Below are 124,260 nucleotides of genomic sequence, written 5' to 3'. Positions count from 1 at the left end.
ATTAAAAGAATGATCCAGTGGTGTAATAAAGAAGGTTTTGGTTCTCCTTAGTATGCTATCGGTCTTGGGAAGAGGTGCTAAAAGGCACTGAGAGGCATCCTTAATGAGGAAGATTCACACCAGGATGTTATGATGCTTGCAAGGTCCAAAGTACTTAGAATTAAAACATGGTTTTTGCTCCATATATACATGGAATATGTATATGTATATGTATATATATATATATATATTCCAATTCAGTTGTTTTATGTTTGGAAGCTTTTTCTGCTTTTAGTGTTTTTTCTTTCTTTCTTCCTTTCTTTTTTTCCTGTTAGTAAATTCCTGAAAGGAAGTAGTATAATTTTAAAAATAATCACTGGAACCAGTAGAGAAATGTGTTCCTCTTTGACGCCCCGAGAGGTGCTTGGTAAATTCTCTAAGTACCATTATGATGAAGGGTTTCTTTGTTACTATTATTGTCCAGGTTTATTTTCATCTTTTTAGCATGTCAAATATTATTTTTTATTTTTTTAACCTGAAGATGCCAGTTGTTATAAAAATAGACTGATCTTGAAGCTTCATTGACATCGCTCTTTTGTCTGGAAGTTGCTTCTCATTTTATGCTTGGATTTCCTATACAATATCTACAATAAGGATTCTTTGGGGGTGAAATAATAATAAACCTATCTCAAACTGACTGGCTAAAGATTACAAAAGGTTTTTTCTTTCTTAGATTTCATATAGTGGTGAACTCCTGGGGTGCAACCTGCCTGAGGGGTACCTATACAAAAGGCTTCTCTTGAAAAAGGTCTTTGGGAAGTCCCTCATGGTCAAATGGTAAAGAATCTGCCTGCCAATGCAGGGAACACGAGTTTGACCCCTGGTCTGGGAGGATTCCACATGCCCCAGAGAAACTAAGCCCAGGCACCACAACTACGAGCCTTTCCTTTAGAGCCTGGGAGCCGCAGCTACTGAAACCCCTGAGTTCTAGAGCCCTTGCCGGAAATCAAGAGAAGCCACCATACTGAGAAGCCTGTGCAACGCAACTAGAGAGTAGCCCCTGCTCACCTCAACTAGAGAAAGGCCAAGAGCAGCAATGAAGACACAACACAGTTCAGTTCAGTTCAGTTCAGTAGCACAGTCCTGTCTGATGCTTTGTGACCCCATGGACTGCAGTATGCCGGGCCTCCCTGTCCATCACCAACTCCTGGAGTTTACTCAAACTCATGTCCATTGAATCGGTGATGCCATCCAACCATCTCATCCTCTGTCGTCGCCTTCTCCTCCCGCCTTCAATCTTTCCCTGCATTAGGGTCTTTTCCAATGAGTCAGTTCTTTGCATCAGGTGGCCAAAGTATTGGAGTATCAGCTTCAGCAACAGTCCTTCCAATGAATATTCAGGACTGATCTCTTTTAGGATGGACTGGTTGGATCTCCTTGCAGTCCAAGTGACTCTCAGGAATCTTCTCCAACACCACAGTTCAAAAACATCAATTCTTCGGCACTCAGCTTTCTTTATAGTCCAACTCTCACATCCATACATGACTTCTGGAAAAACCATGGCTTTGACTAGACGGACCTTTGTTGGCAAAGTAATGTCTCTGCTTTTTAATATGCTGTCTAGGTTGGTCATAACTTTTCTTCCAAGGAGTCTTTTAATTTCATGGCTGCAGTCACCATCTGCAGTGATTTTGGATCCCCCTCCCAAAAAAGTCTGTCACTGTTTCCACTGTTTCCCCATCAGTTTGCAATGAAGTGATGGGACCGGATGCCATTATCTTAGTTTTCTGAATGTTGAGTTTTAAGCCAACTTTTTCACTCTCCTCTTTCACTTTCATCAAGAGGCTCTTTAGTTTGTTATCACTTTCTTCCATAAGGGTGGTGTCATCTGCATATCTGAGGTTATTGATATTTCTCCCGGCAATCTTGATTCCAGCTGGTGCTTCATCCAGCCCAGTGTTTCTCTTGATGTACTCTACATATAAGTTAAATAAGCAGGATACGACAATATACAGCTTTGACGTACTCCTTTCCCAATTTGGAACCAGTCTGTTGTTTCACATCCAGTTCTAACTGTTGCTTCCTGACCTGCATACAGATTTCTCAGGAGGCAGGTCAGGTGGTCTGGTATTCCCTCTCTTTAAGAATTTTCCACAGTTTGTTGTGATCCACACATTCAACAGCTTTGGCATAGTCAATAAGGCAGAAATAGATATTTTTTCTGAAACTCTCTTGCTTTATTGATGATCCAACAGATGTTGGCAATTTGATCTCTGGTTCCTCTGCCTTTTCTAAATCCAGCTTGAACATCTGCAAGTTCACAGTTCATGTACCGTTGAAGCCTCACTTGGAGAATTCTGAGCATTACTTTGCTAACATGTGAGATGAGTGCAATCGTGTGGTAGTTTTAACTTTCTTTGTCATTGCCTTTCTTTGGGATTGGAATGAAAACTTATCTTTTCTAGTCCTGTGGCCACTGCTGAGTTTTCCAAATTTGCTGGCATATTGAGTACAGCATTTTCACAGCATCATCTTTTAGGATTTGAAATAGCTCAACTGGAATTCTATCACCTCCACTAGCTTTGTTCAGGGTGATGCTTCCTAAGGCTCACTTGACTTCACATTCCAGGATGTCTGGCTCTAGGTGAGTGATCACACCATCGTGATTATCTGGGTCATGAAGATCTTTTTTGTATAGTTCTTCTGTGTGTTCTTGCCACCTCTTCTTAGTATCTTCTGCTTCTGTTAGGTCCACACCATTTCTGTGCTTTATTTTGCCCATCTTTGCATGAAATGTTCCCTTGGTATCTCTAACTTTCTTGAAGAGATCTCTAGTCTTTCCCATTCTATTGTTTTCCTCTAGTTCTTTGCACTGATCACTGAGGAAGGCTTTCTTATCTCTCCTTGCTGTTCTTTGCAACTCTGCATTTAAATGGGTATATCTTTCCTTTTCTCCTTTGCTTTTTGCTTCTCTTCTTTTCTCAGCTATTTGTAAGGCCTCCTCTGACAACCATTTTGCTTTTTTGCATTTCTTTTTCTTGGGGATGGTCTTGATCCCTGTCTCCTGCACAATGTCATGAACCTCCATCCATAGTTCTTCAGGCACTCTGTCTATCAGATCTAATTCCTTGAATCTTTTTCTCACTTCCACTGTATAATCGTAAGGGAATTGATTTAGGTCATTCCTGAATGGTCTAGTGGTTTTCCCTACTTTCTTCCATTTAAGAAGAAAGTAGTTTGCATAGGAACCTGGAATGTTAGGTCCATGCTGCTGCTGCTAAGTTACTTCAGTCGTGTCCGACTCTGCAACCTGACAGATGGCAGCCCACCAGGTTCCCATGTCCCTGGGATTCTCCAGGCAAGAACACTGGAGTGGTTTGCCATTTCCTTCTCCAGTGCAGGAAAGTGAAAAGTGAAAGTCGAGTCGCTCAGTCGTGTCCGAGTTTTTGCGACCCCATGGACTGCAGCCTACCAGGCTCCTCCGTCCATGGGATTTTCTAGGCAAGAGTACTGGAGTGGGGTGCCATCGCCTTCTTCAGTTAGGTCCATGAATCAAGGCAACTTGGAAGTGGTCAAACAGGAGATAGCAAGAGTGAACATCAACATTTTAGGAATCAGAGAACTAAAATGGACTGGAATGGGTGAATTTAACTCAGATGACCATTATATCTATTACTGTGGGCAAGAATCCCTTAGAAGAAATGGAATAGCCATCATAGTCAACAAAAGAGTCTGAAATTCAGTACTCAAAAATGACAGAATGATCTCTGTTCGTTTCCAAGGCAAACCATTCAATATCATGGTAATCCAAGTCTATGCCCCGACAAGTAATGTTGAAGAAGCTGAAGTTGAACGGTTCTATGAAGATCTACAAGACCTTCTAGAACTAACACCCAAAAAAGATGTCCTTTTCATTATAGGGGACTGGAATGCAAAAGTAGGAAGTCAAGAAACACCTGGAGTAACAGGCAACTTTGGCCTTGGAGTACAGAATGAAGCAGGCAAAGGCTAATAGAATTTTGCCAAGAGAACACACTGGTCATAGCAAACACCCTCTTCCAACAACACAAGAGAAGACTCTACACGTGGACATCACCAGGTGATCAATACTGAAATCAGATCCAACACAGCCAAAAATAATAAATAAATGAAACAAAAATTTTTTTTAAAAAAGAAAATGTCTTTGGATTTCACTCTCCCTATTCCTTTCTCTCTCCGCTCCCTCTATTTCTTTCTCTCCCTCTCTCTTAACCTCTCTCTCGCTCTCTGAATCTTTAATCTCACTTTCTCTTTGTCTCAATCTCTCTTTCCTCATCTCCACTTGGCTTTTCTCTGTGTCGCTTTTATTTCCAGACCACAGTTAATAGGTTGTGGCTGGGAGGCCCCCAGGGTAACCCCACATCCATTTTCTGTCTACTACCACAAGCTGTTCCCCATAAAGAGTATGAATCTTCCTTATGATTCCTTTTCAGAATCTGATGAGGGGCCTGATGTGCCTGATTAGGAGTATGTGCTCACTTCATGGCCTTTTATGAGACACTTCACTGTGCAAACTTGGACCACAGGACCACCCTTGGAGCAAGAGTGTGGAGCACCTTATCTGAATCACACATATTGAGAGGGAGAAGGAGTGGTTCTCCAAAGACAGGCAGGGATGCTACCAGAAGAGGCAAGATGAGGGGCGGGCATTCACCCTCTATATATGTCCTCCAGGATAGCTGTCCAATGTCTTCCTGGTTTCTGTCTTGATAAACTCACCATCTTCTGCAGAACATTTGTGTTAGTTTTTGGATAGCAATAAATCGATGCCTTCAAACTGTGGGGCTGGAGAAGATTCTGGAGAGTCCTTTGGACAGCAAGGAGATCAAACCAGTCAATCCTAAAGGAAATCAACCCTGCTACTTATTGGAAGGACTGATGCTGAAGCTGAAGCTCCAATACTTTGGCCACCTGATGCGAAAAGCTGACTCTCTGGAAAAGACCCTGATGCTGGGAAAGATTGAAAGCAAGAGGAGAAGAGGGTGACAGAGGATGAGATGGTTGGATGGCATCACTGATGCAATGGACATGAACTTGGGCAAACTCTGGGAGATGGTGAGGAACAGGGAAGCCTGGTGTGCTGCAGTTATGGAGCTGCAGAGTCAGACATGACTTGACGACTGAACAACAAGCAATAAATCTCAGAAAATTCTTCCTGTCATGCAAGAAAATTTTTTCTTAATTTCCAGCCCTGGTCCTAGATTTAACCTTTGGTGCCACACAAAAGAAACCCAGCACTTTTTTCATGAGATAAAGTCCTTTTACATAGAAATAACAGGTCCCAGAAGTCTTCTTTCTGAAGCTAAACTTTCTATGCTATCTCATCCTCTTCTCACATTTTAAGTTAGAGTTATCCTGGATATCTTTCTCTCCCTATCCTCATATTTAAACAATCTCATGTTTCTACTTTCTGACTGTTTCTTAATACATGCCTCTTCTCCATTTCTGTTACCAGAAGGGTCTCACCACTTCTGCCATGAGGGTCATCTTTCTAAAACATAACTTTGATTCCTGGGTCAGGAAGATCCCCTGGAGAAGGAAATGGCAGCCCAACCCACTCCACTATTTTTGCCTGGGAGATCCCACAGACAAAGGAGCCTGGTGGGCTGCAGTCCATGTGGTCCCAAAAGAGTCACAGCTTAGCAACTGAACAACACAGAGATTCAGAACAGCACTCCTAACACAGGAGTCACCTCTTTATACTTTATTTTGTGACTCCATAAACCTCAAAAACACAGATCTGCTATTCAATATAACCCTGTACGTTTTGTGATACTGTATGTCAACACATTGGCATCTTCACTAGAATGTCAATTTCTAAAAGAAGCATTAGTGTCTCAACCAGCTCTGTGTATACATGTATGGACCATAGCAGGTGTCCAGTCACATTTCCTGGTGTATTGAAGAAGGGAGCAGACCTGTTTTATTGGCCCCACCCCATTCTGTCTGCTCTCCTTTGCCCCCAAAGTGAGATTACTAGGACTGAATCCAGTATTCCCTGCTGTGTTCTGATGAGTATAGCACATAGTACAATGACTACCTCCCTCTTTCTGAGTTCTTTGCTTTTACTAAAACAACTTGAGATCAAATTAAGTGTTTACGTCAGATTCTTATGCACTTATCTTATATTGAAATGATCCTAGGTAAGGCTACTCACTCTAGTATTATGGCCTGGAGAATCCCATGGACAGAGGAGCCTGGCAGGCTACAGTCCATGAGGTCACAAAGAGGTGGACAGGACTGAGAGATTAACACTTTAACATTTTTGGCAACGTGAAAAAGGAGCAAGAGAAGATTTTGGAAAGAGAAAACCATACAATCAGAGATGAGGAGGAATTGGATGAAGAAGACAGTGCACACTTCCTGGTGCCCTGGAGAGAAGCTTGGTTCACAGACAGGCCATTCCCTGGCTCATCAGTGCCCCTGGGAAATCTGAATCCCCTTGCATGTGTAGGTTCTAAGGGAGCACACTTCCATTACTCTTTAGAGGGTTCAACATTTCCAGGAACTTTCTCTTTTTGTCTGTCAGCTTCAGCCAGCAGTTATCGACTATATGAGCCAGACACTTTGCTAGCTATGTCACTTCCATTACTTCACTGGCCTTTCATAACAATCCTTTGAGCTATGTCTTGGGTTAGAGACAGTTAGGTATCCTCCAATTTCCACTCCCTATTTTTCATACACTGGTAAAAACTCCCATCCTGTTCAGAACAACACTAAATTTTCCAGTCTTCCCTGCAGACAGATGTGGCCACATGTCTAAGTTCTGGTCAATGGGATTTAGGCCGGAGTGTTGTCTGGAGGCTTCTAAAAATCTTCCCTTAGTAGTCATCTGGTGTAGATGTTTTGGTTCCTTTTCATTATGCATTTATTTCCATTGGCTAGAATGTGGTTATAAAGGCTGGTGTTGGAGCAGTCTTTTTAGACTATGAGGCAATCTTGGCACTGGAAGCAAAACAAGATAGAATGAATCTAGGCTTGGAAATGTCTGTGGAGCAGAGCTGCCATTAGTTCTTGACTGTCTACCTCTGGATCTTTTATAAGTTAGAGATACAAACTTCTGTCGTGTTTTGACAGCTCTTATTTTGTGTCTCCATCACTTTCAGCTGAACTTGTCATCTCCATTTTACCGAGGAGAAAAGTGAAGCTCAGAGAAATCAAAGTATCTGTCAACAATGTCTGTAATAGTAAATGTATGAGACATAGGCATTATGATTTTAAGACTAAGGCTCTCGTCATTATTGCAGGATGTTTCACTTGCTGTGATTTTTTTTCCTCTTCTAATTAAATTATGATTGCCTGGGGCTGGCCCTCAACACAGTTTGACCCAGAAGTCCTTTAATGCTGATCTGATTTAACTCTAATTTTCAGAAAATGGCTCTTGGGTTTCTTTACTTCAGAAATCAAGGCACTGAAAGATTAATAGGGCATAGGATAAAGAACGTTCATTAGGCACCATGACAGTAAATTTCACTATCTTCATTATGTAGTACAATCTATTGTTTATCCAATCATCTCTTAATTAATTAGCAATTAAGGTTACTAAGGATGTGAAGATGCCCATTAATAAAGCTTGGCAAATTACTCTCATGGTCTGAGGAAAGATGAATTTCAGTCATCTCTTTTATTTTCAGTCAAAATCAGCTACCTTTCCAATTATAATGTGCTGTTTATTTTTTCCAGTAATACTCAATCTGGCAAATAACCTGGACAAAGAGCTTGACTCATGTCCTTGTCCTAGATTATGTCATAAACTTCCCTTTTGACCTTAAGTCATATACTAATCTGAATTTCTGGTTAAGATGATACACAAAATACTGGGTAGTCAAATGAGACAAGTTATTTTACCTTGCCTTAGGAAAAAATTATTTTTGCATAGAATAATAAGGACTGAAGATTTTATTCTCTCCAATGTCCTTGTTTTGGAGAGACACAAACTAAAATAAACAAAAAACACAAAGAAAGAAAACCGGAGTGTCAAATATTTGGACTGAACGGCCACCCAAATTGGCCTCTATTTTAGTTAAACTGCATAGACATAACTCTGTTTTCCATTTTATTTGAATAAGTTCTAAAATGCTGTCACCACAGGCTAATGGAAGCAATGTACCATAGCAAATGAGATGGAAGCTTGTTCCATGAGATCTCAGCAGGGGTCCCTGTGCAAAGTGTATTGATCAAAGAACAGACCTCTCCTCTAAACTATCTTTGGTCAGCACTGAGGATCCTAATCCAGTTAGATGATGCTAGACATGATCCAGTTCCAGTCTAGACAAGTTAGAGTCTTTGCCATTCTTGTCCTCATCTTCCTGTCCCAAGAGCAAGCCTTTCTCAATCTCTTGGCTTATGTGACTTTCACTGAGTGGAAATACTTCTACCCTTGCCCAATCTGAATCTGACTCTTACTCTGAGGATGTCTCAGATGAAATAAATGAAAAGCAGGTGGCTGTGTAATTCTAAACTTTTGCTCACTTTCTTTTGGCTCTGGGCATGATCTGAGTGCATCTGCTGATACTTGACAGGGAGTCTTTGGCTAAAGAGGAACTGCAATGCCATCAAGACAGGAAGTGAGATAAATATCAGCTGTTATTTGCTCTGTAAAATTTAGAGGTTGGGGATATATTAATATTTGGGGGTACTGCCACCCTCTGTCTCTTGTTAGACTGTTTGAGATTCTCAGGTTGATCTCATAATATTTGTGATGCCTAAAAACAGGATGTACACACCCATCGTGCTTAGTCTCTCAGTCATGTCCATCTCTCTGAGACCCTATGAACTGTAACCAGCAAGACTCCTCTGTCCACGAGGATTCCTCAGCAAGAATACTGGAGCGAGTTGCCATGCACTCTTGCAGGGAATGTTCCCAACCCAGGGATCGAACTCAGGTCTTCCACATTGCAGGTGAATTCTTTACTGACTGAGTCAACAGGGAAGCCCACACACCCATTAGAATACTGAAATTCAAAACCCTGACAATACCAAAGGCTGGTGAGGATGTAGAACAATATGAACTCTCATTCATCACTGTTGGGAGTGCAAGATGGTACAGCCACACTGAGAGACAGTTGGGCAGTTTCTTATATCGCTCAACATACTCTTACAATGCAGTCTAGAGATTTCGTTCCTTGGTATTTACACAAAGAAATTGAAAATAGCTGCACACCGATGTTTATAGCAGCTTTATTCATTATTGCTGAGGCTTGGAAGCAACTAAGATGTTCTTTTACAGCTAAATGGAAAAATAGACTGTGGTGCCCCTAACCAATCGAATATTATTCAGTATTCTCAAGAAATGAGCTAATCAGGGCACAAAATGACATGGGGGTGGACTTTAAATGCGTATGGCTAAGTGAAAGAAGCCAATCTGAAAAGGCTACATACAGAGTGATTCTATCAAAAAAATCAGTTGCCAGGAGTTGGGGGAAGGCAAGGATGAATAAGTGTAGCACAGAGGAATTTCAGGGCCCTGATATTAATCTGTATGCTACTCTAACAATGGATACTTGTCATTATATTAATACATTTTCCAAAATTACTGAAAGTACAATACTAAGAGAGAACCTTAATGTAAACTATGGGCTTTGGGTGAGAATGACAGGTCAGTGTTCATTATCATTGTTCAACATTCATTATCAAGGTTCATAGATTGTAACAATGTACCACTCTGGCGTGGGAAGTTGATAGTGGGGGAAGCTGTGGGTGGGATATATGGGAGCCCTCTGTACTTTTTACTCTTATTTTGTTATGAACCTAAAACTACTAGAAAACTATCTTTTTTTTTTTTAAGAGAAGAAATTAACATTTCAGTATCCACAATGTTTCAGGTTTTGTGGTGGGCACTGTGCATACACTACTTCACTGATCCTTTCATCAGCCTCGAGTAGCAGGTTAAAGAACTCAGGCTCAGAAAATATAAGCAACTTGTTCAAGGTCACAGAAAAATAAGCAAAGGAAAAGAAATATGTCAGGTTCTGAAGATCATGTTTGCCTTCATTCAGTCGTCGTGTGTGTGTGCTCAGTTGTGTCCGACTCTTTGCAACCCCACAGACTACAGCCCGCCAGACTCTTCTGTCCATGGGATTTTTTTAGGCAAGAATACTGGAATGGGTTGTCATTTCCTCCTCCAGGGGATCTTCTCGACCCAGGGTTGGTATCTGTGTCTCCTGCATTTGCAGGTGAATTTTTTATTGCTGAGCCATTGGGGGAGCTCATTCAATCATCATAGCTCTTCAAATCTAGGAAGCTTGAAAAAAGTATCCATAAGCTTGCACTCTGCTCCCCACCAGTGGGAGTCTGTTACTGTAGATGACAAGTTGGACTCATTGTCCACCATGACTCACAAACAGCGGCCGGAAATAGGTACCTGAGAAATCTTATAAAAATCAGTCTGGCTTTTTGCCTTCCTCATTACTGCACCCGGGATAATTATAGCAGCTCTTTGTCCATGGAAACTGACATCAAAGGTCCCGACAAAGAGTATCTCTGGTGGGAACTATGATTATCCTCGTTTTATAAGTGGAGAAACTGAGGAATGGATTTGCCAAGTGGATTGCCCAAGGTCAGCTGGTGAGTCAGGGAACTGAGTCTACATCTATTGGACTCCCAGGCTACATGCAAGCCCTAATCCTGCTCTTGGCCCAGACACCTGCCATGTTTATTAGACTAATACTACCATTCCCTGGGTAAAAATTAAGGGATTAAATATAGTCAAAGACAGCATCTCTATCACTGTGAGTTCCAGAGGAAAGAAAGCTCTGTCTCTCTGGGAAATAGGTCACCAGAACTACTGTTTTGCTTAAGCTTCTGGAGTAGGGATGGTGGGAATAAAATCACAGCAATTTAAGAAATCCTCAACCACAAACATCAGTGACCATTTTTATCCCCCAGAGAGGGTCAGCTTTCTGGACATTTAGGAGCCCAAGACCACCTTGTTTTTGACTAATACTTTGTTTTTGATCACACTGAGCTGCACACCACTCTGTAGAGAAGAAGAGGCATAAACTTCAACGTGTTGGAAGATTGAGCTGGTTTCGTAGTCTTGATTCCCTCTGGAGTTGTGTTTAAGAGGGGACAGTGTCACTTACCTTGGGTGGAATTTATTTATCTGAACATTAATGAAGCATGTATATGTTGAGTGGTTTTATGTGTTAATGCAGAATTCTAGAATTCTGGTCTCAAGACAGGTTATATGACAGAAGCTTGTCTTTAAGACTGCCAGGAAAATAAGTCTCGCTGTGCAGAGAAACTGGGCTTCCTAGGTGGCACTAGTGGTAAAGAACCCACCTGCCAATGCAGGAGACATAGAGACATGGATTTTATTCCTGGGTTGGGAAGATCCCCTGGAGGAAGAAATGGCAACCCCTTCCCATACTCTTGCTGGAAAATCCCATTGACAGAGGAGTCTGGTGGGCTACAGTCCATAGGATCACAAAGAGTCGGACATGACTGAAGTGACTTAGCACTTATGTGCAGAGAAACTAGCCTCCTCTAGTCCTGGGCCAAGGGATGAGAACAAGGCTGTCATACTTAACCCGAGGTCTGGAGACTTAAATGTCCCCTTGAGAGGAAACTGGACAAGGGTAGTCTGAATCTACTTAGATATGAGAATCTAGGGGGCAATTGACCCTTGTTCCTACCTACTAGTTAGATGTCTTTTCACTCTTTCTGCCCGCAAAATTCTACTCATCCTTCAAATGTCATTTCCTCCTTGAAGTCTTCGCTTTAAGGCAGAGTTAAATACTCTTTTTCCCATCCACTCTTGGGACTTTGTTCTTACCACGATGTGGTACCTGTCACAGTCCTGCTCTGCTTGTTTATGACATCTCTGTCTCCATCACAACACCCCATTTGGACCAGAGTGTGTATGTGTGTGTGTGCTCAGTCACTCAGCTGTGTCCGACTCTTTGCCACCCAAGGACGGTAGCTTGCCATGCTCCTCTGTCTATGGAATTTTCCAGGCAAGAATATTGGAAAAGGTTGCCATTTCCTACCAGGGGATCTTCTTGACCAGAGTGTACAGAATCAGTAAATCTGTGTGGTACTGACTTAGGTGAACAAGAACCACATGGGAGATCCCTGGTGCTGTCCTAGGTCCTCACTCAACTTTGGCTCTACTCTGATCTCTGTCCATCTTCTATTCGGATTTTCTTGTCACCTGTATCACTGGGGTCTGTACAAGTAACCGCGATGCTGCGGTTTATCTGTGCAGAATCCTGAGCTATCACAGTGGCACTGTGGTGTCCCATGGCCTCAACAAGTGAAATATGGTTTCAGGACATGAAGAGAGAGCATCACTCGACAGGAACTGTCACCTTGGTGTGAGGGATGTGGCCAGCACTTAACCCAATACCCTGACTTCACTGTCTCCTCCTTCTGATCTCTTGCCACCTGGTAGCCAGCAGGATGGAGAGAGTCCACTGATGAAGCCCCCACAGGTCAGCCTTCTGGCTGAGAACAGGTAGAGAAGGAGGTTGAATGGAGGTGAAAGGGCACAGAGAAGATACCTAGCACATCACCTAACCACAGGTAGTCTCACCTATGATCCCTCTCCAGAGTCTACACTCTGGAGAATAAGGGCAAGAATTCACATAGACCTAGTTTACGCAAGCATCCTCAGACATGTTACTTGAGAGTTACTGTCTCAGAGCCTCAGTTTCCTCCTCCATCAAGTGTCTCATAGGGTAAGTGTGAGAATATATGAGAATATATGCATAAAATGCCCAGGACAGTGGCTGGCACACAATGGGTATTCACAATTCATCGATTATTCCACATATGGCTTATTCCCCTCTTTCCTTTTTTTCATTATAAATCATTCTGCAATGAGTATTTCTGTGTAGATTTTTTCCTTCTCTGTTTTGGACTTTACTGTACTGTATAGTGGATTTTATTCTAAAGAGAAACCTGTACAGTTGGACTTACTAGGAATGCATACAAACATCTATAACACTGCATCCTCCCTCCATTTCTCCATTCCCCATTTTATAAGATAAGGATATGACCTCATTGGAATTAAACATGTTAGTAAGTCCAGGGACTTCCCTGGTGGTCCAGTGTTTAAGACTTCTTCTAGTGCATGCAGGTTCTATTCTTGATGAGGGAGCCAAGATCCTACCTGCCTTGGGGCTGAAAAGCCAAACATAAAACAGCAATATTGTAGAAAATTCAATGAAGACTTTAAAAAGTGTCCACCTCAAAAAAAAAATTATTTAAAAGATAACATGTTGGTCAGTCTGAGTGGGAATGTGTTTTTTTTTTTTTTTTGTAAATTAGTTAATTTATTTTAATTGGAGGCTAATTACTTTACAATATTGTAGTGGTTTTTGCCACACATTCACATGAATCAGCCATGGGTGTACATGTGTCCCCCATCCTGAACCCCCCTCCAACTCCCCCCGCCCCGTTCCATCCCTAAGGGTGGTCCCAGTGCCCTGACCCTGAGCGCCCTGACCCTGAGCGCCCTGTCTCATACTTTGAACCTGGACTGGCAATCTATTTCACACATGGTAATATACATGTTTCAATGCTATTCTCTCAAATCATCCCACCCTCGCCTTCTCCCACAGAGTCCAAAAATCTGTTCTTTACATCTGTGTCTCTTTTGCTGTCTCGCATATAGTGGTCTTGCTTTGGAAGGGAGTAGGTCAGAGCAATCTTATTCCTTGCTCCTTAGATATCATCAGCTGTTTTTTTTTTTCTTTCCAAAGACGAAGGGAATGCACCCCAAAATTTTGAGATCCTAGAATTTCAGTGTACATGATTGTCCGTTTTAATTGGTCTAAACTTTTTTGCTATCTGTTCAGTTTTTCATATGAGAAACCATTTGACACACACACAAAACTCCATAGACTATAAAGAAAGCTGAGCACTGAAGAATTGATGCTTTTGAACTGTGGTGTTGGAGAAGACTCTTGAGAGTCCCTTGGACTGCAAGAAGATCCAACCAGTCCATCCTAAAGGAAATCAGTCCTGAATATTCACTGGAAGGACTGATGCTGAAGCTGAAACTCCAATACTTTGGCCACCTGATGTGAAGAGCCCACTCATTGGAAAAGACCCTAATGCTGGGAAAGATTGAAGGCAGGAGAAGAAGGGGGTGACAGAGGATGAGATGGTTGGATGGCATCACCGACTCAATGGACGTGAGTTTGAGTAAACTCCAGAAGTTGGTGATGTACAGGGAAGCCTGGTGTGCTGCAGTCCATGGGGCTGCAAAGAGTCAGATAAAACTGAGTGACTAAACTGAACTGAACTGAAACTCCATAGATCAGTGGGGCAGGCTTTATGTGTGATTATATTAATACACAGGGGCAGTTCAGTTCAATGGTTCACCCAAAGTATCACAGTTGCTGAATTACAATGTTTAGCCTAGCACTCACTTCTATTTCCCCTGCTCTGTGCTAGGGCCAGCATTAAAATGGTCAGAAATTATTCACCTATGCCTAATAAATATAGAATTAAGTGAGTTTACCCAGCACTGAAAAATCTGGCCTCTACCTAACTTCAGGGAGCACATAAATCATCTGTAAACTGGCTATTCTTCCCTCCAGGGGCCCATTGTATATGGAAAGTACATTTCATTAGGTTCTCTAAAGCCCTATTTATTTCATGGCTTTCTACCAATCTTAATATCTCCTGGCTAATGGCATTGGTGCTGTGGTGATAGACATCACAAAATGCAGAGTGATAGAAAGAGGTAGATAAGGATACCAGTTTATAGGGGGTAAGTTACACATTAGACCTGCCTTTTCTCTACTTATTGGAAGTTCATTTCTTCTCTTGATTCATCTCTTAAATGTTTTTTCCCATTTTAAGGCCAGTGTGTTTGGATGGTTTGGAGCAGAATGGATTTTGATAACAGGCTTATTTCTCTAAAATAGCATTTTCCCTTTAGAACCATGTGCTTTAAAGGGTCATTATCAACATCTAAATTGAAATTTCCAGTCAAGTGAAGAATGAAACTCTCTCAGTCGTGTCTGACTCTTTGTGACCCCATGGACAATACAGTCCATGGAATTCTCTAGGCCAGAATACTGGAGTGGGTAGCCTTTCCCTTCTCCAGGGGATCTTCCCAACCCAGGCATCGAACCTAGGTCTCCCGTGTTGCAGGCAGATTCTTTATCAATTGAGCTATCAGGGAAGCTCTGGCGACAACCTAGAGCCAAGGTGGTTACAGCTTATGTAGAACTTGGTAAAGGAGACATTGGGAAATTTACTCTTAAATAATGAACTTCAATATGCTTATCTGTTTTTTTCTCTCTCTTTCTCTCTTGCTTCCCTGTCAGTCACTCCTCCCTTACACCCTTCCATCCTCTGCTCCAATTTTATTTGACTATTAAAAAAGTTTATTTTTTAACTTTTTTATTAGATACTTGTTGGTTATCTATTTTAAACATTATTAGTCCACACTGCAGGTAAATGCAACAGCCTCAATTTTTTTTTGATTATTTAACTAGTTAATTAATTAATACACATTTTTGAATTAATAAAGAATATTTGTGTATCAACCCTCAAGCTTAAGGAACATATTGTGATTTCTTTAGCGAGCAGCTGCCACTTGCCTCTCCTTCCACTTGTGTTAATCATTCCGTTGAGTTTCTTGATAGCATGGCCGCCTACATAAAATTCCCAAAGGTTTAATGCTTAGCTTTTTCTGTTTGAGGATTTTAGTGAACAGAATTATACTTTATACATTCTTCCGGAACTTATTTCTCTCTCTTGTCATTCTATCCACAATCATGCACATGTAGTTTATTCCTTGTCACTGCTATGTAGATTGCAGAGTATGGGTTAGACCACCATATACTGTGCTGGGGGTGGACAGTTGGGTGAGTTTCCATTTTTTGCTATGATGACAATACTGTGAAGGACACACTTGAATGTGTGCCTTGGTGCATAGGTGTGAGTTCTGTCCAGTGGGGATTCCTAATATTTTTTACTTCATGAAAATGGTAATACTGTTAGTAGAGCACAGGGGATAAACTAGAGAAAACTGATACTACATTCATGAATTTTATGTATGTTATAGAAATATGATAGGAAAAAATAAAATCAAAAGAAGTACTTTCAAAATTTTAATGAGGAACATGAGCCTGTTTCCTCATGATAAAAATGAGATATGATAAAAATAAATACCATTTCTTTTTATCAGGCTTTACATCTGAAATGGTTATATATCTTTTCTTAAGAAGTTTTCTAAGGGTAGTCTCTTCAAATTCTTGATGGGCACTCTATATAAGAAACTGCACACGTAGATGATATAAAATTAACACTACATTGTTCAGCTCTAAAGTTTTACAGCAATGATAAGATCTAGTAATTCTCTTATTAGTTCAATTGCTTGTCATGATGCAAATAAAATTTAAATCTCTTAGCAGTTTTTTATCAAGTACTTCAAAACAGCAGTGAAGTCTAGTTTTAATGTATGTGGAGGTTGAGGATGAATGCACCAGCTAGGGTTCACGTGCAGCTCTTCTGGGCTGGCTTGGGTGCTACCTAGAAGGCACAGTGAATGGAAATAGACCTGAATATGATGGCTACAAGGAATGGTTGGAGATATGGAACCCCCATTGGAAGCTGTGCACAGTAGGACTTCACCCCAGCCAGCCTTCCTTACTCCAGTCTCTGACAGCCAGTGGTCAAGTGTTGGCCATGTGTTGTTGGATGGTGGCCTTGAGGCACAGACCCTGTGTCCTTGGTGGCATCTTCGTCCTTTCTAAGCACTTCCTAATGGAGGAGCGATCACAGTATTGCTCATCTTCTCTTGTGTTGCATCTAGAGGAACCTTTCAGAAGGAAACTGAAGCATGATGCTGGTGGGGGCTGGGTTGGAGTGGGAAACTTTATGGCTACCCAGGCCTCACCCAGGTGATCCCTTGGTCACCCCAGAATCTCAGGGTATCAGAATCTTACAGTGCAGCCACTGGGAAACTCTTTTCAACCACAAGCAACTGGTAATAGAGTTACTAAAGAGGGAAGAATGTGCATGCTCGACTCTATTGTTCAGTGCCTAAAACAATTCCCCAATGGCCATACCAAAATGCTCTTCCACCAGTAATGGGATAGAAGTTCCATTGTTCCATAATTTTACCAACACTTGATCTTGTCCACTTTTTAATTTTTTGCTTCTTTGTTATGTGTGAAATGGTAACTTGTGAGTTTTATTTGCACTTCCTTGATGAAAATTTCCCTCAACCTAAGAGATTAGGCATCTTATGTTTTTGGACTATTTTTTGGTTCTCTTCTGTGCAATACGTTTTTGAAATTTTTTGTTTGGCCATTCATCTTTAAAAGTTTTTTGATTTGTAGGAAATGTTTATATTCAGCAGATACAAAGCCTTTATTGGTTTGTTTCAAAAATCTTCACCTAGATTAAAGCTTTTCCCTTCTTTTTTAAAATATTATTTTTTATTAGCTTTTCTCTTCTTTATTGAGTCTTTTGATGAAAAAGTTATAAAATTCTAGATAATGAAATTAATCAATATTTTCTTTTAAGGTTTGTGATTTTTGTGTTTTGTTAAAAAATACTTCTTTACCCCCAAACTGAGTATCAGTTCAGTTCAGTTCAGTCTCTCAGTCATGTCTGACTCTTTGTGACCCCATGAACTGCATCACACCAGGCCTCCCTGTCCATTACCAACTCCCGGAGTCCACCCAAACCCATGTCCATTGAGTTGGTGATGTCATCCAACCATCTCATCCTCTGTCGTCCCCCTCTCCTCCTGCCCTCGATCTTTCCCAGCATCAGGGTCTTTTCAAATGAGTCAGCTCTCCGCATGAGGTGGCCAAAGTATTGGCGTTTCAGCTTCAACATCAGTCCTTCCAATGAATAATCAGGACTGATTTCCTTTAGGATGGACTGGCTGGATCTCCTTGCAGTCCAAGAGTCTTCTCCAACACCACAGTTCAAAAGCATCAATTCTTCTGTGCTCAGCTTTCTTTATAGTCCAACTCTCACATCCACACATGACCACTGGAAAAACCATTGCCTTGACTAGACGGACCTTTGTTGACAAAGTAATGTCTCTGCTTTTCAATATGCTGTCTAGGTGGGTCATAACTTTCCTTCCAAGGAGTAAGCGTCTTTTAATTTCATGGCTGCAATCACCATCTGCAGTGATTTTGGAGCCCAGAAAAATAAAGTCAGCCACTGTTTCCACTGTTTCCCCATCTATTTGCCATGAAGTGGTGGGAACGGATGCCATGATCTTAGTTTTCTGAATATTGAGCTTTAAGCCAACTTTTTCACTCTCTTCTTTCACTTTCATCAAGAGGCTCTTTAGTTCTTCTTCCCTTATATATATTCCTTCATATTGCTTCTAAAAGCTTTATAGTTTGATTCTTTATATTTAAATCTTCATTTTGCCAGAACTGAATTTTGGCAATGGATCAAATATTATATTAGAGTTTATGAATAGCCATCATCATGATAGAATTAAATAGTTTATCATTTCCCCAGTCATCTGCAATGACTATTCTGTGATAATGAAGTTTCTGTTTTTGTGTGTGTGTGTCTGTTCATAGGCTATTTTCTTCCTCTTTATTAGTTTTCTTTCTTTTTTATTTTTATTTTTTGTTGTTGTTAGTTTCTGCACTAACATGTTTGCTTAATTTCTATACTTTTATAACAGGTCTTGATATCCAGCACTCGAAGTCCCATAACTTTGTACTATACCTTCATCACGTCTATTCTTGGTCTTTTGGGTTTTCATACAAAATTTAGAATCAGTTAATCAAGTAAAAGAAAAAAAATGCTGTTAGGATTTTTAGTGAAATAATATTAAAACAATAGATCAAGTTTGGAGAGAATTAACATCTGTAAGATGTTGAGCCTTACTCAGAATATTTTATGGTTCACATTTATTTAGACTTTCTTTAATGTCTTTCCATTAAGTTTTATAATACCAGTAAATGGCATACACATTTTTGTTAATTATTGTGTACATTACATTTTATAATGCTACTGTAAATATCACATTAGAATTATATTTTCTCTCTCATTTTTACTGGAAAAAATTGATTCGCTCTTTCTGTTTGTCTTTCATACTCTCTTTGTTTATAATTCTGATTGAATTCTTAGCCTTTCCACAATTAGGAATGGTTTAATTTTAGTATATCACGTGTGAATAACAAATCTGTGTCCTATTTTTTTCGAGGATAAAGAATAAGATGCCTTTTCTTTGGTAAGCAACTGCAGTAAGTCCCTTCCAAATTATTATGGTTAAGCCATAACATCTCCCTCCATGGGACTGTACTGGAGATAGGACTTTTAAGGAGGTAATTAAGGTTAAACGTGTCTTTCCAGATGTTGTAGTGGTAAAGAATCAGCCTGCAATGCAGGAGGTGTGGGTTCCATCTCTGGGTTGGGAAGATGCCCTGGAGGAGAAAAGGGCAACCACTCCAGTATATCTTGCCTGGAAAATTCGATGGTTGGAGGAGCCTGGTGAGCTAGTCCTCTAGCCCCTTGCAGTCCATCTAGTTGCAAAGAGTCAGACATGACTGAGCGCGCGCACACACACACACACACACACACACACACACACACACACACATACACATAAGGTTAAACTAGGTCAGAAGGATGAGATCCAAATTCCAATAGGATTGGCGGCCTTATAAGAAGAGGAAGATCAACCTCTCTGCCTCTGTCTCTGAATGCATGTACCAAGAAAAGACCATGTGAGCACACAGCGAGAAGATAGCCATCTTCCAGCCAGCAAGAGTGTTCTCACCATAATCTGACCATGCTAGCACCCAGATCTTAGACTTCCAGCCTCCAGAATTGTAAGAAGTAAATTTCTACTGTTTAAGCCACTTAGACGATGGCAGCGATTCCCACCTTTTTGGCACCAAGCACTGGTTTGGTGGAAGACAATTTTTCCACGGACCGGTGTTGGGAAGTGTGGGGATGGTTTGGGGGCAACAGGAGCGATGGGGAGCAGCAGATGAAGCCTGGCTTGCTCTCCCGCACCGCTCACCTCCTGCTTTGTGCCGGTTCCTTACAGGTGGCCGAGTGGCATGGGGGCTGGGAACCCCTGGTCTACAGTATTTTATTATGGCACCCAGAGTCCACTAAGACACTGATATATTTAGATTTATTTTTATAATTTGATTATGCACTTGCAAATTGTCTTTTTATGTTTCATTTTTTTCAATCTTAAGTTTATTATGATTGTTAAAATTATTTTTTTATCTTTCCATTTTTTCTTCTACTCATTAGGCATGTATGCTCTATGACGGTAATTTTAGGAGTCAACTAGCTTTTTCAACACAAATGTTATGTTAACAAAGTCAAAATTTTGTATCTGTACTATACCTTAGAACAACATAAAAATATGTAACACTTTAATTCTGATTATTTCTCATCTAACTCCTTGCCATAGCTGCCTTGTTGTCTTAATTCTATCTCACCAACCTCTACTCTGCTTTTCTGCTCTTCCTCCTCCTCCCCTTTCTTTTTCTTCTTTTCATTCTCTCCTTCTTGTTCCTCCTCCTCTTGGTTTGCTATTACACAAATAGTAGTATGCTGAACATTCCTACAGAGACATCCTTTGTCTATGGCTCTAATGTTTCTGTACTATAGATTTCTAGGAGTAGAATTATTGGGTAAAAAAGTAGAGACACTTTCAGGGGTTTTAACTGTACTGATAAATGGCCTTTCAGAAAGCTTAACACTGTTCATTCTGACTAACTGTGAATGAATTGTCTCATTTCACCAGACCCAGACCATCATTGAATGCTATTGGTTTAAAAATCATTTCTACTTTATAGTGAATAAGGCTTTCAGTCTGTATTTGTGTTTATAGAACTGTGGGTTTATTGAACATTGTTTTGCTCATATAGTTTGGAGGATTTCAGATTCCTCTTCTCTGAGTTGTTCTTTCAATCCTTTGGCAATTTTACTTCTGCAATCTTACCAGTATATATAAACTTCCTGTACATTCAGACTTGTTTTCTGTAGGCTTATATTTTTAACATCTACTTGTATGGTGTAGTAAATTGCTTAACTAAGCAATTTGCTTATCTAACCATTCAACAAAATTTCCTGAGCACCTCCTAGGCCAAACAGGGATTCTGTGGAAAAATCTTGAATAGTAATAGGATAGCTACCTCCTCAAACATCTTTTAGTACAACAAGATTTTCACAGTATAGGGTTTTTATTTTTTTAAGTATATCCTATCAGACTAAACTGGAACCTGGGAATTCATCTTGAATGCAAAGTTTTCAAGTGGGAACCTGATTCTAATAATAAATACAATGTGTTGGGTACATTCTAAATACCATGCTGCTCACTTAAAATATGTTACTTAGTTTAACTTTATAATGTTACAGAAACATAAGAATTATCCTTATTTTATAGATGAGGAAAACAAAACTTAGAAAAGCTTAGCAAGTGGGCTGAGGTCACACAGGAAGTGGGGCTTGAGATCTAGGCTTGGACCCATGTCTGTCCACTCCGAAAACCCACACTTTCCTATGAGAAGAGGCTGCCTCTGAAAGGCAATGAGTCCTTCCTGGACTTCTGTACATGTCAAACCACAGCCTGGTTCTGTTCCCTCTTTCATGACACTTGGAAGTTTCAGGAACAAAAATAGGAAACTGCCCTCCTTGGTTAAGTGGTCCCATTAGCAGAGGGGCTCATCAGGAAGAGTTTTGGCACTGTCTCCCGGGACAACCTTCTCACATAGCCATTCCTTCTATATGAATCACTTCCTAATCCCTTTTTTTCTTAGGGTGAAGAAGATATCATGGAGGTTTGAGGAAGTGAGAAAACAACGCAAGCCCTGATCCACTTTGTAAACCCATATCGGAAAATTATCTTTCTCTTTCCATCCTCTCCTGAATAACTTGATTATCTCTTCTTCTCCTTGACATTGGCTGCACATATTGTGTTTGGAGAGGATCCAGGCTCAGGGAATGTGAGACATGGCACAGATGTAGGCACGGTTTCTCTCATAGGCAGGTGTCCCAGGGCCAGAGGTCACACTAGGGGGATTATTCCAGGGTCTTTCATGTGCTATTATTCTTGTCTCTGGTCCAGTTGCTTTTTTCCAGTGGCTGCAAAGACTATAGCTATGAGTGGTGATGTCGTCTTGCCTGGAATGAAGAGGCCACTTGAAGCCCATCCATGGGCCATTGTTACACTGCAGTTTCTCATTCCTCCATGGAAGGAAGGGCTGGAAACTCACCTAACAGCCTGATCAATTAAGGCGTTCAAGCTCCAACTCTGACCAAGTTATTCCTGGAGGCTAAATCCTTCAATGGCTCCCCACTTGCTACAGATCAAGTCCAAGTTTCTTAACACAGCATGTTAAAACCTTTTGACTTCCCTGGTGGCTCAGATGGTAAAGAATCTGCCTGCAATGTAGGAGACCTGGGTTCGATCCCTAGGTTGGGAAGACCTCCTGGAGAAGGGAATGGCAGCCCACTCCAGTATTCTTGCCTGGTGAATTCCATGGACAGAGGAGCCTGGTGGGCTACAGTCCATGTGGTCACAAAGAGTTGGACACAACTGAGTGACACATACACACACACACACACACACACACAACCTTTAACACCCAATCTCATTTTTCTACCTCATTTCTGTTTGCATGTCGGCTCCTAGGTGCCACTCAACTTTCTGGACCAGTGAGGGAGCCAGACAAGAACACACATTTTCTCAATGGAATGTGATGTGTACTGTAGCAATGAGACATATAAAGTGCTGTGGTTGCAAAGTGAAGGGAGTGGCTTCCTAATGGCTGAAAGGACAAGTTGCAGAAATTGTCACAGATGAACAGTGATTGAATGCCGAGTATGGAAGATGGATAGGAGTTTGTCAGGTGGAGAAAGTGGGAAGGGCATACCAAATAGTGGAAACTGGAATTGGGAGCAAGCCCAGGTAAGTGGTAAGTGATGTGTTGAGAGGTTCCTATTGGTGGTAAACAGGGAAGGAGGATTTGGGTACAGAAAGACTGCTCAGCTGGACAGGGACCAGGACACAGGTAGCCTGTACGTCATGCTAGGGGTGTGGACTTTATCCCTTAGGATCAAGGCAAACTGGATTTCATTTCACTTCCCATTTCCATTGGTAGCCTCACCCACACAGAAATCTTGCCCAACTGGTCCTTATGATTGCTTTAGTTCATCTTAAGGGAATGCTTGGCTCAAATGGACCATAACAGGTCTTTCTTCCACCATGACATGGCATTTCTCTGTTCCACCGACCTCCTGGGAGAGCCTGCTGCTGGCTCAGGCTGTGTATGTATATGTCACACACTCAGACATCTTCTGTTGTTCAGGAGTTTAATGTCTTAGTTGCTTGTGAGTCAAGATGACAAATGGAAGGGAGTCAGGGAACATGACAGCAGGTAGGAGCCAGAATTCCTCCAAGCCATCCACAAAGGGCTGCTCTATTCTTGGTCAACTATTCTGTGCCTAATTCATTATCTGAACCTGACAAAACTGACAGCCATCATAGTTTCACTTCCTTTACCTGTCTGGATGGTTGTGTTTTAACTTCAAAGCTGCCTTCAACCTGAGAACTGGATGGAGCAATCCTCGGGGAGGGATTGCAGCCTGCGGCTTCATTTCCCTTGCCCCTGGCTGGGGCATCTTTGAGCCAATAGAAATTTCACTGTCTTTGTGTGGAAAGGTTTCTCCTGATTGCTGTTTACTTTGGAGCACATTGTGAGTTCTTCATGGCTACCTCGGTGTAAGTCTTTCAAAGGACACCCTTTTTAAAAATTTTTTAATAACAATGTGGCAAAGTTGAAAGAGTCCGGGATTAGAAATCAGGAAAAGAAAAAAAGATGAAGGAAAAAGATAAATCTAACCCTCGTTTCAGGCCTACTGTTCTCCTGACAAGCCGTGTATCACAGAGCAGGTCTCAACCCCTTACTGGTTCTCAGTGAAAGTGAGTTAGTCTTGATAATACTGAATTCATGGGATTTTGATGAATATGAAAGGATATTACATAGTGATAGTGACTTCTAAATTGCAAAGCATTTTTCAAGTTTTATCACCATTCACTCTTATTTGAATTTTTATGGAAATCACAAAAATCATAATGGCTTTTATTTTTCTTCTCCAGAAAGTGTATCTCAACCACACTACTCCTCATGGTATATTCTTTCTTTAGGCTGATGAAAAGATAAACCTCTACCCTTTTGGAATAGGAATAATGTTTCTTTTGTTTTTTCTATATTTGTATATTTCATGCCTAAAATGAGACCCCAGGAGGTATCCAGTATGTCTTTATTTTCCTTTCTGCTTGGCACAACGCTGAGCATGAAGTAGATATTCATATTATGGAGTTACACTGAATTTCCATTTATGCCCTTATTTGAACTAATAAAGAACATATATTGAGTTTGCCAAAAATTTTGCTCGGGATTTTCCTGAGAAAAAATTTTTTTGAGAAAATTCATTAATTGGGGTCATGTTTATTCTACTATTATCAACTCACATAATACATTTGTTTAAACTTAGGGTTCAGTAGTTTATGTTGGTCATTAATGCGTCTCAGTGAGATATGGTTGTTTACAGCACTTTGCAAGAATATGTGGGCTTTTCCCATTCTAAGGAAACCACAGGATGATAATCAAGCAAAAAGAAGTTTGTCTAGAGCCATGGATCAATGGCATGGACTGGTAGTTCCCAGCCTTAGCCATGGACTCTTCCACATCCTCCAGCCTCCCTTGCCAGGGAGGGCAGCCCAGTGACAAGTTCTGGCCAAAAGATCTATGCCCCAGAAATGTTCTACACCATGTCCAGACCTGGCTTAAAAACCTCTTGGAGAAGCTTTCTTACTTTCTTTTATTAATCATTGCTTGATTGAAAAGTATTCAGTAGAAGATGCCTAGACGTACTTGTTTCTGTAAGAAACCAGAGAGTAAATATTTTAGGCTTTGCTGGCTATATAGTGTCTGTAGCAATTACTCAATACTACCACTGTAGTGTGAAATCAGCCATGAATGCTATGTAAACAAATGAATTTGATTGTGTTCCAATAAAACTTTATTTATAAAACAGGCAGCAGAGGGGTTGGTTCCATAGACTACAGTTCGCTGACCTCTGACTTGGAGGATGATGGCGTCACAGGATGAAGGGGCTTGGAATCCCCAAGTTACAGCATCTAAGTCTTCTGGCCAGACACCTGATTGGACTGTGAGGTGAATGAGAAATAACCGTGACATTGTTAAGCTGCTGAGATATTTGAAATGTTTGTAAAAGCAACTGATATTGATTATCCTAACTAATGCCAGATCCTTCTAGGATTCTGGATTCTGTGTTCCTTTTTTTAATGTCCTAATTTAATCAATCACCAATCCTGACAATTTTGTCTTCATAATATTTTCCGTATCTTCTTCTATATCCCTACCATCAGTGGTCAAGTGCAGATCCTTGTCACTTATCATCAGCACGACTGCAGCAGGCTCTGGACTGCTCTATTGTTTTGATAGCAGAGAGAGAAAGGGCAGGAGAGAGGTTTCAAACACAGAAGGTAAGACCAGTCCTCTCTCCGAGTCTCTGCTCAATGATGCTATCCTTTGAAACATCCTCTGCTTGAGGCATGATGTCAGATGGGTTAAAACACAGCTTTGGGTCAGAAGCAGCTTGATTTAAATAGTGACGCTGCCACATCCAGCTGTAACTTGATGCTGCATCTGCTTCTTTATTTGTTCATTGAGAATAATGGATTTTTCCTGACCCAGCTGCTGGGGGATGAAACGTGATTGGAAAACCATTGGATGGGGGTGGGGCTGTCCTCTTGTGTTGTTCTTTGTGATTGTGACATTCAGCACTTCTTTCTCAGGTGGCATTCGGTACATAAAGGCCAAGGATGCTTCTCAACATTCTCCTACAAGGAACAGTCTCTTGTAACAGGAAATTATCTAGCCCCAGATGTCAGTAGGGCACAGGCTGAGAAACTCTGTTCTAAGGGGATCTGTGTGAGGTTATGAAAATTCACCACCCAAAGGGTACTATTTGCCAGTCATGAACTGTGAACTATTTCTGACTTTGAGGACCTTTAAAAAGGGTGTGAAGGCTCTGTTTTTTTCACAGGCATTCCCACTTCTTTGTTATAATTCATCTTGTTGCAACTGGAAACCCTGAAGGCATTTGAATTTGTTACTCCTGGTGGACTTTCAATCCCCCAGTAGAAGGCTAACTTACTCAAGGGCAGAGACTTTTTTTTTTTTTTTTTCCAAATTAGTATTAGTTTAACTGAAGCAACTGTGATTCCTTAAGAGGTCACTTTCTGCTCAAGCTTGTCAAGGTGTTGGCTCAGAGTTCACGTCCTTCCCAGCGTTCTCAGTGGAACTCATTCTTCTCTGACATTCTCTGGGTTTAATTTTTTTTTCTCTCTAAAGCTTTGTAATTAATACCACACAGCAAAAGTGCACGCAATTTTTTTTAAACAGAAATGAAAATTAAATGCCTTGAAAATTATTTCTGGGATTCAGATGACAACTAAAAGAAACTACTTACTACAGGACCAAAGTCTCTAGACCAAATCCAGGTAATGAGAAGAAAGAGTTTAAAACTTAGTCAGAAACGTCAGAACAATATGCTTTCTTTGCCTGGGAGAGAGGTTCAAGAGGGAGGGGATATATGTATATATATATATATATAGCTGATTCACTCTGTTGTATAGAAGGAACTAACATAATATTGTAAAGCAACTATACCACAATTAAAAAAATATGTCTCAGATGGGAGGCTCTTTATTATGTAATACAAATTTATAACTCTCTTCTGAATCCAACCACAGTGGCACTCACCAGTGAAATGAGCATTTTTGCATTCTCTGATTATGCTCCAATCCCTCAACTCAGAATATTTCTTTCCAGATAAATGAAAGGGTTTAACTTCTGGATACCTCAACTCTGTCCAGTTACACACAGGAGAACTCAGAGTTACAAACCCTTGATGTAAGAGTATCCTCAGTAAGGATGGTGCTGAGCTGCACTGGGGATCATGGAGAGAGAAACACAGTTTTTAAGGTATCTATTTTCATTCTGTTGCGTCTTAGGCCTTTGCTGATTCTAACGGTCCATGGGTGTCATTCTTTTGAGTTCTTAGGATCTCTGTGTATCTATATCAATTGCCTGATGCTTGGTTGACTTATGTGGGGATGATTAGGAGGACAAAATGTTCCCCTAGACAACATCTGGTCCTTCTAACACTGAAATCTAAAATTTCCCCAAAGATCTGGAATTGACTTGTTCTTCTAAGTCTTCACCCCATGAGCTGGCTTCAATAGCAATCTTCACCCCATCACGGACCTCCTGGAACTTAATCATGATTCCAATCAGCCAGCATCTTGACTAAGAAGCCCAAGAGAGGCAGAGAATACAGGAAAAAGCCCTATTCAGTTCAGTTCAGTGCAGTTGCTCAGGCGTGTTCAACTCTTTGCGACTCCATGGACTGTAGCACGCCAGGCTTCCCTGTCCATCACCAACTCCCAGAGCTTGTTCAAACACATGTCCATCGAGTCGGTGATGCCATTCAACCATCTTATTCTCTGTCATCCCCTTCTCCTCCTGCCTTCAATCTTTCCCAGCGTCAGGATCTTTTCCAATGAGTCAGTTCTTTGTATCGAGTGGCCAAAGTATTGGAGCTTCAGCTTCAGCATCAGTCCTTCCAATGAATATTTAGGACTGATTTCCTTTAGGATTGACTGATTTGATCTCCTTGCAGCCCAAGGGACTCTCAAGAGTCTTCTTCAACACCACAATTCAAAAAAGCCCTATTAGGTTGGCATTACTATTTTATTTTTCAAATTAGAAAATTGAAGCTTAAAGAAGTGTTTTTACCCCAGGTCTTAAGTTCAGCAAGCAAAGTTGCTATACCTAGAGCCTCCATCTGTCCAACTCCAATCCCAACTTTCAGTCCACTGCCCTCAATGTCCTGAAAGGGACAATCTGAAAGCTCAAGGCCATGGAAACAAGTCAGGGATAAGTCAGGGATGCTTCAGATATTACAGGTTGGCTACCAGGTTCGGGTGAACAGCTTTTGTGTAGGTGGGATTATGTTTTAACTGCCCTGAGTCATATCTTTCAAGAAGAAGAGTTAAAAGACTGAACAAGGCCCCAGTCAAGGCAGAAGGAACAAGAGGACGAAGAATAGGAAATGCATCAGAAGAAAAAGGAAATGTGTCAAAGTAAACTCTTACAGGTAAGAAAAATAGACAAGTCAATGGATTCATTTTGGGAGTTTGGGTTAATGTAAGCTAGTTTCAAACAAGTGTCGGGCACATGAAATTTTGTCTCCCAGCCTGCTGGTAATTGGAGGCTTACTATTGTATATACACCTAGTTGTGTTTGCTGCGTTAAAAATTACTATCAAAACGAAAGTGAAAGTGTTAGTTGCTTAGTCGTGTCTGATTCTTTGTGACCCAATGGACTGTAGCCCGCCAGCCTCCTCTGTCCATGGGATTCTCCAGGCAGGAATACTGGAGTGGGTCGCCGTTCTTCTTTAGGGGATCTTCCGGACCCACGGACTGAACTAGAATCTCTTGCATCTCCTGCACTGCAGGCAGATTCTTTGCCTTCTGAGCCACTGGGGAAGCCCCAAAATTGCTATGGATAATCTTATTTCTAACCAATGTTTAGTTCCTTTACAACTTGACCATTCCCAGCCTTACTGAAAAACTGAAAAAAGATCCCAGGAAACAAAATCGATTGTCACCACTTCTATGATCTTGGGAAAGTTACTTCTCACCTCTGTTCTTCTCTTGTTTCCCGGCTTTTACAAATAAATTGGATAATTATACTTTTTTTACTGTACAAATCTAGACACTTTTGTCAGTGAAATATGGAAGTCTTAATGATTATTCCAGGACACTTGGTCTCCCTTTGATAAACAATTCTTGTGAACATGCTTATCTAGTATCTAGGCACTATCTGATTAGAAGCAGCACAATTAGAATTAAGGGAACAGTTCTTAGGGGCAGATATATGGAGTACTGGGAAAAGTGATAGTGGACAGACTAGCAGTGTGAACATGACAGAAACACTAAAATAACAGACATAAGCACACAGCTGATAGGAGCCTTTAAGAAAACATAGCTGTACACTCTATTTAAATAGAGCAAAAAATTAATGTTTTTAACAATGCATCACTAAGATAAGGTAATATGGTGACTATCTCCTTAAAGCAGCAAGGAAGTGCTTTGTACAATTGAGAAGGATTTTAAAATGTTTATGAATACAATTAACTTTACACCTTAGAGATTTGAGAAAAGAACAAAATTCAAGCCAGGGAAGTTACTTACTCCAAGGATATAACCAGCTTTCACTGTGACGCAGGGAACTTAATTAATGCCTGTTGACTAATGTTAATACAGTTATATGACCAGGACTATAATTTATAATTTAGTCTTTCCAGTTGCCAGTTTTAGCCAGGTTTGTTTTGTCTTCCACCCTGATGAGTTAGTCTTTTAGCATTGTAAACTAGCTTTGGCCAACAAAGACAGACACTTTAGGAGACTAAGCTAGATCTGAGATGGATGGGGCTTAGAGCAAAAGGTAGACTTGTGGTGTTTGCCTAAGTAGAATTGTCCTTTTAGCACCTGATTCTCTTCTTAATAGTTTTGGTATAATTTTGGTACCCCCATCAGCATTCTGGGACACGCTGTAAGGTTCAAAGTTTGTAACATTCAAAGGTTGAGGTTGTCACCCTTTCTGTTATGTCTACTCAAACCTTATTTGACTGGAAGGGATCAAATCCCATTCTGTGAAGTATAGCCTTTTGTTCATACCTCCAAGATAACACTCATCACTTCTCATTTTTAGTCTGTTGGTTTTCCCTGTTTGAACCCAAGTTCCTCAAAGAAGGGTACAGATTGGGTGCATTTTTGTACCCTGAGCATCAGCCAGGTTGACATATGGTTGTGTGTGAATCCTTCCTTCGGTTGACCAGGTTTGAATTCTCAACCTCTTATCTTCGACTCCTCCAATATCTGAAACAGCCAGATCCTATGAATTCTCCTTGAAGCCCAAGGAATTCTATGAATTCTACCTCTGCACTGCCCTGTGAATCCATCAGCTTATTTCTGTCTCTACTGGTCTCACGGCTCTCAGACTTGCTTCCTGTGTCCATCCTGCTCTCTGTTTTCGGTGGCAGAACAAAGAGCATCATCTATTCTGCAGTGCAGTCAACATGCTTAGAATATGATCACAGTGATGATAGCATTGATCACCTGTCTAGAGGTTCTTATGGACCAGGAACTGTTCAGGGCACCCAAACTGTACTTACTTATCTCATCAGCATCATCTCTATAAGGCAGGTATTTCTATTTCTTCTATTTCCTCCATTTAGAAGTGACAATTAACACAGGGTATTTCAGAGATTTGTCCAGAATCATAAGTCAGTGGTGAGACTGGGATTCAGAATCACTTCTTTGAGAAGTTTTTCTTCACTCTTTGATGATTTGGGATGAGGGGGCATTAGTAATCACTAGCACTTAGGAATAGATTAAAGAACAGTAATTATGAAATGCTGGCATTCATTTAAGCTTGAGTTTTGTCCATTCATTCACTCAGAAATGCATTAAAGGAATACTGATTGACATTGCCAAGCAATGTAGTAGCTTCTGGGGGATATACTTTAAATGAAGGTGTTAAAGCTTTTGATCTCTTATAAGTTTTGTTTTCTTATGCAGGGGAGAAGACAATATATAAATATATAAGACAATAGATTTAAAAACTAGTAATATATATTATATGTGGCTTCTTTGGTGGCTCAGTGGTAAAGAATCTGCCTGCAGGGCAAGAGACTCAAGTTTGATCCCTAGTACAGGAAGATCCCCTGGAGGAGGAAATGGCAACTCACTCCAGTATTTTTGCCTGGGGAATTCCATGGACAGAGAAGCCTGGTGGGCTACAGTCCATGGAGTCACAAAGAGTCGGACACTTCTGTGTGACTGAGCATAAGAATCAGCACAAGCAATAAATATTAGAGAATTAAACTAGATGATGTGTTTGTGGCAGAAAGTAGAAAGCTTAGTAAGAGTCAAATAAGAGAAGACAGCCCCAAGAGCTGGGACATAGTGTGGGGAAGATATTAGGCATAAGGAGCGAGCAGTGCAAAGTCTTTGAGGTAGGAACAAAATGAGTATTTTTGCAAACAACAGAGCTGAAGCACAGCAAAGGAAGTAAATGGCTCAAGAGGATGTCAGGAGGCTGGACAAGTCATGTGGTCCTTGGTAGACAGTTTGGATTTTGTTCTCAGAGTGATGGAAAGCCATTGAGCTATTTTAACATAGAAGAGAGACATGATTATCTCATTCCTGTTTCTGCAAGTGCAGTCTGGCTGCTGGTGGACGATGGACTATAGGGGGCGAGGGTGGAAGCCGAAGTGCAGGAGAAAGGTAGAGAACACTGGTGCCTTAGACCCAAATGTTAAGAATGGATATGGAGAAGAGTAGGACTATGCCATTGAGGCGTGAGGGCCAGCATTTACTGAAAAGAAATCAAAGAAGATTCATAGCTTTTCATCAGGGCAAAAGGGGACGGTCCAGAGAAAGCATGTTCCTTTTCTGTACATTGTCCTTTCTGTGGATGCTAACCCAGTCGTGAGAATGGCTGTTTTCTGTTACAGAGATTCAGATTGTAAAGTGCTGGCACTAACTGATGTTAATAGGGGGCCAGAGACAGACCCATAAACCAGAGCAGGACACGTGGAAGATATGGGAGCAGCAGGGTCCAGACCTTCACCTTGAAGGTGAGCATTATTCTGTGCACTGATGAGTCCTACAACATTCCACCAAGTCACTATGAAATCATCACCCTGAGTGGATCTATATGTCTCCATCTTCTCATTCATCCACACTCAGGCCCATCTTCTTATCCTCTTTGGCCTCATGGGAAATGTGTTAAAGATTTCAGAAATGTGCCTATGTATATAATATTGTAACACATTGAAGAAGCTGGCAATGGAGACACAAAGTGACTGCGCAAAGAGCTTCTGGGTCTGTTCTTTCCATGAGACTCTGGTTACTCACAATACATGATCATGGCTGTGGAATTCGCTGGGCGTGCCCCTGCAGCTCTTGTGATATTCCTGACAGACAACACCCTCCCTCCCGGCACAGGCCACTGGAATGATCTGTCCTGAAGAAGCACATGAGGCTCTCAGCAAGTGTGTCAGGCAGCTCTGGGGTGGGGGGGGACATGGTTGGAGAAGGCAAGCACGTGTTCATAGCGTGTCTGGAAAGTGGGCCCCATGGCTAAGCATCTACTCTAATGGCAGGAAGTGGGGCAGCTCACAGCTAAGATCCATCTCTGCTACTTCTGTGCTCTATGTCTGTTTTGAACTTTGATTCTTTGGTGGTTTGATGAAGACTCTGAAACATTCAAATGAAGACTCACAACCTGGCAGGGGAGACAGGCATGGAAAGCAATCATGCATCATGACCTTACGGACATTTCGAGAATTATGGGTCTGGGAGCAGAAAATGACTGGGTTTACCTGGTAATATCACACAGAGAAGATTTTGTTGGAAAGAAAAGATCCTGTGAAACAAAAGGAGGAGCTCTGGAAGGAGTACTGTGGAGGTTATCGTAGTCCTGCTGGGTCCACTCCTCCTATTGTCCCATGAGTCTAGAACATATGCTTGCAGGATTGTGCTGGGAGCAGCAGAGCTGATGTTGACATCATTTCTTACTCCTCTTTATCGAGGAGAGCTCACTCTACAGGCAGGGCCCTGGGGCTGGGGAAGGGGAAATGCACAGTGGGGAGAGAGCTGCCTGCAAGTTTCTGATTTTGTGCTCCTGCCCTCAAACGTAGCTGCCTCTCGCTGCCTATGTTCTCTTGCCAGATGTCATCTTGGGAGTTTCCTGCAGGCTTGGAGAGGATTTCCTTTTGGATGATGTTCCAGTGGGTCAGACATGTTGCTTCCTTATCTACTGCTGTTGTTGAAGAGAAGTCAGCTGGGCCCTTGGGTTTCCAAGACACATCTGAGCAGAAAGAGAAGACCTAGAAGAGCTTGCCTGTCCTAATAATAAGATCTCTCTGTCTCTCTCTCTCACTCACATTTACCAAGATTAGACAGTCCTACACTGAGACCAGGACCTTAGTATTTGGTCAAAGACATTGGAAATGAGGAGGTTCAGGATGGCTGTAATCAGAAATTGTACTTCCTAGTCACTTGTTTATCAGGATTATGTCTGTCCTCTCCGCAAATGCACACTTTACATTACACACACATGCACAAACACACACACACAGGCATATTATACTACATCTGGGATTGGTCCAGGGTTGTTCTTGGGAAGTGAATCAATATGAAAATTAACACGCAAATTGAACTATGCAAACAGATATGAAAATAAGGCGGTAAGAAATTATGTAGCCTAGCATGCCCCTCCTCCCTTTCTTTGCAGAGGTGTAATATTACGCAAAGTAGCATGAGCAAAGTCCTTTGCTTCTGATAAGACTCCAAATAAGAATCTCATTTTTGAGTCTTTCCTTATAACATCACTGCCCTGATCTCTCCTCTAGGAGCAGGACAATGAGAGAAAGCCTTCAATAGCTATGCGAGCATGTGGGCCAAGTCGCTCCAGTCATGTCCAACTCTTTGTGACCCTATAGACTTAGCCTGCCAGGCTCCTCTGTCAGTGGAATTCTCCAGGCAAGAATACTGGAGTGGGTTGCCCTTTCCTCCTCCAGGGGATCCTCTATTCCCAGGAATCAAGCCCAAGTCTCTTATGTTTCCTGCATTTACCACTAGCGCCAGAGCACTCATTCATTGTCAGGTCCTATTCTAGGCACTTGACAATTCTCGTCTAATTGAACACTCACCACAACATTATGAGAACTATGTAACTATCTCTCTTTTACAGAGGAGGAAACAAAAACTCAGAGAAGTTAATGGTCATTTCCAAGGTTACTTGGCGGTTAGGAGGTAAATATGGAATTTGTACTTGATTTGACTTTAGGCTAAACTGATACAATCAATATTCCGTTTCCCTTTCCAGTTTGGGGTTTTGCTTCCATGGTATGTGGGCTCTTCTCCTGTCCTCCATTCGATATTTCCAAGACCTCTGTTAGCTTTAGAGGTTCCAGCTGTCCTTAATATCCGGTAGGAAAGAGAAAAATTTGCCAGGGAAGATGAAGGGAACTTCAGTTCCTCAGAAGCTCTAACAAATGTCTCATTGATTCTGATTGACTCATGCTCTTATTCGATAAAGCCTATAATTAAAAATCAGAAAGGGTGATGGTCCCATTTGGAAATCATGATCTTGTTAAAATGAGGAAGGGACAGAATGCCTGCTGTGTAAGCAACCACACGTGTCTGGTACAGAGTTTTTGAAAGATGCCAACAGTGGGGATACATTTTGGGAAATAAAAAACAGCGGCTGATGGAGTATTTAGCTTTCTATAGTAATACCATATTTAAACTGAAGTGAACAAGTTAACCTCTTTTTACTAATGTTTTTCTAGTTACAAAGTGTTTTTTATAACACTTACTTTGAGTCTCACTACGTTGATATAGGTTTTATTATCCCCACTTTGAATGATAAGGAAAAGGCTTTAAGAGGTAAAGTCAGGAAGCAAGGCGGTAGAAACTCAAACTGCGATTTTGACCCCTTCTTATCTGTCTTTTCCCTAACATACTTGACTCCCAAGTTTAAATACTACAGTTGCTTCTGACACGTCCATGACCATGGTGGCTGGCTGATCGTAAAACGATCTGGTTTAAAAGCAGTCCACTCTTCTCCTCTTCCTGAGAATGTTTAAGACATATTGGGAGTCAGTGACCTGTGCTGGTAAAAAAACAGACTCTAGATTCAAAAAACCCTGGGTCCTGGCTCCAAAGCATGTTGGCTGTATGACGTGAGACATATGATTTTGATCACCCTGAACTGGGGTTCCTCATCTTGTGAAGTGGAAATAATTGTACCTGCCCCACATAATTTTTGGAATGAATAAGAAGAATATAAGTACTTAGCAAAGTGTCTGGCACAATACAGACATTTAGTGAAATGTGGAAATTGAGGGTGTCTAACTGTCTCAGTCTGCTCATGGCTGAAAAGGTTCCTGGGAACTTTCAGTGTTAAAAGATGGAAAGTCTTAGACATACTGGAACTAGTCGTTCACTTGTATCAGCAACTGTAATTCTGAGAATGAGGTGGCTGGGGAAAAGAAATGCTCCAATTTTTTGCTTAAATGGTTTGGTTTAAAGTAAAAAAAAAAGTATAAGCCTGGACACTCTGAGGTTAGCCGTCTAAATGTTGACTGCTGGGTTTGAGGAGACTGGCTCCCCAAGCTTGAATTTGACACCTTAGATGAACATAGCTCCATTGGCAGGAATTTGCATAATTGGAGGGTTCTTTGCACACTTTTGTGTGAAAGTTTCCTGACCTGGGAGCAGACCTCTGGATGGTAGTCAGGCTGCTGACCTTGAAAAGTCCTTTCCCCTCTCTAGGTCCCTATTTCCTTTTCGGAAACAAGGGGGTGAAAGTGGGTAGTAATAACAAAGTCCATTTCTCTAATTCTTTACAGTTCACAGATACCTGTTTCACAACTCACAAAATCTTTGATCCAATTCGGTGGGGAAGGTAGCATGTTACCATGAGCATTTGCTGTCCCCAACTTACAGATGTGGAAAATGAGCCTTCGAGGATACAGAGCATCTTGCCCAAAGCCACATAGCTAGGAAATGATCATGATGGAACTCAAGTCTAGAAATCCTGACTCCAGAGCCCTTCTCTTTTTCATGATACCTCTTTGCCTACCTGAACACAAAGTTCCCTTCCTGCTTCACAACCTCATGACATTGAAACTCAAATGCTGTCCTTTTAGTCAAAGGAATGAAGAACCACAAAGTCAATGTCTTGAGCTTAAGTTCCTTGGGTGAATATCTTCTTTTGAACACTCTCTGTCTCCTGTCTGTTCTTTACAGGCACAGAAGAAAATTGACAACATTTCCTTTCCCTACCAGGAGACAAAAATCTTCTCTAGCCTCTGGGGAATAAGAAAGCAAGATGGTTTTATGGTCAGTGGCTGCTTTGAGCAGACGTTAGCAGAATGGAAACAGATTGTCTCAGTACAAGTTATAACTTCAGCAAAGTTTTAATTTAGCAGAAATCTAATTACTCATGTGTGCATGGTACACTTTCTCTTTCTTCAACAGCACGTGCATTTCTCTGTGTGTGTGTGTGTACTCTGTAAAAGATAGTTAATTTGTTCTAAAAATATCTCCATCAACAACAGCAGTGACACACTTGTTCAAGGTTCTCAGAAGTCAGCAGGAAGCCTTGCCCATGAATTCTCAGCTGCAAAGTAAACCTTTATTTCAGTACAACATGTTTTACAGCGCCATAAAAAAGAGTCAATAGCTCTATCTAGTATCAACGGAACCGAGAAAATACTGATCCTATATTGTTTGAAGGGCAAGAGAATATGAATACTTACCCTTAACGTACTTGAAAATCTTAGAGGTACAACTTCTGCTTTTGCTCAAGAAAATTGAGGTGGCTATATTGAAGCATATAATGTCTGATTACTTCCTCCAGTAATGCCTGATTACTACCCTGAAAACCAAGTCTAAATTTTTTTTTGTTGACGAGTTTTAAAGCACCTTGTTTCTCCAATTCTTCTCAGCCACCAAATCTTTGAGGTTCATTAATTAAACAAGTACATATTTGTCCCAAAATGTATTCCAAACTCTAGTGATTTTGTGTGGGCAAGGAAAGGAAAGGAGGCTCAGACAGTAATTAAAACTACAAAGAGGTATCACCTCACACAGGTCAGAATGGCCATCATCAAAAAATCTACAAACAATAAATGCTGGAGAGAGTGTGGAAAAAAGGGAACCCTCTTGAACTGTTCATGGGAATGTAAATGGATACAACCACTGTGGAGAACAGCATGGAGAGTCCTTAAAAAATTAGAACTAAAACTACCATATCACCCAGAACTATCACTACTACGCATATATCCTGAGAAAACTATAACTGAAAAAGACATGGGTACCCCAATATTCATTGAAGCACTATTAACAATAGCTAGGACATGGAAGCAACCTAGATGTCCATCAACAGAGGAACGGATAAAGAAGTTGTGTTATATATCAGTTCAGTTCAGTTCTGTCACTCAGTTGTGTCTGACTCTTTGCAACCCCATGAACCGTAGCACTCCAGGCCTCCCTGCCCATCACCAACTCCTGGAGTCCACCCAAACCCATGTCCATTGAGTCGGTGATGTCATCCAACCATCTCATCCTCTGTCGTACCCTTTTCCTCCTGCCGTCAATCTTTCCCAGCATCATACACAATGGAATATTACTCAGTCATAAAAAGGAATGCATTTGAGTCTGTTCTAATGAGGTAGATGAACGTAAGGCCTATTATACAGAGTAAAGTAAGTCAGAGAAAAACGAATATTGTATATTAGCACATATATATGGAATCTAGAAAGATGGTACCGATGAATCTATTTGCAGGGCAGCAGTGGAGGTGCAGACGTAGAGAACAGACTTGTGGACACAGTGGGGAAAGGAGAGGGTGGGACAAATTGAGAGTAATGTTGAAACATATACATTACCATATGCAAAATAGGTAGCCAGTGGGAATTTGCTGTATGATGCAGGGAGCTCAAACCTAGTAATCTGTGACAACCTAGAGGTGTGGAATGTAGTGGAAGGTGGGAGGGAGGTTCAAGAGGGAAGGGACATATGTATACCTGTGGCTGATTCATGTTGATGTATGGCAGAAACCAACACAGTATTATAAAGCAATTATCCTCCAATTAAAATTAAATAAATTTTAAAAAAAAGAAAGGCTCTCTTTTTATTCTGTACTTCTGTGCTTGTCAGAAAAGGCAAGGTGGCTATTTGGTACTTAATTCTGTACTTGGTTGTGTTTGTGCATAAATTTGTTTATGACAGCTATACTATTTATTTTATTATGTTAGTTAATTATTAATGTAAACTAATGGAATATGAGTACAAAAAGAGAGTTGATGTGTCTGTGAAACTTAGGCTGAATGTTCTGCAAAGTCTTGACAAAGACTTGCTGATAATTGAATCAGGTACAGTTAAGGAAACTATAAATAGTTAATTTAAAAATCCATACAAATCTATAAATAAATCTATAAGAAATCTGTACTCAAATTTCTTCCCCAATATTTTAAGTTACCACTCCACTTCAGGGAAAGATTAGGACTAGTAGACAAAGCCAAATGGGTGTATTTTACAGAAACATGATTGAGTCTTCAATCACTAGACCCATAAAGGGAAAACTTGGCCCCTAAGTTAAATGATGGGTCACCAGTTGAACATTTATATATTTTCAACTATAATAAAACATATATTGATACAAGATATTTATATATTTTAACAAAATTTTTAATTAACCAACTGACTTCCGGATCCATTCATATTAAATAAAAGAGTCATATTGTGTGGGTGAACTGCAATAAATAAGAGCAAGTTAGTTGTGGAATTCTTTTTAGCTTGCAGAACCTCTTCTAGATGTGGTGGATTTTCTCTGACTGCAGTTAACTTAAGGATCAGTGTGTTGTTCTTGATGGCATGAAGCAGAAATTTAAAGAGCTATAGAAATTGTTGGTTTGTAAGCAATAAATGTCCACAGATGTTTATTCTTTTTTATTCTTATTATCTGAAAAGTGTATTGTTTCTCCCTAATGAGTTCACTGAAATGAGAAATATAGATTGTCTGAGCTGATGTATATGTGTTCAGTTCTCAGTCGTGTCTGACTCTTTGCGACCCCAGGGACTATGGCCTGCCAGGCTCCTCTGTCCTTGGGATTCCCCAAGCAAGAATACTGGAGTGAGTTGCCATATCCTCCTTTAGGGGATATTGCTGACCTAGGAATCGAACCCACGGCTCCTGCATCTCCTGTATTGCAAGGTGAGTTCTTTACCATTGAGCCATCTGATGTGGAAATTCACAAAAATCACACTGCTTTTATATTTTTAGGAGCTTCCTGCCATTGACTTGGTTCTGGACTGGAGCCATCTTGTCCAACATTTGTTTTGTGTCTCTTTCACTCTGCAGATGACCCATTATGGATTCCTCTATGCTACTCTCTCACCTTCCCGATTAATTATTGTGCTGACACTCTCACTCTCTCTCTTTTGCCACCAATGAGACATCCTTCGCTAACACATATCTCTTTGAAGATAGGTCTGGATTTCCTGCTGTTGAAATAGGAGCACATTACCAAGACTATTTCCTACGTGTATAATGTTTGTTTGGTTTACAAGGGTTTGCACACATTATCTCATTTGAGTCACATAACAAACTTCTTTACTTCCCTTTTATAGTCGAGAAAACTGAAATTCAAAGGCTGGAAGTAATTTGTTTGAAATTCCTTAATTAGCCATCAGTAGACCTGGTGTTTGGATTAAGAACTTCTGATTTCAAATGCAAAGTTCCTCCCGAAATACCAACACACAAAATATTTCAAGTTTATTTGTTCCTTTTGGATCACTCACATCACACAAGTCTTTTATTACCTTTTATTAGTTCATTTAACAAAGAGTTTATTGAGCATTAATTGTGTGCTAGACAATTGCTTAAAAATAGATGGACATTATTAAAAAGCAGAAGCTGCCTTCTGGGAATATTTGGAGGCTGGGGTGTGACCACAAAAAATACTCACACACTTGAGTTTCACCCTTGAAACTCCCCATATGTGCTTTTCACATGCATCCTGCATAGCATGTGAGGCTCAAAGAAGAATAAATATCCATTTTAGCGTGCTGGCTGCCATTGGTTAATTGCACAATTATCAGTAAGCAATATGATGGTGTGAACATGTGTTCCTGATAATTGCCATCGTTTCCCGTGGAGTGAGTGTGTATTTATTTACCACATTATTATTGCAAAAAAAATGTGTGTGATTTTGCTGGTAACTATGTAATTAACTTGTACCTCGCTGTGTTATTTTAGGTTCAACTGCATCTGGTAACTTCTGAAGAGCTATGAGGAACAATGCAGAGCAAGCCTTGTGACTCTGTTGGGGAAAATGCTTGTACCTTGAGCATACTCGTAGTTGATTATTTTTGAGCCAACTGTTGGTATCCATTTCAATTTATTGCACGTTTGTGCCAGAGAATACATGCTTATTTCTCTGCTGATTCTGTTCAAGTGCTTTCCACTGACCATATTACTCTCCTCATTCATATAGCTGCTGATTTGTTCAACATAAAGCAACAACCACGCATGCTACATTGTTTCAGTCGTGTCTGACTCTGTGTAACCCAATGGACTATAGCCTTCCAGGCTCCTCTGTCCATGGGGATTCTCCAAGCAAGAATACTGGAGTGGGTTGCCATGCCCTCCTCCAGGGGATCGTCTTGATCCAGGGATCGAACCCGCATCTCTTACGTCTCCAACATTTGGCAGGCAGGTTCTTTACCACTAGTGCCACCATACTTCACAAAGGATGAAGGTTACAATGGAGTTTCATAGATGTATAACACAGTCATTCTGGAAGGGAATCCTCTGCAGGTCTCATTTTGTTTATTTATTATTTATTTATTAGTGATTTTTGTTTTCTTTACTTGCTTGCTTTGTTTTTGTTTTATTTAGAATGGCAGTCTCTTGCAGTTGGAAAGTATGCTTCCATTTTTGAAAGAGCTTCTGCTTTACATGTCTGGTTGACTGAATCATTTTTTTTATTCTTTTAGTTTATATTTTTAATCTCATGTTGCTATCCTATAAAACATTGGAAAATAGAGGAGAAAGACTTCATCATTCTCTTTCACTAACTCAGTATCTGTTGGCATTTGGCTTATCTCCTTTCAGTCCTTCTCTTTGAATATGTAATATAAAAATTATTAACCACAGATGGCAGAAAATCTTGGTAGAAAGAAGGTGAAGTAAAAATATTCTAAGGTGAAGGACAACTAAGGAAATTTGTTATCAGCAAAAGAAATTCTCTAAAGGAATTACCCTAAAAGGAAAGTAAAAGATAAAAAAGGAATTTTGGAAGATTAGAAAAGGAAGGAAAGATAACAAAAGAGTAAAAACGTGTCTAAATATGACAGACTTTCCTTTTTCTCTTGAGATTACTAAATTATGTTTGGTGGTTGAAACAAAAATTATAGCACTGTCTGATGTGGTTATCAAGGATGGCAAAGCAGGAAATATGTAAAACTATTATTTTATCGATAAGAGAGGGCAGACAGAAGTAAAGATGGCGGTGTGTGACTATGAAGGGGAAAAAGAAGAGACGTCATTGTGATTCAATAGTTCTGCAGCTTTACTGCAGTGATGTTTATCTGGATTGACACGTAGCATGGCACACTCATCGTGGGCACACCATACACATGCATTGCACTGAGGTTCTTTCCTGGTTTTGATGTTGTTTGATATAATTATGTAAGGTATATCCATGTGAGAAATCTCAGAGAAGGGTACAGGAACCTTTTCAGACCTTAATATATAAAATGAGTCCTTATAGATTATGAATATGTAATTATTTCAAAATTTTAAAAAAAGGTTTTTTAAAATGAAATGTATAGTGAATGAATAAACACATTTTGGCACATTCATGTAATGAATTGCTACTTAGCAACGACTTGGATGAATCTCAAATACGTGATGCTAAGTGAAAGGAAGCATACATAAAAGTTTATGTGCCCTATGGTTCTGTTCATATAATGATCTGGGAAAAGCAAAGTTATAGGGAAAGAATCTTATCAGTGGATCCCAGGAGTTGGGATTGGCTACTCTAGGGATGTTTTAAGATAATGAATATGTTCTATATCTGAACAGTGGTGGTGATTACACAACTGTACACATTTTTCAAAACGTATAAAACAGTATGTAAATTCTATCTCCATAAACTCAGTTTAATAAAAACAAAAAGGAAACATCCTACTCTACTTAACCATACCCAAAATAATTGAATGTTTATATTGCTTTTCATTTTTTACTATGCAAAACACCGTGGTCACAGATACCTGCGATCAAATCACTTTTGTTTCTCCAGGGACTTGTATCATGTTTGTAGACTGTATTCCCAGAAGTTATATTGCAAGAGTGGAGAGAGGAGTCAAGGGATAAATGTTATGAACATTTTTACAGTCTTTGAGAAATAATTGCAAAATGACTTCCCAGAAGTGTGCTTCCTTTTAACCAGTTTATAATGCCACTCGGAGGATATGAAAGTTCTCCTGCTCTTAAGGGTAACAGGAGTTTGACTGTTCAGTTCCATTTAGTTCAGATATCTCTTTCTGATAAATCAAGGGCTGGTATTTACTTGAGTAATACAATTAGTAATACAATATGTAATTAGGGCATATAGGATTAGCTGGGCAGAACAGAACCCACGCTGTTTGCATTTCATGAAATATGCTTTAAGCATTCATGCACATGTATGACAAGCTATAAATACTATTCATTTATAACTAGTGTGTGTGCTTTCAGTGATTATCACCAATTTTCTTCACCAGGACACTGGTGACATTCATAGACAGGAGAGTTAGGGAGGCTGTCTCTACCCTGATTCTGGTGTAGCCCCTCCCTGTTATTAAATTTTTTTTTTTTGATGTGGACCATTTTTAAAGTATTGAATATGTTACAAAATTGCTTCTTTTTTATGTTTTGCTTTTTGGCTGCCAGGCATGTGGTATCTTAGCTCCCCAACCAGGGATCAAACCTGCAAACCCCTGAATTGGAAGGCAAAGTCTCAACCACTGGACTGACAAAGACGTCCCAGCTGCCTCCTATTAACCTTTATTCTTTGTTCTCTCGCTCTCTCTGTTAGTCTCACATCGTCTTCCTGTCCCATTCAATTGCATACAGTTTCTCTCCACGTTTTAATGATGCTTTAATTTTAGTTTGGGTTTGAGGTACTACGTTAATTCTCACTCTGTCATAAATTTGATGCAATCTGTCACAAACTGCTGAAAATACACATTTTAGGATCTAATATCTTCATCTACTCTTTTTCTATAGTTGCGGTGATAACCTTTCTTATTTACTGTTGTTGAGTATGTGCAACACTTTACCCCAGGGAGATGTGGTTTTCCCTAATACTTTTATTTCAGAATATGTCTGCTGCAGTAGTTGCATTTTGAAGTGCCAGTCTCTGCACTGCAGTCATGGGTCATGTTTTATAGTCTCTCCTGGCTTTTGGCTGAATGCATTACCCTAAAAGATAATCCTGTACTTAGTGAGAAATATTCTTTTCCTTTTTTAATTCTTCCTCTGCTCTAATATATGATACATTTTCACTTACTTTACCCCCGTTTAATTTTCAGATCACTCACAGAAAGAGATGTTACGACTCCTGTTTTGCATGTATATGATATGATGACAAAGCCCTCCTACACAGATGCTATGGCCGGAAGTTATCCCCTAGACAAGTTCTCCTGATAGTCACCCAAGTGGTTTCTACCTGTGCTCATGGGAGATTTCTACTGCTGTTCTGTTCTGGTCTTGCCTTTTTCCCATGCTGGATTTGAACCCATGTCTCTTGATTTTCCTTCCTTCTTTCACTGGAACACTTGGGAAGTATCAGCTTTTGGGGTCCTTCAGTGCAGGAGTCCCCAGTATCTGGGCTGTGGACCGGTACCTCCTGTCAGATCAGCGGCAGCATTAGATTAGAAATAAAGTGCACCATAAATGTAAAGTATTTGAATAATCTGACACCACCTCACTGCCCCTTACCTAGTCCCTGGAAAAAGTGTCTTCCACGAAGCCAATCCCTGGTGCCAAAAACATTAGGGACTGATGCTTTAGTGAACAAAACAGATTTCTGCTCTAATGGTATTTACCTTCCACTGCAGAAAGATAGAGACGGACTCTAACTCATGAACATTTAAAATTAGTAAATGATATTGTGTGTGAGAGGTGAGGACTGTGGGAAAAGTGAAAATAGATGCACATAAGAGGCCATCAGGTGTCCTCAGGCTTGTGGTGCCTGCAGTTTAAACGGGCTGGAAAGGATAAGCCTCATGGAGAAAGTGATGTGAGAGTGAAGTCTTGATGTCTATGCAGACAGCATGCTGCGCATGGGGTCCACTGGTGGAGAGGACTTCGAGTGGAATGTGGGTTGTTTATGGCTGAGTGATGAGGGGCAGAGTGGAAGGAGCCGCAAAGAGGTAACAGAGAAGCCAAATCACAAGGGGCTCGGGAGGCAACTGGGAAATGTAAACCCAGCGCCGTTTCTCTAAGTCAGAGTCAGCAAGCCAATTTTCACCAGCAGCTTTGTTCAATATACTTTATAAGAAAACCATCATTACACTAGTCAGTGTGGATGCTGCTGGCCAAGTCCTGCTGCACAATGTGCTACAGACATTCAATCTCGTTTCTAGCAAGACTTGGCATAATTTGGAAACTGTTCAATCAACCCAGTAAATATGAATTAAACATTTATAGTTGTATTAAATATTCGAAAGATAGGAACCAAAACAGTCTATCAAGTAATTGTACATATTTGTGCATTTACAAAATGCATATTCATGAGAGATATGTAAATATATATTTAGTCATTTCCTCTTCCATGTGAAGAGCCATGGCTCAACTACAGATGGTAACTTTCTTGCATATTATTACGAGAATGGCATCGTAAAACATTTTGAAATTGCTGTTAGGAAAAGATCCTTGTCTCTTTGGTCATTTCATGAGTTCAGTACTCTTAGAACAAGGGAGAAGAAAGTTCTAGAACATGCCTGTCCTTGAAGCTGGTGTCTGAAAAGGAAGTATCATTCTGCAAATAAGTACTTTCCTGCACTGTCTGGTTTCCCATGGAAGTCACTCTCATGTTATTTTCCACCAAGAGACGGAAGAGTGAGGGGCATTTGTGTGCAAGGCACACCTGAGGTCAAGTGCCGTTTGGATAGTCCAGCTGTACCTCCACTGTTTTTCTCCCACTCGTAAAAGGATATGAGAATGCTGGGGAGTGAGAATCATGATATTTGGGGGTTAATATTGAATTCATTCTAATTTATGGAAAAACATGTCCAATTTCAGCATGGCATCTATTCATAGTAACACGACTGGCACCCCTCACTACTGCTCGTGGCAACTCTCGTGGATCCTTCTGCCACATCTGAGGACTTTCTGGGCGAGAAGTTTGCTGAGAATAAACATATTCTAATTTTGTTTTTGTGTGAGATGTGATGTGAAAATCTTTCTAGAAAATCAGAATGTTCAAAAGGGATCTCTACTTCTTGAGGTCCTAACATGCTTATTGCATTCATGCTCAGTCGTGTCCAACTCTTTGCGGCCCCACGGACTCCTCTGTCCCTGAGACTGTCCTGGGAAGTATACTGGAGTGAGTTGCCATTCTCTTCTCCAGTGGATTTTCCCAACTCAGGGATTGAACCCACATCTCCCGTGTCTCCTGCATTGCAGGTGGATTCTTTCATCACTGAGCTACTGGGAAAATCCTGATATGCTTATCTGGCACCTGCCAATTCATTCCCTCAGCAAAGATTCTGTGAGACCCCGTGTTTGCCAGGCTGGGCACTTTCAGAAACTAAGTCTTTTCCTGTACCCTCTACTCTTCCTCAAGTATTCTGAGGAGGTGGAAGATAAAATAAAGATAAGTAGAATGAGAGAGAAAAAGAGAAACAGGGAAATTGAGAGCTATAGCTGGATCTCCACCTCTGAACTCTGACCAGCTGAATGCACTGTTCTTCATTCTGGAGAGAAACAGGAAGAAATGACACACTCCTATACAGACACTGATTATCCCTAGTGGGACTTGAGCCTAGTTAGCAGTACAGATACTTGGGTAATTCTTGAGAACTCAGGATGACTCTACATGCAGACATTGTCTCTTGGATTCTCTCTTTTGAAGACAAAGATTTTGATTCTGTAAGTGATTAGTAACAAACAACCCCTTGATTGGGTGGACCATGGGGTGATGCAAGTTGAGTTGGCCTTTATGGATCTTCCCATCTCACTCAGGGTAAAAGCCAGAGTCCTCACAATGACTTACAAGGTCTTTTGTGATCTGTCACTCAGACCTATGACTATGACTTCATGTCTCACTAGTCCTCCTCATTTGTACCCCCTCCACTGGCCTTCTTGCTTCTCTGTGAACCACCCCAGGCCCCTTACACCTGCTGTTTCTTCTGCCCAGTGCACTCTGCCTGTTATCTGTGGGGCTACTTCTCTTCCTCCCTTCACATCTTTATTAAAAATGCCCTTGTCAGTGAGTTTTCCCCATGGCTATCCTATTCAAGACTTCAACTGCCTTCCCAGTGTTTCAGTTCTCATTTCGAGCTAAGCACTCACTGTTTTCTAACACACCGGAGTTATTTATCTTGCTTGGTGTCTGGCTCCCCACCGCAATGTACATTTCACAAGGGCAGGGATTTTTGCCTGATTTTTTCATTGCTACGTCACCAACCTCCTGAACAGTGCAGCCACATGGAAGGATTCCATACTTACAGAGTGAATCCATGATTGCATGCTTAAAAGCACAGAGACTTCACAGAGAAGTATTGCATGGACAAGGGATCACGTATTGAGAGAGACAGACACAGAGAGAGGAGATGCTGATGATTTTCTGTAAGCTTTACCGTTCCCACTTCTAATCTCTAATGAACCTGGGTTTTATTTCCTGTCCATGGTGTATCCCTGTAAAATCCTCCTTTTCTTAAGTGATCTTAAGTGGATTTGTCTTTAATACTCCCAGAAAATTTCTAAGCGAAATGCATAGAGTCAAACTAAGAAGCTCTAATTGTTTTCTCAGCATGCAAGTTGCCTTGAAGGATGGGGTTCCCATGCAGTGAACAGTTCTGAGAGTTCCCTGCTTCCTCTCCCGGATAACTAGGTCACAGACAACTGGTGTTTCCCCATGTGGCCAAAAGGAGCGTGCACAGAAATCCCCGCCTCCTCTCCCCTTGCTTTTCAAGCACTGCTGAATGCCTCCTAATGATTTCATCTGCTTGGAGGTCTGCTGGCTTTCGCTTCTCCTAGAAGGTGGTGGCGCCGGTGGCTGATGCATGCTCTGACTACCGGCTGGAAACATGCTTTGATGAATGAATGCATCCCAGCCAGCCATTTACTTTAAATTTTACTCTTGATTCTTCCTCTAGCAAACAATTAAGGAGCAGTGGTGGCTTCCTGCAGGGGAGACCCATGCCTTCTGTCCTCTGTGGAAACAGTTTGGCATTTTTCCAAATGATGAATGGCGTGGCCCAGGAGTGCCAGTTTTCCTCAGCATTCAAGCATCCGAATAAGTAAACATAGAACTGCATCCCATAGAGCACAATGAATTCAAATCATGAAGGGTAAAACCCATCGAGGTTGCCGGCAAGTCCTGTGGCTCAACTTGGGGGCTGGGAAATGCATCCTTGAACTTAGCAATGCAGTGAGCCAGAGGGCAGGGAGAGGCCACAAGAATAACTGGGCCCAGGGACCAGGCATCACTGCTTCCTCCTCTCGGGGTGAGTCGCCCAGTCCAACCTCAAAAGCTCCTGAGTAAGAGGAAAATGTCTCTTTAACAGCATTAAGGGACAATTTATTATGTGGATCATTCCAGGGCAGCACAATGTCAGTGCAGGCCCATTGCATTTACATTATTTCCAGACAACAGCAGCAGCAGAAAGGGACACTGATTTATTTCAGAGCAAGCACAGGTGAATTTAATGTCTGTTGGGACCGAGCCAGGGAAGACTTAACCCACTCTGGGCTTGAGAGTGTTTGGGGAGGATCTGCAGGCTTTCAGAGCAATTCTACCTGCTTCTTTGGTTAAATTTAGCCTCCCTGAGCTTACGCTTTTTAGTCAAAAATGCTCTTGACTAAGGGGAGGGGGTCTGATAAGAAAGAAATGTACTTCAAGGGGTTGCTGTCAGAATTTGAAAACAGAGGCTTTTACCAGGATGTTTTCTGGCTTAGATGGGCCATGTTTCTTTTCTAAATACCCTAGGTGACCAGTAAACTCATAGCCTAAAAGGTATGATATTTAAATAAGAGATGTTTGGAGTGTGGATCAAAGAGAAAGGGGAGGGGACAGAAAAATTTATGTTTAGAAATAGAAAATCTGGTTTCATGCTCTGGTCCAGCTGATTTCTTTCTCACTGACCTGGGCAAATAATTTAGCTGCCTGTAAGACTCAATTATTCCTTTGTCAGTAGCTTTAGGATTCTACCTTGCAGGGTGGTTGTGAGGGTCCAGTGCATTAGAGCATGCTTTGGGAATTTTCTAAATCCTTGTTTGGGGTTGTCATCAGTTTGGATACTATATATATGTGTGCTTGCACGCTAAGTTGCTTCAGTCGTGTCCGACTCTTTGCGACCCCATGGACTGTATGTAGCCTACCAGGCTCCTCTGTCCATGGGATTCTCCAGGCAAGAATACTGGAGTGGGTTGCTGTGTCCTCCACCAGGGATCTTCCCCAGCCAGGGGTCAAACCTATGTCTCTTAGGTCTCCTGCATTGGCAGACAGGTTCTTTACCACTAGCGCCACCTGGGAAGCCCCACGTGTACATGTATCCTCTCTTATTTTGGATTTCCTTCCCATTTAGGTCACCACAGAGCATTTAGAGTTTCCTGTGCTATACAGTAGGTTCTCACTGCTTATCTATTTTATACATAGTACCAATAGTGTATATATGTCAATCCTAATCTCACAATTCATCCTTCTCCACCAACATGCATCTTAATTATCTTTGCTCTCTGGTCCTTATTAGTAGGCGTCTGAAAGTCCCATACATAGTAAATGCTCCACACTGGTAGAAGTGACAGAATTCACTCACTATCAAACACAACCTGTGTTACTCTGGGCAGTGGTATGCTGGAGCTTTTCTCTTTGATCCACACTCCAAACATCTCTTATTTAAATATCACACCTTTCAGGCTCTGAGTTTACTGATCACCTAGGGTATTTAGAAAAGAAACATGGCCCATCTAAGCCAGAAAACATCCTGGTAAAAGCCTCTGTTTTCAAATTCTGACAGCAACCCCTTGAAGTACATTTCTTTCTTAATCAATAAACATTTTAACATATACAATCTGACAGTTTTACAAAGCATTATCCAAAGCACTGCCATTTCACTCTCCAAATATCCTGATAAAACAGGCACTATTATTTCCACCTCGCCGAATAAGACACTGAGGCTCTTAGAGACTTAGTGACCTGCTCAGTGATGTACAGACAACTACCAAAACTTGAATTTGAACCCAGAACCCTTGAATGTGTTCTATTAATACTACCTTGCAAAATATCAAATAGATATCCTTGGTTTCCATTTCTCCTTCCTTTCTTTTCTTCTCTCCCTCCCTCCCTCGTTTCCTACAAACTCTTTTTTTTTAATTAGTTTATTTTCTATTTTTTAACTTTACAACATTTTATTTGTTTTGCCATACATTGACATGAATCCACCATGGGTGTACATGTGTTCCCCTTCCAGAACCTCCCTCCCACCTCCCTCCCCATCCCATCGCTCTGGGTCATCCCAGTGCACCAGCCCCGAGCACCCTGTCTCATGCATTGAACCTGGACTGGCGATTCGTTTCACATATGATAATTTACATGCTTTAGTGCCATTCTCCCATATCATCCTGCCCTTGTCCTCTCCCATAGAGTCCAGCAACAGAAACTGCTCTCTTCATCTTTCACCCGCTTCAGTGCCCAGCACGGCACCTAGCGCCACACTGATGAGAGTTTGTAGGGGGCATTATGGTATTACACACTCTTACCAGTGTGGTGCTAAGTGCCGTGCTGGGCACTGAAGCAGGTGAAAGATGAAGAGAGCAGTTTCTGTTGCTGCTTGCCTCAACCGAAGAAGAGAGGTGATCTCTGTTAAGCTCTAACCCTAACTGAGTATAGCCTGAAAGGGTTAATTGACAAGCTCCTAACTGCCTGGAAGATGAGAGGGAAAGAAACCCCTGCCCAGGGCATTGCTGCTTCCTGGACAAAACAAAGTCCTGTAAAAAAAAAATCCACTGGAATCTCAGGTCACCCCTCTCACAGTTTCCAGGCTTTCAAAGTCTCTGCCTTCACATTTCCCTGCTCTCTTTGGGTGATGAACGAAAGGTGGGTGTGACACATCCAAAAGGAATCTGCAAATCGCTGATCCTTTAAAACCTACTTTTGTAAATACCAATAAAACAAGTCTCGACACTCGTTCCTCAGTTCAGGGAATTTATTCAACCAGGAGCCCCCGAGGAGGGAAGCTACTCCCTAAGAACTCTCCTCTTTCCAAAGATCTCACCTGAAACTTGCCTCCCCCCTCACCCCCTTTTTCCTGCCTGGTTGTGATTCTGAGTCAATTAGTCTGTAATCCCTTCTGGTTTCTTTCCTTTGTCTGCCTTCGTTTTGTCTAAACAGCAGAATTGGTTATGTTTGCCAGACGAATGATTCCCCCCAAAGTGTCAAAGTCTGGAAGAAATACCTCCTAGGCACTCAGTAAATACTTGTTCTGTAAATGAATGAGTGAATGAACCATGGCCAGGTTCAAACACTGACTCTACCATTTATCACTTGCTTTGAGAAAAGTATTTAACCCATTTGTGCCTCAGTTGCTTGTCTTTCCAAATTGTGTGGGAGATTACAGAAATGAGCATATTTATGTTCTCTATAAAGTACCCGTGATTCATTCTGGAACTCAAAACTTGTTGCCATGACGCTTAGCACGATCATTGCCAGAGACCTGTATATGACCTGGGCAAGATGTTTCTGAAGGGTGAAGAGGGTCAGGGGGATGGTTTCTGTTAGCTGTGAATGGTATAGGGTTTGAATGAGCAGAGGAAAGGGTTCAGGGGAAGACATTTAAGCCTGTAATCCTAGAGTAAGAGAGTTAGGTCTAGAATCTTCTGAAGGTAAGAAAAATAGGGTGAAAGGTGGCAACTTAGGCAAAGCTGTAGAAAGAGGTGAGAGAATATAAGAAAAGTAGGTCCAATGGGTGCCTACAATTGTTAGTGATTATGGATTAGGTGGTTGTTATGTGCTACTGATAAAGAAATATGGCACAGAATGCCCTCAAGAAGGGAAGCTAGTGCCCAATGCCATGTGGATTGATAAGGTGGCAGCAGAGGGCTTTTGATGTGCTGTGGAAGCACAGAGGAACAGTTGTGGCCTTGTCCCTCAAGATCCAGAGAAGCCTCCTAGTGAAGGTATCAGCCCTTCAAGGATTCCTTCATTCTCTCTTGCTTCCTCACATGTCACTCACTCATTCAACACGTAAACTTGAACACCTGTTTACTTGCTAGACAAAGAGTTGCTCCCTGAAGACACAGGCAGGACAACACAGACGTAGTCATGGATCTTCGAGTTCAGTAGATCTCCTGGTATTGATGCAGAGGATGTCATTCCAGGCAGAGGGAATGGAAAGGATAAATGCCTGGAGAGGTTAAAAGTAAGCATGAGTTTGCCACCGGTAGCCCCCTAGGAATGGCAGGGATGGCCCACTGGCCAAGGGTCCCTGGGGACCGAGGCTGTACAATGTGCCATGAAAGGGAAGTGGATGGAAGATGGTAGATGGGATATTTACAATTTAGAATGAGGTGTCTGGTGGCAAATGGGTTGAAGGGGAGTGAGACAGCCCTCTTCGAGAAATGACGATGGAGGGGAGCGTGGAGAGCTTCTGCAAGGAAGCAAGGAGCACTGCAGAGTTGGATGGAGAGAGGAAGGATGTTTCTGGATGCAGAGTTCTCTCCATAGGAAGGGACTGAGAGAAAGCACCAGCGATTTTCTGCAGACTGCAGAGGGCTAATTGTCCCTGAGCGGAGGAGGAGGGGCCTGGGGATGGGGAGGAGTCAAACTCTTACTTCCCAGTATTTGGGGTCAACACTGTGAGTGTCAGGACTGATGGTCCGTTTCTTTGAGACACCAACCCTAATACTTCCCTTCCATGGCCTCACCCTGGCCTTCTGGAATGAGGAGTGGGTTTATCAGTATCAGTTCCATTCCTTTGCAGTGGAATAACTTCAGGATGTCTGAGGATGAGTCAACCAGTCTATCCAGGGCTGACTTTGACACTGAAAATAACTTTGGGTGGAAAAAGGTGCGGGCAAACAGTCCGTCATTCCAATTTCCATGCATAAAACAAACATATCTCTATTTATCACCATCTTTGTGAAATCTCTTCTATCCAGTTCAGGTCTTCCTGTGTCAGGGAAGCAGCATGAGTAAAAGACAAGGCAAAGAATTCTGCAAAGTCTTTGCCCTTAACTTTAATTTCTCTCTCATTCAGATTCTCTTCTGGTGCCCCCAGGCTCCATTCTGAACACAGAGAAATTACCCAAAGATTTCTTTCTATCAGGCTCTTCCTCTTTCCCATAGTGCATTTTACATATCTTCCCTTTGCAATGCCATCGTCATTCTTTTTTTTTTTCCTTGGAGGGGGGGCAGTACTGCACGCTGCTCATGCCACTGCCCAGCCTATGTGCTTGAAATGAAGAATTTGTTTTGGACGAAACTGCTTGTGGTGTCCTGCAGTGGCTCGTAAGTTCCAGTTGGCAGAAACAGCTGGGATAGCTCTCCAAGACTCTAGAAGTTCTGATTCAGTAGTTTCAGGGTTGTGCCTCTAGAATAAAAAAAAATTATCTCTCTATTTCTATCTATCCATCTATCTATCTTATTCATTCATCCATCTAACAATCCATCCTTCCATCCATCCATCCATCCAGAAGTCTGGACAATGCCGTTGAGAAAGGAGCCCTGAAGTTTGGAGGCTTGAGTTGGAATCATGGAAGCTCTGCCACTGATTAGTAACAAGGATAGTAGTTTTTTTTCAGTCACCGGGGACCTGTCTGTAAAATAACAATAATCTACCTCCTGGGGCTATCCAGAGACACAATTAAATATTATTTATAAACATGAGAGATATATAGTCAGTTCTCAATAAATATCAGTTGAATATGAATATACATGATGGTAGAAAATGCAGGGAGAGTGAGGTTTGGGGGCCAGTTTATAACTAGGAAGAAAAAAAAAGGATTTGGATGTAGATAGAATGTGATGATTCATTTGTTGTGTTTTCAATTGCTCTGGCTATGGCAACATAGAAAGAAGCCCTAGCCAGAAAGAGGATTTATTTCCCAGGGGCATGAGGAAATCCTTTTTTTCGGGAGCTGTCAGTCCAACCCAGAAGGTAATAGGATTAACAACCAGAGAAATCATGAGCAGAGAAATCCATAAAATCACCTCGTGAGAAAGTTCTTTGCTTGGGGAGCAGGAAGGAGATTGCTCCCGTAGGTGTTGCCAAAGGGCACGTCTATGAGGTGGGGTGGGGGACGGATGGATGGTGGACTGGGCTGCCTCGCAGAGAAATATTTAGTCAGACACCTGGGTCCAGAAAAGAGACCTCCCATGTCTATGTCTTAATAGCAAGCTGCAAGCCTAGCTGTAAGCATGTCCTTTGCAAGAAACAAATTGTCACAAGATTATGGCAAAATTGACGTGAATCTATCAGTGAAAAGCATTTATTTGTGATTATAACGTGCAAATATGAAAGGATCCCAGAACTTATTAACCTAGGCTGTGTATCCCCTCTTTTACTCCCCTTACCCCTGTGGCAATTTTGGGCATGACTCTGGCCTCAATGGATAGAAATCATTTGAGTTTGTCTTCTCCAGGATACAAGGTTTTGTTTCTGTTTCTCCAGTGCTTAGCACATAAGAGATACTGAGGGCATTCAACCAAAGTAGCCTTGATGGAATTGAACTGTGACTACGGATCAGACATTTTAAATTGGGCTTATGTCCTGTGATACAATTTGGTGTGCTAAGAGTTATTCATCCCAAAGTCTCAACTCTTCCTGAGAAATTGTGAAAAAACAGGCCAGAGACCTAATTGTTGAATTATAAGGAAATATATAGCAGTCTTAAAATGAATCTCGATACAAAGTAGGATGACAATTTTGCATGACTTTTGAGATAAAACACAAAGTTCTCCTCCTTCCCCTGTGACTGTCCTGGGTTGTTGGATATGCAGTGTTTCTAGGATTATGTTGGCAATCATGTGGCCAGCTACATGAGGGCAAGGGCTGTGTTTTTCTTCCTGATGGATCCCTAGCATCTAGCCCAGTGCCTGGCACATAGGAAACACTCAGGAACAAGTCACTGAATAAATGAAAGAGCATTTTCTGAATTGTTTTTCACATGCTTCTCTTCTCTCTCTAAGTAGAGTGTTGGCTTCTGTAGGGTGTCCTAGTTCTCTTTGGGTCCCTGGTGCCTGGCGGATAACACGTTCTTGCACGTGTTCATCCTGTGCTTCATTGTCCATCTCCTGTGCCTAGAACAGTGCTCTGCACATGTGAGACACTGTGTGCATTTTCATAAACCATGCCAGCCTTCAGGTCATGGAGAGCTATGATGAAATCATGCAACTTACCACTTTGAGCAACTTCCTACTTAATCTTCCTTCAACCTCACATTCCCTGTCTGCTGAATGAAAAAACAATTTTTATTTCACAGGATGGATGGTAAGTATCAATGATACTTTATATGTAAGGTACTTGGCACCTAGCAAGTCTTTGACAAACACGAGTCATGCTGCTTCTGTCTCATTTCTAGACAGCTGTTTATGAGCATTAGGCTGTGATTTGAAAGGGCTGAGCTTTGGTGCTAGTGAAGGTTTGTCTGCTTCTGCAGAATGAGGTTCTTATTTTGCCTAGTTCTGAGAAAATCCCTTACTGTCTTCAAGGTTTAGTTTTTGTAAATTTCAATAAAATGGGTACGATACTTGCAACCATTCTCTGCTGGTGTTCTGGGAAGAAGAATGAGATAATGTCTGGAAGGAGCCTTGAGCTCCAGAGATGAAAGGTGCTGTATAAATTCACAACCTAGAAGCTCTATGCTATTATTCTTCAGTGGCTCGTTGGATTCTTTCAGAGCAAGAGGTTGTCTGACCCGCAGACATAGTTGTCAGCTCTGTCTCCTTCCTAAAGGTCCTTTGAAATAATGTGAAGGCACCTTTGAGTGGCGTTGCTTTCCTTTCTCATGCTTCCTGCCCCTCCTCTGCCTCATTTGATTGCTCTGAGGTTGAAGTAATTGCTTTTGGGGATGGAGGAAGAGTGAAACAATCCCAGGGATAAATTCCTAATGATCAGTAGATCTGGGTTCAAGCTTTGACTCTGACTCTCACGGTTGTTTTATTTGCGAAGTTGTGTCCAACTCTTTGTGACCCCATGGACTGTAGCCCTTCAAGCTCCTCTGTCAATGGGATTTCCCAGGCAAGAATACTGGAGTGAGTTGCCATTTTCTTCTCCAGGGGATCTTCCTGACCCAGGGATTGAACCACTGTCTCCTGAATTAGCTGGTGGATTCTTTACCCCTGAGCCCCTAGGGAAGCCCTCTGACTCTCATTAGCATTGGGCAAATCAATGACAGTCTCTGGGCCTGGTCTGAAAACAGTCAGGTTGAACTAGATAATCCCCAAGTTCCTAATTAGCTTTAAAAATGTGAACAAGATGCCTGTCAGAAGAGCATATTAGGTGTTGAAGAAGAACTAGCAATAATGGTAGGTCATGAATAGGAGAGAAACTCTTCACTAGGAAGAAAGTGGTCGGTGAAGACTGGAGGGATGGAGTGAGAAAGGCCACAAGCAATAAACAATCAGGCTCTTGAAATTCAGGCAGAGGAATTCAAAGCTGTGTCACAGGTAGGTCTTTCATCTTCTGGGAAGTAATATGGTGACTCAAAAGGAATAGCACCGTGGCTTTGGATACAGACTGACCTGAGTTTAGATCATGGTTTTTACCACTAATTAGCTATGTCTTTGGGAAAGTTATTCCATCTTCAGAATTTCAATTTTTATCTTTGGTAAAGTAATAATGTGATAAAAATACCCATCTTATGGAGTTGTTCTGAGAATTAGGTGAAGTAGCACATGTGAGTATAGAGGATCTTCCTTATTAGTGGATTTCGTTTTAGTGAAGTTGCCTACTTGCTTAAATTGACTTGTAACCTCCAAGTCAATACTGGCTGTGCTTCCATGGACATTTGTGGACAGGTACAGAGCAGTAAGAATTTGAGTCACCTAACTGAGTTTGAACAAGAAGATTCTGTGCCTTCTTGTTTTAACTCTCCCATGATGAACAAATGTCCCTTTGGCAGTCTATTTAGTGCCATGGTTTTTGCGTTTTTATGCTTGTTGGTGAGCTGGCTGTTTAACATGTCACAGGGCTGAAATGTTGTCATGGGTTCCTATGTGCAAGAAGGCTGTAAGGTGCCTTATGAAGAAAGTACATGTTAGATAAACTTCATTCAGGTGTGAGTTACCCTGTAGTTGTCTGTGACTTATTGTTAATGACTCAACAACATATGTTTAATAAGGTGGCTATAAATAGAAACAAACATAAAGTAAGCTTATATATTACTTTGTTGATATAAATGTTTTGACCAGAAGCTTGAAGAATTTAAGCTAAGAGCAATGAGCTGGTATTTGCTAATTCAGTGTTTATGGCAACTTGATAGAACACAGCTATGGTGAGTAATAAGGATCGACTGTATCTGAATATAATTGCTTTATCAGTCAGACTTTGACAGGTTATGCTGCTATAATTAAGAACTCCAAAATTTCAATGGCTTACCATCTAAAAGTTTTATTTCTTATTCATGCTATATATCAACTGCAGGTCAGCTATAGCTTTGCCTCAGATGTCTTCTCACTATGAGGTCAAGACTGATTTCAGTCTCTATCTAGAACATGCTGGTTTCATGTTAGAGATAGTCATTAACCAGGCAATTATTTTATGGCTTCAGCTCAGACATGCACACAAAATTATGCTCATTCACATTCTATTGGCTGAAGTAAGACATGTGACCAATCCATTATTAATGTGACAAGGAGGTATATTTCTTCCAGGGAGGCAACTCAAGCACATGTCAATGGGCAGAGATGAATAATCTTCTTATATATACAAAGGAAAAGGAGAGTAAATACTTGGGGAAAAAATGCAAATGCAGTTTACTGCAGTTTCACGTTTTTTTTGATCTCTCTTAGCTTCTCCTCATTGCCTTATGATTAGGCCAAGGAGATGGTGAATATTTTTCTATATACAGAATATTTGTGTCTATATTTCAGGGGGAGAAAGTTTTTATACATTGAGCTAATGGATAAAACCATTCGGTAAAGCTTGTGTGTATGCACATGTGTGTTTCTTTGAGTGTGTGTTTGGGGAATATATCAACACAATTAGTAAAAGGCATTTTATCAAGCAAATAGACTTAAATAAACTATTTGAAGTGATCCATCAAGACTTTAGTTCCAATACCCTAGTTTTATAAATGAGGACATTAAAGCCTAGGAAACTGAAGGGAGTGTACAAAGCACATATGTATTTGGTTGTGTTTGGTGCCAGGGGCCAAGACAAGAAACTGGATCTCAGTGGACAAGCCCGTACAATGATCTTCCATTGTAGTCAAAACATTGTAGTCACTGCTGGGGTGATAGAGAGATGACTGTCCAGATTCTTTGACTGAAAGTGTGATGTTGTCATTTAGTGAGTGAGAAGAGGATTTGAAGATGCAGTTGGAGGGGAATGGAGATGACTCATGATACAGCAAAAAAAATAAAAAATAAAATATTGGCTGTAAATTCAGAAGAATCTCCTAAGATATTGCTGTGTGATCTTAGGCAAATCAAATATTCTCCTAGAAGCCCAGTTTCCCCACCTATAAAATGGTGCTAATGTGCCTTATTGGGTAGCCATTGGAGATTAGAGATAATGCAAGGAGTGTATCAGGTGCACCACTTATGAGGCATAGTGGCAGCCATTGCTTTGTGTATATTTGTGATTTTAGATCTTGTTTTCTAGGTGATTGGACTGCTGCTATGAAACCAACTACTTAGATCACGACCTCTGTGCTTATCCTACTACTGCATGGACAATGAGCAGAATTCTACTCCCATTTTCTCTTCTAGCAAAAGATGAGCTGGTGAGCAGAAGATGGGCTGGCAATTGATATATCAGCCCTCCTCCAAAGCAGCAAAGACAAACTGGGTGCATCTTCCATGGAATGACTTTCCTCCCTGCCTGCCATAGGGCAGATCCTCAGCAAGCTGAGGGTTATAAGCCACTTGAACTAAACTTTCAGATTGTTCAAAGACAGTCTGGCTTTAAAATCTTTATTGAGGTTTTCTTTTCCCACTCACTCTTTCATTATCTTTCTCTCTCTCTTTTTTAAGTTTGATATGAAAGGTTGCATAGGTGGCTTACGACTCCTACTTCTTGTGCTTGCAAAATAGGGATACAAGCATGTAGGCAGTATTTACAGCCAGGGAATATTCCTGGCTGAATGGAGATACTGGCTACTTCATAGGACGAGAGTAAGGTTTCCTCTTTTGCTGTTGATGAAGTTATTAAATCTCTGTAGTGTTTTTTCCCCCATGCAATGCACAATAGGATATTTTACTATGTTAGCAGTCAAAGTGATTCTCACTTCAAAATAAAGTGAGTGGGTGAGCCAGTGATTGAGATCCAAGTGAATGTAAACATATCCCCTTTGGATCATAGATTGACCATGAACATGTTTCTGTTCATTATTATCAGACTGTGAAAATAGTTAACAGAATCATTTTAGTGGGCTTAAAAAGCATATTAGATATTTTTCTGGACTTGTGAGAAGCTAAAGTCACCCTTGGAGGCTCTATCTATGAACAAGGGCCATTTCCCAATGACATCACGAGAATGTGCCGGCCGAGGCTCCATCAATGCTGTTGAGTGCAAAGACCACGGCTCGTATCCCGGGCTCAGGATGCCAGAAATCTCACTTCTGCTGCTCCTAAAAGCCAGTCACTCAATTCTTGTCAAAAAATGATTTTCACCCAGTATCTGCTTTCTCATCTCTTTGTTCTCCCTGAAGCCCTTAAGGGTATGTGAGTGAGAGGCTGAAGTTGGATGTTGCAAGGGAAGATGGGGAGTATGTGGAAAATTCTCAAGCATGGGAAACTCCAGATGTTTACTAGAGATTTTTAATGCTGGATAACATTAAAAAAAAAAAAAACCCAAAACTGAGACAGTAGAAATGCTGCCTTCAGTTCAGTTCCATTCAGTTCAGTCGCTCAGTTGTGTCCGACTTTTTGCGACCCCGTGGACTGCAGCATGCCAGGCCTCCCTGTCTATCACCAACTCCCAGAGTTTACTTAAACTCATGTCCATTGAGTTGGTGATGCCATCCAGCCATCTCATCCTCTGCTGTCCCCTTCTCCTCCGGCCTTCAATCTTTCCCAGCATCACGGTCTTTTCAAATGAGTCAGCTTTTCACATCAGATGGCCAAAGTATTCGAGTTTCAGCTTCAACATCAGTCCTTCCAATGAATATTCAGAACTGATTTCCTTCAGGATGGACTGGTTGTATCTCATTGCAGTCCAAGGGACTCTCAAGAGTCTTCTCCAACACCACAGTTCAAAAGAATTAATTCTTCAGCACTCAGCCTTCTTTATAGTCCAACTCTCACATCCATACATGACTATTGGAAAAACCATAGTCTTGACTAGACAGACCTTTGTTGGCAAAGTAATGTCTCTGCTTTTTAATATGCTGTCTAAGTTGGTCATAACTTTCCTTCCAAGGAGTAAGCGTCTTTTAATTTGATGGCTGCACATCTTTTTGACAACCCACTCCAGTATTCTTGCCTGGAGAATCCCAGGGACAGCGGAGCCTGGTGGGCTGCCATCTATGGGGTCACACAGAGTCGGACACGACTGAAGTGACTTAGCAGCAGTAGTAGCACATCTTTTAATTTCTTGAAATGCTGCCTGGGTCTACTAATAGACCTAGACTGTAGATCAGGACTTCTTAGCCTCATCACTCTTGAGACTGGGACTAGATAATTCTTTGTTGTGAAGAGCTGTCCTGTGGGCTGTAGACTGTTAACCTCTTCTCTGGTCTCTACCTAACAGTAATGACCTCTGTTGTGATCCCCCAAAATCTCTGGATACTACTAAATGTCCCCTGGAGGGCAAAAATCAACCACTGGTTGAGAACCACAGCTGTAGGACCTAAGATGTTTGATGTATTATGGGTACTCAGTTCAGGTCAGTTCAGTCTCTGTCATGTCTGACTCTTTGCGACCCCATGGACTGCAGCACACCAGGCTTCCTCTGTCCATCACCAACTCCTGGAGCTTACTCAAACTCATGTCCATTGAGTCGGTGATGCATGGGTATACACACTTTATTTATTTATGGCTGCCCTGGGTCTTCATTGCCCCGGGTGTGTCTAGTTGTGGCTAGTGGGGGCTACTCTCTAGTTGTGTGAGGGCTTCTCATGGCAGTGGCTTCTCTTCTTGTGGACCATGGGCTCTAGGTGCTTGGGCTTCAGTAGTTGTGGTGCACGAGCTTAGTTGCTCCACAGCGTGTGGAATCTTCCCAGACCAGGGATCAGACCCATGTTGCCTATATTGGCAGGTGATTCTTAACTGCTGGATCACCAGGGAAGTCGGTGTGTACACTTTTTATGCTAAAAGTGTTGGGGGGGCAGTTGATTAACCAGAGATGAGGGGCTGTTCTACTAAGCCTTCCTCTTGAATACAAACATCACAAGTGTAAAGATTTGTCTCTCTTGTTCACAGCTGAGTCCCCAGTGCCTGGGGCAAAGTAATGCTCAATAAATACTTGTTGAACGAACAAAAATGAAAAGAAATTCAAGAATTTTTTTTTTTATTTTAATAAATTTATTTATTTTAGTTGGGGGCTAATTACAATATTGTAATAGTTTTTGCCATACATTGACATGAATCAGCCATGGGTTTACATGTGTTCCCCTTCCTGGACCCCCCACCAGGATTTAAAAGGACAGTCTCAACTAGGATATTCTGTCCTCTCATTAAACTAGGATTTTACTTTTGAAAGTATAGCTGCTCTACCCTGAAGGGTACCAGAGGAGAGTAGAAGCAGTCAGATGAAAGAAGCCCAGGTGTCAGAACATCCTGGATGTTTTACACCCAGGACCCCCAAATGTAACAAGGGGTATGCCCTCACTCTTCCTGTTTCCCCATAAAATATGCGCAATATGTATCCTGACATATCCTTTAGCTCAAGTTTGGCAACCTTGGTCAAGGAGAATGTTTGGCTGTCCTAGTATAGTCAAAAGCCCTAGGTTGCCTTTTAAGGTTTATTTTCAAGTTGAATTGAAATTTCCTGCGGACCAGTAGGTCTCTTTACTAGTTGATTACATATTTATCATAATAAATATGTCTGAGCAAGACAGACAAAATCCTCATCATCTTGAAACCTATGTGGTAGACAGAGATAGTATGTAAGTAAATGCATAAATAGGGTGATTTCAGGTATCCATGGAAAAGGGGTCTGGAATAAATTTACGAGGAATGGATGATGATGAGTGCGTGTCAAGGAGGAAAGGCTGGGAGAGATGGCCTCTCTGAGGAGACTTCCAGAGAATACTGTGCATTGTGTGTGTGCTCAGTTGCTCAGTCTTGTCTGACTCTATGCAACCCCATGGACTGTAGGCTTCTCAGTCCATGAGGATTCACCAAGCAAGAATACTGGAAGGGGTTGTCATTTCCTCCCCCAGAGAATCTTCCTGACCCAGGGATCGAACTCGTGTCTCTTGTGTCTCCTGTATTCGCAGATGGATTCTTTACCACGAGCACCACCTGGGAAGCCCCTTCCAGAGAGCGGTGACCTCAGAAGTGCAGCCCTCGGCTTTTGCCTCTTTCTCCTTGCCTGAATCATTGAGCCTAGGAAGAGGATGTATGTCTTGAGGGTGAAGAGGACAGAGAAGAAGCAGCTGACATGCTCCCATGGTACCCTCAGACTGGGCATCTCTAGGGGTGCACATGTCTTTCTACTAAGAGTCTTCTGGAACTTGCCACAGCTGGTATCACTTTGAACCCCAGTGTTTCTTACCATTTGAGTCCTAGGTCGTTTGGAGAATCTGAAGTTAGGGAGCCTCTCTCCAGAAAGATGCATATTAGGTTTAAAATTTACATGCAGTTTTAGATGTCTGTGAACCTGCTGATGCCCATCTGCAGGGGGATGCATTTGCCACAAAGTTAAGATATACTGGGGTAAAAATAACAGCAATATTGTCATTTATTGGGCTTCCCAGGTGGCTCAATGGTAAAGAATCCACCTGCACCCTGAGGGATGGGATGGGGAGGGAGGAGAGAGGGGGGTTCAGGATGGGGGACACGTGTACACCCGTGGTTGATTCATGTCAACGTGTGGCGAAAGCCACTACAATATTTTTAAGTAATTAGCTTCCAATTAAATAAATAAATTAAAAAAAAAAAAAGAATCCAGCTGCAATGCAGGTTCAACCCCTGGGTCTGGAAGATCCCCTGGAGGAGGAAATGGCAACCCACTGCAGTACTCCTGCCTGGAAAATCTCATGGACAGAGGAGTCTGGTGGGCTATAGTTCATGGGGCCGCAAAGAGTCAGACATGACTTAGCGACAAACAGCAGCACAATAGCAGTCATTTGTTGGAACAGAGAATGTGCCAGGTAAGGTGTTAACTTACTTAAGTACTTTACATATACAACCCCAATCAAATCCCGCAGTGTATCTATGACGTTATACTATAGTCAGTCCCATTGTACAGATAAGAAAATAGAGGCACAGAGCAGGTAAAAAATTTTCTCGAAGTCACAAAGAGGTTAAGTGTCTGCCTGATTTATCCTCTTTAGTTAGCTTTGTAATCTACCAGAAAATGATTTTCTTGAGTCTTAATGCACTATTTCAGGAAACTTCAGCGGTGAATCCCCAGGGTGAAGATGATGTCTTTTACCATTGCATTTGTGTCAGTACCTGTGCTGGTTGTTGGCATGCCAAGTGCTCAGGGTATTCATGGCCCTGATTGACAGGCGATCCTGTGTGCAATGCCACATTCATCATCCCACACATTACCCATAATGTGTTACCCATAATCAGGTTCAGCAGTGGATGAGTTTGATAACATCATTGTTCTGTTGATAGCAAATTATTTTAGTGCTGTAGGTTGCAGATTATGTTTGTGGTCACATGTAATGATTTCAAAGTTAGACAGGAACTATTTCACAGTGGTTGAGATACTCAAGAGTAGGGAAGCACAAACTTCTTCTATAAAAGACCAAATAGTACATGTCTTAGGTTTTGAGGGCTAAGAAGCAACACTGAGAACTTTTTATAAAGACTTACTTGGCTATTTAATATACATTCATTTAAAGATAGTTTAAACTCATAAAGTACACAAAATCGGGGAGGCTGGATTTGACTCATAGACCAATTTGTAGTTGCCTGACTCTGCTCTAGAGCTGGGTTGAAAAGTGAAAGTGAAAGTGTTAGTCACTCAGACATGTTCTACTCTTTGTGACACCATAGACTGTAGACTGCCATGCTCCTTTGCCATAGAATTCTCCAGGCAAGAATACTGGTGTGGGTAGCCATTCTCTTCTCCAGGGGATCTTCCCAACACAGAGACTGAATTCAGGTCTCCTGCATTGTAGGCAAATTCTTTACCATCTGAGGCAAAGTTCTCATTTATAATTTGCATTCAAGAATAAACAAAAATTCCACATTTTTCTCCAGGGTACTCTTGATCTTTTTTTTTAATTTTAATTTTAATTGGAGGCTAATTACTTTACAATATTGTGCTGATTTCTGTGTACATGTGTTCCCCATCCTGACCCTCCTTCCCCTATCCCTCCCCATCCCATCCCTCAGGGTCATCCTAGTGTACCACCCCGGAGCACCCTGTCTCATGCATCAAACCTGGACTGGCAATCTATTTCACATATGATAATATACGTTTCAACTCTTGATCTTTTATTCTCTGTTTTCTGTGAGTATAGGGGGATTTGGTTCTCTTTATTGCCGTAAGCTACAGACTAAATACAAGTAGGAAGGAAGAAAACAGCCTTTCTGAAGGTGCATAACAAGGTTTTACAACTTGACAATTTATTCTGAGCCTAGAACTTTCTCCCTAATTTGTAAAACCACATGAATTTCAGGAGAGACTAATCTGTTTTTGAGTCATTGGCACTTAATGGGTGTAAATGTTGTGTGGTGAGAGTTCAATAAGCTTTACAATCTTTTAAATATTCTTTGCTTAAAAGAGGAGATGTGTTGAAACTGATTGGTGAGTTATGGAGGAGGAAAAGAGAGAGGGGAAGCCAGAAGGAAGAGGATGTGGGTTTTTGCCACCCTAAAATTCAGCTGAAATCTGCAGAAAACTCAAGTAGGGAAATTGAGGTAGTGGGGTGATTTTTTGAAAGAAACAAACAACTCTGGGATCCTTCAAAATTTAAATGTCTCAAGCAGACAGGTGGGTTGAATGCTGGCTGGTGGGCCAAGAGCTTTAAAAAAATCATGTTTTAGTGCTTCTTCATTCTCTCCATCTCTCTTTCACAGCTCCCTTTCCTTCGTCATTCATTGATTCATTTACTGAACACATACTTATTGAGAGGGTATTAAGTGTCAGGATCTGTTTTAGGAGGTGGGATTCAGCTGTGGACATATCACAGAAGGTCCCTCTTCTCATAGCATTTTTATTTTGATGGGGGAGACAGATATACCAATAAATATTTACAACTTTTGATGTTGTTGTTCAATCACTAAGCCACGTCTGACTCTTTGCAACCTTGTGAACTGCAGCACACCAGGTTTCCCTGTCCTTCACTATCTCCCAGAGTTTGCTCAAGTTCATGTCCATTGAGTCAGTGATGTTATCTATATCTAAAATACAATTTTACAGCTAGTTAAAAGTGGATGAATATAATAAAATAGAGTAATGGGCTAAGAATTGGGTTGGCCAGGGAAAAGAATTCTGGAAATTGGTCATCTGAGCTAAAAGGCTGAACAATGGAGCTTGGATTGGAGGATCTGGGTGTAAAGAGAATTCCCAGCTGAGGGAACAGCAGGATCAAATGCTCTGAACTGATGTCTTAGTTATCTATTGTCATGAACACATTATTCCATAACTCTATGGCTAAAGCAATAAACATTTATTATCTCACAGTTTCTATAGGCCTGGAATCTGGGCCTGGCTTATCTGTATCCTCTGGCTCAGGGCCCCTTACCAAGCTACAATTAAGGTATTGGCCAAGGCTGTAGTCATCGTATGGTTGCACTGGGAACTGATCTGCTTCCAAGCTCACTTGCAAGGTTGTTGGCACAACCCAATTTCTCCTGGGCTGTTGGACTGACAGCCTGAGTTCCTTGTTGGCTCTTGGCTGTATGCCACTCTTCATCCACAGCCTTAAGGACTCTCCTTTGGGCAGCTCACAACATGGTAGCTTGCTTCTAATGAGTCAGTAGTTGAGGAGAGAGAGAGCACACAAGATGGAAGTTACAGTCTTTTGTAACCTAATCTTGGTTGTAGCATTCTATCCAGACTACACACAAAGGGAGAGGATTACACAAGGGCATGAATACAAGGGTTGGGGCACATCTTAGAAGTCTGACTACCACAGGGAGGAGGAAGCCTGACATACTGATGGGATGGATAAGAGGCCAGACAGGCTCCAGCTTGGTGAGTGAGGGGACCAGCTATGCGAGAACTGGTCAAAGAGGGAGGCAGAGGTCAGTTCAGGTAGGGCTTGAGAGGACTAGCTAAGGCATAGTGGGAAGTCATTGGTGGGAAGTAAGTGTATCTGGTTCAAACTGTAAATAAATCATTCAAGCTGTCACATACTACTGGGTAGGAAAACAGCTAGAAGTCAGAGTGGAGAAACCAGTCAGAGATTTATGTAGCTGTTCACTGAGAGATGGTGATGACTTGTCCTGGCAAGAGCTGGACAGAAAGGCACATGTTTCAATGGTAAGGTCAGCAAACTTTGCTGGTGGTTTAGATGTGAGTGATGAGGGAAAGAAGAATCAGTGTGACTCCTGGGTGTTGGTCATTATTATAGTTGCCTTCCATTTGCTGAGGGACTCAAAGCATGAGTTGGGAGGAGTCTTAGAAATTATTTCATTTAATTCTCCCATCTTACAGATGAGAAAGTTGCAACCTTTCTAGTCCTCAGCTTTCTCTTTTGTAACGTGGGGAGGCTGGGCTAGATTTTCTTTGAGCACTAAGAGATGTCTTCTGAACAAAACCAAAGCCTGAGTCTGCACTGACTTCCAGCTCTTGCCTTTGTTCACATCCCATCTCTTAGCTTTGATGGAGAAGCTGGGAGGAGAGTGGGTGGGAGTGGAGAGAGCAGTGCACGTGTAGACTGTAGTGTCGGGTGCTTAGTGCATACCTGATTGGTCGAAGGGACTTTGGGTGGCCAATGGGCTTCGGTTTTCATTTGCTTTTTTTATGAATGTAGTATATTTTACTTATTTTTGGTATTCTTGGTATTCTTTTCATTAAAAAAAATTGAAATATAGTTTACAATGTTGTCACTACTTTATTTCGTCAGTTCAGTTCAGTCCACTCAGTTGTGTCCAACTCTTTGCGACCCCATGGACTGCAGTACGCCAGGCTTTCCTGTCCATCACCAACTCCTGGAGCTTGCTCAAACTCATGTCTGAGTCGGTGATGTCATCCAACCATCTCATCCTCTGTCGTCCCCTTCTCCTCCTGCCTTCGACTTTATTTCTTACATGCATTTTATTTTTAAACTTTCTTATTGAGTGAAAGATTTTTTAAATTCTATAGTACTCTGCAATTTGCAAAAGCATCATACATGGTTTCATATAATCCCATAGTAACCTTTTTAAAAATTCTCTTCCCCTTTCTTTCCCTGCCCTCTTTTCTCTGACTATACTCCGATAATTTTTTTTTAATGAAAAATGTACAAATAAACTGACAGTAAACTATTGAATTTAATAAGAAAGAAGCAGGCTCACAGATACAGAGAACAAACCAATGGTTTCCAGTAGGCCAGTGGGCTTTGAAAACCACTGTAGTACCAAGATTCTGTGGTTCACTGGTTGAAAATAGCCTAGCCATATATTTTCTGAGAATTCTTAGATGTAGGGCAAAGGTTGGCAGAAATATTTAACCAGTTGGGGCAGAATCAAGACTGTTAATAATAGTATCTAAGTGCTAAGGAACACACGTTCTGTGCCAGGTACCATGCCTAGAGAAAATGTCCATTCATTTCTCAATTCATCCTTAATTGCTAGAGCTGCTCTTCCCTTCTCAGTGAAAGGCAACCATTTCTTTCTAGCGATTCAGATCAGAAAACAGTGAAGTTCCATTCTTGGCTCTTTCTTTCATAAGTTGCATACAATCATGAGCAAATCTGTTGGCTATTTCAAAATAAATATGGATTCCCACTATTTTCTCCCCATAGCCATCATCATCACCTTGGTCCAAGCCACCAGCCTCTCTTATTAGATAACCATAGTAGCCTCCTCCTTGACTGCCCTGTTTCTACTCCTGGCATCTCCAGTCTAGTTTCAGCATCCTGGCCAGCTAAAGTCAGATTGTAGCACTTCTCTGTCGAAAGCCCCCAGTGGCTCCCAATCTAAGTCCGTGTAACCATCCTGTAAAGCATGACATAATATATACCCACCCTCTGGACCTCCAGGCTTCACCTGTGGCTCAGCTGGTAAAGAATCTGCCTGCAATGCAAAAGACTTGGGTTCGATCCCTGGGTTGGGAAGTTCCCCTGGAGAAGGGAAAGGCTACCCACTCTAGTATTCTGGCCTGGAGAATTCCATGGACCATATAGTCCTTGGGGTCATAAAGAGTCAGACATGACCGAGCAACTTTCACTTCACTTCACGTCTGGACCTCCAGTTTCATCTCTGATTTTCTCTCCTACTTTTTTCTCTCTCACTCATCCCAATGCAGCCACATGGACTCCTTGTTCCCGGATTACACTCTTCCATCCTCATGCCTCAGGTCCTCTGCCCCTGTTGTCCCCTCTGCCTGGAGAGCTCTTCTTCCAGTTATCTATAAGGTTTGTGACGTTGTCCTTTGGAGATCTTCACTAAATGCCATTTTCTCGGGGATGTACATTCCATGGTGATCTTGCTGGAACTGAACTCCTTAGCCCAAAACTCCCTACACTCTTTCCCTATTTTATTCTCCTTAGCTCTTATTACCTTCATGTATATTTTATGCAACCCCCCAACTAGTACATAATCCCTCAAGAATAGGTATCTTTGTTTCATAACTGTGTCCCCAGGGCTTGGGACATAGTACACACTGCATTAATATTTATAGAATGAATAAACTTCCCTATGAGGGTGGTACGTTTTTCTTCCAAATATCAAATATAAAAATTGAGATGCAGAGAAAATATGCTTCTTTTCCAAGGTCACAAGGTTGGGAAATGGCAAAGTCAGGACTTGAAACAAAGTTTGCTTGACCCAGAGCAGCCCTAGGGCTGTGGATTCTGGGCCATCTGACAAGGTACATGGAATGTCAGCCTCTATTTCTTTATTAATAAGGAGAGGATGGCTATTTACCCCACAAGTTTAATGTGAGAATCAAGTGAGAAGGTAAGTGTGGAAGTGTTTGTAGGGTATCTAACAGTTTTCTCATATGCAACATATTAACATTTCTATTATGAATACTGTATAGATTATATGGGTACCTTGAACTTGGTACATTCCCAATCAGAAAGCAGTCCTGCATTGTAGAGAGAGAAGGATAGGGTGGAAAAAAATAAAATCTTGCTCTTGTCAGTTTCAGACTTGGTAACTTGGACTGGTACTCAGTATGTTTCCCCGACTCTGAAATGAGTCTGTCTATCCTTTCCTGGACTGCAAGGAGATCAAACCAGTCAATCCTAGAGGAAATCAACCTTTAATATTCATTGAAGCACTGATGCTGAAGCTTCAATACTTTGGCCACCTGATGTGAAGAGCCGACTCATTGGAAAAGATCCTTATGCTGGGAAAGATTGAAGGCAAAAGGAGAAGGGGGTGACAGAGGATGAGAAGATAAGATAACATCACTGACACAATGAACGTGATTTTGAGGAAACTCTGGGAAATAGTGAAGGATAGGGGAGCCCGGCATGCTGCAGTCCACGGGGTCTCAAAGAGTCTGACACAGCTTAGAGACTGAACAACACCCTTCCCTGGAGGACAATTGTAAAGCCATTTGGGACAATGCATGAGAGGTGTGCACAAGGTTTTTTGTCTCTGTTGTTACAATCTACAATGCCCTGTTCCCAGGCACATTCAGAAGTGATTTCATGTTTTTCCTCAGTCTTCATTGGAAAGCTTATGTGTTTTACAGAACAACAAGGCTGGTGGCCCTGGGGCAGTGTGCTCTGTGCCTGTGTCCATCCTGGGGCCCAGTCTGAAAGACCAAGGTGATATTATTTCTTGTCTCTTCCTTCTGAGGGGGTTTTCTCATTTGTAATCGTTTCTCCATCAGTCTTTCTAGGGACACACTCTATTTTTTTCTAGAATATAAGCCCATCTTGGCATATCTCCCTCCCCATCTTAAAGAATCTTTGAAATTTTTATTTTTCTGCCATTCTCTACCTACTCTCTTAGTGAGAAAATTCCCCTGATTCCAGCTGCATAAATAGAGGTTGTTTTTTTTTTTTTAAAGCCTCCCTAAAGAATACAATAAAAAATTTGCAGCAATAATAAAAATCAAGGCCTGGCAAATTCTCGAGTGTCAAGCAGAGTTGTTTCTCCTGAAAATGGAAATGATATTTTCCTGAACACGGGGAGAAATGAGGAACTCATGGTAATGAGTGAAGCGGAAAGTCAGTAATGGGATTTGGGTCATTGACATTCAGGCTGGGCCCTGGGAATAAGGACACTGGTGCAAAGCAGGCTGCCCTGGGCCACCCGCGTGACTGCTTCTTAAGATGCATGAGGTCCCCCTGAAGGTTGAGGGGACACTTGAGATTACTTCTGAGTGTGCCTGCAGATCAGGCAGGCAGATACAGCTTAGGAGACAAATCCTTTCCGTGGGGCCCAGAGCCTAGAATTATGCTCAGATTAACCGGGAAAAGAATAGACAGCTGGCTCCTGACTGACTTGTTAGGGAGCATCTTTGCTGTCTTTGAAGAGTTATGAATGGAGATCAGAAGTGAGACAGGTGAAAGGTGCTGCTCCGAGTGCAGTCCTCGCCTGTGGGTTTACATGCTCTTATTGTTTCATTTAACCAGTTTCTAAAGTCTCAGACAATAGTGTTTATTGTGGTGAGGAATTTTCATCTTGGCCTCATAAAATAAATTTCTGATTCTACCTCCTCCTCTTCTTCTTCCTCCTTCTCCTTATCTTTTTATTCTATAAACAACTATAAAATGTTAGATTGACAGAGACACCAAAATCTATCATGTGCAATCTTTCACTTTGCACAGGAGAAACAAATCAAGAGGGAGGCAAAGTGACTTGGCTCTCCTAAATTTTGTCTGACCCTGGCTCTGATGATAGATTCAGCAAGGAGGGAATTTTATCCTGATGGAAAGAACTGCGAAGCCCCAGAGGGTGAGTACATGTTACTCCTTAGAGAGAACAGAGTGGAGATCTATTGTCAAGGTACAGAGGATACTTGAGGATGTAGGCCGACTCAAGATTTTATCTGGACTGAGGTCAAAGGAGTGAGAGCCTAGACAAAGGAAAGCAAGCAACTCATATTTCTCATCCCAAATGCAATAAATGTCCCATCGTTTCAACTGCCACCACCCTGAACTTTGTCACCATCATTTTGCTGTTTTCTTGGACCACTGAAAGTATCCTGTCTAACTTATCACCTTGATTCTCCTCTGAAATCCTAAATTTATTTTTTACACAATGACCGAAGTAGTCCATTGCAAATTAGCAGATCTTCAGGTGAGATTTGATGGAGATTCTGGCATTCTTCCTATGATTCTTTGACATTTGCCTTTCCATATGTGACAGCTTCATTCTTATGCTGGCTTTCCTCACCATAATAAAATGGTTGCAGCAGTTTCAGACTTTTCATTTGTTTTCCACATCCCCTGGAAGAATCTTTTTCTTTATCCATGAATCAAAATGCATGGGCTTCACTCTGGCCATGTGCATACTCTGGAGCTAACCATGGTGGCCAGGGGTAGACCATCTGTTGACTGACTTAGGTCTGTAGTCACTGAGGCTAGAGATATGCAACTATACTAATTTGCTTTAATCAAGTTGGAACAGGACATAATCCTGGAACTGGAAGTGAAGTAAAAAGCTCAATCTTTTGGCTGTAACCCAGAGGCGGATGGGTACAAAAGATGCTGGGTAATAGTGCAGTCACTCAGATAATTAGATCTTGGCCTGTTTATAACTTTCTGGGATTTGGTTTCTTCTAGGTCAGGTTAAAAGGCCAGATGAGCTCTGTTTTTATGTTGGTTGTCTTGACATGAGATTTCTAGCAGAGCTAGGACTAGAAAGAGGCAAGTGAGGCTACCAGGATGCCAAATTTAAGGAAGCACTCACTCACTGGGTCATGCAAGCACAGTGGCAGCACCTAAAAGTGAGAGCTTCCTTAAATCTGGTGCCCTAAGTATCACGTTTGCCTGGCGTTAATTCCTGCCCTGTTTCTTAAGAAATTAATTAATCAGAAAAGGAGAATTTTATCCTTCTCTTTGAATTCAAAGAAGAGTTTCCTCTTATCTAAAATAGCAATAACTTTTAGATTCAAAAATGCATACAGCTTGTGTAAAAAAAACGGCATTGGTGTTTGCACCAGGCCAATCCATCGCCCCAATGCTTGTTGTGATGAGTTGGATGATATTACGGCACAATACAAAAACATATTACCCATTACAAATGGAGTTGCATTATAAACTATAAATAATTGATAGGCAATGATATAGAATAATAACTTTCCCCCAGAGCCATTTGTCTGAGGTCTTAACAATTTCAGTCTATTGAGTCATAGACTAACCCTGGAGCGACAGGTATAATGATACTGTTAGAGCACATGGGGAGAAATAGGATTGGTGGGGACTCAGGAGCTAGGTGGGGAAGAAGTTGGTTGGTCAGGTAGGCTAGATTTAGCAAATGAAAATAAAAGACACACGAATATTGTGTAGAATATATTTAGACTAAAAAAACTATTCACTGTTTTTCTGAAATTCATATCTAACTGGTTCCCCTGTATTTTTGGTGGCAACATTAGTATATTATTTTCCTGTTGCTGTGAGAAAGTAAGTAGCTTAAAACAACACAAATTTATTATTTTTAAAGTTCTAGTAGTCCGATATCCAAAATCAGTTTCACTGAGCTAAGAGTAAAGTGTCTGCAGGATTGTGTTCCTTCTGGAGGATCTAATAAAGAATCTGTTTCTTTGCCTTTGGCAGCTTCCAGAGGCCACTTGTATCCCTTGACTCCTGGCCAACTAAATGGGAATGACTGGAGGGGGCGTCTAACAGTCATCCTAGACTAGGTTATGCTGTGTAACAAACATCTCTTAGATCTTAGAAGATGTAAGTTTTATTAAAGACAGATTAAGGTTTCTTTCTTTCTTATAGTAGGCCCATAATTGGTCAGTTGGAGATTTTGCTTTCTGTCTCTTTACTCCAGAACCCAGGCTGATGGAGAATTTACCATCTGGAAAGTGGCAAGAAGAAGAGAGAGAGTGAGACAAAAATAAACATTCATTCTCATGGCTTATTCATTGCTTTCACTTATATATCATTAACCAAGTCAAATTCCACGGCCATAGCTTAGTTCAAGTGGATGGGAGGTGCAATATTACCATAATCCCAAAAGAAAAGCAATCAGAAAACTTTCAGGGATGATGACCATTCCTAAAAGAGGGTATTCAAGGGGGGTAGTCTGGACCAGAGATCAACACATGGAAAAACTGGAGGCCAAGAAGTAACTGCAGTGGCTCAGAAAGGCTGAAGCCCAAATGCACTCCCCATTTTAATTTTTCTTAGCATCCTGATATACTGTCCCTCATCTCCATCTCACCAATACTGGCACCAGGCTTTGGCACAAAATCACCGAAAGAGAATTGAGTGTGTAAGTCAGAGTGGGTTCCATCTGAGCCCAAGAATGTAGGTCCTGCCTTTGGCAGTGAGGCCCACATTTCTTATATAGGTCTCTTTCCTATCCCCACACTGAACTAAGTCAGGGCAAAAGACATTGAATTTTGGCCAGAAAGGATTGTGGAATATAATTATTATTTATTTAAAACTCATTACCTGCAGGCCTTTTGCATGGAACCAATTAAGAAAGCTCTTAAAGAAAAATAAAAATATTATACTTGGTGTGGCCCAGTTTTGGGAGGCCCTTCTAATGTGTTAGAAATCCCCATAGGTACTGATAACTTTTTTCATCTCTCCCTTTTAAAACCAATGCTGCTGCCAGGGAATTTGGCTCCTGGTGATAAGCGCTGGTTGTGGTTTCTCCCTCTCTCAAATAAGATTATGGACACCCTGAAGGTGGGGTGAGGCAGGGAGTGGGAACTGCGAGGGAGTGTTGGGCACTTCTGTCGGTTCAGGTGTCAAATTTTACATGTCTGGGGTCTGTTTCCACCAGGCCTTGCTCTCTGCCATCACGGATCTGTTATATATGCTTACTGGAAGGGCCGGCTCTGTTTCCAAGAAATCCCTGTGACTTGGGAACATCAGGATGTAAAAGCAGACGGCGGGAGGGAAGGCCAGTTTTAGATGGAGCCAGCAAAGGTGCTAGGATTTCAATCTCCCCGAGATTCAGCGGTCCAGAGCTGGAGGCCCCAGGGCAAGGCTGAGCGTTAGGTTGACTGCCCCCACCACCGTGTCATATAGAGATCGCTCTCTGAGCTTCATTTTCCTAGTAATGGGTTAGACTGTATAACCTGTGGGCTTCCCTGGTGCCTCAGACGGTGAAGAATCTGCCTGCTGTGCGGGAGACCCAGGTGTGATCCCTGGTCAGGAAGATTCCCTGAAGAAGGGCATGGCAATGCACTCCAGTATTCTTGCCTGGAAAATCCCCCCGGACAGAGGAGCCTGGCAAGCTATAGTCCATGGGGTTGCAAAGAGTAGAACACGACTGAGCGACTAACACTGGAACCTGTAGCGCTGAAAGATCCCTTCTGCCTATAACATGTTCTAAGACTAAGAAAACACTTGATGTAGCAAAGTATCAGCATTCCTTCACAGGAGACTCATTTTTGTGAATTAAGACCTCACTTTTATAAAGAGTCACATCAGTAGACTTTAGCAGCAGTTGTTGGGAAGTTATTGAGCATCCCTAGATAGCTCAGTTGGTAAAGAACCCGGCTGCAACGTGGAAGACCCCGGTTGGATTCCTGGATCTGGAAGATCCACAGGAGAAGGGATAGGCTACCCACTCCAGTATTCTTGGGCTTCCCTGGTGGCTCAGCCAGTAAACAATCCACCTGCAATGCAGAAGACCTGGGTTCAATCCCTGGGTTGGGAAGATCCCCTGGAGAAGGGAAAGGCTACCACTCTAGTATTCTGACCTGGAGAATTCCATGGACTGTGTAGTCCACGGGGTCGAAAAGAGTCGGACATGACTGAGTGACTTTCACTTTCACTTTAGTGGCAGAGTGTAAACCACAGCACAGTATTCCTTAGCAGAGCTCTGTGGAAGAATATTAAGCTCTGACTGGAGAAGAAAAGTTGTCAAGGAAATGTGCACACACGGGCCCCTGATGGGGCTAGGGCTTCTCTGGGTTTCCAGAATTGTTTAAATATCTGCCACTATGCAGGCAAATACTACTCCTGTTTTCCATCTTTCTAGCTGTTTCAAGGCTTAATCTTCTCACATGAGCCAGATTCTATCAAATGGCAGGAGGTACAATGGGACTTGGGGGCTAGAGGTAAAGAATCCGCCTGCCAATGCAGAAGATACAAGAGATGCGGGTTCAATCCCTGGGTTGGGAAGATCCCCTGGAGAAAGGAATGGCTACCTACTCCAGGATTCTTGCCTGGAGAATCCTATGGACAGAGGAGTTTGGCAGGCTACAGTCTATGAAGTCACAAATAGTCAGACATGACTGAGGGACTGAGCGACTTGTTTTTACCCTTTCAGAAACCTGCAGCCAGAGGGAGAGATGATCTCTGCACTACGAACGAGTTACTGTCACAAAGGTTTGGGCTGTCTTGGGAGGCGATACTGTATCGTGCTTCCAAGTTCTGGAACCTGCCTGAGTTCAGAATCCAGTTTCACCATTTGCTAGCTGTGAGGTCTGGGTCAACACAGTATGACTCAGCTTTATCATCTGTAAATTCAGGAAACTACTGGAAACTATCTCAAAAGTGTTGGTGAATATTAAATGAGAACATTTGTGCCCTGCATACGTACTTGTTAACATTTCTTAACTTCTCATTAACATTAAGCCAGGGTCTCACTTAAACACTTTTTATGTTAATTCATATGGTTCTTTCAACAATCTCAACAACTTAGGCCTAGTTAGTACTAGGACTATCATTCCCCATTTTACAGATAATGACATGAAAGCACAGAGAAGTAACTCCTCTGAGTTGACACAGTCATTGAGAGGAAGCTTGGGAGTGAATCCAGGCGGTCTGGCTAGAGAATCTGCCCTTAACCTCTAGCTCTGATAAATGTTGGCTATTAATGTTAATATAAGTGTTATCTTATTTGAACCTCTGGTACTGTTGTTTTGTCGCTCAGTCGTGTCCGACTCTTTGTGACCCCATGGATTATAGCCCACCAGGCTCCTCTGTCAATGGGATTCTCCAGGCAAGAATACTGGAGTGGGTTGTCATTTCCTTCCCCAGGGGATATTCCTGACCCAGGGATCGAACCGGCATCTCCTGCTTGGCAAACAGATTCTTTACCACTGAGCCACCTAAATAAGAGTGGTTACTATAAGCCATTTGCATTAAAGGAGGCACTGAAGCTTGGAGAGTTTAGGTGTCTAGGTCCGAGTCTCTCTGTAGAAGGCAAGATCGGTGAACTTTCCATTGACCTCAATTTCATGGACTGCCTATCAAATGAAGCAGAGCACACTAACCACCCAAAGGGCTTCTCTTGATTTGGGCCAAATATTCACCCTGGGGGCATGAACCAGGGTGCTTCCTATGAATGCAAGCACCTGGAGTATCCACAGCTTCTTGTTTAGTTGCTCAGTCGTGTCCGAAGCTTTGCAACCACATGGACTATAGCCCACCAGGCTCCTCTGTTCATGAGATTTCCCAGGCAAGAATACCCGAGTGGGTTGCCATTTCTTTCTCCAAGGGATCTTCCTGACCCAGGGATGGAATTCATGTCACCTGCATTGACAGTGGATTCTTTACCACTGAGCCACCAGGGAAGTCCATATCCACAGCTTCCCAGTGCTAACCCCTGGGCCTGATCTGGGCTGGTAGCAAAAATCCCAACCCTGGGGCCCACACCACACCCAGAACCTCTGAGGTGAGGCTTAGCAATCTGGGTCTGACAAGCTTCTCAAGAGATTTTGTGTGCAACCAGTTTGGAAACCACAGCCCCAGCAGAGCTGAACCCAGATCTGAGTGACATTCTCTGCTAAGTGGTGAAGAAGTAGGCTATGAGAGAAGTTTGGTCATAGGGGCTCCAACTCTGATGTCAATTGTTCACTCTGTCCCTTTGGACTTATTGACAAGAGGTGACTCAGCCAACGTCACTGTTGGTTTCATCTAACAGGAAGCCCGTAGTGCACAGGGTCATAGCAAGGAGTATATCAGCAACATCTTAAAAGCCTAAACATGAAATCTGGCCCCTGAATGTGAGTTTTCTTTTCCTTGCCAAATTTTTGTGAAAGCACCTTCTCAATTGTTATGGACAATGCAGAAAAGAGAGATAGACTCTAAAGAGTGCTAGATGCTCAGTAGAGACTTTTTGGGTTGAATCTTAGCTTTCTTGTGGCCTATCTGAAATCATCATGGTTTCTAAATGCTTCTAATGTTTCTTGATGTTGCTGATGATAAGGTATTTCCACTAGTCTCAGAAACTAGGTATCTGAAACGTTGTTATCTAAAGATTGTTTTTGGAACACACAAGTCCTCAGCTTCTCCTTCTTGAGTCAGAAATCTGTATCGTGGTAGATTTTCTCCCTAAATCTTCCTAAAAGAAAAGAGGAACCTAAATTAGCCCCTTTTAAGGTTCTACCCAGTGTAGGGGGAGGCCCCTTGTCTGTTCCCCATTGTTTACTGGTCATCTTTTACAACTTAAAGATGCTAATCTGAGAAGCTCTAGGGGGTCCTATACCAATTCCAGTTAGCAGAAATCTGGATTTCATAAAATGCATGGGAAATATCAGAGGTTATCCAGGTTGGAGAAATAAGTCCATTAGTTATAAATGGTAATTTATGCTGCCATGATTCCCCTCAGAGAAACTATACTACATTGTAAGGAGATCTGGTTTCTGTGTAAATGACTTCTCATAAAAACAAAACAAAATAGAATAGAATAAAATAATAAAATGATTTCTAATTGTGTCTTAGCTCTCCTATGGTTTGGCTCCAAGTAAGGAATTATATCAACTCAGACTGGCCAACCTGAACATCTAGGTCTGTTTATTTTTCCCAATGGAAATGAATAAACTGATTTTCTGTGTGCTTCTCACGCTCATGGGCATACTGATTAGCCTGAGTCAGGCTGAACTCTAGGTACTGACAAGATGACTTTTTTCCCCCAAGCATCTTCCTTTAGATGATGTCAAGCAAGGTCTTCAGTTCATAGTCTCTTGAGTGATCTCAGCTCTGAGCACTTGGCATTGTGCTGTCTTGCTGAGGATACAAAAGCAGAACAAGGAATTGTCCTTGTCTTGAAGGAGTTTGCAGTCTTGCTGGGAAATAAGAGCTAATATACTAATGAGTTAAATCAGTGCTAATAAGCAATAATATACTAAGTACTAATAAGAGGCATTTCAGAATTGTACAAGATGAGACATGATTAGACACTGGATGGAATATATCCAAGTGGGGTTGGAGAGGTGTATTGGAGACTGGGGAACAAGGTTTTTGTAGAATGCAGTGGTCAGAGGGAGAGGTCATTACAGTCAGGAGTTGAGATGTTTCCAACTGGATTGGCCCCCATTGGGATATGGAGGCAGGGAGGAGAGAGGGTGACTGGTCATGGTGGAAGATGGCTCCCAGCAGAGTAGTGAGAGTGGGTCTGAGCATGGAATGATTATGCTCAGGTTTCTCTCTCAGGGACCATTGGGTAGGCCATATGCCTGTCACATGATGGGTGGCCTCAAATCTGAGTGTGACATAAAATCTTTCCAGGAAGGTCACTCCTTAAAAATAGCTATCTTCTGCTCCAGCCCAGTATAACCTTCCCTAAGAAGCCTTGGGAGCAGTTCTTCCAGATTTTATCTAGGGAAATGTCCTGTACTTTTCCACTCATAATTAAGTAGTTGAGTAATTATTTGTTTAATGGCTGTCTCTCCCACCAGACAGTAAGCTTCATTAAAGGAAAAACGCTTAGCACGGTGCCTGACTCTTGGTAAGGACTCAATAAATGTCTGTTTTTGCATCTTGAGCTTCATGAGCATGAAACCTGTTTTTGTCCAGTCATCACTGTATTCCCAGACATGATGCCTGGAACGAGAGAGGGCCTCCATAACAGTGATATTGGATGAGCGAACTCTTGATTTCTACCCTCAACCCCAAACTACTTCTCCTATAGTCTTTCCAATTTCACTAAATGATTGTTTCATTCTAAGAGTTCCTCAGTTCAAAATCCTCACTGCTGTTCTTTTTTTCTAAAAAAGGATTTTAGTTGCTTTACAATGTTGTGTTAATTTCTGCTATGCAACGAAGTGAATCAGCTATATGTATACACATACCCCCTCCCTCTAGAGCCTCCCTCCCACCCCACTCCCATCCCACCCCTCTAGGTCATAACTAGGCACTGAGCTGACCTCCCTGTACTATACAGCAGCTTCCCACTATTTATCTGTTTTACACATGATGGTGCACATACGTCAATCCCAATCTCCCAATTCATCCCACTACCATCCATCCCCATGTCCGCATATCTGTTCCCTACTTCTGCATCTCTAATTGTGTCCTGCAAATTGGTTCATCTGTACCATTTTTCTAGATTCCACATACATGTGTTAATTTATGAAATTTGTTTTTCTCTTTCTGATGTACTTCACACTGTATGACACTCTCTAGTTTCATCCACATTATTACAAATGATTCAATTTCATTACTTTTTATGGCTGAGTAATATTCCATTGTATATATGTACCATCTCTTCTTTATGCATTCATCTGTTGATGTACATTTAGAATGCTTCCATGACTTGGCTATTGTAAATAGTACTGCCATCCTTGACTACTTTGTTTCCCAGTAATGCCTGTCCCAATAGCGACATCTGTCAGCTCTGACTTCAATAGTTGTCATTTTTTAAATATCTACATCCTTTATTATATAATTCGTGCATACATGCTCAGTCATGTCCAATTCTTTGTGACCTGTAGCCTGCCAGGTTCCTCTGTCCATGGGATTTTCCAGGCAAGAATACTAGAGTGGGTGGCCATTTCCTCCTTGAGGGAATCTTCCTGACCCAGGGACTGAACCTTCGTCTCCTGCATTAGCAGGAAGATTCTTTACCACTGAGCCACTTGGGAAGTTCAATAATTATCATTAATCAATGAGGACTTCTTTTACGACTACTCTACTGCAGACAGCCACCGTTTCCCAGCTGTGCTGTGGCTGGAGGCCTGCTAACTCTTCCCCTCGTTTCTGTACTTGATACTTTAATCTCCCCTCCACAGAACAACCAGAGTGAGTCCTTTAAAACATAATTCAGAACATAACAGACCTCTGTCCACTCATCTCCATCTGGCTTACAAGCCCTGTGTGAGCAAACCTTGCTACCTCTCTGAGCCTCTGTCATGACCCCCTTGCTCTCTCTTGCCCTCACTGTTCTTACTCTCCAGGCCGTGGGGTTCCCTTCCCCTTAGCCTTTGCACCTGCTCTTCCGGCTGGCTGGAATTCTCCTCTCAGACAGCCACACGGCTCCCTCCCTCCTTTCTTTCAAGTCTCCGTGCAGCAAGACTGCCTCTGACCACTCTGTTTAAATTAACAGCTTGTCCCCTCCAGCTCTGTTACTCCTTTACCACACTTTATTTTTCTTCACAGCTCATATTGACACTTGTCAACTACATATTTATTTGTTTATTGTCTGTCTCCACTCTATAACACCCGAGATGAACATCTCTCTATTTTGTTCAATGTTTATATATCCAGCGCCTCAATTAGGTCTGGGCATTTAGTGGGCATGAGATCCTTGTTGAATATATATGAATAAATGAGTAAGTAAATATGTGTCTATATGTCCGTACACAAACACATGCACATAGCCTACGTGCATCTCTGTGTAAGGATTTTTAAAAATTACTTGCCATGTCCCAGGAATTATTATAGGTATAAGCCATTTACTTAGATGGTTTTTATTTTTATTTATTTTGTTTTTTAAAATGATTTTATTGGAGTATAAATGGTTTATAACATTGTGTAAGTTTCTGCTGTAGAGTCAAGGGAATCAGTTATATGTATACATATATTCCCTCCCTCTTGAGTCTCACTCACCACCACCCCCCATCCCACCCCTCTAGGTCATCACAGAGCACTGAGCTGAGCTCGCTGTGCTATATAACAGCTTCCCACTAGGTACTTATTTGATGCTTGAGAGTGTGTATATGTCCCTCCTACTCTTCCAAATCATCTCATCCTCCACCCCATCCCCCCACTATGTCCACAAGTCTCTCTTTTTTTCCCCTGGGAATCCTTTACTCAGTTCTCCAAAGGTTTGTATGTGCTCAGTCATGTCCATGGACTGTAGCCTGCCAGACTACAGTTCCTCTGCCCATGGGATTTTCCAGGCAAGAATACTGGAGTGGGGTGCCATTTCCTCCTCCACACAAGTCCATTTCCTACATCTGCATCTCTGTTCCTGCCCCGCAAACTGGCTCATATGTAACATCTTTCTAGATTTCATACATATGTGTTAATATATGATATTTGCTTTTCTTTTTTCTGGCTTACTTCACTCTGTATGACAGATCCATCCCTAGATCCATCCATATCACTACAAATGACCAAATTTTGTTTCTTTTTCTGGCCATGTACTATTCCATTCTAAATATGTACCACATCTTTTTTATTCATTCATCTGTCGATGGGCATTTATATTGCTTCCCTTACATGTTTTTTTAAAATCCTTACAGCAATCTAATAATGTGAATGTTGTCGTTCCAGTTTTGCAGGAGTGAATGAGAAGCTCATTGAGTAACTTGGCCAGTAACCCAGAGCTAGAAAATGGGGAATCTGGCTTGATTTGAATGACTCCAGAACCATCAACTTTCACTGCCCCAGAGTGTTTTGCCCAACCTGATTGGAACACTGAAAACATGGATGACTGCCTTAAGGTTTCAGCAGGTTTAAGCGTGATGTTGAACAACGTGCTTGTCTGTCAGTCAAAGAGTTAGGCTGGAGCAGTCCTTACTTTCGACAAGTCAAAACGACTCCCTTGGGTGACTAAGCTGAACACCTACTTTAGATTTTTCCCTTTAGGAGGAAAAAGGAAGCAGAGAAGGAGTGTGAGAGGAAAAAAGGGAAAAGTTCCTCTGGCAGGGGGCCACACTTTCCCGTCAGAACACTCTTGACTCGCCCCTCACAGGAGTTATTACTCATTCGGGGAAGCTGCGTCACAGGGCACAGACTCTTGAAACAGTCCAAGTGAGATGCTGAGGGAGGAGGAGACACGGTCACGAAGGTGTGGGCCCAGAAGTGACTTTGAGAATTTAGTTTTTTCATTAAAGCCATCCTGAGAGGTTCCTTGGCAACTGATAATTTACTAGGAATCCATTACATTGATGTACTGAGTCGGCTGTTCTTAATTTGGGGTCTGAACATTCTTCCTGTTCTCTTCCTATTCTCGAGTTCTCAGAAACAGAAGGGGCGTGGACTGCGGTTCTGGGATGACCAGACTCTGAGGCTTGACTGATGGCTGAACTAGAGAGCATTTGGGGATAAGATTGAGGATCAATGGTTGATAGAACCGCTGAACCCTAGTGCGTGGCAGAATTCCAGGGCCTGGTGAGTCACAGAGCTTCGTTACAGACCTCTGAGGACCTGACACAGTGGGTAAAATCTGACCGAGTGTGATGTTCGGAAGATGTCACAGAGGGATTGAGCCAGTCCTGGTACTCTCGCCTCCAGAATCTTGCTAAATACATCATATCTTTCTGTCAGGTTTAAATGATTGGTTTGATTTCTTACTTTTAGCATTTTTGCTTCTCAGAAACATCCTAGTCTTCCATGTGAGGCTTATGCAAAACAGCTGTGAATGTGCCAGTTTCTGCTGGGAACTGGTGCAGGTTGAGCGCTAGAAGATTTCCAGATTGTGGCTACTGAGTCGCTGGGTGTCAGCTCTCCAGAACCCAAACCCCAAGCTGGGAAATCACTGGGCTCTTACCTTGCCTCTCAAACTCATGCTCAAATAAGGTTAGGGAGCATCGCAACTGGTCACCTGCTGGGTTCCATAAAGTCCACCAGACTGTGGAACATTTGTGGGCAGGGACTGTGCTTTAATCATCTCTGGGTCATTAATATGCAGTCAGCAAATATTTGCCAAGAGGCACTGAATTGGGTATTGGAAGTTTTAAGTTTTTGTCTCAGCTTTATCATTGACTTTCTCTGTGACTTTGGGCAAAGCACTTGACTCCTCTGGGGTTCAGTTAGCTTCTCCAAAGTAAAAAGAGAAACTTGGGTTAGATTATCTCTGTAATTTCATGAGTAAAGCTAATAGGGATTGGAGATAGAACATGTAGTCATCTATTCTAGGCTCTTATTTCCAAACCATGTAAAATAAGTGGATTAGAAGTCAAACTGAGCAAAAATGAGCCAATGCATTATAAAGTTCAATATGAAGACCTAAGAGTATCATGAATCTTCTCAGAGGGTGACTCTCGCTCGAGATACTTACAGTTTAAAGTGATACAGATAACCCTTTTGGCAAATAAGGAAGCAGGCATGGTTAATCATCTTGCCCACAATCACACAACCAGCAAGCAAAAGAGCCAAGATTCTACTGTTTGACCCTAGTGCCCACACACTTTTCTGTAATTAGTATTACATGGTATGGTTTATTTCTATTTTCTTTGGCTCAAAAGTTGCTGAAAATTGCTTCTTTTATTGTTTGTTTTGGCTAAACTCATGTGTGTGCTTGTATGTGGTGTGTGTGTGGTGTGTGCATGTATGGTGTATGTATGCTGGGTATACATACCTGTGTGTGGTGGTATTAATTTTTGTATAAGCAGCAAAAGAAAAGAGGTTTTTACAAATCTTCTAAAATATTAATAATTAAAACAAACCTGTTTTCAATTCTTTGACAAGTTCTAGCTTTTATGACAATAAGCATGATGGAATTACCCATATAGATGGTAACAGAATGTACATGCCATCTTCTGCTTTTGCCTTTAGAGCTTGTCCTGGTGAAATGCATGCGCTTTGTGGTCATGCCATTCCACCCTCTTCTTTTGCTCACGTGTTTGCTCTGTCTGATTGCCCTTCCTAATCTCTTTGGCTTTTATTTATTTTTCACGTCTTATCTATTCATAGGTGTCATCTCCTCCACAAAGCCCTTTGGAGTCTACACTCTGGGTTCATTGTCTCTCCCTTTATTCCTAGAATGTCTGTGGGCTTTCTCTCTCAGCATAATGATCTGTTTGTACATCCATTTTTCCTTTCAGCCTAGGACTCTCTGATGATAGGGACCATGTTTTCTTTGAGTAGATACACATCAAATGCCTGGTGACTAGTACCAGAGAAGCCCTTTGAAAGCCATGAGCCAGGCAGTGGTGGATTTTCCACCACTAGTGTGGGACACCTCTTCCATGGACCTCCATGTCAGCTACAGCCAAACACTTCTTCTAGATACCAAAGCTCCAAACCTAAGAGTTACCCCTGAAAGTCCTACTTTCCTTCTCAGCCCATGCCATATCCATCAGCAGATCCTGAAATGCATCTTCAATCTGACCATGGTCACCACCTCCAAATCTACCTCTATAGTTCAAGGCATTGTTTCTCATCTCCTAATTGGCCTCTCTGCTTCTACCCTTGTCAATCCCCCAAAGCTTATTCTGCATAGAATGGATGGTGAGATTCCTATAACAAAGTAAAACAAAAATCCCCGAACAGATCATAACTTTCCAACACTCACTCTCCTCCCCTCTGCAGTTTTCTATGACACACAGAAAACAATCGAACCCTCGATGTCCTGACTTATAGGCTCTGGAGGCCAAGGAAACACCCCAGTCACCTTCCCACCTCATGTTTAAAGTCTCTGTTGCAGCCCCACAGGCTCAGGTTATTCCCCATGTTTCCACAAATCACCTGAGCTCAAGGCCATTGCAATAGTTGACCTTCATGCCTGGAATACTGTTCCTTCACCCTTCACCTGACCCACTCCTTCTCATTCCGAGGAGCCTTGTCCTTTCTTTGTTTTTAAGTGAGGTATAGTTGATTTACCATATTTTATTAGCTTCAGATGTACAACATAGTCATTCAATATTTTTATAGATTATACTCAATTTGAAGTTATTATCAAATAGGGCTATATTTCCCTGTGCTGTAAAATATATCCTTGTTGCTTATTTATTTTATACATAGTAGCTTTCAGCTCTTGATCTCTTACTCCTATCTTGCCCACCCTCCCCTTCCCACCGGTCACAGGGGCCTTTTCTGACCACTATCTAAAGGGCCATGTCCCTCTCCCATATCAGGACACTTTTCAACATGCCACCTGGATTCAAAGTTCTTTACATCCTGACTGCCTTCAGTATTTATCTTGTTTTTTGTTGGATAATGCATGCATTGTTTGTTGATCCCAGGTATGAGCCTTGCGGGGCTTCCCAGGTGGCTCAGTGGTAAAGAATCAGCCTGCCAATGCAGGAGATGCAAGAGACGTGGGTTCAATCCTTGGGTGGGGAAGATACCCTGGAAGAAGGCATGATAACCCACTCTCATATTCTTGCCTGGAGAATCCTGTGGACAGAGGAGCCTGGTGGGCTATGGTCCATGAGGATGCAAAGAGGCGGACACAACTGAAGTGACTGAGCACACACAGCCGATTGACAATGTTGTAATAGTTTCAAGTATATAGCAGAGTGATTTAGTTATTCATTTTCCTATTTAGGCTGTTACACAATATTGAGCAGAGTTCTCTGTGCTATACAGTGGGTCTTTGGAACATTTTACTTACTGAGGAAGGATTCAAATACATTGTTTTTTAATCTTGAAATAACATTGCTTTTATATGAGTCCTTCAGTTGATTTGGGTAGGAAAAGTTAACTTCATAAGACATGTTCTTTCTCTAAATTCCTGGATCACTGGAAATGCTTTCAAGGTGGGAAAAAGGTGATGTCAACAGGTCAATACTTATTGAGTAGTGAATCTTCATATTTACAGAGCACTGCAAAAAGTTGCACCGTCTGTATTCTCAGAGGGTGTGTACTGACACTATAAAACTCACACGCAGGAGAGAGAAATCCACAGAGGTGCAAGTGGGGAGAAGGATCTACAGTCTGGGTGGAGCAGAGATTCAGGATACATGGCACAAGCTCCAAATTCAGTGGATAAGTTATCAAAATTACCCTTGAGATTTCTAAAAGGGACTGTGGATCATAGAATGCAAATTTTTGTTCATAGCATCTTATGACAGTAGCATTTCTGATTAAAGAGATAAATACATATGTGTCTATGCAATAAATAGAGACTGAGCGGTAGAAAAATATGTATCCTTAAATGCTAGAAGGGTTTCCTGGGTGGCACTAGTGGTATAGAACCCACCCGCCAATGTAGGAGATGTAAGAGACGCGGGTTCCATCTCTGGGTTGGGAAGATCCCCTGGAGGAGGGCACAGCAACCCACTACTGTATTCTTGCTGGAGAATCCCATGGACAGAGGTGTCTGCTGGTCTATAGGGTCTACAGGATCGCAAAGAGTCAGACACCACTGAAGGGACTTAGCACATAAGCACACAAACGCTAGAATCATACTCATGTGCAGTGAGACACTTCAATTATGAAGGTGAGTGCTCACTGAAACAGGCTGAGGCCACTTGCTCCCCATCTTGTTCTTTCTAGAGCAGATATTTCCTTGACAGAATCTACAAAATTGTTCAATTTGTTCTCACTCTCTCTCTTTGCCCTCTGAACTCGCAGAGTTGATTCTTGTTATTTGATGCGCATATTAAATACACAGAATATACCATGAACTAGAAGCCTTAAATTTTGAATGGGAAAGCTGTGAATTTGAGCCTGCAAAGATGATACTGACCAGCTCTTCCCCAAACCCTTTCCTTTACCCTCCTGAGCATGCTTCTCTGGGCCTCTCGTAATTGGACAGTCACATGATAGAGCTCTGGTTGATGGAATAGAGGTGGTGGAGATACTTGCCACTTTCAGGCCGGGCACACCCCTTCCATATTCAAGGATCCATATCTTTCAGTCTAATGCCAATGACCAGGGGCACCTTGGAAAATCATATGTTAAATATACTGTTTTTCGGTCACTAAATCATGTCTGACTCTTTTCGACCCCATGGACTGCAGCCTGCCACGCTTCTTTGTCCCTCGCTATCTCCCAGAGTTTGCTCAAATTCATGTCCATTGAGTCAAAAATGACATCCAACCATCTCATCCTGTTGCCCCCTTCTCCTCCTGCCCTCAGTCTTTCCCAGCATCAAGGTCTCTTCCAATGAGCCGGCTCTTTGCGTTATGTGGCCAGAGTATTGGAGCTTCAGCTTCAGCATCAGTCCTTCCAGTGAATATTCAGGATTGATTCCTTAAGGAATGATGAATATGGTGGAGCCAGAAAGTCAGAGTTAGATTCCCTAATTGACCACTTGGAGAAGAGCCACCTGCTACTCAGGAACCCCCATATTGGACTCGGGTGAGTCAGAAATAAATGTATATTGACTGAAGTCACTGAGATTTAGGGGTTTGTATGTTATAGCATTGCCTTTTGTAGCTCAGTTGGTAAAGAATTGGCCTGCAATACAGTAGACCTGGGTTCAATCCCCAGGTTGGGAAGATCCCCTGGAGAAGGAAATGGCAACCTTCTCCAGTTTTCTTGCCTGGAGAATTCCATGGACAGAGGAGCCTTGTGGGCTACAGTCCATGGGGTTGTGAGAGTCAGACACGACTTAGCTACTTAGACTATTTATGTGACTTGATGCCAGTTACTTAACCTTTCTGTGTCTTGGATTCAGCATCAGTCAGGATCTCTCCCAGAGGAACCAGTGTGTACCCTTAGTGTGATTGAGGAAGTTCAAAGAGAAGACTGTTTGAAAAGATGCATACAGAGCTAAAGGACCCTCATAAGGAATGGTGAAGCATCTCAGAGCTAGTGACAGTACAACCATTATCACTCTAAGCCTAGGGTGGAAGACAAGCAGAGGAGTCATTTCACAGAGCTTGGAGAGTTGTTATTGCTGTAGGGAAGAGCTGCCTGGAGGGAGCTGTAACTTTCAATGGAAGATTGCAGCCAATCCAAGTTCTGGCAGGAAAAGAGTTGGAGTAATAAAAAGCCAGATGTCATCCTCCTATCTTCCAATCTCCCTGCTGGCTCCAATGGACTAAAAGCCTACTGGAATCCAGAAGGCAAGGAGCTCATTGATGTAGTCCATAAAAGTCAGTTTCCTAGGGTGAGGGTCAGATGGAGATGGGTGGAGAAAAGATCTGAAGGGGCAAATGAAGACTTTAAAGATAAGTTTCCTTATCTACAAATTGGGAATTCTAACCACCTATCTTATAGAGATTGTACTGGAGGTTAGGGGGTATAGGTAATAAGTTATGAATAAAATACAAGTCTTATTTCTCCTTGTGATCTGCTGCTGAACCTTAATCCACTGATGTCTCTTTTTTTAAAAAGTTTTTTCATTGATTTTCTTTTGGATGTCATTGTTATTTGGTTTGTTTTAATCTCCCAGAAATGTCGACATGATATGTTTCCCTAATGCCAGGAGATTTTTCAGCACGAATTTAACTCTGGTGTTTCCTTGAGGTTGGTGTCTTCACTGCTTTATGATTTATTTTTGATCATAGGTGAGGCTTGAGAAAATATCCAATTTCAGGATCCTTGGATGATTCTTCCTTCTTAGTTTCAGCCACTCTTTGTTATTTTCAGGGTTATGTTGCCAGGACTTCCCTGCTCCCCACTCCAGGCAAGAGCCATGCTTGTTGCCACCTGGGTTTCATTATTTCATGCTTCATGTCTGCTTCTGGGTTTGTTAGATAAAGTTACTTTTTCATGAATGAGAGAGGAGCGGACCTTTCCAAATAAAGTGATGGGAGATCAGTGTCCATGTGAGGCAGGCTTGGTGTAATGAAGAGAAACTGGCAGCCTTAGGTTCTAATCCCTTTCCAGCCTTTTACTTGCAGTATAACCTTGAAAAATCCCTTTTCTTGCTCTGAGCCCTATTTTCTTCATTTGCAAAATGAAATTTCATTACACTTTTCTCATCGGTTAGATGTGGAGAGATAAAATGAAATATGCATGTATAGAAGCCTAGACACATTGCTTGGTACATAGCAGGCATTCAGCAATTCCTGTAGACAAATCAAAATTTCTGAGGTCCAATGGGGATCCTCAATTTCTGATTATACTGGAGCTTAAAAGGAGCTGACAAGATGCTCTGGGTGTACAAATATTGAGTCCTCCCAGGTGAAAAGTATGCTCTCTATTCTAACTGACAGTCTTTTTGTCTTTGTTGTAAGCATTACTAAAATTTTTCTCTTGGGCAAATTAAGTCCACAGATATCAAATCTACTTCCTAAGATTCTGTGATGGTAAGATGGGACCTGGAAAAAATGATATTAAAAATTACATAAAAATCCTAATAAATCATGTAAAAATCCCTATTAAAATATTTTTGGCTGAATTATTTTTCGTTTTTATATTCTTGTGTGATATAGGACATCACGCCTGCCCTGGGTATTTCTGGAATATCTTGTCATTCAGTAAGTCTGAGCTTCAGAATCACTTAGGTTAGAATAGCAGAGACCTGAGTCCAAACTGTAGCCCTGCCCCTGACCTTGAGGAGGTCGCTCACCCAAACTTTTGTGCCTTAAAAATGAACATCACGATGCCCTTTATCTCAAGATTTGTTTACAGATTAGGATAATGTAAATAAAATCCAAAGCAGTGGGTAAGGAAGAGTGCTCAATAGTGGTAGCAGTTATTGTTGAAATACATGCTAAGTCGCTTCAGTCATGTCCTACTCTGTGCAACGCTATGGACTGTAGCCCGTCAGGTTCCTCTGTCCATGGGATTCTCTAGGCAAGAATACTGGGGTGGGTTGCCATTTCCTCCTCCAGGGGATCTTCCTGATCCAGGGATTGAACCTGCGTTTCTTACATCTCCTACATTGGCAGATGGGTTCTTTACCACTAGTGCCACCTGGGAAGCTTATTGTTGACAAGGGACTATTATCAAATCAATGTAGATTTAGGAAAAATGCTTATGGAGTCCACTGTATTTTATGTCTGGGGAAACTGGTGCTGAGAAAGGAGAAATGTAATACATCAAAGACAAACCTATTAGTTCATAGAACCTGGGTTTCCTGAGGTCCACTGTAATTTCCCGGCACTACCATTTCATACAGAAGTGCCACCATTGGACAGACAGTAGTATGCCAAGTCATCAGAGATGCAGGACAGTCATCAGACTTAGATGCCATCTGTTGCAAATTTGCACAAATGTCCTGACTGCCACCACTACTCCTGCTCACTACTCCCCAGTAGGTTCCAAATAGCCTGAGGATTTTGTTGCCATCCATTGAAAAATGTCAGCTTTTCATGATACAGTTTCAGACCAAATTCTGCAAGAAATGTTTTCAACCCTCCCTTCCATGGCCTTCTGAGAAGTAGGTCTGGCACACAATTGGAAGATAAATTCTATGTTCCCATAAAAATAAAGGACCTGCATCATAGAGAATGGTTAATTCTCAACTTTTTGTGGAATAGTCTAGAAATTGGAGGGATACTGTGACCATGCTTTCAGTGGTCAAATAAGATGTCTTGAAGAAAAAACACCACCACCAAGAAGGACTCTAGGAGAAGGTAAAAGGGAAGGTAAACCAAGTATTTAGTGAGGACCTACAATGTATCACACATTTTACCATGCTTTAAAAAAATTATTACTTCGTTATGTTTATTTTCCACTGAAAGTTCTATGAGGGTATGGTTCTATCTTATATTTTTATCCATAATTAACACAGTGCCTAAAACTTTGGCCACCTAATGTGAAGAATCAATTCACTGGAAAAGACCCTGATGCTGGGAAAGATTGAAGACAAAAGGAGAAAGGAGGTTCAGAGGATGGGATGGTTAGACATCATCACCAACTCAATGGACATGAATTTGAGCAAACTCAGGGAGACGGTGGAGGACAGAGGAGCCTGGCGTGCTGCAGTCCATGTGGTGGCAAAGAGTCGGACATAACTTAGTGACTGAATGATAACAACAAAGCATGATTAAATGTTTGTTGAGTGAGTAAATGTGCTAGAAGCTCTCCATAAGTGATCTTTCCACCTACTTTTAATCACTTTATGAATTAGAAATTATCCCCACATTGTGAATGAGAACATCAAGATTTAGAGAAGCTAACTGCTGTGTACACTGTGTCAGCGACAGATCTGGAATCCCAATCCAGATGCCGTGATTCCTGAGTCGGTTCTGTTTCCACTGTGACATGACTGTTTATGGGAGACATCTCTACTTGTGGTGCACGTTATTGGTAGGTGTTCTTTTCTGTAGTGATTTCCTGTAGGTTGAAGGGAAATGGCTCTGCATCAGAGAACCACAAGGCTGAATGGGTTGAGAAAAAAGAAACTCACTGGACTGATTTTTTTTTAACTTTTATTTTATATTGGAGTATAGCTGATTAACAATGTAGGGATAGTTTCAGGTGGACAGCAAAGGGACTCAGTCATAAATAGACATGTACTCATTCTCTCCCAAACTCCTGTCTCATCCGAGCTGCCACATAACATTGAGCAGAATTCCCTGTGGTATTCAGTAGGTCCTTGTTGGTTATCCATTTAAAATACAGCAGTGTGAACAGGAAACCAGAAGTTTGTTCTAAGCCTGTGAATCTGTTTTTGTTTTGTAAGTAAGTTCATTTGTATCATTTCTTTTTAGATTCCACATATAAAGGATGTCATATGATGTTTCTCCTTCTCTGTCTGATTTACTTCCACTCAGTATGACGGTCTCTAGGGTCCATCCATGTTGCTGAAAATGGCATTATTTCCTTCTTTTTAATCCTGGTCTGATTCTTTACTGTCGAGGACCTGTGTACTCTGCATGAAGATATAAGGGGGCTTATTCCACCTCTTCCCTGACTGCTTATTTGGTTGCTGGATAGTACATTAGTTATCTATCATGCATAATAGACCACTCCAAACTTAGTGGTTTAAAAACAACACACATTTATTATCTCACTATTTTTGTGAATCAGGAATTATGGAGCAGCTTCTTTGGGTGGTTCTGGCTCAAGGTTTCTCATGAAGCTGTGGTCAAGATGACCTCTGGAGGTGTGGTCATCTGAAAGCTTGACAGGGGCAGGAGAAGCCACTTACCAAAATGGTCACTCACACGTCTGTTGGAAATAGCCTCCGTTCCTTTCTGGCGGTTGATAAGAGACCTCAGTTTGTCACCAGGTAGACCTCTCCATAAGGCTGCTTGAGTGTCCTCACAATATGTCAGCTGTTTTCCCCAACAGTGAACCAAAGAAGAGCAGGAAAGAAGCCACCATGTCTTTCATTACTTAGTCTCAGATGTCAGACACTTTCACTTTTGACATATTCTGTTCATCAGAAGCAATTCACTAATCCAGCCTACACTCAAGAGGAGGGGAATTAGTCTTCCGTGTTTGAAGGGAAGACTCTCACTGGATTGGTGGACATGTCTTAAAGCCACTACTATGGGTTTGGCAGGCCATATATTGTATCTGACACTCAAATACTCTATTTCCATGCCTCATGGGTGTTGCCAAAAGATATGGGGCTTTGAATAAGGGGCCATGTTGGAACCCTGAGTAAATATTCCAAGTCTGCAAGCTTTGTTTCTCAATCATAAAATGAATCTCATATCAAACCAATTTGCCAGGTTTTCTGGGTGGATCAGAGGTCGTAGAGATAAAGCTGTTTGTACGATGTCTGGTACAAAGTAAGTATTCAAGCAACGGGCTCATCAGTGTTCTTTCACAAGGCAACCCTCCCTCTTCCCAGTCCTCAGATATGTCTTTGTCAGGATACTGAAATCACACACACACACACACAGATTTTGGAGTCCCTTCTGTTTCCACCACACCATCCTGCCAGCTTTTGCATGACAGTCATTTTAGCTTCTGCACTTTGGATCACAGTTAGTTGTCACAAAAATTAGATTCCAGAATCAGGATACAAGTTGGAAAGGGAACTCAGATGTTCTCCAATCTTGCCCACATTCTCATGGTTACTTGCCATTCTTGAGTGTTTCTGATAAGAGAGACATCAGATTAAATCCAGACTCCTGCACTTGCTATGCCAACAGCCTTTCCCCCCTTTTCTCAGGGTCATTAATTTCCTCTCAAGTGTATGGTGAGGCTTAAGTTAGATCAAGTCTGTAACTTTCTCAGTGAATAGTAGCTTTTACTCTCACCATCAGTGTGGTTAGCTTCAGTTCCTTTAAGGTCTAAAATATTTAAAATGCTGCCTGGAAAAAGTATATATATTTTGGAGTCAGGGAAGGGTGGGCAGGTGTACTACTTTTTCTTAATCCCCAAATGTGCTTGGGTGGGATATTGGGATACAGAGAGGTAAAGGGGTTTCTATAGGGATACAGAGATATAGAGAGGCAGAAAGCTCACTGTAATCTTCCATTTTTGTCTTCAGATACTGGCAGACAGCCCACCCTGGTGAACTAGGTTATGAATAGAAAGTCAGCTTGTGTTATTCAGGTACATACTGGTAGTAAACACAGAAGACTGGCAGCCCAGAGCTCTTGACATTGATGAAATTACTGATGAAACTGTGTTGGATGATTATAAAGTCAATCTGCTTGAAATCAAGACATCACAGTAGAACAGTTTCCTTGGTTCTGTTGTGTCATTTATCACCATTGTTTGTCTTCCTTGTTGGTGTTAACATCAATAATTTATCATAATGCACATTTTCCTTTCAAGCCCTCTTTCCTGTCTGATGTGTGGAATCTCTTGCTATTAGGGAGTGGGTGGGTGGAGGGGAGGGAGGGGTGGGTGGAAATGTTAATTCTTCTTACATCACTGTTCCTTCTGAACCAAGAGGTTTTTCAGTAGGGACAGGCACATTGGTAAAAGCTATTCCACGTTGGACAAAGACTGTTTTTCTTGCTCTGTACATCTGTACACATTTCCAGTTGTCATTTAAGGTGCTCTTCTTCTGGGGTTGGTGGTGTAGGGAAGCAGGCAGGTATGTTAAATCTAAAGCAGGTAGAAGCAACAATTTTGGGATGGCAGAAACCACTGGTTGCATTCCAAGATCTGTTCTCCCTTTCTGCCCTAGTAACATAACCTCCTTTTTTATGGGGTAACATCGGGCACATAGCTGAAGACTATATTTACTAGTTTGCCATAGCACTAAGTTATGGCCGATGAGAATTAGCAGGAGTATGACGTGAAATTTGGGAGGAAAGCTCATTAAAGGAAACTGAATTTGCGGGAAGCCTCTCACCTCTTATCCCATTACCGTTTTCCTTCTAGCCTACAACACGGATGTGACGGCAAGAGCTCCAGGACCACCCAGGACTATGAGATGACATTAGGATGGAAACTGCAAGTTATGAGGGCAAACAAAATGAAGGAACTTGGATCATGATGGTCATTACACCATTGTAGCAAGCCCAGACTTTCTACCTTGGGAAAATATTTAAATAGCTGAATTACTTAAATCATGAGGTTAAACAAATGCTTAGGTTTTCTGTTATATGCAGGTGATGTTAATTCTAAGAGAAACATTTGGGAGCATCCCTTGGTCAGGAAGATCACCTGGTGAAGGAAATGGCAACCCACTCCAGTATTCTTGCTTGGGAAATCCCATGGACAGAGGAGCCTAGTGGGCTACAGTCTATGGGGTCGCATAAAGTCAGATACAACTAAGCACGTACACACACACACACACACAGATGGGAAGGAGGATTAGAGATGGGGAGGGAGAGGGAAGATCAAAGAGGACTCTCTGGTTCTTGGTTTGGGTGACTATGTGGGTGCTGTGCTCAGTTGCTCAGTCAAGTCCGACTCTGTGCGGCCCCACGGACTGTAGCCCCCCAGGCTCCTCTGTCCGTGGGGATTCTCCAGGCAAGAACACTGGAGTGTGTTGCCCAGTTGCCCCTCCTTCAGGGGATCTTCCCAACCCAGGGATCGAATCCAGATCTCCTGGATTGCAGGCAGATTCTTTACCATCTGAGCTATCAGGGAAGCCCAAGGATACTGGAGTGAGTAGCCCCCGACCATGTGGGTGGTGATCCCATTCACCAAGAAACGACACACGGAGGAAAGACAGGATTGTAAAAGGAGGAGATATGCTTGGTTAAGCAAGAAGGGGCTGTGGGACTTTAAGGCATAGGATTCTCATAGGCAGCTAGATATGAATGTTAGGGGCTATGAAGAGACCGTAAGGGAAGAGACACAGACTTGGCCATAACTAGAAAGGAGACCTAGATGTACTGAGAATTCACAGAGAGCTTCCCGTGGGACAGCTGAGGATAGTAAACAGATACACACGTAATTAAGATTCCAGACAGGATGTCACCTGCCTTCTTCCCCACAGGTACTCATATTTTGATAAGGCACCGAACAAACAGCAATTTTAAAGCCAATCATTTCTGCTTCTAATGAATCTAAGGCAAATACTGCTGCCACATAGAGGTTCTAATCAGCACAAGAGAACTAGCATTGCCATAGTATTGACATTATTTCAGTCACATCAAAGCCTTGTGATGTCTTGAACCTATGTGACCTAATCACAGGGAAAGAAGTGCTTTCCAGTAGGATTGTAAAATATTGAAATAGACTGAGGGATTCGCCTGTACACCTTGAAGGAATCATCAAGTAGTGGACAGAGCGTGGATATAAGACTCTATCAAAACTGGGGGAGTATGTTAGCTCTAACCATTTCTATCTAGACTACATTAATGTCTCAGCTCCATTCCCTTATGGGGAAAATGTACTTCATGGCACTGCTGTGAGAAATAGGAGATGACACATTTAAACCATAGGGACAGTGCCAGGCATGCAGGAGACCCATAATTCTTCATCTCATTTGGTTAACAGGAAATTGAAGCCCTGGGAAAGTGGGGATCATCTTACAGATGCTTCCTGTGTGAATGCTCCGTTCTCATGGAGTTTTCTAGACCAGAAACAAAAGAACCTTAATGAAAAATTTTAAAAATAAAGAAGTAAAGAGAAGAGCTGGTACACTGCGGCTTCTCTGGTAGCTCAGCTGGTAAAGAATCCGCCCACAATGCAGGAGACCCCAGTTCGATTCCTAGGTCTGGGAGATCCCTGGAGGAGGGCATGGCAACCCACTCCAGTATTCTTGCCTGGAGAATCTTGATGGACAGAGGAGCCTGCTGGGCTACAGTCCATGGGGTCACAAAGAGTCAGACGTGACTGAGCGACTAAGCACAGCTGCTACCTTGCACAACTACATGGAATGCACTCATCTGTATTGCAAACAGTTGCTCCTGGAGTTGCACAGTGTGTAACCTCTGTAAATGGATATTGGCCTCTTTGGGAGACACTTCTTACAATGTCTTCTCAATAAGGACTATTTTCTTTGAAACTGGGAAGAGATGAAGTCACCACTGTAGTTTGTCTTTTGTTGTCCTTTGTTGAAGTCCTACTTCCCAAGGCCTCTTTGAGTCTGACTGTGCCTCCTCTCTGCCACACACTTAGTGCCTTTCTCTTTCTTATTTTTGCCTTTCTTTTTCTTATTTATTTTTTGTCATATTCTGTTCCTTTTTTTCTGAGAAACTCTTTCCCTGGTTTGGCTTCCAGGTGACCTCATCTTTTAAGACCTGGCTCAAATCTTACCTCCTCTGGTTGCCTTCCCCACAAGCTCCAGGTGGTACTAAGGATTCTCACTTCTGTGCTGCCATGATAGTTTGGACTTACCTTTGTCATTGACTTTGGGATGAAGCCTGTCCTAGGAGGCTCAGTATGATCACTGGTGATCACTCATCACCTTTTCAGCTGCATTTCTAGTTATTTCCCTCCAATGATATACCCAGAATCAATGCTTTCTGTTCATGTTGACTGGGGCATTGGGCTTAACTTGAGCCAGGAGGAGAATGACTTACTGTGAATTGGGGTTATTCCTGGAGAGAATTTCACGTGATCCTGTCCATGGGTATACAGTGCTAACACCCTTTCTCAGCCCTGTCATATGCTTCATGTTTTAAAATCTATTGTCACATGTGGCTACTTCAATTAGCGTTGACATATATACACTACCATATGTAAAACAGACAGCTAGTGGGAAGCTGCTGTATAGCACAGGGAGCTCAGCTCAGTGCTCTGTGATGACTTAGAGGGGTAGGATGGGGAGAATGGGAGGAAGGCTCAAGAGGGAGGGAATCTATGTACACATAGAGCTGAGTCACATTGTTGTACCGCAGAAACTAACACAACATTAAAAGCAATTATCCTCCAATTAAAAAATTCCCTTTAAAACATTAAAATTAAAAACTGAAAATTATAGCCCACTCTTACTTTTGAATATTGACATGAAAATCCTAAATAAAGCATTAGAAAACAGAAGCAATCCCCAATTTAAAAAATGTGGGTTGTTCAAATCTACTAGTCACATTTCAAGGGCTTGATAGTTACACGTGGCTAGTGGCTGCTGTACCATATGGATAGAGGAACTTTCCTCCATAGCAGAAAGTTCTATGGGACAGTACTGCTATAGACTGCAAATGTTGGCAGGGAAAAGCATCTTAGAATTTTGTTCCCTAATATATTTTCCCAAGACTAGCAACAACTGTATTACCTGGTTGCTTGTTAAAAATGCAGCATCTCAGACATATTATGTCAAAGCTACTGAGTCAGAATCTACATTGTAATGTGATTCCGGGTGACCTGCAACAGAAGGTTGAGAATCACTGCCACAAAAATCAGTGATTTCAGCCACCTCGGTTTGGATGTTCTCAGGGTATTCAACTGCACCTTGAAACCTGAGGAGCCTTAAAAACTGAATATCTGGATCTCAATCCCAGAGTTTTGATGCAATGGTTCTGGAGGGTAGCTTTGGTACTGGGAGTTTTAAAAGCTCCCCAAGTGATTCTAAGATGCACCCAGGGTTGAGCACCACTGCTTTAGAAACAAGGCAAGAAGGCTCAGAGAAGGTGATAGACATAGATCTCTAGTTATGGGCTCACTTATATTCCTGACTCCAGGGCTGGTGCTCACTGGCCTTGTCCTCATCAGATGGAATTCTACAGGAGCACTCTGGGCAGATAGAGTTTTTCTTGTTATTGTTGTTTTGGTATTTTTCTCTTTCTCCTCTTAAAACAATCACCTTGATATCCCCAAGTGAAGGTAACACAAGCACTGCCTTATTTTTTTTTTTATTTGTAGTATTAAAAAAATTTTTTTTAAACAGGGCATAATTTACAATGTTGTGTTAGTTTCATATGGACAGCAAAGTGATTCTATTATATGTATATCCACTCTTTTTTAGCTTCTTTTCCCATATAGGCTAGCACTGTATTATAATTGCTTGTTAATATCAAGCTGATGGCTGGTGGATTTTTCATCTGCAGAGGCTTTGCTTTTAAGGGCTAGTGCCTGGCATGTAGGTCTTGCAACACTCCTGATGGAAATTGATACTCTATCATGGAAGCCACTGGATGGCAGACACTGTGGGGGTCTCACCTCCTGCCTTTAGGCACATTGGCTCTGCAATGAACTCAGGTCAGATTTGGGAGCTGTGGGTGAGGGAGGCACTAATGAGCCCGTAGGAGCCCCACACCTCTGTGCACAGGGGCAGAGCTGTGCAGCCATTACCTTGCTCAGTAAGAGGGCCTGTAGGTCTTCCCGTCCTATCCAGGGGACCACAACTGCTACAGTGGGCAGCCTTGAACTTTCCTGCAAGAGCCTGCTGGGAGGCAAAAAGAGAAAAGAAAACAAGAGAGAATTCACAGACACAGCCCGTTCCCTCTGAAAATCTTCCTCTTCTTCCCTCTTTCTCCGAACTTAGTCCACATGTAGAGTGGAGGGCAGATTAGCAGAATATTGAAAATTATAATAACCTAAATTTAGACCACTTTGTGCCAGAGAGTGTGCTGAGTTCTTTTATTCACTTTCCCATTTAATTCTCACAGCCATGCTCTAAGTTGGAGCTTGATTTTACAGATGAGGAAGCTTGAGATCAGAGAGGTTATGCAACTTGTTCAAAATCACATCAGCAAGTGGATTTGAACCAAGGTCTGTCACTCAACAACGCCCATGCTCTTCACAGCCATGCAGTTTCCTCTCCCAAAACATGTATGTGCAGGTTCCCAGGATTTCCCCATGGCAGAGAAGTCTCCTGGGAGGCCAGCCTTGTAATGACTATTCCCATTTCACTGTAACATTCCTATTTGATTTTTTTTTTAATTGGGCATAATATATAAACATACATTGCATCAATCTTAAGAATACTACTTGATGATTTTTTTGCAAATGCATATTCCAGTGTAACCATAAATCAGTTTAAGATACAGAGCATTTCCATCATCCCAGAAACTTTTCCCACCAATTAGTTAGTGTTAGTGCTAATCGCTCAGTCATGCCGAACTCTTTGCTACCCCATGGACTGTAATCTGTCAGGCTCCTCTGTCCATGGAATTCTCCAAGCAAGAACACTGGAGTGGGTAACCATTCCCTTCTTTAGGACATCTTCCCAACTCAGGGATTGAACCTGGGTCTCCTGCATTGCAGGCAGATTCTTTATCATCTGAGCCACTAGATAGTAACTAATAGTACAGTTTTTATAAACATAGATTAGCTTGCATGGTCTTGCATGGTCTGGAGCTTCATATAAATCAAATCAAATCATATAAATCAAATCAAATCTCTATGTCTGATTTCTTTTGCTTGATTTAATTTTGAGAGCCACCCATGTTAGAGGAAACATCAGAAGTTTATCCCCTTTTATGCATCAGGAGTATAGTATTTTATTGTGTGGATACCTCAAAACTTGTTTTTCACTGTTCTATTGAGCATTTGGGTTGGTTCTGCATTAAACTATAAATTTCCATAGGACAAGATAGATTTTATCTGATATTATGTTCAGTTCACCACTTTACTTCATCATATTGCCAGCATGGTATCTCTTAGAGTCTGTTATGGATGAACTTGTTGAGTGAGAGTTTAGAGCCTTTTTTTCAATATTTTTATTTTTATTGGATGTTTTATTTTTATTGAAGCATAATTGATTTACAATGTCATGCTAGTTTCAGGTGTACAGCCCAATGATCTGAATATATATTTGCATATATATTGTATATATTAAGAATATATAAGAATTCTTTTTCAGATTATTTTCCCTTATAGGATATTACAAAATATTGAGAGTATAGTTTCCTATCCTTATTGGTTATCTGTTTTATATATAGTAGTGTGTATATGTTAATACCAACCTCTTAATTTCTCTCTCCCCCTTTCCCTATTAGTAACCACAAGTTTGTTTTCTTCATCTATGAATCTCTTTCTGTTTTATAAATAACTTCATTTGCATCATAACAAAGTATCTGAAACCAAAGCTTAAGAGCTTTATACAAGTAGTTCCTCAAAGAGTTTGTCTTGGTCTGTTCTGGCTGCTATGAGAGAACACCAGAGACTAAATGGCTTATACCCAACAGAAGTTTATTCCTTACACTTCTGGGGGCTGGGAAGTCTAAGATCAAGATTCGGTGTTTGATGAGGGTCAACTTCCTGCTTCATGGACAGCTTTCTTGTCACCGAGCCCTCACACGGCCAAAGGGGTAAGGGAGGTCTCTGGGGTCTCCTCTGTAAGGGCACTAATCCATTCATGGGGGCTCTATGTCATTACCTAGTCACCTCTGAAAAGCTCCCACCTCCTAACGTCGCTAAGAGTCGGACACAACTGAGCGACTTCACTTTCACTTTTCCCTTTCATGCACTGGAGAGGGAAACGGCAACCCACTCCAGTGATCTTGCCTGGAGAATCCCAGGGACGGCGGAGCCTGGTGGGCTGCCGTCTATGGGGTCACACAGAGTCGGACACGACTGAAGCGACTTAGCAGCAGCAGCCTAACAACACTGAGAAGCAAATACTGTGCTCTTTGCTTTATGGATGTTCTTGTTTCATCTTCATAGCCCTCCTGGAGGACAAAAAAATTTCTCTGATTCTCAGAGAGGTAAAGCAATCTTCCCTGAGTCACACAGCTGGGATTAAGAACTCATTAAAGTTGTAATGGGAAGCTGTTATATAGCACAAGGAGCTCAGCTCGGTGCTCTGTGATGACCTAGAGTGTGGGATGAGGGTGGTGGTGGGGAAATTCAAGAGGGAAGGGAATATTTGTAGACATATAGCAGATTTACTTTGCTGTACAGCAGAAACTAACACAACATAGTAAAGCAATTATAGTCCAATGAAACAATAATAAATAAAAAATAACGTTGCATTTGTCTGGTTCAAAAGCTCTTTGGCTCTTTTGGCCCAACCTTGCCAGAGGACCTGGGACTATAGCTATCCTCGTGGACACTGTGTACTGGAGGTTAAAGTAGCATTTGCCAGCCTGGGAGGGGTGATAGACATTCCAGGCAGAGCAGTTTCAGTCTGTGGAAGTCAAAGAAGCCAGGAAGTATGGAATCTTTGGGAAATGACTTTCTGGTCTTTCTCTGTGGCTGGAGACTAGAGTCTGTTGGTGAGGGGTATAGGGAAGGGAGGGCAGAGCTGGAAAGAAGAGGCTAGAGGAAGAAAACCATGCAGGCAGTCTATTTGCAAGGGGCTATGCATCTGCCATGTAGCCTTCTTGTGCTAAGAAGACTCCAGTCTCAGGATTTTTGTTTGTTTTGTTTTGACAGTTAATTTACTATACATTTCTCCTAACACTTAACATACCAGTGAATATCATGAACACCAAGAAGTCAATGAGGCAAGAATTCAGTGCCATAGAAGGAAAGGTACCCCGGATTTGATTTCATAGGATGTAGCCTTGTTTCTTGACCCATGGTTTAGACCTGAGTGAACTTTGGACTGTAATTTAACCCCACGGTGGTTTCGTTTCATCATTTGTGAAGTGGAAACAAGCTTCAGTCCTATTAATAGAGTCAGGGTTTCAAATAGCATCATAGATAGGAATCTGCCTTGCAAACTAAAAAGTGTTGGAGCAACAAGCATTCCCAGCCCTTGGCATAGCGGTAGCTGGTGGTGTCAAAGGCAATGAACTTCTCCTTGGCTGGATTTCTACCAGAAGAAGAATACAAATGGCTTTGTGTTTCATCATATTTCTTTGTTGCAACTGTTTTGTAAAAGTTCTCTTTTGCTTCTTGGGCCAGTGTTAGATTTCCTTGTTCATTCTTTGAAGGAAGCCCAGCACAGGAGTCACTCTGGTCCTTGTGCAGCGGAGTCACTTGAGATGGAGAGAGAATGTGAGCTTGTATGTGACTTGCCCTGTCCTGTGAGGGAGGTGTGAGAGCGCTCACCCTGACACACTCATGGCTCAGAGACGAAGTGATGTACGCACACATGGCGAGCATGTCCCAGAGCCAGGCACCAGCCCGAGGTTTGAATGCCTCTTCTTTTCACTGGTTTATGTTGCCTTCAGTAAAAGCTCCTCTGAGCAAATAGGTAGGACTGTCAGTTAAGTTCAAGCCAGAGTTGAGGCGGAAGTATGCCCAAGGGTGATGAACGCCTTGTCAGACACTTTGCTGTGGCTTTTACCAGTCAGCCGCCAGAAGAAAACCCACCCAGAGCCAGCTGAAATCAGCCTGGGCTGTAATGAGCCAACACCTTTTAGGGTGAGAAAGTCTCTGTTGTTGGCTCCAGTTGACATCAAGGGACCAAGTCAGGAATGAGGAACCAGGAAACCACTGGGAGAAGATTTTGCCACCTGGACAGTTTCCTGGAATATTATAGTTAAATAAGGCAAGCCCTGATAACTCTTGCAGATCTGTGCGTGTGCGTGTGTGTGTAGTTTTAAAGGAAGCCTATTCGAGCATATCAGACTCAAGACTTAAGCGAAAGATGCCTTCAGATTTGGGGAGACCATCCTTGTGGACAGCAGCCATCTCCTCTCTTGGAGGCATCTGCAGGTAGCACACCTCTCCAGCAGGAATACTCTGTCAAGATGCATTAGTGTCATCTGGAAGAATGCTGCCTGTGGCTCCCTCCCCAGATTAGAAAGAGGGAAGCTGAACACCTCCAGGATGTCTTGGGAATGACATTTAAAAATCCACAGCTGTCCTGGCTGATCCTGGAGCCTGAGCGCATTTGGAGCACACATTATTTATGTCAGCAATCTCTGTCAGTGCTACATCTGGGGATGAAGAATCAAACCCTGACAAATTTAATTAAGGCTCATCACGTAGATGAAATTGAGATGCTAGACGAGGCAATTTGTAATGGTTAGAAAATGCCTTCCTAAGTCCCACCTAATGCATCGGCTTCTTGGCATCTCCCAGAAAACACTCTCACCAGATACGCCCCAGAGAGAGGGCACCTTTTAGAGGTTCAGGGACCACATAAAGCTTGGTGATGGATGTTTTCCTCGGGGCGATTATGGTTCTTTAGCCTAATAGCTCCCCTATTCATACCATATTAAGGGCTTAATAAGAGCTGAAAAGGTGCTGGTAGCTTTAAAAGCTGACGCAAATGCAAGGGTTCTGTAGAAAACATAATATCCCTGGGAAAATAGATAGTATAAAACCATAAACAAAACACAGCTCACCAATGCATTGATAAAAGCCAAACTGGTATTACAGCCTGCTGAGAAAAAAGGCTCATTTCTGGTAGGGACACTTGTATATTTTGGGGGTAGGTTGGAAACCAGGAGAGCGAGAATGCCTTCTTGTTGGGACTTGTGGTAGAACCTATGTAGGGCATGCCAAGCCCTTCCCCTCATTAACTATTTGACTCTTCCTACAGGCTCAAACATATTACCTGAGCAGTTGCGAAATGAGAAAAGTTGTGGGACAAAGAACACATTGTTAACTTGCAGAGTTGCACAGTTATTGCCTGGAGCACCAGGTTAAAGGAAACTGAACTGGAGGATTGGCTGGTTCTGTCAGTATACACAGCCCAGGCTAAGGCCCTGATCCTGAGAAACTTGCTGGGTTCCTGCCCTTTGATTCAGAGAAAGCAGCCTTCCAGCTGGGGCAGACTCCCTCCCCCACAAAAAAGTAAAATAAAGTCAATAGCACATAAAAATTCTTTGTACTTTTTTCAGAGCCTTTCATCTGCTGAGCTCAAAGGACCATGCGGGTATTAACTCTGGCTACACCCCTTAGTGGTAGGTGGAGAGTTTGCTCGTCCTTCTGTTTTATGGATGGGGACCTGAGATATGTAGAGGTTAAACAGTTTGACCAGGGTCATACAGTTGGTCGGGGGTGGAGCTGGGAAGAGAAATCAGGTTTTCTAGTTTTTAGTCTAGTGCCCCCTGCAGACTATATTGAGAGATGCAGTTGGTAAAAAAATAAATAAATAAATGAGAAAGGTAGAAATGGAATCACACATTAAGATCACACACACACACACAAATTGAAATTATTTTTGCTGATGTCCTCATTTCTCACATGAGGAGATGAGGCTTGGGAAGTTTCATGTGATACTCCAAGATCAAACATTTAGCTCATCACAGAGCAGAGTTTAGAATTTGGGCTCTTAACTTCCAGTCTAAGGTGGTTTCCACTTCATTGTGCTATGGTTTCTCTATCTATGTCACCTTTGCAAACTTGAGAGTTGTTGTGGTTGTTCAGTTGCTAAGTCGTATCTACCTCTTCGTGACCTCATGGTCACAATAGCCCAGCAGGCCCCACTGTCCTCCACTTTCTCCCAGAGTTTGCTCAGATTCATATCCACTGAGTCAGTGATGCTATCTAACTGTATCATCCTCTGCTGCCCCCTTCTCCTTTTGCCTTCAGTCTTTTCCCATGAGTTGGCGGTTTGAATCAGAACTTTAGAGTACCTAGCAATTTAATTGGTATTCGAGAACTTTTGATGGTGATTTTATAGTCTCATACTAGCTATCCCCTTCCCTATGCCTTTGTATTCATTTTTTAGCATTCAGTTCAAGACCCAGAACATCTGAGAAGCTCTATGTGATCACCTCCCAACAGCTCTACCCTCTGCCTTTTGAATCAATCCCACGTGTGCCCTGGCATCAGACATAATGTCCTACTCTGGTTGTCCCTGCCTCTCCCCTTGATCTCCAGCCTCCCCCGGCTATGTTCCTACAATGCTTCGTATCTAACTCTGCCACAGCATGTGAATCATTGGTCATGGCCCATGATGCACTTGTCTCTCTCCCCCAGAAGACCTTTTATATGCAGTGAATCATAGAACCTTGCAGCAATTTTGAGTTGCCAATTCAAACTCCTTTTTAAGAAATAAAGAGAGAGGTAGAATAACTTCACTGCTGGTGAGTCACTTAGAAGCCGAATCTTTTGCACTACAATTTTGTGCTCTTTCTACCTCACCTTGCCGCCTCTTCTGAGGGCACCAACCATGTGGTTTTCTTTCTGTCTTTTTTTTTTTCTCTCCCACCTCCACAGGGACATGCACAATGATCACTGATGAAATTCTGATTGCTCTGAAAGGAAATGGATCAAAACACATCACCTTATACTACTGATCATGAACCACAGTTTTTGTTGTGTCTGACTCCTATGTCCACACATGTGGGTGAATGTGTGTGTCCCATACATCTGCAAAGCTTCTCAACTAGTCAAATTATATCTTTGAACCCCTGCTCTCATGGCAAACCATGGAAAAGGCATAGACAATGATTATAATGGGGGACATGAAGGTGGAAGTGTCTTAGTCATTTGGGAAGATTTTCCCAACCATTCCTTCTCTCATAAATTATAATATGACCTTCAAAGTCTTCTTTAGTTGAGAATCACAGGGAGGAGGTATATTGGCTCAAATAACACTAACTGCCGCAACAAATAGACTCCGTCTATATAGAGGCTCACACTTGCTAGAGTTTTATCTAGTTTTCAACACAACAGTTGGAGAAGGCAATGGCAACCCACTCCAGTACTCTTGCCTGGAAAATTCCATGGATGGAGGAGGCTGGTAGGCTGCAGTCCATGGGGTCGCGAAGAGTCAGACATGACTGAGCGACTTCACTTTCACTTTTCACTTTCATGCATTGGAGAAGGAAATGGCAACCCACTCCATTGTTCTTGCCTGGAGAATCCCAGGGACAGCGTAGCCTGGTGGGCTGCTGTCTATGAGTTCGCGCAGAGTCGGACATGACTGAAGCGACTTAGCAGCAGCAGCAGCAGCAACACAACAGTTCTGGAGATGGGTGGACATGTTATCAGGGTGGGGCATCCCAGGTGGCACTAGTGGTAAAGAACCTGCCTGCCAATGCAGGAGATGTAAGAGATGCGAGTTCAATCCCTGGGTCAGGAAGATCCCCTGGAGGAGGCCATGGCAACTAAATCCAGTGTTCTAGCTGGAAAATTCGATGGACAGGGGAGCCTGGCAGGCTATGGTCCATGGGGTTGCAAAGAGTTGGACACAACTGAATTGATTTAGCAGGCATACTCCATGTAGTTATTGAGGGACAGTCTCACAGAACTCTGCATTCTAAACACTTGCATCCATGCTTGCCATAATAGTCCCCATTCCAGTCAATCACAAAGGGAAAAGAGCTTGGAAAAGTATGCATTGGAGATTGTTACAGGCTAGACTTGGAAGTCATGTTGTGTTGGACTGAAAGTCACACGAACACATCTTAACTGTAAGGGAGACTGGAAAATGCAGTTCAACTGTGTGCCCAGGAACAGATGAATTAACTTACTCTGAGCTCAGATCATTCTGTTGTGAGCATATTTTTCATCCATTCATTTGTTCATTCATTTACTCATAATCTTAACAACTATTAATTGAGAGTATGAGAGTCACTAGACAACAGGCAAAAGCAGAGAAAAGACCTGCTTTCAGGGAGTTTACAGACTAATAAAGAAAACAGATATAATTCCATTAGTCATGCAGATCAATGCACATGTTCATTTTTGATGAGGGCTAATTTTGAAAGTAAGGCATATGGTGCTTATGAGAGCTTATAGTAGAGACTCATGGCTTAACCTGTGTGGTCAAGGCTGACTTCCCTGAGACATGCATTCTGAACTAAGAATAGGAGTTAACCAATCAGTTGAAGTGTTGAAGTCAGGAAAGAAGCTTTCATTGCCAGTCCATATAACTGTGTCAATACATAAAGCAACTGCTATAGTAGGTAGGGAGCTTCCCTGGTGGCTCAGACGGTAAAGAATCCACCTGCCAATGCAGGAACATGGGTTCAATCCCTGGGTCAGGAAGATCCCCTGGAGAAGGAAATGGCAACCCACTCCAGTGTTCTTGCTTGGAGAATCCCACGGACAAGAGGAGCCTGGTGGGCTTCAGTCTATGGGGTCATAAAGAGTTGGACACAACCAAGCAACTAACTCACATACACACACACACACACACACACACACACACACTAGGTACGTGAAGAGAGATGCTTAGAAACATATGGTTTAATTCAGCCAAGCAACTAGTAAATCTTGAGTGAAACCAATTGCCTATTTCTAGTCAACTGGTGGCTTTGACAGTGACCGGTGGTGAAGCTATCCAGGTCTAGGTGATTGGCTTGAGCCAGGAGTGGATGAACAATCTGATACTTTGCATAAGCGTGCTACCAAGGGACCCCTTTGGGCTTAGCTTCTGCTCTCTCTCCAGGGATAATGCTTGGTTGGGGGTGGTCAAGAGACTTGGGTGTGCTAAGATTAATTAAATATACATCACTGCCTGGTTTCAGGCTGTTCTGCTACCTGAATTAATATTCAAAATCTTTAGCTTGCTCTTCTTATGCACACATTTTTACATTTTTGCCATGATGATAACATTTTGGTTGTGTCAATATTCACTGAATTGTACTATGCTGTGTGTCATGGCATGTCAGGACAATATCCTACAATAACAGGCTTCAAGGAACTGGCACAATATGAGGGAAGCATAAGCCTGAGAAAAAGAGAGAGAGGAACAAAGTCATTTATTTTAGGATAATGAGCAGGTTGTACATTTTTCTCTTTGGAAGTTGCTGGTTTCCCAGGACTAACACCCCACAGGTAGCAGAGTCCTGGGTACTCTTTGAAATGAGATGTGATCCCATCATGACTATAAGTTGATATATATATATATATTATATTTTAAAGATGTGTCCTGCCAAGAGACTAATGAGATATGACACTACTTCTCCCCCTATTTCTTATAAGGGAAACAGATAAACCAACAATGATTCCCTAATATGATATAAGTTATGGTCCATCTGTGTACAAATGATGAGTGAGTGGGAGAGGAAAGAGCTGTCTGGGACATGTTTGTGTGCATGCATGTGTCTAGGTTTGTCTTAGGCAAGGCTTCACAGAGAAGACACCATGGAAACCTGATCTTGAAGGATGGATGAGAATTTGATGGAGGCGGGCTGGAGGATTTGCAGGCAAAGTGAACATTGTAAGAGAAAGCAGAGCTGTGAGAGGCCAGGGAGTATTTGGGAACAAGAAGTCTTGCGTGGCTGTGGATTCAGACTATGACTGGTGTAGAGTATGTGTATGTTCAGTCGCATCTGACTCTTTGCGACTCCATGGACTATAGCCTCCCAGGCTCCTCTGTCCGTGGGTTGCCATTTCCTACTCCGGGGGATCTTCCTGCCCCAGAAATCGAACCCTGGGATTCATTACCGCTGAGCCACCTGGGAAGCCCTGGTGTAGAGTAGGTGCTTCCTGTTTTTAAATGAATCAGTGAAAAGATAAATGGATGACCTCAGTGGTAGAGGAGGTTAAACTTTGTGACTGTCCTGGTATGCATTGCCAAGGAGGATGATTTTTATTAATATTTTGTGAGCAATGGGAACCCACTGTACTTTTTGAATAAGGATAAAATATTATAGGATTATTGCATCAGAAAACATTACAACCATATTCTTGCAACTGTATGGAGGGTGTAATAGAGGTGATTAGCTTCACAAAGGTTCAGGCAAGAGAGGCAGTGAAGATTAAGAGGAGGGGGAGAATGTGAGATTTACCTATAGGAAGAATTCAAAGGAGAGGAATAAATACAGAGGATAAAGGAAGTTGCAATCAGAGTTTGATCTCATTAGGCAGTGGTTTGTAAAGTTTGACCCAGAGCATTTAACATTTGACCTTGTGTCTTACAGTTGCACCCGGGGGAAGTGTAAATTTAGACCTTTTCCGTGTGTCATCACTTATCTGTCAAATAGGAAACCTTAATTGGATACTAAATTTTAGAAAGGAACAAAGTCAGTATTTAGAAAATACCAAGAGATCGTGTGTGCTTAAGGTTACAATACTTAGGAAATACATTTTGGCAGAAGTAGAGGGACAAGGAGTCTAGGGAAATAAAACTCTTTTTACTAAAACTCATTCAGTGCTGGAGTTTATTCACAGGACAGTGAAATGCCTATGAAGAGAAATAGGGATCACTCTCGCACAGATCTTATTCCACTAAACTTGTCTGACTTTTGACAGTGGCTAGGAAAGGGCTGATACCGGGGGTGGAGGTGGGGCATACGGAATCAGAGGCATCTCCATCTATCAACCGTGGTTCATTGATCTTATATTTTTAGTATCTCCATGATTTCTTCTTTTTGAATTGGCAGTTACAAGTAGCAGAAGGAAATTGGAACCCATGCACTTTTTGCCTCACAGGTTTAAGCTTTGACTTTATTTATGCCTCAAATTTTCTATTTAGCAGATAATTGTTGCCTTACACTCTGTTTCAAGAAACATCCCGGAATTGAAATTAGACAACTGGCCTTGGTTGTGCAGCTCTGATACTTGTTGACAGTCCTGAGCCCTTCCCAGAGCAGGTCAAACTTCCATGTGTGGAGTTGTTCACTCTTTTCCCTCTTTGCTGCTGTAAGGCTTTTGGAACCAGTCTCCCATTTCTTACCACCTCTTCATCATTGCTCCTTTAACACCTGGGCTGAGTCAAGCCATCACTCACAAGGAAGACCAGATTGCAGGGAAAGAATCCGAGCTTTGGGTCAGCAGCCTTGTTCTGTCCATTGGCAGCAAAATGATGTTGAGAAATTATTTAACCATCATGGCCCCAGTAAAATGGGACTAAAAATCGACTTCCTCTAAAGTTTATTGTGATGTACTGGGCACATAGTGATGGCTCAGTAAATGCTGGCTGTTTTCAATTCTATAATTACAAGGACTTCAGGTGAGAGGGAGAGCCCTGGGGATAGGGATAGGTGGAGAGAGTATTTTCACTAAAGAGGAAGAGGAATTAAACTTACATCTTGAAGGATGAGAAGATATGACAGGGTAGAGCTGGTTCCTTGGCTGGGACTGACACTTTAGAGCCTCCTCCTGGACTGAGGGCTCGGGGCACCATGTGTTCAGAGGTATCAGGCATAGATCTATCCTCTTCTGGGATATGATTTCCACGATCACTGCCATAAAGCTCAGAGTGGGGGGTTCTCCAGATGAGGCTTGGGGAGGCTGGGCTGCCGTCTGTCTCCATCACCACCTCTTTCTTCTCCCAACACATGTCTTCTCCCAGTTTGTTCCTCCTTGTCTTCTCTCAATGGGTTCAAACACAAAACTTTTGGACCTTAAAATATGGGTGTGAATTATCGGTTTGTTTTCGCCATGCCTTTGAGTCGCAGAATTAGAGTTGCCTAAACAATCCTCTTTCCTCTCTTCCTCTTTTCTTCCTTCCCTCACTTCCTGCTTTCCTTCCTCCCTCTTGCCCTTTTTGGGAGAGTGAACTTTAATACAATGAGCCACACTGGCTTTGAATTCCACTGGAGTAAGTTTAAATTCCAACTCTCCCACAGAAGCATGTGTCACGTTTTCAAACATGAGTTTCCTCCTCTGTAAAATAAGATAAATAATTATACTTACATCACAGAAATCTCAGGAAGATTAAATGCACTCATGTATGTCATATATTAGCATTTCTGGCCTTGAATAAAAGCTTAATTAATATCTCCCTTAGTTATTACTCAAAAAGCATTTGTTGAAAATTATGCAAATCTATATATATATGTGTGTGTGTGTGTGTGTATGTGCATATACAGACATATACAAATTATATAAATATGTATAAATTCAATTAGGAAGATATAGGAGAAGAGTTGTGGATATAGGAGAAGACCATTGAAATCCCCAAGCAACAGACTCTAGCAAATGGAACCTCAAGTGTTTGTTCACTCTCTACCTTCCCCACACAGTATGAAATGCCATACTGATACCGCTTCTTTTAAAACCACTATTGATGCTCCGTGGCCACAAGCACCCTAAAGCATTGCCTGAATCTTCCTTTCTGCTTCTCCTTCCCACTGCAAAGCCCTTCACAGTGTCTGCAGCAAGGGAAGCTTAACACAGATTTTCCCAACTGCATGTGCTGAGACAGAAATAAATAGGTGTCAAATTGTGCGAGGCTTTGTTTGGTCATCTCAGTTAGAAGGCCAAGATCAGAGCACTGCCTTCAAATTCTCCAGCATTTGCCAGTAGAACTCAATCAAAGCTCCCCCAACCTGCCCAATGCCTATGGTTGTCCAGTGGGAGCATAACCAGTGAAGTCTTTTAGCCACATGAATGGTGAGGTCCAACCAAAATCACCATTGAAGAATAATCTGCATTGAGTATGAATTACTTTATAGTAAGAAATGAGATACACTCCATAAGCAGGAATGACCTTGCCTGTCTTATTCACTGTTATATCCTTTCTGGACAGCACAGCCCTTGACATTTGATGGCTGTCAATAAATACTAGTGAATCAATGAAAAAATCAATGGGTGGCTACAGGAAAAGGAACTGGCTTAACAAGAACTGCTAAACTTTATTGAATGTGTGCCAGAAGCTTTAATATGCATTAATTTATTTAGTCCAAACAAAAATAAATTATGGTAGGCTTTATTTTATTTTGTATGTTTGTTATTTTTGTTTGTTTTGTTTAGTTTTGATCACGCTGTACAACTTGGTGGGATCTTAGCTCCCCAACCAGGGATGGAACCCGTGTCCCCTGTATTGGAAGCATGAAGTCTTAACAACTGGACCACCAGAGAAGTCCCTAATAAGCTTTATTTTTATTTCCATTTTCGAGATGACAAAATTAAAGCTTGGAAAAGTTAAATCCCAAGGAAAAGACCATACAACCAGTTCTGTTGCTTTTCATGATCATAATATACAGTCTTAAATGCCTATTTTGGCTTTCACCAAATAGTAACAGAAAAACATTCAACTTTGGCATTTCTATTTAGCATAAAACTCATTAAATAGTCCAGTGGTTCCACAATCAGGGTTTCATATTCCATAGGACTCTGCCTCAGTTTATCCATTTGGAAGTAGAAATGATGAAGCCTGCCTTTTCTCTGGGAGGTTATGAGACTTAATTAGGGCATGGCTATTAAAATGCTTTGAAGTTAGAAACTGCTTATTAATATCAGGGCTCATGATTATGTTTCCAAATAGGACATCCTTGTCTTTAAAGCCAGTTGCCTGGGATGAGCCTCAAGGTTCCCCTTAGGGAACGGTAAAGGGAACATTCACGTTGGATGCCTAATTCAGCCCATATGGTTTTGCAGTGATTCCATAAGTGAGGAGGAGAGCAAATAATCCCATCTCTTTAACTTTCAAGTGTGGGAACATTAGAGTTTGCTCCTTAATGATTATAACATTCAGGAATGTTGGCACCTTTTCTTCCTGACTTCACGTTATGAAACCCAGGGAGTGTTGAGTAACAGGATGTACATTCATGCCATTTTCAGTTTCTTTGGGGGTTCATTTTGGGAAACCTTTCTTCAAGCAAGAGCTTCAGTGGTTAGACACAGGACAGCCCTTTAACCTCAGGGCTGTTGCCTCCAGTGTGGTGTAAAGGTCCTGGTGTGTGGAGTAAGAGTTGGATCTTGTTCCTAGTCAGTTAGGAGCCATTGTTTGCAAATGTGCTCCCCTACGGAAAAGGATTAGATCCCGGACAGTAGGGAACATTATGATCCCGGACAGTAGGGAACATTACATTAGTATTGCAAAATCTTGGTACGATCTGGTCTTGAGGCTGATGGGGATTTGATAAAGAATTCTTCTTGGCTGAAAGTGTCATCACTGGGCTTAGCACATTACCATATCCTACCCCACCCCCATTCACACTGCAAGGCAAGATTTAGAGAAACCCCTCTGGCTCTGCTGGAGTGGCCTTCCTGGCTAGAGGAAGACCACAGGAGTCTGATCAGAAATCTGATTTTGCCTCCCTTATGCATTACCTAGGGCAGGTTGCTTTAATTCTATAGCTTAAGTTTTCTCGTGGGAAAGTCGGGACCATAATTCTTGATTCTCTTTATCACTCAGGATATTGTGATTATCAAATCAATCTATCTTGGGATTTCCCTGGTGGTCCAGTGGTTAAGATGCCACACTTCCATTGAAGAGAGTGCAGTTTTGATCCCTGATCAGGGAACTAGGATCTCACATGCCACAAGAAAAAGTAAAAAAAAAAAAATTGACTATTAAAAATCAATCTATATCTACCTCTAGCAATTACCTTATCTATTGATCTACAGTAGATAGACTGATAGATTGAAAGAAAATAGGAACATACAGTAGATAGACTGATAGAAATACAGGAATGTATAGAAATGGAAGGCAGACTAGCATGGTGACCATGACAGAGATTCTAATTCTGCGTGGCCCTGGGAAAGTTACTTAACTTTTGTCTCAGTTGCTTCCTCTGGAAAGAGATAAAAATGACAATATACACCTCAGTGTTATGAATATTAAATGAGATGATTTATCTTGAAGCACTTAGTTCAAAACCTGGCACATTGCAAGCTCTTAGTAAATACTAGCTCATGATCAACAGCTTCATTGTTAAGAGAATGATTAGAAAATTATAAAAGGTTATACACACGCAGAAAGTATAACCATCTTTTAAATTTGCTCTTTATTTTGGCAAAAAACAGTCCCGAGGCTTACAAATTGTCCTTCGGAAAAATGAATTATTCACCAGGTTATTGGCCTCAGCACATTTCATCCTCAGCAGGAATAAGAGAAGTGAAAAATCTGCTGGCTGCAGCTGTGGCCCACTTACGGGGGTGCACTTGAGGAAATTCAGCACAGTGAGAACCTGGCTGTGACTGTTTCTTGTGAGGTCAATGTCTTTTGCAGAAGTGGATCAATGTTGAAAACATGCCTGGAAAGTGAATCTCTGCAAATTGAAAGCTATCTTCTTATGAAGTTGCCGTATAAATGTACAAATATGTTCATCCAGAAACTGGGACATATAATCACACTGGGAAACTTAGCTGATATTTCTAGTCACCTCTTCAATAGAAGAAATGATAAGTATGTCCTAATAAGATGACCCATCATTGCAAAAGAACTAGGTTTTCCTTTCAAGGTGGTAGTTTGAAATCTGAGAGAGGTAATTCATGCTGAAAGAACATCAGAGTCACCTGTGGATATTTAAACAAATATATGTCCAGTCTTAGCCCTTGTGCTTCTGATTCATAGGTCTGGGTGAAGCTCAAGGTTTTTATTTTTTGATTTATTTTAGCTCTACACAGGATTTTTATGTGGGCTTTACCGGTGACTCAGCGGTAAAAAAAAATCTGCATGCTATGCAGGAGCCACAGGAGATGAAGGTTTGATCCCTAGGTTGGGAAGATCCCTTGCAGGAAGGCATGAATACCATGGACAGAGGAGTCTGGCAGGCTACGTCCATGGGTTCGCAAAAAGACTGCGACTGAAGTGACTGATCACGCACCCATGTGGGATTTTTATGTACAAGTGAGAACCACTGGAAGGAAGATAGTGACATCCTAATTGAATATTAATAGAACTCAATCATTAATTTAATAATAATTCAACTCTTATTCCTCTGTCTTGATTTATACCCGCAGTTGGCTGTTCACATCCTGTTTTCTAGCTCTTATTTTAGAACTGATTTTTCTTCCTGCATAAACCTATCTGAGCTAATGAGAAGAAGATGTGGTTGGAGTGGGAAGGGGACAGGTGACACGTACAAAGAAATGGAAAACAGAGAATCCTAGTTAGAACACACAGAAGAGTTTAAAGAAAGTTAAACAAGACTGTCTTTTTGGAACAAAGAAGAGTAAGGAACTCTGAAGAGAGAGTTTCCAGACAATGACTGTGCAACTGCTGAGTTATGAAGGCTTGACTTCAGAAAGATTTCCTTTTACTCATTCAAGATTGGCAAACACATAGACATATACACTCAAAGTAGTTTCCATAAAGAATAGAGAAGAATCAGTATGCAGTAAATGTGACTTCCCTGGATAACCTAGCGAGCGGGCCTGTTGACAGGTGTGGTAGGCAGTATCCAAGATGGCTGCCATCAGCGCTGCTCCTCACTTCCAGAGGTGAAACCTTAAATCTAGGCTGACGCTAGTGATTGCTTAACAAATGGAACGTGGCAGAAATGATGTTCTGGGACTTTCAGGACCAGGTCAGAAAAAGCCTTAGAGCTTCTGCCTGAATCTCTTTGAACAGTTACTCCTGGGAGGCCTCAGAACCCAGCTGCCATGCTGGGAGAAGCCCAAGTGAGGTGGAGATGACAAGCGTAAGTGAGTGCCCTGGTTGGCAGTCCCTGCTGAACTCTCAGCCGACAGTCAGCATTAACCACAAGCCAGATGAGTGAGCCATCATGGACGCTCATTTCTAACCCAGTCCTTGGATGATTGCAGCTACCCTAGCATCCTAGCCAACATCAGAAAAACCAGAAGAGTCACCAAATCAACTACCTGAACTGTGAGAGATAATCAAATAAGTTTTAGGCTGTTTTTTCACATGAAAACTGGGGAAAAAAGAGAAAAAGAAAATGATTGCCAATCTATATTTGCCAGTAATGGAGAGATACTAAATTGTTGATTTTCTGTACTTATCTATCTGTCTCTCTATCTATTTATCCATCCATCCAACCATTCACCTGTTCTTCTACCCATCTTTCCATCCATCCAACTAGCCATCTAACAATTACTGAACATCTATTCTGAAAAGAACAGTGAGAGACACAAGTTTATTTTTTCATTCAACAAGTATTTAATTAGAATTTACTATTGCTAGATATTGATCAAGGCCTTGTAGACAGATGAGAAAATGAGTTGAAATCAAAAGAATCAGACAAAATCATTATGTGCTCATACTCCAGTGAAGAAAGATGGGAAATAAAAGAGGTACTTAAATAAACAAACAAATGGTGTAATTTAAGTAAATGCTATAAAGGAAATAAAACATCATTATAGAATAAGATTTTCTGAGGTAACAGGTTAGTGTGACTGCTGTATGTGTATGTAGGATTATTAGAGAAGGGTTCTTTAAGAAAGTGGCATTCAGATAGAGACTTGAATGGCAAGTACACAGCTATGTGAAAAACTGGGGTGGCAGGAGCAGTTTCTCATAAGAGGCAACACAGTAAAAGCTCTGAAAAAGGAAGGAGATTGGTATGGTGTAGGGACAACAAAAAGACCAGTGTGGTTGGAACAGCTAAATAATAGAGGGAATGGGAGAAGGGAGGATGGAAAAGTAAGAGGAAGTAGGAACTTGTGGGCTATCATGGGGATTTTGAATTTAAGTAAAAATAAACTGTTAAGTTCTTTCAGGATTTTAAACAAGGGACGAGTATGATCTGAATGCATTTTCCACAGATGTAGCAACGTAAAGAAGGAACTCTAGAGGAGAAAGAGGGAAGTGAGGAAACCATTAGGGTGCTCTTGCAATGGTCCTGGTGAGAACTGCCAATAATATTAGTTAGGTTGGTAGCACTGGGGGTGGTGAGAAAAGGTCTTATTCAGAATGTATCTTGAAGAAGAATCAATAGAAATTGCTGATGATCTAGATGTGCAGTGTTTGGATAATGTGTGTGTGTGTGTGTGTGCGCGAATGTGCTCAGTTGTGACTCGTTCGTGGCCCCATGGACTCTAACCCACCAGGCTCCTCTGTCCATGGGATTTTCCAGACAAGAATACTGGAGTGGATTGCCATTTCTTCCTCCAGGGAATCTTCCTGACCCAGGAATCGAATCTGTGTCTCTTATGTCTCCTACATTGGCAGGCAGGTTCCTTACCACTGAGCCACCTGGGAAACCCCATGGAGGGTTAGGAAAAGCAAAGAATAAAGGACAGTTCCTATAATTATAGTCTTAGCAATTGGGTGAATAGTGGTATCATTAAATGAGATGGGGTAGATTGTAAAGAAATGAGTGTGTAGTGGGAATGGGTGAGTTCTCTTTGGGCCCTAGTAAGTTTACAAACATTAGGCATACTAATGAAGGCATTGAATAGGCAGGTGGAAACACAAACCTGAAAAAAGAGGAGAGTTCTGAACTAGAGTAGTCAGCATATAGAATTTACATGGTCATAACTGTGTTCATTGGAAGGACTAATGTTGAAGCTGAAACTCCAATACTTTGGCCACCTGATGCAATGAGCTGACTCATTTGAAAAGACCCTGATGCTGGGAAAGATTGAAGGCAAGAGGAGAAGGAGACAACAGAGGATGAGATGGTTGGATGGTATCACCGACTCAGTGGACATGAGTTTGGGTAAACTCCAGGAGTTGGTAATGGACAGGGAGGCCTGGCCTGCTGCAGTCCATGGGGTTGCAAAGAGTTGGACACGACTGAGCAACTGAACTGAACTGAACTGTGTTTCCTCAGAGAAAGCATAGAGTGAGAAAGCAGCCAATCACCTTATATTTTAAAGCTGTGAACAGATGATGGACCCATCAAAAGAAATTCAAAAGAGTAGCCAAGTAGGTAAGAACAGAACCACCCGAGTATGTTGTTACAGAGCCAGGTGAAGAAGGGAGGTGCGCACAATGAAGGGTCAAACAATGCTTGGAAGTTAGTCACGGGCAGACAGCGTATATCCACTAGACTGGGCAGAATAGAATTTGTTGGTGAACTTGACAACAGTAGTTTCATTGGGGGTGGTGGAGACAAAATCCTGATAAAAGAAGGCTAAAGAGAGAAGGGAAGGTGAAGAATTGAAGACAAATAGTAGAGTTTACACTTTTAGTAAGTTTATCTAAAAGGAGAAAAAAATGGGGTAGTAGTTGTAGGGGAACATGAGGTTAAGGGAGATACATATTTTATTAAGATTGGAGAAATTATAGTATGTGCCTGTATGTACTAAGTTGCTTCAGTCATGTCCGACTCTTTGCAACCCTATGGACTGTAGCCCACCAGGCTCCTCAGTCCATGGGATTCTCCAGGCTAGAATACTGGAGTGAGTTGCCATGCCCTCCAAATTGAGCATATCTGTAGTAGTAGTTACTGAATTTTTTCCTCTGCCTTCCCAACATACATACATACATGTATACAAATATCCCCACGATCACACACAACCTGCCTTTCTGCCCCCAAAGTGGGCATCTGATGCTGCCTGGGCCAATTATAATACCCCATACTCCAGATCTTTGGGACTGGACCAGGAATGAGCTTATGACCTAAGCCAAACCAATTAGCACCTTTCCCTGTGGTCATTTCAAAGAGAAACTGGAGGCAGGATCTGTTTTTCTCTCTTTACCCAAGAACGCAATTTTGAGGCAGCCTCTGGTTGTGCTCTCTACTGCATAGAAGCCCATCTTAGTGGAAGTGAATGAGGTCAGCACACTGATAGAATGTGTATGTCTTGTGTGCCCACACTCAGGAAAGGTTCTCATGTCAGAGTCTTTACGGTTGAGCCAGCAAGGAAGTCATATTTCCCTGTACTGTATAATAATATTTCCTTATTGCTTACTTATTTTACACACAGTAGTTTGTGTCTCTTAATCCCCTATCCTTTCCTCTGCTTTTTCCCCTCTTCCCTTCTCCCCACTGGTAATCATTAATTTGTTCTCCGTATCTGTGAGTCCGTTTCTGTTTTGTTATGCTCATTTGTTTGGCTGTTAAGTTTTCACCTATAAGTGATGACAAAGGGTATTTGTCTTTGTCTGACTTATTTCACTCCTGCTGGTTTGTTCAGTATTGTGACTGGTTAAGCCTCCCCATGCAGCCCCTCGTCCTTTATAGCCGAGTCTGCTTTCTCAGGGAATTCGGCTTCAGGATGGCAGAATACAGAACCTGCCAAGTGGAGATTCAACCTTGTTTACATTCTTGCTGTCGGCTCATGAAGAAGCGGCTGTGTACTCCAGCCATTATCTGAACCAAAAATAACACAAGAAAATGATTAATTTCAGCTAAAAATAGGCAGGCGCTCGCTCTGTCAGCCATGATAATCAGGTTCTGCGTTGATTGTACTGCAGTTCTGGGGTGGAATCTGCAATCCAGAGTGAGAAGCTAATTCAAGTCCATAGCCATCATCTCCTTTTTTTTTTCCTTCTCCTCTTTCCTCTCCTGTCTCTTTCTACCTTGTTCTTATTTTTCTTCTTCTTTTCCCCTTCCATTTCTTCCTTTCTGCACACTTCTTTCCTCTCCCACTTTCTCCCTTATCCTCCTTCCTGAAATGCTACTCTTCCTCCCCCCGATCCACTTCACGGCCACTGGTATCACCACTCTTTAGTCTACGGTAGATCCATTCAACTGTTCAGAGCACAGTTTCCAACAGCAGGATCTGTGTCTACTATGTGGCACATGATATGATGTTGCATGGAGTATGGATGGTGTGTAAGTGATAGCATCCATTCTGACTGTGAGGAATCCATTATTTAAATGTTTTGATTTTTAAGAAAAAAAATAGTACACTTAACCTATTATTTCATAGATGTTAATGTTTAAGATGAGATCAAAGTTACGTGTTTAAGCCAAAAACAGAGTATCTCAATTTAAAGAGAAGTGTTATATATGCGCGCGTGTGTGTGTGTGTTTTATGGGCTGTGCTCAGTTGGTTATCCAATTCTTTGCAACCCCATGGACTGTAACCTGCCAGGCTCCTCACTCCATGGGATTCTCCAGGCAAGAATACTGAAGCTGGTTACCATTTCCTCCTCCAGGGGGTCTTCCTGACTCAGTGATCAAACTCGTGTCTCCTGTGTCTCCTCAACTGGCAAGCAGATTTTTTTTTTTTCTTCACCACATTGTTTACCACTGTGCCGCCTGGGAAGCTGGATAAACTCACACTCACACACACACACACACTCAAACCAAATCACTTTGCTGTACACCTGAAACTGACACAATATTGTAAATCAAATATCCTTTCATTTTTTAAAAAAGGAAGAAAAAGAGAAAATTAAGTAAGTCAAGTAAATACTGCCTTATATTAGGATGAACTACATGAAACTTCAAAGTTGGCCTTTTTTGACTTACAAAAATGTCAATTTCATATGATTTCACCCAATAGAATAAAACCCACGTTCCTCAGCATCTGGCAAAGTCCCCTTCTATTTGGCCCCGATTAATCTTTCAATTTTGAGTTTCCAATTTTACCCTGGATGAACCCTCCATTTTAATTAGGTCAGCAAATATTTACCAAGGGCCAACTGCAAACTCGGCACTGAGCTAAGTCTTAGCACTGGAGGGATGATGTGAAATCAGAAATTTCCATTCTGAAGGAGCTGGCCCGTGGGCAGGAAGAGACGTATACATGGTTTCGGGAAAAGTGTAAGTATTAAGATGTAGGTTTCAACTGGTACTGCCCATTTAGAGCTATTTGGAAAAATGCATGGAGATTTCTGGTTGTCACAATGATTGGCAATATATTTAGATATTTAGGGAGTGGGAATCAGACATGCTAATTTTCCTGCCATGCATGAGGTGCTCCTACTGGATTGCTCAATGATGAACTGACTCATCCCAAATATCAATAGCTACCCCATAGGAGACACTGATGGGAGGTACTGAGGGCCACAAAGGAACAAGGAGAAGGGGCATCACATCATATCAGGGAGTTCAGACAAGTCCTTATGGAGGAGGTGGCGATGTGCTAAGTCTGGAAGGAGGAAGATCTGGTTTGTGAACCCAAGTGAAAAAGGCCTTCCAGGCAGAAGAAAAACACAAATTATCTTGGGAGGTTAAGTCAGCTCAGCACCTGTTGTTTACTCACCTGACTTCTACTGTATCCTGGGTTTAGACACATACATACCCTGGGAGATATTACCTCAGTCTTCAGAAATTGTTCCCATCTTTCAGTAAGTGCCTCATATCCTACTTTTGGGCTTCTCATGTATCACTAGTGGTAAAGAACCCGCCTGCCAGTGCAGGAGATGTAAGAGACTCGGGTTCAATCCCTGGGTCAGGAAGATTCCCCTGGAGGAAGGCATGGCAACTCATCCCAGTTATTCTTGCCTGGAGAATCCTCACGACCGAGGAGCCTGGTGGGCTACAGTCCATGGGGTCACAAAGAGTCGGACACGACTGAAGGGAGTTAACACACACACATGCATCCTACTTTCTTTATAGAGTCCCCTTATTGACTCAATTGAGGGCAATTTCTTTCTAGGCCTTTACGACCCTAACAATGCTCCTCGCCTTTGCCCCCTCTCTTCCTTCCCTTCCTCGGTTGTGTTCTTTTTGAAAGAAAGAGATGTGTTATGCTCCTTTTTTTTGAACTTGGCAAGCGAAAACTAATAAATATTAAATTTGTGTTCTAATACATTGGCAAATACATTCTTTTTCTTTTTAAAGATAAAAACGTATCTATCAAATCTGCTCCTCAGAATGGCTCAGTGAAACCATTTTGCAGGTAACTTTAATCCTATTGTGTAGGTCAGTAATTCTCAACTGGGGACAATTTTGCCTCCCAGGGAACATTTGAAAATGTCTGGGAACATTGGTGCTCATCTTGATTGGGGAAGGGTGCTACTGAAACCAGGAATGCTACCAAGTACCTTACAATGCCCAGGACAGCTTCCCACTAAAAGAATTACTTGGTCTGAAACATCAATGGTGCTGAGGTTGAGGAACTCTGGGTATTGATTAAGAATTGTGACTAACTTCCTGAAGGCTGTGCAACAGGTCGGTGACAGATCCACCAGACTTTAGGACATCAGGACCATGAAGGAGTGGAGGAAGACGAACCATGAAGCCCGGCGACCCAGCTCAGAGTTGGATTGACTTACTGGAAGGTCCCAGACTCATGTCTCACATCCCTGCTTTGTCTTCCATTGCTGTCTTCTTGCCTCAGTTGAATCTCTCACTGCCTTGCTGTTTTATTTGGTCTGTGACTTAGGGCATATCACCTTTCACCTCTTAAGTCTAAGTGTCTTTACTCATAAACCTAATAAAATCTCCATCATGGAATCGTTAAGAGATTAAATGTGATAGTGTACTTGGAAATGTGCAGACAATATTTATTATGAACCTACTGTGTGCTGGGTACAATTCTGAACACTTTATAAGTACTAAGTCACTCCTCCCAATAACCTGTGGAGTGGGAACTATTATAAGTTTCATTTTACAGATCAGGTAACTGAGACTCAGAGAGGTTAAGTACCTTACTGTAGCATCACAGGTTGTCAAGTGATGTAGCCCAGAACCTTGTGCTGAGCCACTGCACGAGCCACTGCACACACCACATACTTCATATTTGTGACTTCACTCCTCTGCTCTCTGCTATTAAACACTTGCATCCTGCTGGGTGGGGAAGGTACCCAGCTCAAAGCCCACATTTCTGCTCCATTGTTATTGTTGTTCAGTTGCTAAGTCATATCCGACTCTTTGCAACCCCATGGAGTGCAGCATGCCAGGCCTCCCTGGTCTTTCACTCTCTCCCTGAGTTTGCTCAAATTCATGTCCATTGAGTTGGGGATGCCATCCAACCATCTCGTCCTCTGTCTCCCCCTTCTCCTCCTGCCCTTCACTCTTTCTCAGCATCAGGGTCTTTTCCAATGAGTCTACCCTAACGTAAGCCTAAACTGGGTCTCCAATTGGTAGATTATTTCTACCTGTTCCCTACATCAGTAAGGCCCAAGCTGAAGCCAGTTCTAGCAATCCAAAAGATCATCAAGGAAAAGTCACCTGCTCAGCAGATCCACTCAGCTAGGGTGGTTTTAGGGTATATTTTAGGCTTCTAGCTAGGGCTGCCATAACAAAGTTCCACAAACTGTGTGGCTGACAACAGAAATTTTGTCTCAGAGCTGTGGAGGATAAAAGCCCAAAATCAAGGCATAAGCAGTGCCACTCTCCTGCTGAAACCTGTAGGGGAATCCTTCCTCAATTCTTCCTGGCTTCTGGTGACTGCTGGCCAGCATGGGCATCACCTGGCTGGCATCCCCATCACTCCAGCTCTGCGTCTGTCATCAGATGGCATTCTTTGCGTGTGTGTGGGCTCGCCTCTTTTTGTAAGGACGTCATTCACATTGGATTAAGGCCTAGTCCACTCTGGTATGGCCTCACCTCATGTTGACAGATTACATTTGCAATGACCCTGTTTCCATATAAGGTCACCTTCTGAGGTACTAGGACTTACGACTGCCGCATATCCTTTGTTTTCCGTGGGGGACACAATCTAGCCCGTAACATAGGACAAACTTCTTTCTGTCTCTGTCAACCCAGAGGATGAGCTCTGCTCATGGCCCTGGCCACCTCTGAGCTTCCCTCTGCCTTCCCCAGTCTCTCTGAGGCAGATAGTACGTTTTCAGCTTCTTAATCTTCAAGGAAATGAGGTATCGCGTGTCCTTGTCAGAATCCCTGCTATTTTGTATGTTAGTTGATCCAAATAAATGAGCTCTTGAATAAATACCATCTGGCCCTGCTGCGTCACTTTCTCAAGTGGCCCCCGTCACTGCCTCCCATCAGGGGCGTCCGTCTCTATGGATGCCATGGTTACCGGAGCTCGTGGGTAGAACCCAGCCTGTTTCCCCACTCAGATCCTGTTCTGTGTGTCACAGGCTTAAGAGGTGCCCCCAGGAGTTATTCTCCAGCCTTTCTCAAATAGAATGTTGTTGCTCAGTGTCTCTAAAAATAATGTGCCAAAGACCAGTCCTCACTCTTCTTTTGCCTTGTCTTCTTTTATAAAAAGGTGGGCTTAATAGTAAAACAAAGGGTTTATTATGGTGACTTTCATGGCAATTAAAACAGAAAAGTACTCGCTCGTGTTCTCCCCAGGCTTAACCAAGAAGAACTGTTAGAAATTTCATTTCCCAATTTTAGTTAAATGCATGCATATTTTTACATTAACTGCAGCATATATAAAATGTTGTATTTTTTCTACTTTAATATAATTTTAAAAGGAAAATGTTACACTGCAACATGGTCATTCAAATGTCTGCAAGGTATTTCCATAGGGTTAGTTTACCATAATTTAATTAATCAAAACATTTTATCAGGCATATAAAGCTTGGGAATGGATTTTTTTCTTTTTATTAAATAGCAAACTGTAAATATGCTACAATAATTTTCCTTGTAAAAGTTTTTTTTTTTTTATTTTTCTTCTTTTGAATTTGTGCATTAGCATGAGTTGCCAGGTGAATTACTTAGTGAAAAGGCATAACTATGTTGACTCAATTTATTTTACTGATCTGATCTCTAAAATGGTATTTTTTCAATATATTTGTGTCCTTTTCTCTTATAGTCTTACAAGCACTGGGCTTTATTACTTTTATAATTTTCTCTAAAGTTATTTTAGTGGATATAAAAGTTATGCTTTGATATAGTCTTAATTTGCATACCTTTGGTTAGCAGTGAGAACTCCTTTAAAATGCAATCTTTCTGTCTTACTCTAGATGCATGTAAAAGCCATCAGCTGATGCTTCAGGCCATATGATCACTAGTAATGAATCCTTCCTAGTGATCCAATCCTGCAACAAAGAGAACAATCATCTCCCCCTTCTCCTCTTACTTCTGCCCGTCTAGCAAGCTGTTTGGGACTCAAGTAAGCTGTGGGGTGGGGGCGTTGTCTATGTACTCTGCTCTGCTCCTTCTGTAACCTAGCTTTTCATGGCTTAAAGTAAAAGGAAAAGAGCAATGCTTATCATCTAGCACATGCTACGTTTGGGAGCCATGGGATGTTCCTTCTGCTGCTCTGACTATAGGATGCTCTTAGAAAAGCAGATAGGCGTTCGGGTGATTTGAATCAGGAACCTGACCCTATAGTATTAAATGTCCCCAAGTCACAAACCAAAATACACTAGCATCCATGACCAACCTATATGTCCCAGTTCACCTTATTCTAAAAACAAACCTATAGTAAAGTTTTGCTGGGAAGGAGAAAGTGGGATAGAGAGAGAAAGGAGGATGTGAAGGAAGGATGAAGGCATACATCAGACACTTGGAAACACCAGGGTCAACAGACATTTCTCTAAAGGGCCAGACTGTAAATATTTTAAGCTTGTGGCCAGAATACTACTTTTCCTTTGATTTTTTTTTTTTTGATTTCCGCCACCTGCAAATGCAAAAACCACTCTTGGCTCACACCTCGTACAAAAGCAGGCAGT

The 124,260-nt window shown here is 41.8% G+C and overlaps 3 long non-coding RNA genes across 3 annotated transcripts; 2 read left to right on the top strand and 1 right to left on the bottom strand.

Annotated features, from left to right (window-relative positions):
* Window positions 1–2,955: 2,955 nt before the first annotated feature.
* On the bottom strand, window positions 2,956–11,792 carry LOC145509431 (uncharacterized). The gene is made up of 2 exons (XR_014056081.1): window positions 11,655–11,792; window positions 2,956–7,429 (listed from the first exon to the last, which is right to left on the bottom strand). It is a non-coding gene; the product is annotated as an uncharacterized LOC145509431 (long non-coding RNA).
* Window positions 11,793–25,094: 13,302 nt separating this feature from the next.
* Window positions 25,095–28,154, top strand: LOC145509077 (uncharacterized). Its single transcript, XR_014055845.1, has 5 exons — window positions 25,095–25,172; window positions 25,388–25,504; window positions 26,427–26,524; window positions 26,856–27,008; window positions 28,070–28,154. It is a non-coding gene; the product is annotated as an uncharacterized LOC145509077 (long non-coding RNA).
* Window positions 28,155–50,587: 22,433 nt separating this feature from the next.
* LOC145509107 (uncharacterized) lies at window positions 50,588–72,369 on the top strand. The gene is made up of 4 exons (XR_014055858.1): window positions 50,588–50,768; window positions 57,710–57,830; window positions 61,488–61,662; window positions 72,280–72,369. It is a non-coding gene; the product is annotated as an uncharacterized LOC145509107 (long non-coding RNA).
* The last annotated feature ends 51,891 nt before the right edge of the window (window positions 72,370–124,260 follow it).

The sequence above is a fragment of the Giraffa tippelskirchi genome, chromosome 6, assembly GCF_054371585.1.
Source record: "Giraffa tippelskirchi isolate mGirTip1 chromosome 6, T2T-mGirTip1v1.2.pri, whole genome shotgun sequence".
NCBI lineage: Eukaryota > Metazoa > Chordata > Mammalia > Artiodactyla > Giraffidae > Giraffa > Giraffa tippelskirchi.
The sequence above is the reverse complement of the archived record's forward strand: the minus strand, read 5'-3'. Positions and strand labels throughout refer to the sequence as shown.